This window comes from Pelophylax lessonae, assembly GCF_965119305.1.
Source record: "Pelophylax lessonae genome assembly, chromosome: 5".
NCBI lineage: Eukaryota > Metazoa > Chordata > Amphibia > Anura > Ranidae > Pelophylax > Pelophylax lessonae.
In genome coordinates, this window is record NC_138772.1 from 417819750 (window position 1) to 417963928 (window position 144179).

The 144179-nt window shown below is 46.0% G+C and overlaps 1 protein-coding gene across 1 annotated transcript; it reads left to right on the forward strand.

Moving 5' to 3' along the window:
- The first annotated feature begins 34833 nt into the window (after positions 1-34833).
- Positions 34834-104621, forward strand: UBE2V2 (ubiquitin conjugating enzyme E2 V2). Its single transcript, XM_082258105.1, has 4 exons — positions 34834-34968; positions 52515-52660; positions 86115-86240; positions 104028-104621. Exons 1-4 carry the CDS (start codon positions 34953-34955, stop codon positions 104172-104174), a joined length of 435 nt encoding a protein of 144 aa, XP_082114231.1. The 5' UTR covers positions 34834-34952; the 3' UTR covers positions 104175-104621.
- The last annotated feature ends 39558 nt before the right edge of the window (positions 104622-144179 follow it).

Here is a 144179-nt window from a genome sequence, read left to right on the forward strand (position 1 = left end):
AATACAGAAAATTTTGAAAAAAAAAAAAAGTTTTTCTTATTTTCTGTGAGTAGATTTTGAAAATAAATAAATTCTCCTTCACTGATGGGCACTGATGAGGTGGCACTTATGGGCACTGATGAGGAGGTACTAATATGCCGCACTGATGAGCACTGATAGGCGGCACTGATAGGCGGCACTGATGGGCACTGAGAGGTGGCATTGCTGGGCACTGAGAGGCGGCACTGACGGGCGGCACTGCTGGGCACTGAGAGGCGGCACTGATGGACACTGATGGGCGGCACTGATGAGCACTGATGGGCAGCACCATCAGTGCCCACACTCAGTGCCCATAGTGCTGCTAGTCAGTGCCCATCAGTGCCTAGATGAGCAGGCACTGACTGGTGGCACTGATGGGGGGCACTGTGGGCAGTTATGGCATTTTTTTCCCCTCTTGTGTAATCAGGGCACTGGTGATCAGTGCCCTGATTACATTCCTCTGTGTCCTCTTACCGCTGATCGGCTCTCCTCTTCCTCACACTGCAGTCTCTGTGTGAGGAAGGAGAGCTGGTGATGAGAGATGATCTCATATGTTTACATATGAGATCATCTCTCATTGCATGGCCTGATCACGTGGTAAATGGCCGCTGTGATTGGCCATTCACCACGATCTGTGATTGGCTGTGTCCAAGGGACACGGCCGACACACATATTTTCCCCAATGCTCGCTCGCGGGAGCGCGCGGGGAGCCTGTTACTGGGAGGCCCTGGTGTCATGTGACCCGTTAGTGTTACAAGGTCTCAGGAATGAATGGGGAGCAGGTGTGTAAATTTGGTGTTATTGCTCTCACTCTCTCATACTGTTCACTGAAAGTTCAACATGGCACCTCATGGCAAACAACTCTCTGATGATCTGAAAAAAAGAATTGTTGCTCTACATAAAGATGGCCTAGGACAGTGATGGCGAACCTTGGCACCCCAGATGTTTTGGAACTACAATTGCCATGATGCTCATGCACTCTGCAGTATAGTTGAGCATTATGGGAAATGTAGTTCCAAAACATCTGGGGTGCCAAGGTTCGCCATCACTGGCCTAGGCTATAAGAAGATTGACAAGACCTTGAAACTGAGCTGTAGCATGGTGGTCAAGACCAAACAGGGGATTAATAGGACAGGTTCCACTCACAACAGGCCTCGCCATGGTCCACCAAAGAAGTTGAGTGCATGTACTCCGCATCATATCCATAGGTTGTCTTTGGGAAATAAACGTATGAGTGCTGCCAGCATTGCTGCAGAGGTTGAAGGGGTGGGGTCAGCCTGTCGGTACTCAGACCAAATTGGTCTGCATGGCTGTTGTCCTAGAAGGAAGCCTCTTCTAAAGATGATGCACAAGAATGCCTGCAAACAGTCTGCTGAAGACAAGCAGACTAAGAATATGGATTACTGGAACCATGTTTTGTGATCAGATGAGACCAAGATAAACTTGTTTGGTTCAGATTGTATCAAGTGTATGTGGTGGCAACCAGGTGAGGAGTACAAAGACAAGGACAAGCATGGTGGTAGGAGTGTTATGGTCTGGGGCTGCATGAGTGCTGTCGTCACTAGGGAGCTACAGTTCTTTGCGGGAACCATGAATGCCAACGTGTACTGTGACATACTGAAGCAGAGCATGATCCCCTCCCTTCGGAGACTGGGCTGCAGGGCTGTATTCCAACATAATGACCCCAAACACACCTCCAAGACGACCACTGGCTTGCTAAAGAAGCTGAGGGTAAAGGTGATGGATTGGCCAAGCATATCTCCAGACCTAAACCCTATTGAGCATTTGTGGGGCATCCTCAAACGGAAGGCGGAGGAGCTCAAGGTCTCTAACATCCACCAGCTCCATGATGTCGTCATGGAGGAGTGGAAGAGGACTCCAGTGGCAACCTGTGAAGCTCTAGTGAACTCCATGCCCAAGAGGCTCAAGGCAATGCTGGAAAATAATGGTGGCCACACAAAATATTGACACTTAGGGCCCAAATTGGACATTTCAACTAAGGGGTGTACTCAGTTTTGTTGCCAGCGGTTTAGACATTAATGGCTGTGTGTTGAGTTATTTTGAAGGGACAGAAAATGTACACTGTTATACAAGCTGTACACTCACTACTTTACATTGTAGCAAAGTGTGATATCTTCAGTTTTGTCACATAAAAAGATATAATCAAATATTTACAAAAATGTGAGGGGTGTACTCACTTTTGTAAGATACTGTGTGTGTATATGTATATATACAGTGGGTACGGAAAGTATTCAGACCCCCTTAAATTTTTCACTCTTTGTTATATTGCAGCCATTTGCTAAAATCATTTAGGTTCATTCTTCTTCCTCATGAATGTACACATAGCACCCCATACTGACAGAAAAACACAGAATTGTTGACATTGTTGCAGATTTATTAAAAAAGAAAAACTGAAATATCACATGGTCCTAAGTATTCAGACCCTTTGCTGTGACACTCATATTTAACTCAGGTGCTTTCCATTTCTTCTGATCATCCTTGAGATGGTTCTAAACCTTCATTTGAGTCCAGCTGTGTTTGATTATACTGATTGGACTTGATTAGGAAAGCCACACACCTGTCTATATAAGACCTTCCAGATCACAATGCATGTCAGAGCAAATGAAAATCATGAGGTCAAAGGAACTGCCTGAAGAGCTCAGAGACAGAATTGTGGCAAGGCACAGATCTGGCCAAGGTTACAAAAAGATTTCTGCTGCACTTAAGGTTCCTAAGAGCAGAGTGGCCTCCATAATCCTCAAATGGAAGACGTTTGGGACGACCAGAACCCTTCCTAGAGCTGGCCGTCCGGCCAAACTGAGCTATCGGGGGAGAAGAGCCTTGGTGAGAGAGGTAAAGAAGAACCCAAAGATCACTGTGGCTGAGCTCCAGAGATGCAGTCAGGAGATGGGAGAAAGTTGTAGAAAGTCAACCATCACTGCAGCCCTCCACCAGTCGGGGCTTTATGGCAGAGTGGCCCGACGGAAGCCTCTCCTCAGTGTAAGACACATGAAAGCCCGCATGTTGCTAAAAAACACCTGAAGGACTCCAAGATGGTGAGAAATAAGATTCTCTGGTCTGATGAGACCAAAATAGAACTTTTTGGCCTTAATTCTAAGCGGTATGTGTGGAGAAAACCAGGCACTGCTCATCACCTGTCCAATACAGTCCCAACAGTGAAGCATGGTGGTGGCAGCATCATGCTGTGGGGGTGTTTTTCAGCTGCAGGGACAGTACGACTGGTTGCAATCAAGGGAAAGATGAATGCGGCCAAGTACAGGGATATCCTGGACAAAAACCTTCTCCAGAGTGCTCTGGACCTCAGACTGGGCCGAAGGTTTACCTTCCAACAAGACAATGACCCTAAGCACACAGCTAAAATAACGAAGGAGTGGCTTCACAACAACTCCGTGACTGTTCTTGAATGGCCCAGCCAGAGCCCTGACTTAAACCCAATTGAGCATCTCTGGAGAGACCTAAAAATGGCTGTCCACCAACGTTTACCATCCAACCTGACAGAACTGGAGAGGATCTGCAAGGAGGAATGGCAGAGGATCCCCAAATCCAGGTGTGAAAGACTTGTTGCAAAAAGACTCCTGGCTGTATTAGATCAAAAGGGGGCTTCTACTAAATACTGAGCAAAGGGTCTGAATACTTAGGACCATGTGATATTTCAGTTTTTCTTTTTTAATAAATCTGCAACAATGTCAACAATTCTGTGTTTTTCTGTCAGTATGGGGTGCTATGTGTACATTCATGAGGAAGAAGAATGAACCTAAATAATTTTAGCAAATGGCTGCAATATAACAAAGAGTGAAAAATTTAAGGGGGTCTGAATACTTTCCGTACCCACTGTATATATAATTTGTGCCTCTGTATGTCCCTGAGCCACTTTGTTTACTGTGCTTTTACTTCTCTCTGCTCTGTTCTGGCTGCTCAAACATTACGTGCCACTAGAAGTGCTGAGTGGTGGACTGGGACATTTGCCAATGCGAGGGGTGGGTTTTTCTCTTCCTGCCCACTTATCCCGTTGCTGCAGGGGTTCTTGCACAGGTATAGTGACATCAAGGCAGTGCGTCTTGCTGGCTGCCACCTTTGATCTTTCCATGCGCTCTCCAGGCCAAGTAGTTGCGCCACAACATTTACAAACTGCATTGCTACTCACTTTCAGGGCAGAGGTTACCTGTACAAAATTGTAAGAAACTTGTCTGAGGCATGGTCTGTTCCTATTGAGGGTATACAGTACACACACACACGAAAAAGGTATTTGATCCCTTGCTGATTTTGTCCATTTCCCCACTGAGAAAAAAAAAAAATAATCAGTCTATCATTTTAATGGTAGGTTTATTTCAACAGTGAGAGACAGAAGAACACCAGAAATTCTGGAAAAACTCATTTAACCACTTCCATACTGGGCCAGTTCTGGCATTCCGCTCCTACATGTAAAAATCATAATTTTTTGCTAGAAAATTACTCAGAACCCACAAACATTATATATATTTTTTTAGCAGAGACACTAGGGAATAAAATGGCGGTCATTGCAACTTTTTATGTCGCAAGGTATTTTGTGCATAAATTCTTCAAACGTGTTTTTTTATTGGAAAACATTTTTTTATTGGAATTAAAAAAAAAAAACACCAAAGTTAGCCCAATTTTTTTTCTATAATGTGAAAGATGATGTTAGGTCGAGTAAATAGATACCTAAAATGTTATGCATTAAAATTGCGCACACTCGTGGAATGACGCCAAACTTTGGTAATCTCCATAGGCAATGCTTTAAAATATTTTACAGGTTACCAGTTTAGAGTTACAGAGGGGGTCTTGGGCTAGAATGGTTGCTCTCGCGCTAACGTTCAGGGCTATACCTCACATGTATTGATTGAACGCCATTTACATATGTGGCCACGACGTATGCATGCGTTCACTTCTGCTTGCAGGGACTGGGCACTTTACATTTTTTTTTTTTTTCAGTTTCTCTTAAATTGTTTTCTTTTATCACTTTTATTCCTATTACAAGGAATGTAACCATCCCTTGTAATAGGAATAGTGAATGACAGGTCCTCTTTACCACTTGCCGACCACCGCACTACTATTTACTACGGCAGTCAGCCCCCTACAGGCAAAAAGACACAGGGCTACGTCGCTTGCCCACAAGCCTCTAGGGGGCGAGCGCACGCCGCCTGAGGCGCGCTCCCGCCCCCGCTCGGGTCACTAACATCCCCGCGCGAGTGACCGGCGGCTCCAATGTCCGCCGGTCACTCGCGATCTCCCGCTGGAGAGGGAGAAAGGCAGGCGGCTAATGTAAACAAAGCCACCTGTCATTCTCCCTATTGTAACTGCAGAGATCATACGATCCTGCTATGTAGGATCGTATGTCTCTGTGGTTACATCACAAGCCACGCCCCCCCACAGTTAGAATCATGCCCCTAGGGATACATTTAACCCACTGATCACCAATAAAGTTAACCCCTTCCCTGCCAGTGTAATTTTTACAGTAACAGTGCATATTTATAGCACTGATTACTGTAGTAATGTCACTGGTACCCCCAAAAGTGTCAAAAATGTCAGTCAAGGGTCTGATCTGTCCGCCGCAATGTCGCAGTCCCGCAAAAAAAATCGCAGATCGCCGCCATTAGCAAAAAAAAAAATCGCAGATCGCCGCCATTACTAGTAAAAAAAAAAAAATAAAAATGACATAAATCTTTCCCATAGTTAGTAAACGCAATAACTTATGCGCAAACCAATCAAAATACGCTAATTGTGATTTTTTTTACCAAACATATGTAGCAGAAAACAAATTGGCCTAAAATGTTAAAAAATTTTGATTTTTACATTTTTTTTTTATGGGAATTTCATTTTAAAAAATGTAAAAAATATTGTTATTTTTTCAAAATTGTCGCTCTTTTTCTGTTTATAGCTCTGTGGGAAAAAAAGGACGTCAATTTCATTTGGGTACAGCGCCGCACGACTGCGCAATTGTCTGTTAAAGTCACGCAGTGCCAAATCGCAAAATAGGCCCTGGTCTTTGAGCAGCCAAATCCTCTGGGGCTTAAGGGGTTAAGGAGAGATCTGGGGGCAATAGGACCTCAGATCTCTCCTACAGGCTGGACATTTTTAAAAAAAAAAAATGATCTCGGCTATCCAGCCGAGGTCACGGCAGTATTGACAACTGCCTGGCCAGGCGTTATGTCATAACGGTCGCGCCCGGGCCTCCGAGAGCCATAGGGACTGCCAGGGACCATCTGGTCCACAGCAGTCTCTATGGTGTACTTCTGTCGCTGACGGATTCGCCAGCTAAAAAAAATATATCTGAATGATACCTGCTATCCCCACTTAAAGCCCAGGACATCATATGACCTACTGCGGTATGGAAGTGGTTAAAAAAAAGTTAGAAATTGATTTACATTTTAATGATTGAAATAAGTATCTGACCCCTTATCAATCATCAAGGTCTCGGACTCCCAGGTGTCTTCTATACAGGTAACGAGCTGAGATTAGGAGCGCTCCCTATCTCAGCTTGTTACCTGTATAAAATACACCTGTCCACAGAAGCAATAAATCAGATTCCAACCTCTCCACCATATCCAAAACCAAAGCTCTGTACAAGGATTTCATGGACAAGATTGTAGACCTACACAAAGCTGAAATGGGCTACAAGACCATCGCCAAGCAGCTTGGTGAGAGGGTGACAACAGTTGGTGCAATTATTTGCAAAAGGAAGAAAGACAAAATAACTATCTCCCTCGGTCTGGGGCTCCATGCAAGATCTCACCTTGTGTCGTTTCAATGTTCATGAGAACTGTGAGGAATCTGCCCAGAACTACACGGGAGAATCTTGTCAATGATCTCAAAGCAGCTAAAACCATAGTCACCAAGAAAACAATCGGTAACATTAAGCCGTGAAAGACTGAAATCCTTCAGTGCCCGCTAGGTCCCCCTACTCAAAAAAGCACATGTACAGGCCTGTCTGAAGTTTGCTACTTAACATATGAATGATTCAGAGGAGTTATGGGTGAAAGTGTTTTGGTCAGATGAGACTAAAATAGAGCTCTTTGGCATCAACTCAACTCGCCGTGTTTGGAGGAGGAGCAATGCTGCCTATGACCCCAAGAACACTATCCCCACCATTAAACATGGAGGTGGAAACATTATGCTTTGGGGGTGTTTTTCTGCTAAAGGGACAGGACAAATTCACTGCATCAAAGGGACGATAGACAAGGCCATGTACCTCCTTCCCTCTGGCAGGGCATTGAAAATGGGTCATGGATTTGTATTCCATCATAATGACCCAAAACACACGGCCAAGGCAACAAAGGATTGACTTAAGAAGAAGCATATTAGGGTCCTGGAGTGGGCTAGCCAGTGTCCAGACCTTAATCCCATAGAAAATATGTGGAGGGAGCTAAAGGTTAGAGTTATTAAACATCAGCCTCGGAACCTTAAAAGCGGAACTCCACCCAATAGGGGAAGTTCTGCTTTAAGGACTTGTTCCCCCGCTTCTCTTAAACAATTGTCACGTTTTAAGAGTAAGGGGGGGGGGGGGGGGCGGGTTCCCGATTTTGACAGGAACCCGCTTCCCACTTCCGTAGGAAGTTCTCGTTCCTCCCTCCCCGCTGCAGTCTATTGGGACACTGACAGGTCCCAGAAGACTGCATGCACCACTTATGATGAGCAGACCGACTCTCGCATTCGCAGTGGGCACCCGGCTGTGAAGCCGTAAATTGTCACAGCCGGGTGACCATAGTGAAGATGCTGGGGACCGAAGACAGCAAGTGAGACTGCCTGAGGTGAGCTCACTGCTGGATCCTGGGACACATGAGGGGCTGTTTTTTTAAAAATCAGCAGCTACACTTTTTGTAGCTGCTGACTTTTCATTTTTACCACGGGTGGCTGGAACTCCTCTTTAATGACTTGGAGGGGATCTGCAAAGAGGAGTGGGACAAAATCTCCCCTGAGATGTGTGCAAAACTGGTGGCCAACTACAAGGAACGTCTGACCTCTGTGATTTCCAACAAGTGCTTTGCTACCAAGTACTAAGTCATGTTTTGCAAAGGGGTCAAATAATTATTTTACTCATTAACCCCTTTGCACCGGCGGAACGCAAATATGTGGCCTCGACTTAAAGAGGCACCATTGTTTAGAGCCGACTGTAATAACAACAAGTCCAGCTAAGGAGCCGCTCAGTTATTATTACAAGGAGTGGGAGGGGACAATTCCCCCCCTCCTGCAGCCTACGGTGGTTTGCCCACTGGGAGACCCCAGAAACTAGCCGGAAAGCTTGCAGGCTGCCTGAAGACCCGAACAAAGCTGGATTGGGCATACGCATCCGTAAGTCCCGCCCGCATATATAAGCACTGTTCAAACCACACATGTGAGGTATTGCCGCGATCGTTAGAGCAAGAGCGATAATTCTAGCACTAGACCTTCTCTCTAACTCTAAACAGGTAGCCGTTAAATTTTTTTAACGTGTCGCCTATGGAGATCTTTAGGTACCGTAGTTTGTAGCCATTCCAGAAGTGTGCGCAATTTTTAAGCATTACATGTTAGGTATCTATTTACTCAGCTTAACATCTTTCACATTATACAAAAAATTGGGCTAACTTTACTGTTTTTTTTAAATTCATGAATGTGTATTTCTCTTTCGTTCATTGACGGGCACAGCTCCTCATCTTCATGACTATATGTGTTATACTGCCCCCTACAGTAGGGACAGTAGAAGTAGGACACTAGGCAGACAAAAACTTGACTACACTTATGGGGCAGTCCCAGGGGGTATACTCCCACTCTCTGCTATAGATATTCAGTTTTTTTCTGCCTAGTCAGGCGTAAAGACCTAGTTCCTTGCTGGGATCTTTGGTCCAGACAATTTTTTCCTTTTAAATGGGATTTTTTTCCTCTTTTTATTATTTTGTTCCTGTAAGATCTACAATCAAGTGCCAGACTGGGCTGAGAACTGGATAATCTAGATCCTTAAGGTCCACAGTTCCACCAGCGAGCGCGGGCAGACCACAGCGAGCGCAAGGTCGGACCGCGAAATAGCCCCACTGCACGATGGCTGGCCTGCGATTTAAACGTCTCGCGAGATCGTATACGAACTGACTTTGGAACTGAGGTGCAGCATTTCCTCCGGGCCGACAGCACCCACATTACACTTCTTTTGTGTGGGTTCCCCTCTCCATTCATGGAGTCCATGGAGCATATTTCACCACCTGATCCCCTCTCAGAGGCTGTCCGGCCCTTCGGGTCCCAACAAATGACTGCACTGAAAGCGATCTAGGAGTCCTTGGTGTCCAAGGTAGATTTGGTCCTGGGCAAATGGGCCAGCAAGAAGTGTCCCCCGCCTTTATCTGTTTCCTCTGTCTCATTAGATCCAGAATCTGATACCAACTGCCGCAAATGCGAGTTACCTTCGGCGTCTGCATCCATGCACCCTGCGTGGTCAGATAGTGAGGATGATTTCTCTGCTCATCTAGCTGCACATGAAAAAGCGCTAGTGGATACACTGATGTATCAGAGTGGGAAACCTTAAAGATGGAAGATGCGTCTAACGCAGCATTGGAAGCGTGTGTCACCTTTGGCACCCACAGGTCCTCAAAAGCAGCAAAGGTGTTCCTCTTTTCCACCTTCTTTGACAATATTGTCACAAAACAGTGGGGGTGCCTGAAACGCACCTTTGCAATCCCTAAGCGGTTTGCAATGGGGTACCCCTATGAAGATTCCCTCCTTAAATGGGTGGTTCCTCCTGTAGTGGATCCCCCAGTTTCAAGGTTGAATAAAGCCACTATCATCCCGGGTGAAGAGTCCCTGCTCTTCACAGACCCAACTGATAGGAGGTCAGAGGCCTTGACCCACCATATGTTCACTGTGGCTGGTTTGGCACTTGGACCAGTATTTACTATTGCCCTGGTGTCACAAGCTATGACAGAGTGGGCAAAACTTCTACGCCAGGGCCTAGAGGGTGAACAGCTCCCCCTGCCTTTGTGGAGCTGGCGGATCAGTTGGTCCAAGGGCTACAGTTTGTCTATGACGCCTCTTTGGATACCGCACCCTTGATTTCTAAATTGTCTATCTCAGTGGTGGTCTTGTGGCGTATTATCTGGCTGAAATGCTGGTCTGCAAACCTGGCTTCTAAGAAGGCCTTATTCGATCTTCCATTTTTGGGGATCACCTGTTTGGAGCTTCCTTGGATGACATCATCAAAGGCCTCACAGGGGGAAAGAGTACTCTTCTTCCTCCGGCTTCCAAGGGTAAGGAGTCCCGTCACATACGGGGGGTCTTTCTTTTCGGCTCACAAGCGGCCTTTTTGTCCCTCAGGGTCTCAAGACAAGGGATCTAAGCGCTTCGACGCCTCTGCCAGGGGTTCTAAGAGGTCTTGGTCAGGCAAGCCATCCGGGTTCTGCCAGACCAGACAAGTCTTCCTTTGCATGAAGGGGCGCCCTCATCCGTATATGGGGTGAGGAGACATCTTTCACTGGTTACCGGATCTGTGGACCTCCCTGATCCAGGACAAGTGGGTTCACTAAGTCATTCAGGGAAGATCTGCTGTCCCAAGGGCCAATCTTCCATTTTGCTTTACAGTCGCTGGCTTTGACGGCTTGGCTGTTGAAAGACAGGTGCTGAAGGATAGAGGTTTGTCTGAGTCAGTGATTACTACGCTGCTAAAAGCTAGAAAATCTACTTCTAGGAAGATTTACCATCGTATTTTGAAGACCTACATTACGTGGTGTGAATCCCTCAGGGTTCACCCTCACTCCTTTTCGGTGACTCCGGTCTTGGCTTTCCTTCAACGATGGGTTGAGCAGCGCCTGGCCTTGAATACCAGGTCTTGGCCTTGGTGGTTTTCATTCAACGTTTGCTGGCGACACATTCCTTGGTGCGTACCTTTATCCAGGGAGTGAGACACTTTGTTTTTAAAAACCTGCTCTGATGTTTTGCACATGTTCACGAATTCTGGTGGCTAGGCTCCTTGATGTGAAAATATGAATGTCAGCGCTGCTCCAAAAACAATTGTGCAAATTATAAATATATAAATACAAACATGTCAATTAATTTAAAGTGCATTAACGTGACAATAAGGTGCAAGTGAAAAAAGTTCATAAGTCACTTTATAAACAGTTCATGAATCACTCACAAAGTAAAATTGCTTGCATAAGGTGCTGATGAGGATACCAGTGAAACATCCACTACTGTGTAGAGGTGCCCAAAACGTGCTCCCCTATGTGCCCCCACTCACCGGAGCAATATAGGATTATGCAGATATAGATGTGGGATCCCCCACACTGGTAACCAGATCGTCCACTCTTGTATGCTGATTAGGAATCCATTTCTTAAGAGCTCTCCTCCATGCATGAAACAAAAGGACTCTCCATAGTGTAGTACTTAAATATTTATTGTGAAAAGATAGACAATATCCGCTTACAATAAAAACAGTTCCTCTGTATATTGCGAGTAGTGCGGTGGTTCTGCCTAGAGCGGCGTGTGTTCCACCGAACGGATATGATGCTGACGCTTAGGGGGTAATTCACTGTACCTCTGGCATTGATTTTGTTAGATTTTAACTCCATGCGAATAGGCGAAGGCGCCAATGCAATTCACTATATGTCCGTCAGAAACGTTATGAGCAATGTGAAATTCACTAAGATCAAATAACGTCAGGGCGAGAGTTAAAAACAGTCCAGCTAAAAGCAGGACTATTTTGTTCAAAATCACAATATAAGGCAGGAAAAAAATAAAAAAATGCTTGGGAAAGATGTGTTATATGATATTGAGATAAACTGCTTTTAAACTGTGTGAAAAAGTTAAGTATAAAAAAAGATTTAAAGAAAAGTGTAAAACTATATATATATATATATATATATATATATATATATATATATATATATATACACACACATATATATATTTATAGATGCACACATATATATATTTATAGATGCACAACCAAATTATATATATATATATATATATATTTTTTTTTTATATATATATATGTTATTTTTTTCTTAAGAAAGAAGTCTACCCAAATCACAGATGCTTTAAAAAAAAAAAGTGCTTAGCAAATCTGCCGTGCAACAGTGTATTTGGGTGTTCCAATCCCTGAACTACCTACAACTGTCTCTGTTGTTCTATATGACAAAAAACAATAATATGGCTCCCCCCCCAAAAATATCAAATCGTATATGTGTGAAAATAATATATTTGTTGGTTGAGTGGGGAGACATATTAGTGTCGCTACTTTTCATGCTCCTAAAGGTTTTGTATAGTTTTTCCAAAGTGTGTTTTTCTGCACTCTATCCCCCTTTTTTTTTTTTTTTTTTTTTATGCCTGTGTGTAGCTGTATATTCTAGTGATTTGATGGTAGTTTAAATGAAAAGGTAGGTTAATGCAAACACTGTGTGTGTGTGTGTGTGTGTGTGTGTGTACGGGGGGGGGGGGGGGCGGGGGTAGGGTGTATGGCCAAATTGTAAGAAATATTTAAAAATAAGTGTATATGTATAGATTTAGCTAAAAATATATATAAATAGAGGAATAATACAAAATTTTCGTTCAGCCTCTGTGGATGAATGTAACAAAAATTAAAAAAAAAGAAAACACAAAAAATGATTACTAAATAAGATTGCTACTGCGCTGTATTCATGCATGACTGACTCACCTTTTTAATTGGCCTAGATCAGTGATAGTGAACCTTGGCAACACAGGTGATTTGTAGCAACATTTCCCATGATGCTTACCTACACTGCAGAGTACATGAGCATTATGGGAAATGTAGGGCAAAAACATCTGGGGGGGGGGGGGGGTTAAGGATTACCATCACTGGCCCAGGTAAAACATTTCCAATACATTTTAGTTGTCTGTGTGCACCATTTTTAAAATAAAGCAAAATCCCTTAAAATAAATTGCAAATGGCACATAGGCGTTCGCCTTGGACCAGAAATGACACCAAATTGGGTTGCACACATTCCAGGAAGTGGTCACAATCAACTGGATAATCATGGTGAGGGCCACTTTCAGCCGTGAATGAATGGCATTCATATGCAAAGTAAGTGTGTGTGTGGGGGGGGGGGGGGGTCTGTGCTTGTAATCAGAGCATTGATTACCAGTGCAGACCCTTGGGGGGATGTCACTAGAGCCACCAGGGTTTGCTGACCCATGGCCACCAGGGATGCCCACCCATGCCACCATTGATGCCAATCAGTGCTCATGGAGCCTGTTAGTGCCCTCCTCATCAGTGCTGCCCATCATTACCATCTATCAGTGCTGCCCACCAGTGCCAATCATTGCCCATCAGTGCCACCTATCAATGCCCATCAATGCTGCATATTAGTGCCGCCTATCAGTGTCCATCAGCGCTGCACATCAGTGCCTGCCAGTGCAGCCTCATTAATGCTCATCAGTGCAACAAAAAACATATTGATTTACAAAATTTTATTACATAAACAAAAACTAATTTTTCTCTTACGTCCTCCGACAGTCGCCGCCCCTCATAAAGTCTTCACCAACGGGTATTGACTTCCGCTCTGCAGGAGTAGCTAGGCATAAGACTTGTTAGAAACAAAAGCTTTTAGCATAAACACACCCATGGGGGCTGTCCCACTCGTCAATACCCCCCCTGCAGTAAGCCATCCCAACTCAGTTTGTCTCTGCCTAGCGTTAGGAGTAGATTGGCTTCCCTGTGCTGGGGCTACAGTCTCAGCCTTCTAATCTTTTCTTATGATTTTTATTTGCAAAATGTCAGTTTTTTCTTTGCTTTACTAGCTGTTTATTTTGTCAGCTTTCGTTTTTAGTCGGATCGTCAGACGAAGATGGATTTTGCGGAGCTGGGAATTGGACTGGCCGCCCTAGCTCTCCAGGGCAGAGGGTCAGATGGATCCCCAGCCCGCCATCGAGCGTTCGGCTATGGTTCGCCCTGGAGCTATGAACGACCCATCCCTGTTCGCAGCAGGGATGCAGCCTGTGAGGTGGCTACCTCACTGGACGCGTGCGCGGCTGCATGCTGCACTGTCCTGCGTTTTGGCTGACGGCATTCCCTGTCATCTGAGGACAGCGGCTTTCCGTTTAATAGAGGCACCCCACGCCATCCGGTACAGGTAAGTACTTTTCTGTGTGGGGCCTCTGTCTGGGGTGGCATTCCTGTGTTGCTGTGTGTCCCCTCATGTCTGTGCGTTTGGTGGGGCTCCCTGATGCGATCCCTGCGGGGGTCTTTTTTAGTGGACTGCTGGCGCTGTGTGGGTTTTGGGGGCCCCTCTCCTGTGTCACTTTCAGTGTTTGGGAGGCGCAGACTGTGTGTGTGTGGTGGCCACTGCGGCTAAAAACTGCGCGGTCCGCCATTTTGGATGTGGGCAGCATGTCTAGCTTCACTATGGGCTTTGCAACAGCTTGCTATGTAGGGTTTTGGCGCCATCCGGCGCCATCTTGTGTGTGGCAGAACGATCGCTCCAAGCACATGTCAGCGGCCATCTTGCCGAAGCCTTCCATTACTTACTATGGGCAGCCATTTTCCCTTGGCCTTGCAGCATATAGTTCAGCCTCTGGTGACCTCACTTCCTTTTCCTCTGGAGCAGCGATCGGTGTGGTAATACTCTCTGGGACTCTGCAGACTGTCTCTTCCATATCTCTCTGTTTTATCCTTCCTGGCTCAGTTTTGTCCCTTTTGGGGGGTCTGTGTACACAGTGTATTTAGCGGTGGGCTGCGCAATCCGCAGCGCTTTTAAAGGGCCAGTACCGTTTGTCATTATTTTTGCAATGGATTCTCAGGACAGCAAATTCCCCCAAGCCTTGGTGGGGGGCCCCAGTTCTGCTGAACCCCCCGTTATACCTAATTTGGCCGCTGTAGTGGCGACTTTAGTGTCAAAAATGGAGGTGCTGATGGCTGAACGAGCTGCTAGAAAAAGGCCTAGACTATCTTTCTCCTCTGATTCAGATGGTGATGTGGCTGCTGTGGCTGGCGTGCCCTTCTCAGGGTCTCGCTCGTCCCTGGACCCGCTGGGGTCTGAGGGGGAGGCGGAGGTGGAGGGGGGTAGATGATTCTCCTCCGGGGTCACCTGAAGAACGCGCAGCTATGGATGCGTTGATTTCTTCTGTAAAAGAAACACTAAATTTGCCCACTCCTCCGGGCATTGTGTCCTCTTTTGGTACACATAGGACCCGCAAGTCGGCGCAGGTTTTTCCCTGAGTTTCATCACACTGTGAATGAACAATGGCGCAGTTTGAAATGCCCTTTTACGGTGCCTACTAGGTTTAAACTGCTTTACCCTTTTGCGTCTTTTACGGATTTGTGCTGGTGTGTTGCTCCCCAGGTGGATCACACGGTGGCCGTGTTAAACAAGGCTACCTTGGTTCACGCTGAGGATACCCCGGTGTTCCGGGATCCTACGGACAGGAGGTTGGAGTCTCTTGCCCGCCATGCCTACATGGTGGCGGGTTCCATGTTCAAACCTATTTTCGCTTCTGTCATGGCGGCTCAGGCGGTGGCGGATTGGACTAAAGTGCTTAGACGCACTCTCGTGTCTGATTCTGCCCCACCTGCTACACTGGCCATGGTGGACCAAATTCATCAGGGGGTCATGTATTTGTGCGATGCGGACTTGAATGAGGCCCCTTTGGCTGCACGCCTGTCAAGTGTTGCGGTACTTAACTGTCGACTGATCTGGCTGAAGAGCTGGTCGGCGGACCAGACGTCACGGAAAACGGTGGCTGATTTTCCCTATGCAGGGTCTCACCTTTTTGGCGAGGCTTTAGATACCTTGGTGAAAGGAGTCACTGGGGGCAAAAGCACTTTGCTGCCCCAGAATCCAAAGAACAAGCCGTTTCGCGGCAGGCGGGGTCCCGCCTTTAGACCCAATCAAGGGTCCTTTCGTGCCTTTAAGCCACAAAACAAGGGCAAACCTTTCAAAGGCCAAGGTGGCCAGAAGAAGCCCTGGGCGGGCAAGCAAAAGTCCGGCCATGCCGGTGCGGAGGCCCAGTCCACCTCTGCCTGATGGGACGCCCTCACCCGTTTCAGGGGTGGGGGGACGTTTGCGCGGTTTCCTCCAACCTTGGCTGCTCCGAATTTCGGACAGGTGGGTTCAGGAAATCATTCGATCAGGATACAAGATCGAATTCCTTTGCCGACCGGCGGACAGATTCTTTCCCTAAAATCTTCATTTGACCCCAGGGCGCCTACAGGACCTGCATCAAGGTGTGCAGGACCTCCTTACCCAGGGGGTGGATGTCCCAGTGCCTCATCGGGACAGGTTTTGGGGGTTCTACTCAAATCTGTTCACTGTGCCCAGGAAGGAGGGCAAGGTGCGTCCTATCCTGGACTTGAAAGCCCTGAACCGATTTGTGCGCGTTCAAAGTTCCGTATGGAATCCCTCCGCTCGGTGGTGGCCTCCCTGAGTCCAGGGCAATTCCTGACCTCTATAGACCTGAAGGGATGCGTACCTGCACATCCCCATTTTCGAGGGTCATATGAGGTACCTCCGGTTTGCCATAGCGGAGGACCTTTATCAGTTCGTAGCGCTACCTTTCGGTCTCGCTTCGGCTCCAAGGGTCTTTACCAAAGTGCTGGCGCCTGTTCTGGGCCTGCTGAGGGCACAGGGCATTGCGGTCTTGGGATATCTGGACGATCTCCTGTTAAGATCGAGTGCCAGTCAGAGCCTGTTGCGTGATCTGTCCACTACGGTACAGACACTCCAGGAGTTCGGATGGACCATCAACGTTCAGAAGTCGACCTTGTCTCCTTCGGTTCATCTTCCCTATCTGGGAATGGTTCTGGACTCTGCTCAAGCGGAGGTGTTTCTACCAGAGGACAAGCTCCGGATCCTTCAGGACAAGATCAGGTCCCTCAGGGACAACAAATCCTCGTCACTCAGGACCTGCATGCGGTCCCTAGGGCTGATGGTATCAGCCTTCGAGGCGATACCCTTTTCACACACGGTCTCTTCAAGCGGAGACCCTGGCCAGGTGGGACCGACTACCTCAGTCCTTGGATCTGAGTGTCTCGTTGAGTCGCCGGACCAGAATGGATTTTCTGTGGTGGCTTCATTCCCCGGCTGTGTCGGCAGGAAAATCCTTCCGTCCGTTACTGTGGACGGTGATTACCACGGATGCCAGCCTGTCGAGCTGGGGTGGTGTCCTCGGCAACCTGTCTGCACTTGGTCGGAGGAGGAATCCTCTCTTCCAATCAACATCTTGGAATTGAGAGCGATCAAACTGTGTCTCTTCCGGTGGTCGGATCGACTTCGGGGCCGTCCTGTACGGTTACAGATGGACAATGCTACCGCGGTGGCCTACATAAACCACCAAGGGGGCACCAGGAGTGCCCGGGCCGCCCGGGAGGTGACCGACATTCTGTCTTGGGCTGAGACTCATGTCCCGGCGATCTCGGCAGTTCACATTCCGGGTGTGGAGAATTGGCAGGCCGATTATCTGAGCCGCCAGACCCTGGATCAGGGGGTATGGTCCCTACACCCGGAGGTCTTCCAAATGCTGTGCGCGAAGTGGGGATCCCCAGACGTGGATCTGTTCGCGTCTCGCCTACACCACAAGGTGGAAAGGTTCGTGGCAAGAACACGCGATCCTCGGTCGGTCGCCTTGGATGCGCTGGTGGCCCCTTGGCATCAGTATCGGCTGATGTATGCCTTTCCTCCAATTCAGTTGTTGTCCAGGTTCCTTCGCAGGTTGGCGTCGGAACCGACGTTGGTGATTCTGGTGGCGCCGGACTGGCCACGCCGGTCCTGGTACGCGGACATCGTTCACCTGGCCGTCGAGCCTCCATGGCGGCTTCCAATGCGGGAAGATCTTCTGTCTCAGGGACCGATCTTCCATCCTGCTTTACAGTCGCTGGCTTTAACGGCATGGCTGTTGAAAGCCAGGTCCTGAGAGACAGGGGTCATTCCTACTTTAATCAAAGCTAGAAAAGCCTCGTCTGGAAAGATTTATTACAGTACATGGAAAGCTTATTTTGCCTGGTGTGAGTCCAGGGGCTTTTCTCCTCGCTCATACTCGGTGACGAGAGTTCTGGCTTTCCTCCAGTCTGGTGTGGACCAGTGCCTGGCGCTGGCCACGATAAAGGGCCAGGTGTCTGCACTGGCTGTTCTTTTTTAGCGCCCTTTGGCGTCTCATTCCTTAATCCGCACCTTCATTCAAGGTGTGCGACATTTGGCCCCTCCTCGGAGGGAGCCATTACCTCCATGGGACTTGAACTTGGTCCTGTCCGTGTTACAGCGTTCTCCCTTTGAAAACATCCGGGAGATATCGTTGCCTCTGCTGTCTAAGAAGGTTGCCTTTTTAGTGGCGATCACTTCGGCTCGCAGGGTGTCGGAGTTGGCGGAGTTATCTTGCCGCTCTCCTTACCTGGTGGTTCATCGAGATAAGGTGGTCTTGCGACCTAACTTGTCATTTCTACCTAAGGTGGTGTCTGACTTTCACCTTAATGAGGACATTGTTTTGCCTTGGCTCTGTGCGAAGCCTAAGCATCCTAAGGAGGTTGCCTTGCATTCCTTGGATGTTGTCCGGGCGATCAAGGTTTACCTGTCTTCCACTGAATCTTTTCGAAAATCGGATTCCCTCTTTGTCCTTCCTGAGGGACCTCGGAAGGGCATGGCTGCGTCTGCGGCGACCATTGCCAAATGGATCTGACAGACGATTGTACAGGCCTATGCTTTGAAGGAACGGGTTCCACCCTTCCCTGTTAAGGCGCACTCTACCAGACCTATAAGTACGTCCTGGGCCTACCGGCATCAGGCTTCGGTGGCCCAGGTGTGCAAGGCTGCGACTTTTTCGTCGGTGCACACCTTTTCAAAATTCTATAAGATTGATGTTCTGGCATCAGCCGATGCCTCCTTTGGCCGCAAAGTTCTCGTGCGGCAGTGCCATAGGGGACCCTTGTTTTTTTGTGGGTCCCTGGCTGTTGGGGTGTTTATCCCCTGGGTTATTTGCTTTTCTGGGTTGTTGCTACTGTTGAGCCTTTTCTGTTGCCCAGAAGGTTCTCTTACTGTGCGTGTAAGGTTCCTTTCTCTGATGTGGGTACTGCCTTGCCTTTTCTACGGTTGCGTCTCCCACCCCTCATGTCTGCACTGCTTTGGGACATCCCATTGGTGAAGACTTTATGAGGGACGGCGACTGTCGGAGGACGTAAGAGAAAACGGAATTTTTGTAAAATCTTACCGTAAAATTCCTTTCTCTGAGTCCTCCGACAGTCACCGCCCCCGCCCCTCTTTTGGGGTTTTTTTCTTGTACACTTACTGCTAAGCTACCAAACTGAGTTGGGATGGCTTACTGCAGGGGGGTATTGACCAGTGGGACAGCCCCCATGGGTGTATTTATGCTAAAAGCTTTTGTTTCTAACAAGTCTTATGCCTAGCTACTCCTACGGAGCAGAAGTCAATACCCGATGGTGAAGACTTTATGAGGGGCGGCGACTGTCGGAGGACTCAGAGAAAGGAATTTTACGGTAAGATTTTACAAAAATTCGTTTTTTTTAGGGGTCAAACATTTAGGTCTTCTTTTAGCAAAAAAATAAAACCTTGCAGTGATCAAATACCACCAAAAGAAAGCACTATTTGTGTGAAAAAAAATGTCATAAATTTGGGTTAGGTACAGGGTTGCATGACTGCGCAATTGTCATTCAAAATGCAACAGCATAAAAAGCTGAAAATTGGCCTGGGCAGGAAGGGGGTGTATCTGCCCTGTAAGGAAGTGGTTAACTATTGAAACATGGGACTAAATATTCCAAGGATAACCATGCTCAGCTCAATGGTTTAGTGGTTAGTGCTCCTATCTATAAACACTGAGAGCATGAGTTCAAATCCCAAGTATGTCATCACCTCCTTAAATTTTAGACAGCTGTTAATAAATACTGAAACTTGACAAATGCATAATTGCACCCGGCACATATGCATGTCTGTTTCTTGAATATACGTGGCCATTGACATGCAATTTTAGGTGATGTAGCCAATGTATTACTATGTGGCAAAAAAATAATCACACAACTGTGAACACACAGGGTGTTAGCATGGCTGGGGCTTGAACTCATGACCTAGCAATCTTTGTCTATGAGCATAGACCACTACACCAAAGTGCTGAATACAAGCAGACATGCCTGAAAGTTTCAGATGAATAAAGAATGAAGATTGATTATTAGACAGCTGTGTAGTCTGCTATTAAATCTAAAGGTTAAAACACATAAGATACATAACTATACCTAAAAAATAATAAAAACCATAAAAGATGACAGTGCTGTGTAATAGTGATTCACTATAGACAAATTTCCTTTTTATGATAAACACAAACGGAATTCAGTTAACTCCAAACCCGAATTCACTATTTGGTTAACTCAAAACCCGAATTCACTAAAGCACCTAGTTGAAGTTTTAACTCCGGGAGCTTCACCTAATTAACCACTTTACCACCGGAGGATTTTGCTGTCTTCCGTCCAGGCCACTTTTTGCGATTTGGCGCTGTGCGACTTCAACTGACAATTGCGCGGTCGTGCGATGCCGTACCCAAACGAAATTTACGTCCTTTTTTTCCCACAAACAGAGCTTTCTTTTGGTGGTATTTGATCACCTGTGCGATTTTTACTTTTTGCGCTATAAACAAAAAAAGAGCGTTTATTTTGAAAAAATAACAATATTTTTAACATTTTTTTATATGAAATTCCCCCCAAAAAAGATGTAAAAACCAATTTTTTTAAAAATTTTTGGCCAATTTGTTTTCTGCTACCTATGTTTGGTAAAAAAAAATCGCAATAAGCGTGGCCATTGACATGCAATTTTAGGTGATGTAGCCAATGTATTACTATGTGGCAAAAAAATAATCACACAACTGTGAACACACAGGGTGTTAGCATGGTTGGGGCTTGAACTCATGACCTAGCAATCTTTGTCTATGAGCATAGACCACTACACCAAAGTGCTGAATACAAGCAGACATGCCTGAAAGTTTCAGATGAATAAAGAATGAAGATTGATTATTAGACAGCTGTGTAGTCTGCTATTAAATATAAAGGTTAAAACACATAAGATACATAACTATACCCAAAAAATAATAAAAACCATAAAAGATGACAGTGCTGTGTAATAGTGATTCACTATAGACAAATTTCCTTTTTATGATAAACACAAACGGAATTCAGTTAACTCCAAACCCGAATTCACTATTTGGTTAACTCAAAACCCGAATTCACTAAAGCACCTAGTTGAAGTTTTAACTCCGGGAGCTTCACCTAATTAACCACTTTACCACCGGAGGATTTTGCTGTCTTCCGTCCAGGCCACTTTTTGCGATTCGGCGCTGTGCGAGTTCAACTTACAATTGCGCGGTCGTGCGATGCCGTACCCAAACGAAATTTAAGTCCTTTTTTTCCCACAAACAGAGCTTTCTTTTGGTGGTATTTGATCACCTGTGCGATTTTTACTTTTTGCGCTATAAACAAAAAAAGAGCGTTTATTTTGAAAAAATAACAATATTTTTAACATTTTTTTATATGAAATTCCCCCCAAAAAAGATGTAAAAACCAATTTTTTTAAAAATTTTTGGCCAATTTGTTTTCTGCTACCTATGTTTGGTAAAAAAAATCACAATAAGCGTATTTTGATTGGTTTGCGCAAAAGTTATTGCGTTTACTAACAAAGGGAAAGATTTCTGTCATTTTTGGTGTTTTTTTTTTAACGCGTAATGGTGGCGATCTGCGATTTTTTTTGCGGGACTGCGACATTCCGGCGGACAGATCGGACCCTTGACTGACATTTTTGACACTTTAGGGGGTACCAGTGACATTACTGCAGTAATCAGTGCTATATATATGCACTGTTACTGTAAAAATGACACTGGCAGGGAAGGGGTTAATTTTATTGGAGAGGGAGGGGTTAATGTATGCCTGGTGCTTACTGACGTGTGGGGGGGGGGAGGTGACTGAGTGAGTCATGGACAGATCGGATGTCCAGCTATGCTGAACAGTCCGATCTGTCACTCCCTGTCACTATGGAGATCCGCCCGCTTGTGTTTACACAGGCGGGCGGATCTCCACACTAGATCCCCGGCGATCGGGGCAGAGCAGCGGCGATCGCCGCTGCTCCTCCCCTGGCCCGACTCCCGCTGTGAATGAAAACAGCGGGAGCGAGCCTCCGGCGGCGCGCAAGCGCCGCCAAAAGGGGGAGTGTCTGACGACGTAGTACTACGTCGTCAGACGATAACGAGCCACTCTGCCGCAGTAATATTACTGTGGGCGGAGGTAAAGTGGTTAAGATGCTAATGAGTTTAGCATGGAGTTAGTTTTGGAGAAGTGAGCAGCTCTAGTCCAAACCCATAGTGAATTAGGCCCCCCCGTTCCTAGCTTGACATGTTTCGCCCCTCTCACTGGGCGTGGCTCCTTGATGTGTGTCCTAAATATTGTAGTCCACAACTACACTCTATCATGTAGACCACTCCTTCGGACGCACAGCAAATTCAATTCTTGATCTTAATTTCGTCTCCTGTGGTCTTAACAGTGAAAAAAACACAACTATATAAGCGCTAAGAAATCCATCCACATCGCATGGTATATTAAAATGAACAATAAAAGTCCAATAGGGGAATCTCTTGTTTAAAAAAGTCTTATGGGGGCAATCATGAAGGATATGATAAAAACAGTCCTGCTGTACCTGGCAGCTTTTAGTCAGAGATAAAGGAGGGAACTCTGGAGCAACATGAAAAACAAAAACAGGAAAAGGGCTCTGGGTGCAGACTGCTTTAATAAAAGTAAATAGAAGTATGTCAACTTCTCACGTACCTGACTGATGAGCCCGATAGTGCAGAGGAAGGCCTCCCTTACGTATCTGACTCACGGCCCCTGGTAGAGCAGACAGGTGGCACGGGAGAGCAGAATGGTATGAGGGCCTGGCGGGTCAGCTTTTGGACGGGCAGCTCCACGGTCCCAGATGCTTTAACAAGGAGACAACCAGCAGGTAGGAGATCCCAACGGCGGGCAGGCAGAAGGACGGAACGCCCGAGTCCACACTCACTCTGGGGGCTCACAGGCAAACGGATCAGTTCACAGGCCGGGTCAACAACAGGCGGGCGGCGTGGAATCCAAAGGAGCATGCAGGTTCAAGGTCAGAGGAGAGCCGAGGTCAGGTGCAGGCAGAAAGCAAGGGAAGTGCAAAGTCAAGCCGGGTGGTACAGGAGATCAATCACAGAAGCAGGTAAACAGGAGCAGGGGTCACAGGAAGCTGCAGATCAGACAGCAAAGACATAATGCTTGTCAGGGTCCGGACTGGTAGCAGGAGCGGTGCAGGGAGTGGATCCGCTGTGTCAGTGAGGGATTGGCGTGGACCGTACCAGAGGATCGGTTCTAAGTAGTTACTGGTTTTCACCAGAGCCCGCCACAAGGCGGGATGGGCTTGCTGTGGCGGTAACTACCAGGTCGTGTCCTCTGGTAGCGGCTCAACCTCACCGACTGCTGATATAGGCGTAGTACAAGAGGGACAGGCAGAGGCGTAGTCAGACGTAGCAAAGGTCAGGGCAGGCAGCACAGGTTCAGAGGCGGTAGTCGTTAGCAAAGGGTTCGGCAACAGGCAAAGGATAACACAGGTAACGCTTTCACTAAGGCAACAAGGCAACAAAGATCCGGCAAGGGCAAGAAGGGGCAGGTCACTTAGATATAAAACAGGAAACAGAGAACAGGAAACAGAGAACAGGAAACAGGAAGGGAGGTTTGGACCAGGCACCAATTACTGGTGCACTGGCCCTTTATATTTCAAACAGCCGGCGCGCACGCGCCCTATGGTGCAGGGACGCGCACGCCGGGAACCACGTGAGCGGGGAGCGGAGGAGAGAGCCGGAGCGGGCACAGGTGAGTGGATCTGGGACGAACGCCGCGAGCGCTCTGGTCCAGGAGCAGGGATCGGAGCGCTCAGCGTTACAGTACCCCCCCCCTTTGGTCTCCCCCTCTTTTTGGTACCCAGAAACTTGAGGATGAGGTAACGGTCCAAGATATTCTCCTCTGGCTCCCAGGATCTCTCTTCAGGACCGCAGCCCTCCCAGTCCACCAAAAAATATCTTCTCTCCCTGACCAATTTAGAGGCCAATATCTCCTGAACAGAGAAGACATCCGAGGTACCGAATACAGGCGTGGGAGGAAGATTCTTGGGGGAAAAGCGATTAAAGACCGCAGGCTTGAGGAGGGAGACATGAAAACAGTTGGGAATTTTAAGGGAGATGGAGTTGGTAACACACAGGATTGATCCTCTTCTTGACCTTGTAGGGTCCCAAATAACGAGGACCAAGCTTGTAACTAGGAACCCTGAAGCGGACATACTTGGAGGAGAGCCAAACTCTGTCCCCAGGAACCAGGACAGGAGGAGACCGACGTTTCTTGTCCGCTTGGATTTTCATGCGGGATGAGGCCTGTAAGAGGGACAGGCGTGTCTCACGCCAGATGGCAGAAAAGTCTTGCACTAGGTCATCCACTGCAGGTACACCGGAGGAGGAGGATAACGGCAGAGGAGGCAGAGGATGACGACCGTAAACCAGTCTTTGTGGTTATAGGAGAACTCCGCCCACGGGAGGAGGTCGACCCAATCGTCTTGACGGGAGGAAACAAAGTGGCGAAGGTAGTCACCCAAGATTTGATTGACCCGCTCTACTTGTCCGTTGGTTTGGGGGTGGTATGAAGAAGAGAAATCCAGCTTGATTTTAAGCCGTCCACAAAGAGCCCTCCAGAACTTGGACACAAACTGGACTCCTCTATCTGAGACAATATGTGAAGGCAGGCCGTGTAACCGGAAGATGTGTCGGAGGAAATGCTTGGCCAACTGAGGTGCGGATGGTAAGGCTGGCAACGGGATGAAGTGCGCCATTTTCGAGAAGCGATCTACGACGACCCAAATTATAGTTTTCCCGTGAGATAGTGGTAGGTCCATCGCGATATTGGACCAAGGGGTCTCTGGTATGGGAAGTGGCTGGAGAAAGCCGGCGGGTCTTTGGCGAGGGGTTTTGTCTCTGGCACATACAGAGCAGGACTGTACAAATTCAGAGATGTCCTTCTCCAAGGATGGCCACCAATATCTCCTGGAGATAAGTTGTAGAGTCTTTCGGACGCCAGGATGTCCTGCGAGAAGAGAAGAATGTCCCCACTTAAGAACCTTTAGGCGAAGACAGGGAGAAACATAGGTCTTTCCGGGAGGGAGGTTACGCAAGTCTATAGGTGCCACGGTGACCAGACATTCCGGGGGCACAATGTGCTGTGGCTTGACTTCCTCTCCTGTGACATCAGACGAACGAGAGAGGGAATCGGCCCTGAGGTTCTTGCTCGCTGGACGAAAGTGGATCCGGAAGTTAAATCTGGCAAAAAATAGAGACCAGCGAGCTTGGCGAGGATTTAGTCTCTGAGCAGACTGGAGGTAAGATAAATTTTTATGATCCGTGTAGATGTTCACGGGATGTACCGATCCTTCCAGTAAATGCCGCCACTCCTCCAAGGCCAGCTTGATGGCGAGTAATTCTCTATCCCCAATAGAATAATTTCTTTCAGCGGGAGAGAAAGTCTTAGAGAAAAACCCGCAAGTAACCGACTTGCCTCTCGTAGTCTTTTGCATGAGCAAAGCACCAGCACCAACAGAGGAAGTGTCTACTTCCAGGTAGAACGGCTTAGTAGGATCCGGTCTGGACAGAACTGGGGCGGTGGCAAAGGCAGACTTAAGAGTGCTGAAGGCCTTCTCGGCCTGGGGCGGCCAAGATTTTGGGTTAGCCCCCTTCTTGGTTAGGGCTACAATTGGTGCCACAAGGGTGGAGTAATGCGGGATGAACTGTCTATAATAGTTCGCGAATCCGAGGAATCGCTGGATGGCCTTAAGGCCAGAGGGACGAGGCCAGTCCAGGATGGCAGACAGTTTGGCAGGATCCATTTGTAGTCCCTTGGTAGAAATGATGTAACCCAGGAAGGGAAGACTGGTACGGTCGAACAAGCGCTTTTCAAATTTAGCGTAGAGACGGTTCTTCCTGAGACGGGAGAGTACTAAGCGGACATGAGCACGGTGTTGATCCAAGTTAGTAGAGAAGATGAGGATGTCATCCAAATAGACCACGACACAGGTATAGAGCAGGTCTCGGAAAATGTGATTAACGAACTCCTGGAAGACCGCTGGAGCGTTACAGAGTCCGAAAGGCATGACTAAGTACTCAAAATGCCCGTCTCGGGTGTTAAAAGCCGTCTTCCACTCGTCACCCTATCGGATGCGAATAAGGTTATAGGCCCCTCTGAGATCCAACTTGGTGAAGTACTTGGCGCCTTGTAACCGGTCAAAGAGTCCCGTAATCAGGGGAAGAGGGTAACGGTTCTTTACAGTAATGCTGTTGAGACCCCGAAAGTCTATGCAAGGCCTAAGGGTACCGTCCTTCTTCGCAACAAAGAAGAATCCTGCTCCGGCAGGAGAAGAGGATTTCCTGATAAACCCTCTCTGCAGGTTCTCCTGGATATACTCTGACATGGCTAGAGTCTCTGGAGGGGAGAGAGGATAGTTTCTTCCCCTAGGCGGCGTAGTGCCAGGTTGCAAGTCAATGGGGCAGTCATATGGCCTATGTGGAGGCAACACCTCTGCTTTTTTCTTGCAAAAAACGTCTGGAAAATCCGCATATGGTTCAGGCAGATCGGGAGGAGGAGAAATAACAGGTGCATACTTGACTCGTACTGACTTGAGACATCTGCCGAAACAAGCCGAACCCCATCTTCGAACCTCTCTGGAGGTCCAATCCAGAACGGGACAATGGCGCTGGAGCCAGGGCAGACCCAAGAGGAGTTCTGAGGTGCAATGGGGTAACACAAAAAACTCCAATCGCTCAGAATGCAGGACTCCGATGTCAATCTGGAGGGGTTCTGTACGGAACTGCATCATACCGTCGAGTCTCTCTCCATTAACTGTGGAGATGAAGATGGGCTTCAGTAAACGAACCACAGGGATGTTGAACTTGTTCACCAGCGAGGCGTCGATGAATTTACCGGCTGAACCGGAATCCAGAAAGGCAGGGGCAGCAAAGGAGATTTTGGCGGACAGGGAAATCCGCACGGGGACAGTAATGCGTGGAGAGGAGGTATTCACACCTAGCAACGCCTCTCCCACGTTGACTAGGTGCGGGCATTTCACTGACGCGGTTGAACGGAGAGGACAGTCCTTTAAAAAGTGCTCAGTACTGGCACAGTACAAACAGAGGTTCTCGTCTCTACGGCGGTTCCTTTCTTGCGTGGTCAGGCGAGACCGATCCACCTGCATGGCTTCCTCGGCGGGAGGCCCAGAAGAGGGTTGCGGTGGATGCTGGAAGATAGGAGCCAGACGAGGAAAGCGTCTGGGATGAGCACTTCCCTTTTCCTGTAGCAGTTCCTCTCGTCGCTCAGCAAAACGCAGGTCAATCCTGGTGGCCAAATGGATGAGGTCACTCAAGTTGGTAGGGACTTCATGTGGCCAGGACGTTCTTTATGGCACTGGACAAGCCTTTCTTAAAGGTAGCACAGAGCGCCTCGTTATTCCAGGAGAGTTCCGAAGCCAGGGTGCAGAAACGGATAGCATAGTCTCCGACAGAGGAACTCCCCTGGGACAAGTTCAATAATGCAGTCTCTGCTGAGGCAGCCCGGGCTGGCTCCTCAAAAACACTCCGGAATTCCTGAAAGAAACTCTGGACACTGGCAGTGGCAGGATCGTTGTGGTCCCAAAGCAGTGTAGCCCAGGCCAGGGCCTTCCCCGAAAGCAGGCTAACGACAAATGCCACCTTGGCTCACTCCGAGGGGAACTGGTCAGCCGACATCTCCAGGTGAAGGGAGCATTGGGATAAGAATCCGCGGCACAACTTGGGATCACCGTCGTACTTGGCTGGCATGGACAGACGAACTCTAGAAGTGGCGGCGGCCACAGGCTGCGGTGGTGAAGCAGATGCAGGCGGTGGAGGCGGCTGCTGCTGTGCTGGAAGAAGCTGCTGCAGCATGGCGGTCAACTGTGCCAGCTGTTGACCTTGCTGAGCGATCTGCTGCGACTGCTGGGCCACAACTGTAGTAAGGTCCGCGATACTAGGCAGAGGCACATCAGCGGGATCCATGGCCGGATCTTACTGTCAGGGTCCGGACTGGTAGCAGGAGCGGTGCAGGGAGTGGATCCGCTGTGTCAGTGAGGGATTGACGTGGACCGTACCAGAGGATCGGTTCTAAGTAGTTACTGGTTTTCACCAGAGCCCGCCGCAAGGCGGGATGGGCTTGCTGCGGCAGTAACTACCAGGTCGTGTCCTCTGGTAGCGGCTCAACCCGACTGCTGATATAGGCGTAGTACAAGAGGGACAGGCAGAGGCGTAGTCAGACGTAGCAAAGGTCAGGGCAGGCAGCACAGGTTCAGAGGCGGTAGTCGTTAGCAAAGGGTTCGGCAACAGGCATAGGATAACACAGGTAACGCTTTCACTAAGGCAACAAAGATCCGGCAAGGGCAAGAAGGGGCAGGTCACTTATATATGAAACAGGAAACAGAGAACAGGAAACAGAGAACAGGAAACAGGAAGGGAGGTTTGGACCAGGCACCAATTACTGGTGCACTGGCCCTTTATATTTCAAACAGCCGGCGCGCGCGCGCCCTATGGTGCAGGGACTCGCACGCCGGGAACCACGTGAGCGGGGAGCGGAGGAGAGAGCCGGAGCGGGCACAGGTGAGTGGATCTGGGACGAACGCCGCGAGCGCTCCGGTCCAGGAGCAGGGATCGGAGCGCTCAGCGTTACAATGCTGCTTAGGAGTTTAAATAGAGCAGCCTGTTGCCAATCACTGCAATTAGTCTGCAGAATCTGCACTAAGTTAACCCTTAGGTAACAGACCCATGACATTGCCCCCTCCTAAAGGGCAGCCTCCGGATGCCCAATTGAGCCAACTTCTCGGCATGGGATCTCTTGAAGGATTGCATTAGTTCGTTAGCATGAATATTGCTTTCAGGCTCCCAAGAGTTATCTTCCGGTCCATACCCCTTCCATTTAATTAGGTACTGAACCTGATTGTACCTCCTTCTACAATCCAAGATTGTTTCTACCTCAAATTCCTCCTCTCCATTGACTATTACAGGCTCTGGTGAACCAGTATTTCATTCAGGAAAAGGATTCGGAACCACAGGTTTCAACAGAGTCACATGGAAGACGGGGTGAACTTTAAGTGAATCGGGTGATTCTAGCTCATAGGCTACATCATTGATCTTCCTCTTAACAGGGAAGGGACCCACAAACTTAGGGACCAACTTTTTTGAGGGGCAAGCCATTTTCAAGTTCACTGTAGACAACCATACCTGGTTGCCAGGTTCCAGAATTAGTTCTCCTAATTAGTTCTTCTTCCTGTCAAAGATCTTTTTATTATACTCCTGTGTCTTGGCCATAGTCTCTTGTTAAAGTTTGTTGTTTTCAGAGAACAAATTCATTGTTTCAGAGACTGCAGGGATTGAGCATTCAGGTATAATACTAGGCAGGAAGGACGGGTGAAAGCCGTAATTAGCAAAAAACTGAGTTTGTTTGATGGCAGAATGGAAAGAGTTATTATAAGCAAACTCGGCAATGGGGATTAAAGAGACCCAGTCATCTTGGTAGAAGGAAGAGAAGCAACGGAGGTACTGCTCCAGGGTCTGATTGGTTCTGTTTGTCCGTTCGTCTGAGGGTGGTATGCGGAGGAAAAAGCCAATTCAATCTCTAGAGAACCACACAGAGCTTTCCAGAACCTGGAGGTGAACTGGACACCCCAATCGGACACGATGTTGGCTGGAACACCATTGACCCTAACAATTTCTTTGACGAAAATTTTTGCAGTTTCCACAGCTGAGGGTGTACCTTTCATGGGCAAAAAAATGGGCCATTTTGGACAGTATGTCCACCACCACGAAGATGGTAGTAAAACCCTCTGCCGGGGAGGGTTCCACAATGAAGTCCATTGAGATCATTTTCCAGGGTCTCTCTGGAACGGGCAATGGCTTCAGTAAACCCCAGGCCTTTACCCTGCTGTTCTTGCTTTGGGAGCAAGTAGTACAAGACTCCACATAGCTCTTAGTCGCCTACCACCTGAGGCCACCAGAACATGCGTTGTACCGGTTCGGCCATCTTCAGGGCACCGAAGTGTCCGGCCAGCTTGTGGTCATGACAGAGCTCTAACACCGCAATTCTTAAGTCCTTAGGTACAACAATTTTACCTTCATGCCACAGTAGGCCATCCTGTGCCTGTAAGCTGGTTTCAGAAGACGAAGCAATCTCAGCAGAAGCCTGTTTGATTCTGGATAGGAGATTCTCCTGTAATATAAGAAAGTTTCCTGAGGGAAGGATGGTGTCTGGGAGTGTGGACCTTTCAGGGTCGTTGAACATATGTGAAAGTGCATCTGGTTTTGTATTCTTCGACCCTGGCCTGTACGTTATATGGAATAAGAATCTAGAGAAAAAAAGTGCCCACCTTGCCTGCCGAGGTTTTAATCTCTTAGCCGTTCTCAGATATTCTAGATTCTTGTGGTCAGTATAGACAAGAATGGGATGTGCTACACCTTCAAGTAAGTAACGCCATTCTTCCAATGCGGCCTTGATAGCCAAAAGCTCGCGGTCTCCCACATCATAATTTCTTTCCGCTATTGATAATTTGCGGGAAAAGAAAGCAACCGGGTAGAGTAGCGCTTTAGCTCCTTGACGTTGAGACAGCACAGCCCCCACTGCAACTTCCGAGGTGTCAACTTCAAGAACAAAAGGTAAGGCAGGGTCAGGATGCTTCAAGATGGGTGCTGACGTGAACAGCTTCTTGAGGGCTTCAAAAGCAGATTGCACTTTGGGAGACCAGAGGAATCGGGTTCCTTGCTTAGTTAGTTCGGTAATGGGGGCGATAATAGCAGAGAACACCCTAATAAACTTCCGGTAGAAGTTGGCAAACCCGATGAAGGGTTGAACCCCCTTTTTGTCCATAGGAGCTGGCCAATCTAAGATGGCGGTGACTTTCTGAGGGTCCATCTTGATGCCTTCAACAGAGATGATCAGACCTAAGAACTGGATACACTGAAGTTCAAAATCGCACTTCTCTGGTTTGGCGTAGAGGCCATGTTGCCGTAGTCGGGTTAGCACATTTCGGACAGGTCTACGGTGGTCATCAACTGAGGAGAAAATCAGGATGTCATCCAGGTACACAATGACGTACAAGTCCAGATAGTCACGAAAAAATGTCATTGACAAAGTGCTGAAAGGTGGCCGGTGCATTGCATAACCCAAAAGGCATGACTAGGTACTCGATGTGCCCGAATCGAGTACGAAATGCCTTTTTCCATTCGTCTCCTTCTCGAATACGGATTAGATTGTATGCTCCCCGCAGATCCAGTTTAGTGAAGATGATTGCGGCTCCCAGTCTTTGAAACAGTTCGGGCACAAGAGGCAGAGGATAATGGTTCTTTACAGTAATCTTGTTCAATTCTCTGTTATCTATGCAGGGTGGCAGTGAATGGTCCTTCTTTTCAACAAAGAAGATGCCTGCACCAGCTGAAGAGGTAGATGGGCGAAAAAACCCTTTTCTTAAGTTGTCATCAATATAGTCCTTTAGCGTGCCCAATTCAAGCTCAGTTAAAGGGTAAATCCTTCCGAAAGGGACCTCAGCCCCTGGTAACAGTTCAATAGGGCAGTTATAGGACCTATGAGGAGGGAGGGTCTCTGCACCCTTCTTACTGAATACGTCCAGAAAATCGTGGTATGCCACTGGGATTGATTTTCGTAATTCAAGGTCTGAGTCAAGGCAGTGTAAGGGTGAGGGGTTGACTGAAGGTTCTTGCAGGCAATGTTGCTGGCAATAGCTTGAAGGAAATTTGATTTCTCCAGTGGCCCAGTTGATTTTTGTTATGGGCCTGTAGCCAGGGCATACCTAAGATGATGGGGAACAGAGGTGATGAAATGGCATCCTGGCGTAAAAACTCTTGGTGATGGGAAGCAATGATAGTAAGCAAAGGGACTGTCTCCTGTGTGACTTGACGGGATTTAATGACAGAGCCATCAGAAAGATGTACAGCTAGTCCCCGGGCCTTTGGTTGAAATGGAATGAGGTGTTTGGCTGCAAACGTCAAGTCTATGAAGCAGCTGCAGGCTCCGGAATCAATTATGACGGATACCTGGATACTCCTTCCTGGGAGCTGTAACATGATGGGGAGAGTAAGATGAGAGGCTTGGTTAGGTGAAACAGGAACATGCATTGAAGAGATTGAAAGGCACTTACGCATCTTTGCAGGGCAGGACCTCACATAATGCCCGGGTTCCCCACAGAACATACAGAGGTTATTGATTCGTCTCCGCTGGCGTTCCTCCATGGTGAGAGAGGGACGAAGCAAGACAAACTGCATGGGTTCCGAGGTGTCCGGGGCCGGAGCGACTGGAGCAGAAGGAGTCTGGCTGGAGAAACTGGGAACTTTAGGTAGCATCCAAGTTGGCCGATATTGGCCTGAGGATCTTTCGGAGCGACTTTCCCTTAGGCGTCGGTCAATCTGAATTGACAAGTTAATAAGTGCGTCCATGGATTGGGGTATCCCAACTCGTGCCAGTTCATCTTTTAGAGGATCAGATAGTCCCATCCGAAATTGGTAACGAAGGGCCGCATCGTTCCAATTGGTATCAGAACTCCAACGCCTGAACTCGGCCACGTAGTCCTCTGCCACTCTGCGGCCTTGTTGAAGTACATGTATTGCGGGCTCAGCGGTAGCAGTCTGCTGGGGGTCCTCATAAAGTCGGGACATCATGTCAAAGAACGTGGTGAGATTGTTTAGCGATTCGGCCTTTTGTTCAAGAAGACGATGTGCCCAGGCTTGGGGTTCTCCGGTCAACAGGGAAATAACGAAGCCCACTTTGGTTGCTTCCAAAGAAAAGGTGCAGGGTTGCAGGGCAAAATAGAGTTCACAAGCATTATGAAAGGCTCTGTATTTGCTACGTTCACCCGCAAATCTTTCGGGTGTGGGTACCCTTGGTAGTAACATCACTACCGCAGGTGCGGATGAGGTAGCACCTGTAGGGTTGGCGGGAGATGACAAAATTTGAACTCGTTCTTCCAGCCAAGTATATCCCTCTTGTAGATCCTTAACAGCTTGTGTCAGACCCGCCAGATGTCGGCACAGTTCTTCCATGGGGGAGGTTCCTCGCTCGGGCTCAGACATGGCTGTCTGATACTGTCAATTTCTCATGTACCTGACTGATGAGCCCGATAGTGCAGAGGAAGGCCTCCCTTACGTATGTGACTCACGGCCCCTGGTAGAGCAGACAGGTGGCACGGGAGAGCAGAATGGTATGAGGGCCTGGCGGGTCAGCTGTTGGACGGGCAGCTCCACGGTCCCAGATGCTTTAAAAGGAGACAACCAGCAGGTAGGAGGATCCCAACAGCGGGCAGGCAGAAGGACGGAACGCCCAAGTCCACACTCACTCTGGGGGCTCACAGGCAAACGGATCAGTTCACAGGCCGGGTCAACAACAGGTGGGCGGTGTGGAATCCAAAGAAGCATGCAGGTTCAAGGTCAGAGGGGAGCCGAGATCAGGTGCAGGCAGAAAGCAAGGGAAGTCCAAAGTCAAGCCGAGTTGTGCAGGAGATCAATCACAGAAGCAGGTAAACAGGAGCAGGGGTCACAGGAAGCTGCAGATCAGACAGCAAAGACATAATGCTGCTTAGGAGGTTAAATAGAGCAGCCTGTTGCCAACCACTGCAATTAGTCTGCAGACTCTGCTCTAAGTTAACCCTTAGGTAGCAGACCCATGACAAAGTAAAAGATAAGCAGCACCTGAAGAAAGAGAGCGCATGTCCGTTGTCGGCCACCTTTTCTGCTGCTCCACGGCTCCACAAGTGTTAGACATACCGCCCTTTCAAAAGAGGGATGGCACCACCCCTGGTGGATCTTTTTACACGCTTGTTCATGACCTGATGTTTGTGAGTTGCTGCTTGTCTTTTACTTCTATTTACTTTTATTAAAGCAGTCTGCACCCAGAGCGCTTTTCCTGTTTTTGTTTAACAGTGAAACTCTTCCTTCTCTTTGGATTCACCCTGGAAGCTCTGTATGCATAAGATTTTCTGTAGGCCGAAAAACCTAGCCCTGCAAAATTGATTTTACCACTCTATTTCTCACTGTGGGGGCTCTTTTATATATGAATTTAGGATGTTCTGGAAGAACGGTTGATAATATGCGATCTTTTTTCAGTACATGCCAGTGCTTTCTCACAATATTTTCTATTTTCTTATGTTGGATGTTAAAATCCAGTAGAAACGCTGTATTTATGTTTCCTTCTCTTTCTTTCCTTTTTTCCTTATCTTTCACAAGATCTTCTCTCCTCATCCCTTTTACTTTTCTTATTTCCTCCTCTATATATTTTGTCATATCCCTTATGGGTTAATCTCTTTGCCAAATAACCAACTTCTCGCTCAAAGGTTTTTTTCTTCTGTACAGTTTATTTTTAATCAAATATACAGTATATATTATATGCGAACTATGAACATTTGCAGATTTTTAGTTATTTAAAATCTGCTCTAATCTTCCCCTATGTATTTAAAGTCCTGTTTATTTAAATAGGTGTAAAATGCGGGCATCTGTCCAACGTGCTTATACTGAATGCCGTTCTTTTCTTTATAGAGGATATTATGTGTTTTCAACACTGGCGGTGCGACAATTGTTTCAGGAGACCCAGTACAGTACAGGTGTATATAGAGTACACAGGAGCCGAGTTATAGAGGGACAGCACAGCATGGACTGACAGAGTCACACCGTGCTGTGAAGGGTGAATGGAGGAGCTGGCTGAGCTCACTGCACCATTCATTCATTCATTTATTCATTCATAAGCACTCCGCTCATTCCCCATCCCGCACAGCACACTGGGCGGCGGAGGGGGCTGACCGTCTTGTGGGGACGGAAGTGACGCTGACCGGCTGGGGGAGTTGAACGTGCTGACATCAGGAGTGCGTGGGCTCCTCCGGTCCTGGGCGGCGGAGAAGATGGCGGTGAGCACAGGTTGGTGAGGGGCGGGCAGAGGGAATGGTGCAGACACCGGCGGGGATGTGTTGGTATCACGGCATGGCCTGTATGCCTCCATGTATACCCACCTTCTGATAGACTTCCATGCCTCCTTCCTCCTCCATGGCCAGCCACTCCACAATTACACATTGGCCTGTGCAGGTGACCCGCAGCCCGGGGGGCAGAGAGCTGCAGTGTGATTGGCTGCTGGCAGTTAGGCCAGGCACATGTACAGGTGACCCTACTACAGATGGGAGTAGTGATCTGGGTGACATTGGATGCTGATTGCCGCACACACAGGATTACCTCCTATACGTTTACTGTCTGCAGCATGGGCAGACCCCTCCTCATGTATTCCATCCCTCACCTCATGTATTCCATCCCTCACCTGAGATCTGACCATTTCTTACCCTTCTGCAGCAATCCAACTGCCGTATTCAATAGATAGTAACCCATGGCTGCCATTACTTTAGGACATGTGACAAAGCAGTAGTAGACTCCTTAGATTTAGAATTTGAATCCACAGGTAAGCTTATAATAAGTCTTACTTGTAGGTACAGTGGATAGCACCTAAATGTTCGCTGTTTAGAGGATATTTACTTTGGCCTTCGCCAATGACATTACTGTGCATTCAGGTGACACTCTGCATTCAGGTGACACTAAGCCTGTGCACGTTTCCCGCTCCACATTCAATTCAAACTGCCCATGTGATCTGTAGCGGGTGTCAGTGCAATCCTAACCACACCCCAAACGCAGGGTGCAAATGCACTGCATTTGACCGGATCGCATGGTACAAAAGTACCATACGATCTAGTTGCACTGCGATTCCAAAATAGCTGTATGCACAACTTTGGTGCAATGCCGTGTGACTTGAACCCATTCAAAATGAATTAGCTCAAATCGCAAAACACTGAATCAGATGTGATTTTAAGAGGAATGCAGTTGCACTGTGGTTCTAAAATTGCTGCATGCACCACTTTGGTGCAATGTGATGTCATTTGAGCCCATTCAAAATGAATGGGCTCGTATCACACCGCACTGAATCGCATGTGATTTGAACAGAAATGCAATGCGATTCACATGTTATTCATAGTGTGAACTGAGGCTGAGTGTGCCATCAATGCAGAGGGCAGTGCTGCGATGATGACTCCTGTGTGCATTTGTAGGAGTGACGCCATCGCAGCTCGGCCATTCAATGGCCAGAGATTGAGAATCCAAAAGTAAAAACAGGCAAAGATGGGAGCATCTGCAGCGGTGACTGTGCAGTGCTTGAAGGCTCCATTTAAAGGTAAGTCTGCCTTAACAGGCTAATGTGCAGGGCATACTAGCACATTATGGCATTCACTTGCCTGAGACCACTTTTTTTTCCTTCCGCTTTAAATTGGAACTCAAAAAACCAAAGATCTGTTATAGAAGCGTTAAAGCGGTAGTAAACCCTGCGTGGCAGTTTTTACCAACAGGTAAGCTTATAACAAAGCTTATCTAGGTACAATAATATGTCATAAACGTACACCATTTAGGAGATCTTCACAATGTCTTTAGCCAGTGACTTCACCAGCGCAATGCAGCTGAGCTCTGAATTGAGGGCATGCTAAATTTGCTGTCAAACCAGAGCACTGTGCCGCCATCGTGACTCCTGTGGGCATGTGTGGGAGTGACATTATTGGGGCTTGGCCATTCATATGGCCTTGAAGACAACCCAGAAGGAAGGCTGGGTGTAGATGGAAGCCCTGGCAGCCTGCTGCTGAAGGGATCTCCTTTACAGGCAAGTATGGCATAATGCGTTAGTATATGTTACCTAATAGCATGTTATGCCATTAACTTGGAGGGAGGGCCAGGATATATTTTCTTTTTCATACTTCACTGCCAGTACCTAAGCAGTGCCCAGAAAATTGTACTATTTGTCCTAAAAATAAAAAACAGTATGTGAGTGTGCGTAGACATTGCCTGTGCATGCAACCTTCTAGCTATGTATCTTCAGTATGAAAGCTAAGACCCTGCTGTCTGAGTGGTAGTCTCAGGAGATTTGAAGTGCGATCTGGTGATATCACGGCTGTGCTGCTCACTATTCGCCTTGCTGGAGGCTCTGATATGGGGAAGCAAAGCCCTGTCTCTACCATGATGGCCACTTCCACAAAGACACAGTGCAGACAAAGTTATTGTAAGTCAGTGATGAAGAAAGATCAGTTGCAGGGAGACCACATACTATACTGGCGATAGATCCTTTACCCTCTGCCTGCCTATATTTGCAAACCGCTTCCAGCATGCAGTTTGTTTTTAAAGGGCTGTACTTTTTTAAAAACTCTTTACCCTGATCTAACCTAACCACCCTTCCCCCTTCACCCCTGCGTACTTACCTCAGTCTGACAACCTTAGCCTCCAGTGTTTTACATCCAGTGTCACAAGGCTTGCTGTCCTGCCTGTGCCTGCACATTAAATGGACTTCTATGGGGCTGTAATGCACAGGCACAGCCAGAATGTAAACCATCAACAGAGGCCACTGCTGTCAGATCAAGGTATTTGTTCTAGGGAGGGTGGTGATAGGCACTCCAAGTGCCGGTTCACATTCTTGCGGCTGCAGCGCACTGCTCCTTCATTACATGCGATCGGCTGTGCGGTGCGAATTCAGCCATACACTTTGTATGGCTAAATTCGCACTGCACCCGCACCAAAGTCGCACAGGACCCTTTTTTCAACCGCATCAGGATCGGATCGCACAGTGGTTCACACTTGTGCGATCCAATCCTGTGCGAACTGTCAGATGGCACTGCGATATGCGATCAAACTGGGGGTGTCGTTTCTTTGACACCCCCAGCGTATCGCATATGGCAGTGTGAACTGGCAGGGGTGCGTTTGCGATGCGGGAACAGGCTGAGAATTCGCAGCCTTCCCGCATCGCATAAGTGTGACCCAGCACTAAAGATGATTGTTTTTTTTAAAGTGATGCTGTAATTAAATTAAAAAAATAAATAAAAAATTAGTGCCCGTCAATTAGCCTGTGCAAAACTTGCTGAAGATTCTTCAGCATCCAACACTTGTCTGTGCCAGATGTCTGATTTTATCCCCTGGCCCACCCTCCATCTACAGATGCATAAATACCTTAACAGACACAGGCCTGGGTCACACTGGTGCGACATTCACTTCGACTTTGAGTACACAAGTCGCATGACAAGTCATGACCCAATAAGTTCAATTGAACCGTTCTAATAGAAGCAACTTTAGTCGCTCCGACTTAAGGAAAAGGGTTCCTTTAATACTTTTAGTGCGACTTCAGCACAACTTGCATTGACTTCTGTTAAAGAAGTCGTGCTGAAGTTGCGCTGGGCCACAGTCGCGGCAGTGAAAAACTGGGTCATAAACTTCATTGATTCTTTACATCTATCTCCACAAGTCCCACCCTCCAGGCCACGCTGGAACATCACAGCTCCATGAACTTTGAGGCTGGAGAAAAAGGGAGCTGGTTTCCTAGAAGTCCATGGGACTGTAATGTGCAAGTGTAGCGATGAAAGTGAGACTTGACACTACTGGATGTAAACAAGCATCCGAGGCTGCAGCCATCAGATTGAGTTCATTTTACATCTGTGGAAGGGGAGGATAGGTTGGTTTAAGTCTGGGTTAAAGGGCTAAAAGAATAGGCTTACTTTGCCATGAAATATACTTCTCCTATATAGAGTTAATATATTGCCGCTTAATTCTTAGATGTGGTGGCTGTATTTGGTTTTCTCTTGTTTTTTTTTTTTTTACCCCCCTTTATTTTCACCTGTTGATCCAACCGATGAAGCTGGCTATACACTGTGAGTTTTGACTGGTTTCTGATGAAACAACAAAAATTTGCACAGCAGGTCGCTTGGACTGCCCTGCTTCCTTCAATCATTTTTTTTGTCAAAGGAGCCAGTGGGAAAACGTTGTGACTGCTCAGTGGCTGCCTCCAAAGCAATGCAGTCGCTGTTTGGGTATTTTGACAGCCAGCAGGGCTGGCTGTCAAAATACGTTAGATGCAGTGGGAGATTTGTTTAGATAGAAATAATCGATTAATATACACAGGGAAGTGGATTTAGATTGGAAAACTAAGATATGGTCATAACTTAGGATCATAACTTTACAATTGCTTTTTTGTTTCCACCATCTACTCTCCTAATCTGATTGAAATTCAATTGTAGTCATGGCCTCAGCATCTAGATCAATATTTTTCTTCCCTGGTTGATCAACTCCCTTTGATCAAGTCAGATCGAAATTGAGTCTAAATCAATTGGAAGGGAAGTTATGGCTTTTTGATTGTTTGCAGATTTGAATCGCACATCAATCGAATAACAAAATCGAAGCATGTATATCTGTAATAAGTCTGTTATTTTTAAGCTTCCATTGCTGTACTAAGCTATCCAGCAAAAGTGGCAGTTAAGCCCCGTACACACGTACGGATCGTCGTCATACAAACGTCGGCGGACGAAAGATCTGCCGATTGTACGCGTGTTAGTATGGTGCCTCCGACAGCTGTCTGCGCACAATCCGCGGACAAGAGTCTTTCTTGCAAACATGAAAATTTTTGTCTGCGGACACCAGAACGGACGATTGTTCGCCTGTCAGTACAGAAATCAGCCGACAGACCGCAGATTTGCAAGACTGGGCATGCTCAGAAAATAAAAAACACAGGGAAAGTTAACCATTACATGACATCACTTCTGCAGTCAGCTGAAGTCTGCGGACAAAATTCTTGTGCTGTCCTTGTGCTGTCTTTGCACTTTTCAACAGACACCGACATCCCGGGGAGAAAAGACGAACGTTTGTATGACGACGATCCGTACGTGTGTACGGGGCTTTAGTGTTGACTCAAACCATTTACCACTGACAGAAGTACAGTACTTACAAGAGTCAGCTTTAAAATATTTGTTAATCCTTTATCCCAAAAGGAACTAAACTGTTGCTGTAACTGCTTATAAAGTGTTAGCTAGAGTTTGGATTCAGTTTCTGTAAAGTCCATCTAAATCTGCTGGCTCATATAAAACAAGCCTCTCCATATATTGACAGTGCTGCTGTCCAAAGGTGTCTCCTTTTTCTCCTTCATTCAGACAACAGGCCTCTTTAGGCAGGAAGGATTTTACTGTCTGGTTTTCAGGTGAAAAAAAATAAAACTAATGCAGCCACTACGTTTTAAGGCATTACTTTATCCATAACAAAATGATAAATGTTCTTTAGCAAGGAACATGCATTCCACAATTAACAATTGTACTACCAAGCTTAGTGTGTGCTGCTAATTGCCTCCAGCTTTGCTCCGGATTGTTCTTGCCAGCAGCTGCCATTTTGCTGAAGCCCAGAGCCCTGAACAGCAGTAAATCATGAAGCAGGAATTAAACCCATCGATTTAATAGTTTCAAAAACGTTACATTCCTGAAATTCAGGATTGCGAACTATCTTATTTGCTTGTGTCCTCAAGCAAACTGTCAAACCGTCAACTGTCTGGTGTCCTAACTGATCACATGTGCAGCATCAATCATGGTAGTTACAGATAAAACAGAAGCAGCTTCCTTGGCTGTAAAGGACAGGATGGTTTAATTCCACTTTAAAGTGGTTGTAAACCCTCTCATATACACAGAGATAAAAAAATCCTCCTACATACGTTTTTACTTGTTTATCCGCAGACTTCTCTTCCCTACAACCCTTCAAAGGGGCAGAAAAGTTTTAAATCCTTCTCCATTTGTCAGGATCAGAGGGTGAGGGGGAAAGCTGCAGTTAGTGTATGAGAGCTGATTGGAGGAAAGGCAAACAGGAGTATAGGAAGGATGGAGAGCCGTGTTATGAGCTCCCTCCGCTGTCACAAATTTTATCTCCTGTGTCGGAAAAACTTGTCAGAAATGAGACATGCTGATAACAGAGGAACAAAGCACAAGGGGGCAACTACACTTAGAGCTTTGGAGAGAGATAAGTAAACACTACAGATATGTGCTTTGTTCAGATTTCATGACAGGTTTACGACCACTTTAAGACTGTCAGCAGTGCCTAAAAAAAGAGAGCAACTGAGCATTTGCAGAGAGGGGTGAGAGTGTCTTACTGGATTTTAAACCGTATAGACGCTTATATCTGCAAAATGGGCCAGCCTAAAAATTATTTCGATGGAATTTAATTTTTTTACTAAAGTTCCAGTTTAAGAATTGGTAAGCTGATATATTTTACATTTTTGTTTTGGGCTTTAGTACTTTTTCAAATATGATGACATTGCTCACAAATATTGTGGTTTCTTCATCCGGTTCCAGTGCTATAACGGCAGATCTTTCTCTATATTGTCTTAGATGACGTTTCCTTTACATTTGACTGCACCAGGATGTGCAGGTGTGAACTAAACCTGTGCAGATTCTATGTCCTATAGCTGTCTTACACTTATCTCCATTTTCTGCTCTATGGGTAAAATAGCTGCTGTACTTTGTGCCCCTGTCTTGTGAACTTCTGTCTCTCAGCTTCTATTTTCAGTATAAAGACATAGTAGAGAGAGTTAATGTAAAGTTAGAAATAACGGTAGTCATTAAGTCCACACTTATGAAAAGATTATATTTACTAAAACCCAACATCTGTATAACCACTTAAGCCCCGGAGGATTTGGCTGCTAAAGGACCAGACCCCTTTTTTCAACTTGGCACTTCGTGACTTTAACTGATAATTGCTCGGTCATGCAATGCTGTACCTAAACGAAATTTACGTCCTTTTTTTCCCACAAACAGAGCTTTCTTTTGGTGGCATTTGATCACCTCTGCGCTTTTTATTTTTTGCGATATTAATAAAAAAGAGCGAAAATTTTGCAAAAAAATGACATTTTCAACTTTGTCTTTTAAAAAATATCCAATATACTCAATTTATGTCATTTTTTTTGGCCAAAATATATTTAGCTACATGTCTTTGACAAAAAAAAAATCAATGAGCGTATTTTTATTGGTTTGCGCAAAAGTTATAGCGTCTACAAACTATGGTGTAAATACTGAAATTTACGAAGCTTTAATTTCTGACTGCCTATCTCATTTCATGAAGTGCTAAAATGGCGGGGCAGTACAAAACCCCCCCAAACTACCACTTTTTGGAAAGTAGACATCCTAAGGAATGTTCTGAGAGGCATGTTGAGCTCATTGAATATTTTATTTTTTTGTCACAGGTGTTTGAAAAATGACTAAAAAAATTTTTTTTTTTTTTTTTTACACAAAGTTGTCATTGAAATGATATATTGCTCACACATGCCATGGGTATATGTGTAATTACACCCCAAAATATATTCTGCTGCTTCTCCTGAGTACAGGGATACCACATATGTGCGACTTTTTGGGAGCGTAGCTGTGTACGGGAGCCGGAAAACAAATCACCACCATCAGAATTTCAAAGGGCGTACATTTTTCATTGCATTTTCTCACTACCTATAACGGTTTAGGAGGCCCTGAAATGTCAAGATACCACAAAACCCCCCCAAATGACCCCATTTTGGAAAGTAGACACCCCAAGCTGTTTGCTGAGAGGCATGGTGAGTCCATGGAATATTTTATATTTTGCCACAAGTTCCGGGAAATATATATATATATATATATATATATATATATATATATATATATATATATATATATATATATATATATATATATATATATATATATATAATTTTTTTTTTTTTTTTTTTTTTTTTTTTTTTTTTTACACAAAGCTGTCAGTAAATGATATATTGCTCACAGATGCCATGTGTATATGTGAAATGACACCCCAAAATACATTCTGCTGCTTCTCCTGAGTACAGGGATACCCCATGTGTGAGACTTTTTTGCAGTCTAGCCGAGTACAGGACCCCGAAAACCAACCTCCACTTTCAGGCTTTCCAAAGGCGTAAATTGTTGATTTCACTCCTGACTACCTATCACAGTTTCGGAGGCCCTAAAATTCCAAGATAGCACAAAACCCCCCCAAATGACCCCATTTTGGAAAGTAGACACCCTGAGCTATTTGCAGAGAGGCATGTTGAGTGTTTTGCAGATCTCACTTTTTGTCACAAAGTTTTGGAAATTGAAAAAAGAGGAAAAAAAATGCATTTTCCTGTTTTTTTCTTCATTTTCCAAAAAAAATGAGAGCTGCAAAATACTCACCATGCCTCTCAGCAAATAGATTGGAGTGTCTACTTTGCAAAATTGGGTCATTTGGGGGGGTTTTGTGCTATCTTGGAATTTTAGGGCCTCCGAAACTGTGATAGGTAGTCAGGAGTGAAATCAACAATTTACGCCCTTGGAAAGCCTGAAAGTGGAGGTTGGTTTTCGGGGTCCTGTACTCGGCTAGACTGCAAAAAAGTCTCACACATGGGGTATCCCTGTACTCAGGAGAAGCAGCAGAATGTATTTTGGGGTGTCATTTCACATATACCCATGGCATGCGTGAGCATTATATCATTTACTGACAACTTTGTGTTAAAAAAAAAAAAAAAATTATTTTCCCGAAACTTGTGGCAAAATATAAACTATTCCATGGACTCACCATGCTTCTCAGCCAATAGCTTGGAGTGTCTACTTTGCAAAATGGGGTCATTTGGGGGGGTTTTGTGCTATCTTGAAATTTCAGGGCCTCTGAAACTGTGACAGGTAGTCAGGGGTAAAATCAGCAATTTACGCCATTAGAAAACCTGAAGATGTGGATTGGTTTTCGGGGGCGCGTACACAGCTACGCTGCCAAAAAGTCTCACACATGGGGTATCCCTGTACTCAGGAGAAGCAGCAGAATGTATTTTGGGGTGTCATTTCACATATACACATGGCATGTGTGAGCAATATATCATTTAGTGACAACTTTCTGTAAAAAAACAACAAAAAAAAAGAAATAATAATTTTCCCGACACTTGTAGCAAAATATAAAATATTCCATGGACTCACCATGCCTCTCAGCAAATAGCTTTGGGTGTCTACTTTTCAAAAAGGGGTCATTTGGGGGGTGTTTGAACTGTCCCGGCATTTTATGCTCAATCTTATCCACACATCACCCACTCTTCTAACCACTTGAAAACCAAGCCTTTTCTGTGCCTTTCTGTTTACATGAAAAAATATTTTTTTTTTACTAGAAAATTACTTTGAACCCCCAAACATTATATATTTCTTTAAAGCAGAGGCCCTATAGAATAAAATGGGGGATGTTGCAAATTTTTTTGTCACACGGTATTTGCGCACAGATTTTCCAAACGCAATTTTTGCGAAAAAAATACATTTTTTTTTAATTTATTGCACAAATACACTATATAATTCCAATTTTTTTTGGTAAAATTTAAAAGATGATCTTATGCCGAGTTCATAGACACCTGACATGACATGCTTTAAAAATTGCGCACGCCTGCAGCGGCAACAACGTACGTACATTTTTAAAAACTTTAAAAGTCTCTACAGGTTACCACTTTAGACTTACAGAGGAGGTCTACTGCAAAAATTACTGCACTCGATCTGGCGATCGCGGCGATACCTCACATGCATGCTGAAATTGCGGTTTACATATGACACTAGACCAACGCTTGCGTGTGCCATTGCGTGCAAGCACGGGGGGAAAGGGGGGGGGGCTCAATTTTTTTTTTTTTTTTTTGTTTTTTGTTATTTTGACACCTTTCCTTTAATTTTTTTTTTTTTTAAATCATTTTTATTGTTATCAGTGAATTTAGATATCCCCTATGATAGCAATCGGTAGTGACAGGTACTCTTTTTTTTTTTTAAAAAAATTGGGGTCTTTTATACTCTAGATCTCTCCTCTGACCTTAATGTATCTGACCACGCCAAAATTGGTGTGATAAAATACTTTCCCAATTTCCCAATGGCCCTGTTTATTTCTGGCGAAAAAGAAGTCATGAAATGCTCGTAGCCTCCGGCATCTTAGGCCATAGAGATGATTGGAGCCATTCTAATCTTCAATTAGCTCTATGGTTAGATAACTGAACCACCGGCTGCACTCTCGGGTTAACCGGTGGGACAGGAGAGCCCGAGAAAAACCACGGAAGGCTGCGGAAGGCGGCGGTGGGGGGGGGGGGAGACCCCTCCCACTGCATGTAAAAGCAGTCTAGCGGCCAATTACCTGCTAGGATTGCTTTTACATGTTAGCCGACCGCTGGCTGTAAAAAACGATACCAAGATGATGCCTAAATCTGCAGGCATCATCCTGGTAAAACCACTCAAAGTCCAGCAACGTACCAGTACATTGCTGGTCCTTGTTTGGCATATAGGTTTTTTTTTTTTCATGCAGCCTGTGGGCTGAACGGAAAAAAAGAGAACCTATCAGAAATCAGCACAGGAATAATGCGTAGTATTACTCATCATTAACCGCCCAAACAACCACCCACTGAATTTAATGATGGGTATACACGGCGCTATCCACGTATACCAAAATAAGATTTTAACTGCAGCGCTGAAATCAGAAAATCACCACAGCTGCTATCAGCAAAGGTATCCATATATGCTGAGCGCAAACGCTGTTTGTGTCAGAATATATAAAATCAATGCGTGGTAGCCGACAATTACCTGCAAGAGAAACAGGTCACAAAAGAATGAAAAAACAAACAAAGTACATTAAAAAAAAGTACATTAGGAAGAGTAGGACATATAAAATGACTGACACAACAAAAGTTTTTGGATTCTCATCATTAACCGCCCAAACAACCACCCACTGAATTTAATGATGGGTATACACGGCGCTATCCACGTATACCAAAATAAGATTTTAACTGCAGCGCTGAAATCAGAAAATCACCACAGCTGCTATCAGCAAAGGTATCCATATATGCTGAGCGCAAACGCTGTTTGTGTCAGAATATATAAAATCAATGCGTGGTAGCCGACAATTACCTGCAAGAGAAACAGGTCACAAAAGAATGAAAAAACAAACAAAGGACATTGAAAAAAGTATAGTAGGAAGGAGTAGAAGGACATATAAAATTACTGACACCACAACAGTTTTTGGATCCTTTTATTTTACTTTCTAACTGTTCCTTTATTTCTTGATTTGGGAGGGAGTGCGATCTTCTGCGATCTTCTCTTCCAGCTTGGGTCTCTCAAAATGTCGATGGACATCCAACATCCTTCGAGACCCTGTGTTTGTGTGCCCTACACTGTGTCGTGCTGTACCCTACACTAATACTCCACTAGTGTATGGTAGCGCTCAAAACATTCCCCGATGCAGAGACCAGGATGGTCAGGACATTTGGGACAATAATAACGGGTGTCACGCCTAAATCCGCGCCTGCTACAGACACGACATCGTCTTTGGGGTCGTATTTGGGTAGGGGTACTCGGGAGGGCATAAGGAAAATGCCTCTCATGCAGCCGGCTCACTGCATCTGGAAGGGGAAGTTGGGCAGGCATGCCTCCTGGGTACAGGTAGGCAAGGATGACCGCTTCCTGGAATTCCCGGAAGGGTCCAGTTCGTCCTGACGCCCTGTATAGGACAAAGGCGTTCAGCATAGCCAATTGGAAAAGGTAAACAGACACTTTTTTGTACCAGCGTCTGGCTTTACGGGCAACTAAATACGGCGCCAAAAGCTGGTCGTTAAGGTCCACCCCTCCCATGTTAAGGTTATATTCGTGGACACAGAGGGGTTTCTCCATAACGCCAGTTGCCGTAGGGATTTGGACTGTCGTGTCTGCGTGAAGGGAGGACAGAACATAAACATCCCGTGTATCCTTCCACTTCACCGCAAGTAATTTGTCCGTTTTCAAGCAGGCTCTCGCCCCCCGACTAAGACGGGAATTTACAAGCCGTTGGGGGAAGCCCCGGCGATTAGGTCGCACGGTGCCACATGCGCCAATTTGTAAATCAAGCAGGTGACTAAATAGTGGCACGCTTGTGTAAAAATTGTCCACGTACAAATGGTACCCCTTTCTGGATAAGGGTGACACCAAGTCCCAAACAATCTTACCGCTGCTCCCTATGTAGTCTGGGCAGTTCGGGGGCTCCATTGTGCTATCTTTTCCCTCATAGACACGGAAATTAACTGTATAGCCTGTGGCCCTGTCACAGAGCTTATACAACTTGACCCCGTATCTGGCACGCTTGCTGGGGAGGTACTGTTTGATAGCAAGACGGCCAGTAAATTTAATCAGGGACTCGTCAATGCAGACAACTTGTTCGGGGGTAAACAAGGCTGCAAACCGCTGATTGAAGTGGTCTATGAGGGGCCGAATTTTGTGGAGCCGATCGTATGCAGGGTCTCCCCGAGGACGACAGATTTCATTGTCGCTGAAATGCATAAATCGCAGAATTTGCTCGTATCTCCCCCTGGACATGGAGGCAGAGTACATGCGCATATGGTGAGCTGGGCTAGTGGACCAATATAGCCGCAATTCACTTTGTTTAGTTATGCCCATGTGGAGGGAAAGGCCCAGAAAGATCTTAAATTCGGAAACCGTTATAGGATTCCAGCCGAATCGTCTGGCAAGGTGCGAATTTGGGTTGGCGGCGATAAATTGTTGAGCATATAAATTTGATTGATCCACAATAGATCTGAAAAGATCTTCCGTGAAGAACAGCTCAAAAAAGTTCAGGGGCGTAAAACCAGCTGTCTCCACGTGGATTCCAGGTTGGGCGGTGAATGGGGGAAGTACTGGCGCTGTAGAATCAGTGGGTTGCCAATTGGGATATGCCAGCGCATCAGGGAGGGCACTATGGGCTCTACGGGCCTGTCTTCGAATACGCGGTGGCTGCGGGCCACTACTTGTGCTAGCCACCGCACCAGCTTCAACTGCACTTAGGGGACTCGCCACGTCACCAGGTCTTACTGCAGTGCTGGTTGTACTAGGTCCAGGTTGTACTAGGCCGCTGGCGCTTGCCAGGTCGCCAGAAGGATGAGCGGCACTAGTACCCACACTCTGCTCCATACGAGCACCCTGCGATTCCTGCATTTCAACAACACCAGAATGGGGTCGGGTACGCCTGGGTCTAACAGGGACCCATCTGTCGTCGGAGCTGTCTGTCAGGGAGCCGCTGCTGTCATCTGGTTCGTATACTGACCCTGATTCTGCCGGTGAGGCTTCCCCATCGCTCTCACCTGACATGGTCATTATACTGTAAATAGCTTCATCACTGTACGAACGTTTAGACATTTTGGTAACTAAATTTACCCGTACAGTGATGCGACTCACAGGTAATAAAAGCACCTGGTTGTCGAAGACTATTTCAAGCGCTACCAAAAAAACTGCTAATGCTAGCAGGGATCAGGCCTGACTCTGCTAACACAGCGGTTTTGTGTCTTGTGTTTTTTGTAAGTGACAGTAATCTATTGATTACTACACTTACCTGGGTGAAAGGGTTAAACGCAGGTGCTGGCCGGAATCAGTGCTGATCGTGCAAACACCGCGTTTTGGGAACCCTAAACTATGGGGGCGCTAGTATAGCTCTGATCAGATCAGATATTGATCTGTTCAAACACTATACTAGAAATGGAAGTGTAGGTGCGTGCGTGCGTGTGTGGTGATCAAGGGGTTACTTCTAAACTATGTGCCGGGGATCTGGGGGGGGGGTGGCGGGGACCCTAAACCTCCTTTGGGAAAGAAACTAGCTAGCTAGCGCAACCTCAAGTCACAATGACACCAATACAAAATACAGTAAAAACAGTATATTATGTGTGTATTAGTGCTAATGTGACAGAGGGTGTAGGGGTTAACGGGATGTGATCAGGGGGGGATCAGGGGTTTAAATCTTTATTGGAAGGGACTGGCGGGTATCCTAAGGATAAAAGGAACGGTGGCAAGCGCTAAACCTGGTCACAAGTCACACTTATACGGGTATATAGAAAATGCTATATACTGTATACAGTGTGCGTTGTGGCAGGGGGTGTAGGGGTGATCAGGGGGGGATCAGGGGATTAAATCTTTATTGGGCGGGTGGCGGGGACCCTAAACCTCCTTGGGACACAAACTTAGTCGCCTGCGCTAATTCTGATCACAATCACACTAATACAAAAATACAAAAACACAGTATATTACGTTTGTATTAGTGCTGATGTGACAGAGGGTGTAGGGGTTAACTAGCGGTGATCAGGGGGGGGGTCAGGGGAGATCAGGGGCTCAAATCTTTATTAGGGGGGGGTGGCGGGTAATTCAAGTGGAAAAAAGGGGGTCGCAAGCGCTAGACCTGACCACAAATCACACTTATACGGGTATATAGCAAAATGCTATATACTGTATACGGTGTGTGTTATGGCAGGGGGTGTAGGGGTGATCAGGGGGGGGTCAGGGGCTTAAATCTTTATTGGGCGGGTGGCGGGGACCCTAAACCTTCTTGGGACAGAAACTTAGTCGCCTGCGCTAATTCTGATCACAATCACACTAATACAAAAATACAATAACACCGTATATTGCGTTTGTATTAGTGCTGATGTGACAGAGGGTGTAGGGGTTAACGGCGGTGATCAGGGGGGGGTCAGGGGAGATCAGTGGGTTAAATCTTTATTAGGGGGGGGTGGGGGGTAATTTGAGTGGAAAAGGGGGGGTCGCAAGGGCTACACCTGTTCACAAATCACACTTATACAGGTATATAGGTATATGCTATATGCTGTATATAGTGTGTGTTGTGTCAGGTGCTGTAGGGGTTAATTGGGGGGGCGATCGGGGGTGAAATGTGCCTATCTAAGTGTGTATGTACGTGCTTGGTGCTGTACTTACAATTAGATGTGCTCTCCTCTCACGCTGGATCCAAAAAGACCGTTGGGAGGGGAGGGCACATCTCCTCTAAGCCTGTGTTTACATTTCACAGGCTTAGAGGGAGATCTGATTGGGCAGGACCGATCAACAGGTCCAGACCAAAAATGATTGGCCTGGACCTGATGACTGATCGGTTCTGAACCCAATCGAGTCATCGGCGGGACCGCGGGTGCGCGCGCGCGCGCGCCAGAGCGGCGAAGGCTAGTGACGTACCGCTACGTCACTCTGCCTGGCCGGGGCTGACCGCCGCAGTATATAGTCGTGCGGCGGTCGGCAACCGGTTAATGGCCGCAGTGTACACAGTTTAGTAAGGGGCTGACTAAGTAATTTGTTTTAAATTTATTTCATATTGTGCAGCTTGCTTCTTTAAACTTGTCAAAAGAAAAAAATAACCGAGATAGGATTGTGTCAACATAAATTGCATCTTTTATGATCTTTCACAGAAATAATGCACGGAATTCATTTTTACTGCATTTAAAGGGATTTGTAAGATAAATGTGAAACATTTTCTCCTTATTGGTGTCCTATGTGGAAGCTTTTAACAATCGCTAAACGAATACCAAAAAATGGTTGCGCTTACCCCAATACCAATCAAAAGGGTGTAAATCTAAAATGATTAAAGTGTCTAATCAGAAACCACTCAATTGTACAATGTGCTGTAATAAAGTGCATTTACAAAAGTCTATCCAAATCTTCAAAGTGCTTCTGTGCATGAATGTAAACCAGTGACTGCCCCTTTTAAATACATTTTCAATTTTCATGTAGTTAGTTCACCACCTCACCTCCAATGCCCCCACCAGGGTATGCACTCAACCTCAGATGTTTAGCCCCCCACCGTGTAGTTAGGGGGGGGGGGGACATAGGAAATATAGTATAACTTAGGCATTTTATTAAATCTCATTAAAAGAATAGAGATTATTACACTCTTAAAATGATGTGCCTGGCCGGCACTAATGATAATGTGCCAATACTCGTAATTCAGTGCCACTGCTGACAGCTGAATGTGAGGGTAAAAGGGCAAGGATGCTGGCTGATGCCAATACCCAAATATGGCAATGGCCACATTTGGACAGTGAGGGGGCTCTTCCGGCTAGGGATAAGTCATTGGTTGCTGCAAAGTTTTGATGTTGGCTACATAGCTGACAACATCCTAGCAACCATTAATGTAGGGGCATTCTAAATGGAATGTGATGGGAATTAAAAAAAAAAAAAAAAAAAAAAAAATCCCCCTAAGGTCCACCTGGCTTGTGATAGCAGATGGTGGTGGATTCAATGGCCTCTATTCTTCTGCTGGCAGTCAAGAGGGAACTAGATATGATGGGGAACTAGTCTCAGAATTCCCATCAGGCTTATACCGCTCCGCAATAAAACTTTTTACCCACTGCCCCTCTGTGACAGGGGAGGGAGGTTAGTAATGCTTAGAATGTAACTTTATCAGGCTTGGTGTTGGTGAACTGGAGTACAACTCATTTCCCTGTTCCCAACAGGTACAACAGAGTTATCAAGAGTGTCTACAACACACTTTAGGAATTAAGCTGTCTGTGCAATTGCTGGGTTCAGTGATTTCTGAAGGTGTTGAGGCTCTTGGGTCTGCATGACAGCCAGGGAACGTTTTAGACTCAATTCATGAATCAAAACACTGGTATGAGTTTACTTTTAAAAAAGGACATTTATTTTCATCTGACCCGATGAGATTTAAAACCTAGTCTCATGGTTAAATTGGAGAACAATCATATCCTTGTATTAGCTATTCCAAAACCGATAAATTTAAAGCTGATCTTCAGCTCTTGGTAATATTTAAAACTGAATTATACTCACCTTGGCTCCAGCGATGCTGCATCCCCTAATTCCCCGCTAGGCCATATACATCATTGGACAGCCGGCATCTGGGTCTTGATAGATGGCTGCTTTCATTGGACAGACGAGGATGTCAGCCCCGCATATGCTTGGGAGTTTGGTCAGATTCGGCATTGCCAAATTTGTACAGTGGGCTGCGCATGCTCGGCTCACTGTACAAGGGTGGACAGGCAGGTAGGTAACTTTAATGAAGAGACAAAGAATGTCTCTTTTGCATTAAAATTCCTGCCTGTTCACCCATTTTTAATTTTTGTTTTAAAGTTCTACTTGAAGTAGTTTGTTTGGTCCGAGCTGATTTAAAGGAACTATTACAGCACTAATGGCTACCGTGGCTGAGAACCGTGTATCAACTGTATGTAGCCTCCGCAACATACATACTATAGCACTGTGTTAAAGCAGAGGGATGGGGACTTCCATCCTACTCCCTGGACAAAGTCAAGTCAGGCCGAGTGAATACAAAGCTTCCTCTGATTGGCTGAGTTGGAGATTGTGACCTCATTTTTTTTTTTTTTTTTTTTTTGCAAGTGATCACACCCTCTGTTTTCATCTGCATTAGGAACTCGGAGCTAAGGGGGAGAGAAAAACATTGGTCTTCCCAGTGAGCGGCAGTGCAGGGGAGGAGCATTTTAGCCCATGTCTAATCATTGGAGGAGAGCAGTCTGAGTTCCCAGCACAGCCAGAAAACTGACCATGCTATGCTCCCATACCTTGTGTGGTCAGTTTTTAATAGGAAAGCAGAGGGACTGGCAGGATCACGAGGGATTTCATACACAGGAAGAAATGCAAAGAGAACAGGATACTTTTTCATACAAGTAGATGGTACAGCAGGCACATATCGGGCATATGAAATGTTGGTTAACCTATTCTTTAACTCACTTATGTGGTGCAGATTAACAAACGTGCTGAGATTGCAGTGGTTAAGCATTTCAAAATGTGTTTGTGAAGCTAGTTACACAAACCAATGTTTCTTTATCAGAGGCTACCAATATTCTCTAACTTTTTTGCTTCCAGTCACAGTTCCTCGTAATTTCCAATTACTGGATGAGCTTGAAGAAGGACAGAAGGGTGTTGGAGATGGTACAGTCAGCTGGGGCCTTGAAAACGATGAAGATATGACGCTTGCTAGATGGACAGGAATGATCATTGGACCCCCAAGAGTGAGCCTCCAACTGCTTTCCATAGCAGTCTTTTTTTTTTTTTTTTTTTCCTTTTCCTCTTATACAAGTCTTTATTGCTTTCCACAAATGTACTCCAGATAATACTCCAGACAAACATTCTTACGTTTTGAAAAAGGTGTAGAATCGGTTAGGTTTTTGCTGCTGTATTCCTTGCTTTCTGTTGTCATTGGGACAGGAAATCAAGGGAGATCAAGGGAGATCTTCCCAACTCTGCAAGTGGTGTCAGTGAAATACCATACAGATAAATGTCCAATAGCTTCTGGGTGCTGAAGTGGACTGGATGGATGGTGCTGTATATAAACTTCCACAGCACACATTTGTTGCAGAAAAAAATGTTATTCTGACATCTGCATCAAAGGTGTGGTGGTGGAAACTTCTACATATTTCTGCAACACAGATGGCAATAAAAACCTGACCTTTCCCACACAATCGCAAACTCCAAAAAAAAAAAAAAACTGTAACCAGAATTACATCTCTATAATAGTATTGCTACAGTCTTTGATGTATGTGTTTGTGTCATTAATGTGGACCTATGAGTTCACCAGTGTGTACCTTCTCACTTAAAGCCTAAGTTCATCTAAAATTAAAAATTAAAAAATCAGCATAAGGGACATAACTTAGTATGATGTGTCTCTTGTGCTGATTCTTCTTCTGTTAGCAGAAATCTTCTACCGTTGTTAATTTCCTCATAATGACTGCATTGCAAGGTTGAAGCTCTGCAGCTACAGCACAGCGGTAGATGTATGACTATATTATGATAGGAGTGGAAGGCTAACCACGATAAACCTATAAATAGACTTGAATGCCTGAGGTCCCATTGAAAGTGGTGTGGTGCAGTAACATTGGTGTAATGTGGTGCGGTGCAGTAACATTGGTGTAAAGTTGTGCCATTCATTCTTAATAGCACCCCTCATGTGGCGTACACTACATAACAAAACTGCTGCAGAGCCTCTTATCAAACGAGCAGGCTGTATTAGCGTAGTGCATTTTAACCCTATGCATTTTGTGTGAATGGGCTCTAAAAGTTTACTTTAAAGTGTATCTAAACAAAAAATGTAATTAGGCTTTTTTTTTTTTTTTCTCCCGGTGAGCACACTTTCTGTCCTAACCTGGCCATACACTGGTAGATTTTGCCAACTGAGGCTTGATGAATGTTGTTCGAAAGTTCTTCAAAATTTTGTTTGCTTTTAACATTCAATTTTTGGTGTGAATGGAATTTCTTGAACGAAAACCGCATACGTTGGGGTTGATATACTAAAACTGGAGAGTGCAAAATCTGGTGCTGCTCTGTATGGTAGCCGATCAGCTTCTAACTTCAGCTTGTTTTAATTTAAGCTTTGACAAAAAAAAAAAAACCTGGAAGCGGATTGGTTTCTATGCAGAGCTGCACCAGATTTTGCACACTCCCAATTTTTTTAAAATTAATCCCACTGTTTGAAATTAGTTTACCGGAGAAAAAATTTCCATCCGCTTTCTTCCAATTTTCTCATCACTATGATTGAAAATGAACATTGATTTGACCCCCATCATTAGAAAATTAAATGAATGAAAATTAAAATTTCTCTTTTGTTCGTGGACGGGCACATTCTTAACCATTGGATTATACTGCCCCCTACAGAAGTAGGACACAAGGCAGAAAAAGAACTTGACTACGTCTACGGGCAGTCCTAGGTGGTATACTCCCCCCCCCCCCCCCCCCCCCTCTCTGCTGTAGGTACTCCGTTTTTTTTCTGCCTAGTCAGGAGTAAGGACCTGGTTCCTTGCTGGAATCTCTGGTCCTGGCAGTTTTTTTTTTTAAATGTTTTTTTCTCTATCATTCATTGACAGACGCAGCTCCATATCTTTTTTTTTTTTTTTTTTTTTTTTTTTTAGGCCATTGGGTTATGCTCCTCCCATCAGGAATAGGACACTAGGCAGGAAAAAACTTTATCATGCTTATGGGGGCTGTCCCTGCAGGCATCCCTTTTCATTTGAGTACAGCGTTACCGCGCAATTGTCCGTTAAAGTCAAGCAGTGCCGAATCGCAAAATAGGGCCTGGTCATCGAGCAGCCAATTCCTACGGGGCTTAAGTGGTTAATAGGGAAAATTTGTTATTTGGTGATTTTTTTTTTTTTTTTTTTCTTTTTTTTTTCCTGGAGAACTACAAGCAACAGCCGGCTCTGGTTTCAGACTGGATAGTCTAAATCCTTAAGGTCTTCCAGCCTGGCCAGCGAGCGTGAGCAGGTTTTAGTCCAGTCCATCAACCTGGAACGCCCTGAGTCGCAGCGTACCTCCTGGCTGGCAGCACCTCCACCCCAGGTGTAGGCTTGTGACGGTATCAGATTTTCATGCTGCGATTAATTAAGGTTTTGCCACGGTATACGGTATTATCACGGTATTCTATTACTAAATTTAAATTATTAAATTTCTACCTCACTTCAATTTCGTTGCTGAATTTAGGGGCTTTGGTTCACTTATGCACATTATTATATAGTCAGTCAGTACAGACTCTGTGAACCAGGCCTAAAATAGGTCATCAAGCAGTGTCTGGCTTAACTGGTGATAACTGGTCCTGGCGCTCGGCTCCGATCCGATGGCCTGGTCATTAAGAGGGCAAATCCTTGTGGTCAAGAAGTGGTTAAACCTGAAGGAGGTGTTGTTTATATATTACTTTACTATTGCTTTAGGCCTGGTTCACATGTATGCGGGTTGGTGGTTCACATGTATGCGGGTTGGCGGTTCACATGTATGCGGGTTGGCGGCCCACATTTGCACAGGCATAGCAGTCCATTGATTTGAACGGGCTGCTATGCCCTCATTTTCCGCAGAAAAAAGGTGCATGCAGCATTTTTTTAAAATTCAGTGGCCTTGAAATCCATCCTGCTTTTGCACCATGCGACTAACCTGCAGTTCCTGCTCTGGCAAGCTTTCTGCATTTTTTGTATACGTGGGCACGGCATTTAAAAACAGTTTGCGTGTGCAGCAACGGCAGGTAAGTTGCATGGTGCAAAAGAAGGATGGATTTCATGGCCACTGCATTTTGTTTAAATTCTGCATGCACCTTTTTTCAGCTGAAAACGCAGGCATAGCAGCTCAAGCCCATTCACATCAATGGGCTGCTATGCCTGTGCAAATGTGGGCCCCCAACCCGCATACATGTGAACCAGGCCTAAAGCAATAGTAAAGTCATTAATTGGTTAAACCTGCAGGAGGACCGGTGTTTTATCTATTAATGACTTTACTATTGCTTTTTGTGCCCACGTATACAAAAAATGCAGAAAGCTTGCCAGAGCAGGAACTGCAGGTTAGTCACATGGTGCAAAAGCAGGATGGATTTCAAGGCCACTGAATTTTAAAAAAATGCTGCATGCACCTTTTTTCTGCGGAAAATGAGGGCATAGCAGCCCGTTCAAATCAATGGGCTGCTATGCCTGTGCAAATGTGAACCGCCAACCCGCATACATGTGAACCGCCAACCCGCATACATGTGAACCAGGCCTAAAGCAATAGTAAAGTCATTAATGGATAAAAACACCGGTCCTCCTGCAGGTTTAACCACTTCTGGATCGCAAGGATTTGCCCCTTTAATGACCAGACCATCGGATCAGAGCGCCAGGACCAGTCATCACCAGGTAGGCCAGACACTGCTTGATGGCTATATAATAATGTAATGTGGGCTGCTATGCGTGTGTGTGTGTGTATATATATATATATATATATATATATATATATATATATATATATATATATATATATATATATATATATATATATATATTAGAGCTGCACGATTCTGGCCAAAATGAGAATCACGATTTTTTAGCTTGGAATAAAGATCACGATTCTCTCACGATTCTGTGTAACAAAAAAAAAAATTGGGATAACTTTACTGTTGCGTTTTTTTTTTTTTTTCATTAAAGTCTATTAATTACATAGAAACATAGAACATAGAAACATAGAATGTGTCGGCAGATAAGAACCATTTGGCCCATCTAGTCTGCCCAATATATCTGAATCCTATGAATAGTCCCTGGCCCTATCTTGTATGAAGGATAGCCTTATGCCTATCCCATGCATGCTTAAACTCCTTCACTGTATTTGCAGCTACCACTTCTGCAGGAAGGTTATTCCATGCATCCACTACTCTCTCAGTAAAGTAATACTTCCTCATATTACTTTTAAACCTTTGCCCCTCTAATTTAAAACTGTGTCCTCTTGTGGTAGTTTTTCTTCTTTTAAATATGCTCTCCTCCTTTACCGAGTTGATTCCCTTTATGTATTTAAATGTTTCTATCATATCCCCTCTGTCTCTTCTTTCTTCCAAGCTATACATGTTAAGGTCCTTTATCCTTTCCTGGTAAGTTTTTTCCTGCAATCCATGTACTAGTTTAGTAGCTCTTCTCTGAACTCTCTCTAGAGTATCTATATCCTTCTGGAGATATGGCCTCCAGTACTGCGCACAATACTCCAAGTGAGGTCTCACCAGTGTTCTGTACAGCGGCATAAGCACTTTCTCTTTCTACTGCTTATACCTCTCCCTATACATCCAAGCATTCTGCTGGCATTTCGTGCTGCTCTATTACATTGTCTTCCCACCTTTAAGTCTTCTGAAATAATTACTCCTAAATCCCTTTCCTCAGATACTGAGGTCAGGACTGTGTCAAATATTCTATATTCTGCCCTTGGGTTTTTACGCCCCAGGTGCATTATCTTGCACTTATCCACATTAAATTTCAGTTGCCAGAGTTCTGACCATTCTTCTAGTTTTCCTAAATCCTTTTCCATTTGGCGTTTCCCTCCAGGAACATCAACCCTGTTACATATCTTTGTGTCATCAGCAAAAAGACAAACCTTACCATCGAGGCCTTTTGCAATATCACTTATGAAGATATTAAACAAAATTGGTCCCAGTACAGATCCCTGAGGTACCCCACTGGTAACATGACCTTGTTCTGAATGTTCTCCATTGACTACAACCCTCTGTTGTCTGTCACTCAGCCACTGCCTAATCCACTCAACAATATGGGAGTCCATGCTCAATGACTGCAGTTTATTGATAAGTCTTCTATGTGGGACAGTGTCAAAAGCCTTACTAAAATCTAGATATGCAATGTCTACTGCACCTCCACCGTCTATTATTTTAGTCACCCAGTCAAAAAAATCTATAAGATTTGTTTGACATGATCTCCCTGAAGTAAACCCATGTTGTTTTTCATCTTGCAATCCATGGGATTTAAGATGTTCCACAATCCTATCCTTTAATAGGGTTTCCATTAATTTGCCTACTATTGATGTCAGACTCACTGGTCTATAGTTGCTCGATTCCTCCCTACTACCTTTCTTGTGAATGGGCACGACATTTGCCAATTTCCAATCTTCCGGGACGACTCCTGTTACTAATGATTGGTTAAATAGATCTGTTAATGGTTTTGCCAGCTCACCACTAAGCTCTTTTAATAATCTTGGGTGTATCCCATCAGGACCCTGTGACTTATTTGTCTTCACTTTAGACAGCAATCTTAGAATGTCTTCCTCTGTAAAGACACATGCATCAAATGATTCATTAGTCATCCTTTCAAGTGGAGGTCCTTCTCCTTCTTTTTCTTCTGTAAAAACTGAACAGAAGTATTCATTAAGGCAGTCAGCTAGCCCTTTATTTTCTTCTACATACCTTCCGTCCTTTGTTTTTAATTTAGTTATTCCTTGTTTTAATTTCCTTTTTTCATTTATATATCTGAAGAATGTCTTATCCCCCTTTTTCATAGACTGAGCTAGTTTTTCTTCTGCCTGCGCTTTAGAAGTTCTTATAACTTGCTTGGCCTCTTTCTGCCTAATCTTGTAGATTTCCTTATCTTCATTGCTCTGGGTTTTTTTATAATTACAAAATGCTAGCTTTTTATTTTTAATGATTTGGGCCACTTCTGCTGAGTACCACAGTGGTCTCTTCCTTTTTTTGCTTTTACTGACAAGTCTAATGCAATTTTCTGTTGCCTTCAATAATGCACCTTTTAAGTAGTCCCATTTCTCCTGGACTCCATGTAATCCGTTCCAGTCTGATAAGGACTCATTTATGACTAATTTCATTTTTGAAAAGTCTGTTTTTCTAAAATCTAAAACTTTTGTTTTTGTGTGGTGTGACTCTTTCACAGTTCTTATATTAAACCACACTGACTGGTGATCACTAGATCCCAAGGTTTCGCCTACAATGACATCATATACCGAATCCCCATTTGTGAATACCAGATCCAAAATGGCCTCCCTCCGGGTTGGCTCCTCAACCACTTGTTGCAGAGACAACCCCAGTAGGGAATTTAGAATATCTGTACTCCTGGTAGAACTTGCTATTTTGGTTTTCCAGTTTATATCTGGAAGATTGAAATCTCCCATAATGATAACTTCTCCTTTCATTGTCATTTTAGCTATTTCTTCAACTAGTAGATCATCTAGTTCTTTAACTTGACCAGGTGGTCTATATATCACACCTACACGAGTTATTGCGTTTGAAAGACTGCTGCGCAAATACAGTGTGACATAAAATATTACAACAATCGCCATTTTTTTCTGTAGGGTCTCTGCTAAAAAAATATATAAAATGTTTGGGGGTTCTAAGTACTTTTCTAGCAAAAAAAAAACTGATTTTAACTTGCAAGCAACAAGTGTCAGAAAAAGGTCCAGTCTTTAAGAGGTTAAACTTCCTTTCTCCCTGGCAGAGGGGAGGAAAAAATACAATGTAATCATTTTTGTTTATAGTTACTGGGAGACTTGGAGCCCATTCACACTAGCGCGACTTGTGAGGCAACTTGTGTTGCCCCAGGTAGCCCATTCACACTAGCGCGACTTGTGAGGCAACTTTTGTTGCCCCAGGTAGCTTGACATAACAAAAGCAATGTTAATCAATCAGTGCCGTCTTAATTGGCACTACTGAAGTTGCTCCGACTTCAGAAAAGGGTCCTGAACTACTTTGAAGCGACCTGTGATCCGACTGTCCCATATACTTCAATGGGAGTTGCCTCCTTATCTTAATTGACACGACTTATCAGACTTTCCAGGAAGAAGAAAGAGATTAGCCAGGCATTCCCCACAGACAAAGTCGCCTGTCTCTTCCAAGTCTCTTCCAAGTCTCTTCCAAGTCTCTTCCAAGTCTCTTCCAAGTCTCTTCCAAGTCTCTTCCAAGTCTCTTCCAAGTCTCTTCCAAGTCTCTTCCAAGTCTCTTCCAAGTCTCTTCCAAGTCTCTTCCAAGTCTCTTCCAAGTCTCTTCCAAGTCTCTTCCAAGTCTCTTCCAAGTCTCTTCCAAGTCTCTTCCAGTCACGGGGTGACTTTCTGGTAGTGGTAGTGTGAACCAGCACTCAATGCTGATAGGCGTTAGCTGTGTGAGTGAATGAGTCATCCAGCTCACTGAAATGTATCAATTCACAAGTCAGACCCAGGAGCAGAGAAACTCGGTATTTTAAAAATGCCACAATAACAATACCGTGCTTATGCAATACCGCGATATATCGAATTACCGAAAACCGGCATATGTCTACCCAGGTGGGAGGTGGACTGTTGGAGTGGCGCCAACCTGGTACATTGGTATGGTGAGTAATATTGTCCCTCCAATCCTCTGGCGGTCTCAGGGAAGACGTGGGCCCTCTCCGTGGAATAGTCGGACCCTCAGGGCTCCCTCTGTTCTCCTGGCCTCTGGAATATTAGGCCTACCCCCTCCAAGTCTTTTCCCTTAGCCATAGCAGGGGGGAAATATTTTGGCCATGGCCACGTTTTTGTGGGGGTGGCTTGGTCCTGGTGCGGTTTCTTCCTAGGGACCCTCCAATGCCTCTTGTCTGGGATCCCCTCTGGGGTCCGAGAGACCGCATGGGGTGCTGTGGGGGCCGCCATTTTTCTGTAGGTTAATGCTTTTTATTCTCCCATTGAAATGCATGGGCAGCCGTTTTTTGTTCCCCATAGGAATGCACGGTGCGGCCATTTTCTTGTAGTCCGATTGCTGGACAAGCGACGGCATGACACACAAAAATCTAGCAATGACCCAGGCTGTGCTTCTATTTCCTGTGTCAGAACGGTTTTTCTGTTTCACAGAACGTGCTGGCAGTCTCCTGAGGGGGTTGGTAACGTTTTCTGTGGTCCAATGTAGGTTTTCCTCACCCACTCTATCAGATTGTATTGGCTTGGGACTAGGAATACCCCTAAGTTTGTGGTGGGATCGCGATTTAGTGACTTTTTTTTTTTTTTTTAAATCTCATTGTAAAATCGAGTCCCAGGGTACTATTTCACTACAGACCCCCTAGGTGCGGCTGTGGAACCTCATTCGGCTCTGCGTGGGAACGTGCATTGGTGTAAGCACTGATAGTTTCAGTGCGGGAAACTTTAAAATTGGCAGATGAATCTACATAGTCGGGTTCGCAGGTGTCTTTTGGCCCCCGAAAATCGGGCAAGGTGTTTCCTTGCCCGGAGCTTTTTGACGATATTGTCAATGAACAATGGCGGTGCATCAAGCACACGCTAGTGGTGCCCAAGCGCTTTAAACGCCGTTATCCTTTAGCAGATGCAGTTTCCACTAGGTGGACCGTGCCGCCAAAGGTGAATCACCCGGCTTCCAGGCTGAATAAATCTACTGTGGTTCCGGTGGAAGAATCCCTGGCCTTTGCGGACCCTGTGGATAGACAAGTGGAGTCGGTCCCGCCATCTACACGTGCTGGCGGGTTCCATATTGCAACCAGTATTTGTGAATGTTATGGTGTCACAAGACGGGTACTGAATGGGTGAAGTTTCAAAAAGGAAACTTGGAAGCTGAGCAGCTCCCCCCAGCAGTGCTAGAACTAATGGGCCAGATGGCTCAAGCCCTGGTGTTCATGTGTGATGCGGCTCCCCTGCCAGAGGCTGCCAGAGTGTCGGCAGTGGGGATTGCGATTAGACGCATGGTGTGGTTGAAAAGCTGTTCTGCAGACCAGGCTTCCAAAAAGGCTTTGACGGATCTTTCTTTTATGGGGGAGAGGTTGTTTGGATCCTCTCTGGATGAGTTGATCAAAGGCCTTACAGGTGGGAAGAGTACTCTTCTTCCTCGGTCCTCTAAGGGCAACTGCTCAGAAGTGACTTTTCGTACCTCTGGGTCGCAAGAAAAAGGAAAGCCGTTCAGGTCTTCTGGGATTTCCAAGAAGCCATGGTAAGGCAACTTAAAGACCGGCCAGTCCGGATCTGCAGACAAATCCTCGTCTGTGTGAAGGGGCACCCTCACCCGCTTCTGGGGTGGGGGGGATGTCTTTGCTTCTTTCCGGAACCTTGAACTTCCTTTATTCAGGACAAATGGGTTCACGAACTGACCCGATCAGGGAACAAGATCGAATTCCGGTCTCGTCCATCGGACAGATTTTTCCTGTCCAATCGGCACCTATCTCCAGACCGGTTTAGGAATTTACAGGAGGCTGTCGCAAGGGGTGATTGTGCCAGTTCCCTCTCAATGTTTTCAAGGTTTTTTTTCAAACCGGTTTGCCTTCTTTTTCTGGGCACAGTAAAGTGCGTCTAACTCTGGACCTCAAGGCTCTGAACCGTTTCGTGCAGGTACGGAGGTTTCCCATGGAATCCATTTTAACGGTAGTGGCGTCACTACACCAGGGAGACTTTTTGGTCTCCATAGATATCAAGGACGCATATCTACACATCCCTATCTACGCTGGACACCAGCGGTTTCTTCGCTTTGCTGTTGCAAAAGAGCATTATCAATTTGTGGCGTTACTCTTTGGTCCCGCCTCTGCTCCCAGGGTGTTTACCAAAGTACTGGCCCTGGTGTTGGCATTGTTGCGCCAACCGGGGATTGTGGTACCGGGGTATCTGGACGATCATCTCCTATTGAGAACAGACTCTCATTCAGCCCTGGTGAGTGACCTGACAATCACTGTCAGCTCCCTGCAGGACTTCGGGTGGAACATCAATTTCAAGAAATCCACCCTAATAACTTCATTGAGACTGGATTATCTGGGCCTGGCTCTGGATTCAGCTTTGGGGAGGGTCTTTCTTCCCCCCGACAAGCTGCAGAAGTTGCAGGGGGCGATCCGGTTGTTGGCAGACCATACTGGACGTTTGCAAAGAGAGAGTCTTGTCAAATGGAACAAGGATCCCAAGTCCTTGGACACTTTAATCCGGTTGAGCCACAACAGAAGATCTGCTCTGTAATGGTGGCTTAATTCTCCAGAACTATGCCAGGGCAAGTCCTTCCTCCCGTTGTTTTGTACGGTGGTGACCACGGACGCCAGTCTGTCAGGCTAGGGCAGGATACCGGGGAAGCTCTGTGCCCAGGGAACCTGTACAGTAGAAGAGTCCAAACTGCTGATACATGTTTTGTAGCAATAAATCTTTGTCTGAGCCACTGGACGACTCGTCTGCAAGATTGTCCAGTTTGGATTGAATCGGACAATGCCACGGCTGTGGCTTGCATCAATCACCAGGGGGATACCAAGAGTGTCTTGGCGGCCAGGGAGGTGGGTGAGATTTTGGCCTGGGTGGAACAGTTTTTTCCAGCCCTCCCTCCTGTGAGTCATCAGGTGTTGGATCAAGGGGAGTGGTCCCTACACCCAGAAGTGTTTAATCTCCTGTGTGTTTGGTGGGGGACACCCGAGGTCAATTCGTTTGCTTCTTGTCTCAACAAGAAGGTGCAGAGGTTTGTAGCCAGGTCTCGATCCTCTAGCCAACACCACAGACACACTGGTGGCTCCTTGGGGTTGGTATCGGCTGATTTTATGCCTTTCCTCCGCTGAAACTCCTGCCGAGGCTTCTACGCAGGGTGGAGGTGGAAGGGATCCTGGTCATTCTGGTGGCTCCAGACTGGCCTCACTGGTCTTGGTACGCAGACCTAGTAAGGTTGGTCGCCGATGCTCCTTGGAGACTTCCTTTCAGGGAAGATCTGCTGTCTCAAGGTCCGATCTTCCATCCTGCTTTACAGTCGCTGGCTTTAACCGCATGGCTGTTTGAAAGCCAGGTGTTGAGGGATAGAGGTCTTTCTGACTCTGTGATTCCTACGCTATTGAAGGCTAGGAAGTCGACCTCCAGGAAGATATATCATCGTACGTGGAAATCGTACATTTCATGGTGTGAATTGCTGAAGATGCACCCTCGCTTGTTTTCAGTTGCTAGGGTCTTGGCCTTTCTGCAGAAAGGGGTTGAACAGCGGTTGGCTTTGGGCACTTATAAAGGCCAAGTGTCGGCTTTGGCTATATATTTTCAACGCCCGTTAGCTACGCATGCCTTGATTCGTACCTTCATTCAGGGAGGTGCACCATATGGCTCCTCCAAGGTGGTCCCCGCTACCTCTGTGGAATCTAAATCTGGTATTCTCTGTTCTTCAAAAGCCTCCTTTTGAGAACATTTTGGAGATTCCTTTGCTTTCATTCTCTCAGAAGGTTGCCTTTTTGGTGGCTATCACTTCTGCCTGCAGAGTATCTGAATTGGCCGTGGTGTCTTGCGGCTCGCCTTATTTGGTGGTCCACAGAGATAAAGTGTTACTCCGACCAAATCAGTCTTTTCTTCCTAAGGTGGTTTCTAAATTTTCATTTGAATGAAGACATTGTGCTGCCTTCACTCTGTCTCAAGACCAAGCCTCCCAAGGAAATTGCCTTGCATTCTTTGGATGTGGTTCGGGCGATCAGGGTTTACCTGGGGGCCACTGAGTCTTGTAGAAAATCAGATGCTCTTTTTGTCCTTACTGAGGGACCTCGTAAAGGATTGGCTGCGTCTGCTGCAACCATTCCCAGATGGATCAGGCAGACGATTGTTAGGCTTATTCGCTGAAGGGTCAAGTTCCTCCTTTCCCAGTAAAGGCACATTCTGCTAGAGCGCTGAGTGCCTCTTGGGCTTTTCGCCATCAAGCGTCAGTGATACAAGTTTGCAAGGCGGCAACTTGATCGTCTATGCATACGTTCACAAAATTCTACAAAGTTGATGTGTTGGCATCTTTAGATGCCTCCTTTAGCCGCAAGGTTTTGCACGCTGCAAAACCTTTTTTGTTCTTTTTTTTTTTTTTTTTTTTGTAGGTTTTTTTCTAGGTGAGCTCCCAGTTTTGGTTGAGCTCCAGATTACCTGGTTGGTTACGTTTAGCCTTTGGAGAGTTACATTCTTCTTTGCGTGGTCTTCCCACCCCTCATGCAAATACTGATTTGGGACATCCCAATGGTCTAAAGAAGATATGGAGCTGCGTCTGTTGAACGATAGAGAAAACTGGATTTATGTACTTACCGTAAAATATTTTTCTCTGAAGTTCGACAGGCGCAGCACCCGCCCCTCTGCTTCTGAGTGAATGGGGTTTTTTTTTTTTTGTATTCTAAACACTGCTTGCAACCAAGCTAGAGGCTGTAGCAGTGTGTGTGGGATTATGCCTGCAGGGACAGCCCCCATAGGCGTGGTAAAGCTTTTTCCTGCCTAGTGTCCTATTCCTGATGGGAGGAGCATAACCCAATGGTCTAAAGAAGGTGCTGGCTCCTGTGTCTACTTTCCCTTGACGCCGCAGGTTAAGTAAAGTTTTTATGCTGGTGCTGCCGGTGCGTGTCTGGTGGGGTCCTCCCTCTCTTTGCTGCAGGATTGTGGGGTACTCTGTTGCTGGCGACGTGGGGGTGTCCCTTAGTAGTGTTTGACACTTTTTGTGGGGATGCCCCTATTTGCTAATGTTGTCCTTGGCTCACGTTTTCCCATCTGACCCCCCCCCCCCCTCTCAGAGGCTGCAAGGCCCTCGGGTCCCATTGATGCATTGAACGCGGTCCTGGAGTCCTTTGTGTCCTAGAGGTGGCTTTTGGGAGCGGCTAGCAAAAAGCTCCCCCTGCCTTATCTGTCTGCTCACATCCTGAATCTGATTCTGCTGCGGCGGACGTGGCCCACCATGCTCGGTCTGTGGTTACGCGCCCTGACTTTTAAAAATGGAGGATGAAGCTGGGGCAGAGGCGCCGGTCCTCTTTCACACTCACAAGCCGTCTAGAGCGGTGAAGGGGTTTCTTTTTCCCCTCCTATTTTGACTTGTCACAAGAGTGGGCATGTCCAAAACCATCCCTTTTGTGGTTCCTAAATGCTTTGCGATGAGGTACCCCTTTTGAAGAGTCCTCCTTTAAAAAGTGGACTGTTTTACCCCCCCCCCCCGGTTTCCAGGTTGAATAAGGTGACCATGATCCCGGTTGAGGAATCTCTGGCCTTTAAGGATTCGGCTGGCAGGAAAGTAGAGGCTGTTGTGTTCACTGTTGTGGGTTCGGTGCTTAGTCCGGTCTTCACCAATTGTCCTGGTGTCGCAAACTCTGACCGAGTGGGCTAAACTTTTGTGCCCTGACTTGGAAGGTGAGCAGCCCCCTGTCATTGCTGAACTGGCAGACCAGTTGGTCCAGGGACTACAGTTTATTTGTGATGCCTCTTTTGGATGCGGTTTCCCTGATTTCTAGGCTGTCTGTTTCGGCAGTGGTACTTAGGGCGCGTATTGTGGCTCAAGTGTGGTCTACGGACCAGACCTCTAAAAAGGCTTTAACTGATCTACCCTTTCAGGGAGATCGCCTGTTTGGGGCTACCCTGGACGACAATGAGTCTCACAGGAGGGAAGAGTACTTTTCTTCCGCAGGCTGGCAAGGGTAAGGAACTTTTTTTTTTTTTTTCTTTTTTTTGAAAATCTTTTTATGGAATTTTAAAAAGAAGACAACAAACAACGGTGCAAAGGTTCACACCTGAACCAAACTACTCAACATTACAGGCAGTAAGGCACGGTACCCGCGCAGGGGTCCAGGTGAGAAGCATTAGCCGCATAGTCAACATGAAGGGCAAGTGCAGAAACCTCATAGGACACATCAGTCAACATGAAGAACAAGTGCTTAGCCACTTGGTCCACACTCTGTCATACTTTTTCGGACAGCCTCTGTGTGCATACGTGTCTTTATATAGAGGGAGGACCGAATTCACCAAGAGCTTCCACTGCAGTACTGTGGGTGGGGATCGTCGCCGCCAGTGGAGTACAATGGTTTTCCTGGCATAAAAGAGCAAAAGACCCAGCAACGTCCGATCCGCCACCTGGGGCACCAGGTTATCAAGCAATCCTAGTATACATATCCTCGGAGAAGGATCAAGTTTAATTAGAGACCTTTTCAATCAATTGGAGCACCCTGGACCAAAAGGCAGATAGATGAGGGCAGGTCCAGAAAATGTGAAGGAAGTCACCCGGGACCTGGCCACACCGCCAGCACTCCGGGGTGCGGGGTGAGGTAGGCTCTATTGGCTATTTTAAATTAAATGAGTCTATCTCTAAGAGAGACCAGCGTCTTGAAAGGGAGTTCCCACATATTAATCAATTCCTCCTGGTCCAAGTCCGAAACGTCCCGGGCCCAACGAGCATGGAGGCCAGAGAGCTCCGGAGAGTCGACCCGGAGGAGGTGCGCGTAGAGAATCGACACCGCCCGCTCCGTGCAGTCATGTCGCAAAACCCGCTCCAGATCCGGCTGCACCGCTTGTGAGCCACTGGGCGGGAACTGGGACTTGAAGGCATCAGAGAACTGTAGGGATCTAAATACTAGGGATGACGGGACATTAAAGGTGTCAATAAAGTGAGTTAGAGGAGGAAAAGAAAGATCAGAGGATATATCGGAGATCTTCTTGACGTTATATTTAGTCCCGGATCAGGGAGAGAATAAAGATTGCGCAGGGTGGGGTTATGCCACAACGACGCGTTGGGGGAGACAGCCATGCCCGGGTATCCCTCAAGCTGCAATCCAAGTTTCCAAGCTCGCAGTACCGTGGCCATGGAGGTAGTAAGCCCATGCGGGGCCTTGGATCCCCTAAAGAGCAAGTGGGTGAGTGCCTCCATGGAGCCGAGCACCGCTGCCTCCACCGCAACCGCTGAGTTATAAAGATCCGGGTTTAACCACCAAACAGCAGAAACCAATTGGGACGCAAGGAAATACAGAGGAGAGGGGGCGCATTAGGGTGGAAAACTTATATAAGGGTAAGGAACCTTGTCATAGATGTGGCCCAACCTTCTCGGCTCACAAGAAGTTATTTCGTTCCTCAGGTTCCACTGACAAGATTTCAAGACCTTTCAAGTCCTCCTCTTCAGGAGGTTCCAAGCAGCCTTGGGTCTGGCAAGCCTAGAGCTAGATTTTTCAGACCTGCCGACAAGGCCCTTTCAGCATGAAGGTGCGCCCTCACCAGGTTCTGGTGTTGCCATGTCAGCAGGGGATCGCAGTACTGGGCTATCTGGACGACCTACTGTTGCGAGCGGAATCATTTGCTGCTCTGGTCGATGTTGTGGAGACCACTATACAGACCCAGAGGGAGATTAGCTGGCTTCTGAATGACCAAAAGTCTGCTCTGATTCCATACAAAAAATTGTATCATCTGAGTTGACTCTGGACTCTGCTCTCTAGACCTCCACTTGAAAGGATGACTAATGAATCGTTTGATGCATGTGTCTTTACAGAGGAAGACGTTCTAAGATTGCTGTCTAAAGTGAAGACAAATAAGTCACAGGGTCCTGATGAGATACACCCAAAATTATTAATTTTTACGCACCTGGGGCGTAAAAACCCAAGGGCAGAATATAGAATATTTGACACAGTCCTGACCTCAGTATCTGAGGAAAGGGATTTAGGAGTAATTATTTCAGAAGACTTAAAGGTGGGAGGACAATGTAATAGAGCAGCACGAAATGCCAGCAGAATGCTTGGATGTATAGGGAGAGGTATAAGCAGTAGAAAGAGAGAAGTGCTTATGCCGCTGTACAGAACACTGGTGAGACCTCACTTGGAGTATTGTGCGCAGTACTGGAGGCCATATCTCCAGAAGGATATAGATACTCTAGAGAGAGTTCAGAGAAGAGCTACTAAACTAGTACATGGATTGCAGGAAAAAACTTACCAGGAAAGGTTAAAGGACCTTAACATGTATAGCTTGGAAGAAAGAAGAGACAGAGGGGATATGATAGAAACTTTTAAATGCATAAAGGGAATCAACTCGGTTAAGTAGGAGAGCATATTTAAAAGAAGAAAAACTACCACAAGAGGACACCATTTTAAACTAGAGGGGCAAAGGTTTAAAAGTAATATGAGGAAGTATTACTTTACTGAGAGAGTAGTGGATGCATGGAATAACCTTCCTGCAGAAGTGGTAGCTGCAAATACAGTGAAGGAGTTTAAGCATGCATGGGATAGGCATAAGGCTATCCTTCATATAAGATAGGGCCAGGGACTATTCATAGGATTCAGATATATTGGGCAGACTAGATGGGCCAAATGGTTCTTATCTGCCGACACATTCTATGTTTCTAGCCATAGTGTTTCTCCCTCTGGACAAACTCCAGAAGTTGCATGCTGCGATTCACCTCCTGCTGCCTATCAGATGGTCATCCCTCCGGACTTGCATGCGGGTGCTGGGCCTGATGGTATCTACGGTCAAGGCGTTTCCGTTTGCACAGTTCCATACCAGGTCCCTGCAAAGGGAGATCTTGGCCAAATGGGACAAGTATCTGAAGTCTCTGGACAATCAGATCAGACTGATCCAGGAAACCAAAGGGTCTCTGGTCTGGTGGATTCGCTCTCCGGCTCAACAGGGCAAATCCTTTTTCTCCTTGTATTGGACAGTGGTCACCATGGATGCCAGTCTGTCTGGGTAGGGAGATGTCTTTGGTCGGGCTCCGCTCAGGGTGTTTGGACGCTGGAAGAGTCCAGACTACCAATTTGGAACTCCCGAGTGATCAGGCTGTGCCTGGATCACTGGAAGATCGTCTTCAGGGGTTTCCAGTGCAGATTCAGTCAGACAACGCCATGGCTATGGCTTAGTCTATCACCAGGGTGGAACAAGAAGTGTGTTGGCAGCTCTGGAGGTAGCCGACATTCTACAGTGTGCAGAACGCTTTGTTCTGGCCCTCTCTGCCGTACACATTCCAGGGGTGGAAAACTGGCAGGAGTATTATCCCACTGGGCAGGCGTTGGATCAAGGGGAGTGGTCCCTTCATCCCGACGTGTTTCATCAGATATGTCTCTGGTGGGGCACCCAAGAGGTGGATCAGTTGGCACCTCGGCTCAACAGAAAATTTCAGAGGTTTGTGGCACGGTCACTGGAACCTCTGGCGGATGCCGCGGACGCACTGGTGGCCCCGTGGGACCAGTATCGTCTGATCTACATCTCTTCATCCTCTCGAGCTTCATCTGAGGCTCACCAATGAGGCGCAGGATCAAGGCAGCCGGGATTCCAGTCATTCCAGTTGCCCCACCGGTCTTGGTATGCCTAACTGGTGCGGCTGCTCGCTGACGTCCCTTGGAGACTGCCTCTCAGGGAGGCTCTCTTGTCCCAAGGGACAATCTGCCACCCTGCTTTAGAGTAACTGGCTTTTATGGCTGGGCTGTTGAAAGCCAGGTGCTGAAGGATAGAGGTTTGCCTGGGTCAGTGATTCTGACACTGCTGAAAGCTAGGAAGTTTAACTCTAGGAAGATCTACCATTGAACGTGGAAAGCGTACATTTTGTGGTGGGAGTGGCTTGGTGCTTGACCTTTTCTTCAATGGGGTTGTTGAGCAGAATTTTTCCTTATGTACCATCGAGGGCCAAGTGTCGGCCTTGGCGGTCTTCTTTCAACAACCCTTGGCCACGCACTCCCTGGTGCGTACCTTTTTTTTTTTTTTTTTTGAGCTCCTGTTACCTGGTTGGCTAAAGTTTAGCCTTGGGAATTTTTTCTGCTGTTCCCAACCCTCATGTTTGGCACTGCTTCGGGACGTCCCAATGGTCAAGAATCCTAAAGAGCTGTGTTCGTCAATGAACACAGAGAATTTGATTTTACGGTAAGTCAAAAATCGCCCAACCCCCCCCCCCCCCTTCTTCTTCTTTTTTTTTTTTTTTTTTTTTTTTTTTTTTTATTTGTTCAACAATTCTACTAATTCTAATATTGTATGGCATGGCCAACTTTAGGGTGTTTCTGCTCTATGGAGGAGCAACAGACCCACCCTTGGACAGCAGCATTGTCAACATGGGCAGAGGGGTAGTGTTGGATGTACAGCCATTGCCAAACAGTTTGAGAATGACACAAATATTAATTTTCAAAAGTCTGCTGCCTCAGTTTTTATGATGGCAATGCACATATACTCCCAGAATGTTATAAAGAAAAATGATCAGATGAATTGCAGTTATTTGCAAAGTCTCTTTGCCATGAAAATGAACTTAATTCCATAAAACATTTCCTCTGCATTTGTAAATAAGGCTTCAGGGCGTCCAAGAAAGTTCAGCAAGTGCCAGGACCGACTCCTACAGTTGATTCAGCTGCAGGATCTGGGCACTACCATTGCAGAGCTTGCTCGGGAATGGCAGCAGGCAGGTGTGTGCATCTGCATGCACAGTGAGGCAAAGACTTTTGGAGGATTGGCTGATGTCAAGAAGGACTTCTTTCCAGGAAAAACATCAGGGACAGACTAATATTTTGCAAAAGATCTAGGGACTGGACTGCTGAGGACTGGGATAAAGTCATTATCTCTGATAAATCCCCTTTACAACTTTTTTCTTTTTTGGGGCATCTGGAAAAAAACTTGGCACAGGGAAGAAAAGGTGAGCGCTACCATGAGTCCTGTGTCATGGCAATAGTAAAGTATCTTGAGACAAATCTTGTGTCGGGTTGTTTCTCAGCCAAGGGAGTGGGCTCGCTCACAATTTTGCCTAAGAACACAGCTATGAAGAAAGACTTCTCCCAACCATCCAAGAACAGTTTGATGATGAACCATGCCTTTTCCAGCATGATGGGGCACTTTGCTATAAGGAAAAAGTGATAACGAAGTGGCTTGGGGAACAAAACATCGAAATTTTGGGTCCATGGTCAGGAAACTCCCCAGACCTTAATCCCATTGGGAACTTGTGGTCAATCCTCAAAAGCGGGGTGAAAAAAAAAAACCCACAAAAAAACCCAATTCTGACAAACTTTAAGCATTGATTATGCAAGAATTAGCTGCCAACAATCAGGATGTGGCCCAGAAGTAGATTGACAGCATGCCAGGGCGAATTGCAGAGGTCTTTAAAAAGAAGGGCCAACACTGCAAATGTTGACAAACTTAATGTAATTGTCAAAGGCCTATGAGAAGTTTGTATTTTTACTTCAGTATACCATGGTAACATCTGACAAAAAGATCTAAGAACACTGAGGCAGCAGACTTTGTGAAAATTTTATATTTGTGTCATTCTCAACTTTTGGCTACGTCTTGTACTAGCAAATTTAGATAGACTTGACTAATTTAACCCCCTGTCCACCAATGTTTGTTTATAAATGTGGTATGCAAGGAGTTAAAGGGATTGTTAAGGCAAAAGTTTTATTTTTATCTTAAGGCATTCTATGCATTAAGATAAAGAAAAAACACCTGGTGTTGCAGGAGTTTCTCAGGTGCTCGGGACTCCTCTTGTTGGCTGAAACAGCAGCGCGGCATAATTGGCTTCCACTGCTGTCAGTCAGCCAATCAGGAGATAGTGGGTGTGGGGCCGGATTGCGGCTCCGTATCTTGATAGACACAGGGAGCTGTTAGGGCTCTTTCACACGGGCGATCCGATCAGATCCGCCTGTCAGTTTTGTAGGCGGATCTGATCGGATCCTCCATGCAGCTCTATGGGGCAGCGGATGTCAGCGGAGACGCCTCCGCTGCCATCCGTATCCGATCCTGTCCGTGAAATCTGGACGGATGGAAACAGGCGGTCCGCTCTCATCCAATCCCCCATAGAGAGCAGCCGGAGCGGTGACACCTCCCTCTCCGCACTGCAAGCGGAGACGGAGCTTTCATCCACCGGCTCAGCGGGGATCGGTGGATCGATCCCCGCTGAGCAGCACGGATCCACCTACGGAGGCGGACCGCGTGAAAGAGCCCTTACTCGGCTCTGGTGCCCCTCTTGCTGCACCCAACAAGAGGGAGTGGCCAGAAGCACAGAAGAGGGACCCGAGAAGAGGACGACCTGGGCCACTCTGTGCAAAACCAACTACACAGAGCCGGTAAGTATTACATGTTTGTTTATTTTTTTAATAGACTTTACAATCACTTAAAGCGGAGTTCCGCCTCCCCCTCCAAAAATTAAGTCAGCAGCTACACATACTGTAGCTGCTGACTTTTAATATTAGGACATTTACCTGTCCTGGAGTTCCGTGATGTCAGCACCCCAGCCGATGTTTCCATCCGCTGTCGGGTGCTGCCGCCGGAATTGCTGGTAATGAAACCCGGCAGTGAAGCCTTGGGGCTTCACGGGTGGGTCCCTACTGGGCATGCGCGGCGCACTGTGCATTCCTATTGGCTCGGCGGCAGAGGAGGAGGGCCGAACTTCCGAGGGACGGCGCCGCAGTGCTGTATCCCAGAAGTGGGGAAGGGTACCTGTCAAAAACAGGTACCCGTCCCCTCCCCTCCCCCCCTGAAAGGTGCCAAATGTGGCACTGGGGGTCGGAAACAAAACAGCGGAAGTTTCACTTTTGGGTGGAACTCCGCTTTAAAAAAGGCTTGCACTTGCTATTGATTTTTAGATCTGGCAAAGGGATTTCAGGTAAGTGATCCCTCCAGTGGTTAGCTTAATGCTTCTGATGAAAATGCTGAGGTTTACTATAGAAGACAGACCCTCTCACTGTGCCTGCAAGAAGTGGAAAGGTGCTGAAATGACCTGGCACAGAACAAAACCCGTTTTGTTCAACTTGACACAACAAAAATGCCCGGTGTAAATAGAACCCAAATATTACATTTTGTATTCATGAACACTGAATTGCATAAACCACTGGTTTTAAATCTCTTGGAGCACTTGAAGACATGACAGGTGAACCCATTCAGCCTGGCTGCCAGTGTATTGTCCCAGCCCAGGTGCAGCATACAGCCTGTCATTGACATGAATAGCTGTGCACTGCTGTACTCATGCATATGGTGGTGCGACCCTAAAAAGGAGTACAGCATATTGGCATATGCAAAAAAGAAAATGTTCTATTTTTTGCATATGACTATGCTGTACTCAAGTTTAAAAGCACTGTCGTATACATGAGCACAACAGCACACAGTCATTAATGTAATTAACAGGCTGTGTACTCTGTTCCTGGGTCAACAAAATACACAGACAATTACTCAAAACTTTGTCCTGTGCACAGCAGACCTGTGTTCAATAGACCTGTAAGGGCCCTGTAAAGCGCCAGTGTTTGGTAATCCATGCTGATGCAAGCATAGACTGAATTAACACATGGACATTGTGAGCAGTGTTGATTACTTATAGATTAAAAAAAAAAAAAAAAAGTTTTACAACTATTTCGACGTTTCTTAATTATTCAAAAAGCAAAGTGAAATATTATGACCAATAATAATGTGCTAAAATATGTATTTGTGTAGAATATTATATAAGGGAAAAGTTTAGCTGTTACATTAATTGAAAGCTAACTTGCAAGTGCATTCAAGTTTTATTAATGTTAAACCAGGGGTGGGCAGACTTCAGTCCCACAGCTGTTGTGGACTACAGGTCCTATCATGCCTCTAGGAGTCATGCTTGTGGCTTTCAGGGTCTTGCCGTGCCTAATGGAGCTTATAGTTCCATAACAGGTGGTGAGATGAAGTTTGTCTACCATTTTCAACACATTGGCAAGTGGGAACAGTACAGTGTCATGATAAATGGTTGTATAGGCCTGAATAGGGGAGAAAAACACTTGCTGTAAATGAATTGACATAGAATTTAGAAACACTTGGCAATTCCAAGGGATAGGATTATGATGAGGCAGTAAATTGTTTGAAATTGCCCTTCATAAACTACCTGCAATGTGTCACCTATGCGGTAATGGTCCAGTCCTTCACTTTGTAGCAAATTGAGAGAGTTTGGTTCCAAAAGACTGAGATCCTTGGGGTAGCCCACTAGATGGCGATCTTTATTTTTGTCACCTCCAGCACATATCAAAAGACAATGGGAACATCTTCTGCTGCAAACCAAATGGGAGTGTTCGGCCCATACATACTCTGTACCAGTAAATTGAATATCTTAATTGTACAGAGCAGCCCCGATACTCCTTCTCGAGTACCCCACCGGTGCTCCTAATCCCTCCCTCTTGCTGAGTGCCCCCATAGCATGCAGCTAGCTCAGCCCTGCCTCCACTCTCTCAATGGCTGTAATTGCGAGTCGTGGGAGCCAATGGCTACTGCTGCGTCAGCCCATTAATGAGGAAGAGACCCATAAGAGCTGATGCTCTTGTGCACATTGTTGGATAGAGCCGGGGCTCAGGTAAGTATTAAAGTGAGTGTAAAGTCTTCTGTATTTTTTTTTTCTATTAAAATAACAAATATAATATAATTATCACCTCTGTGCGATGGTTTTGCGCAGGGCAGCCTAGATCCTCCTCTTCTTGGGTCCCTGACTGGAGCTCCTGGCCCCTCCCTCCTGTTCAGTGCCCCCACAGCAAGTAGCTTGCTATTGGGCCATCCGAGCTGAGCTGCTGCTTCGTGTATCTATTCAGACACGGAGCTGCCGTTCGACCTTGCCCCTCTCTCTCCTGATTGGCTCCCACTGCTGCCAAACTCAGCCAATCAGGAGAGAGTCCTGGATGAAGCACTCATGGACATCGCTGAATAGAGCGGGTGCTCAGGTAAGTGTGAGGGGGGCTGGTGCAGATAGAAGGCTTTTTATCCTAATGCATAGAATACATTAAATTAGTTTAAAAGGCAAGTTTATCTTAATGCATTAAGATAAATAGCCTTCTGCGTGCAGCAGCCCCCTTCAGGTCCCCCCAGCCCCCTGATACATACCTGAGGTCCCACTCTGTCCAGTGATGTCCACAAATGTGTCAGCCATTCGAGATTCTTCCTCCTGATTGGCCTGAGACACAGTAGCTGTACCATTGGTGGCTGCTGCTGTCAATCAAGGTCAGTTAGCCAATCGGGAGAGAGAGGGCCGGGTCGGGGCTCCGTGTCTGAATGGACACAGGGAGCTGTAACTTTGCTCTGGTGCCCCCAATAGTAAGCTGTTTGTTGGGAGGGCACTGAACAGGAGGGAGGGGCCAGAATCACTGAAGAGGGACCCAAGAAGAGGACTCGGGCTGCTCTGTGCAAAACCACTACACAGAGCAGATAAGTATAACACGTTTATTTTTATAGGAAAAAAACGACTTTACAATCACTTTAAGATTAAAAAAAAAAAAAAAAAACCTTCTGACTTTACAACCCCTTTAAAGGGGAGGATGCATGAAGGTAAAAAACCTTGAGCCTTTACAACCACTTTATAGGTTAACTCCACTTTCAGGGGGAAAAAATAATATAGCTAATATTCTGACACAAGTCATATTGTAATTGAATGTTATTAAAATGACCTTTCCTTTTCAATCTGCAGCTCTGTCATTTTTCTGAAAAAGCAATGCAATATGGCTACCTGGTGGTGTTCCGTACACAGAATGTGTATAGAACACTCCCCAGAAACATCCATTTCCTGCTTGCGTGATTGGCTCACTGATTTTCCCAGAAGTCTACATTAAGATACAAGTCAGATTTCAGGCAACGTAATGTAATTTTTGGTGAGATATTCCCAATAGGAAATCATGGCTAAAGGGATACATGCCCAGCAGCTTTCCTCATTAGAGCCTTGCAGGTGCACAGTTGACTGATAATTATGAAATTCCTCCCATTAGACTCAGTTCCCCACATGGATACAGACAAACACAGGGATTTCTTCAGAGTAACAAAAGGTAGGAATCTGCAACAAAGTTTGTTAAAATCTTTGTAATGTACTTAGATCCCCCAGAGGGGAATGAGTTAAGCTTTACATATCTCACTGTACCAATTGAAGGTGTTCCTTTTAAAGATTCTGCGGGTGAAAAATTTGAGATGTTTTTAAGGGCTCTTTACTTGACAGGCCCAGCTCTTCTCCTAAGCATTGCAAAAAAAAATTATTTCCACTGTCTAGGCATGGTCAGGGCGCTTTCAGAGTCTATCTGAAAGCCATGTCTTCTATCTGAAAAACAGATTTTCTTTTTGACTTGCCAACAGGGTCTCGAAAGACACCCTGCTTCCAAACCCACAGGGGTTCACTATATGTGGTGAAGGTTTCCTGGGCATTCCAACATTTCTAGATTGTAAGCTCTAACGAGCAGGGCCCTCTAGTTCCTCCTGTTTTGAATTGTATTGTAACTGTATTGTCTTCCCTCACATTGTAAAGCGCTGCGCAAACTGTTGGCGCTATATAAATCCTGTATAATAATAATAATAATCATGCAACTGTTGCTTAGATTTGTAAGGCTGGCACCTGGTCTTCAGTTCATGCCTACTCCCATGTTGTACCAGGTGGCTGTCCAGGCATCTGTGGATGCAGCTTTTGGCCACAGGGTTCTTTTAGTGTCACTCTGAGTTGGGTTTTTGACCTTTGTATGCTATGTTGGGTATGTTGGCATGATTCTGTACTGTACAATTAGGATTGAAAGGAATTTTGACTTTCCTTTAAATGCTTCTTGACGTACAGTACAGGACACAGGCCGCCTTTTTCCTCTGCTTGCTTTAAAAAAAAAACGGGTCTCAGAGTGTAGTATGGTCGGATGCATGTCCAGAAGCTTTTCTAGTGTCCAGTCACCTGAAGATGGCAGCCTATAACCAAGGGTCTATGAATAGCCAGCTTGTGTCCTGTCCTGTACTTGAACATAAGTCCAAAATTCCTTTTCCCTTTTGTTCACTTGCGGCCACAGCTTCATATCTTCTTTGACAGATGGGTTATGCTGCTCTTCCTAGGAGTAGGACACTAGGTGGAAAAGGGTTAACAAAGCTGAACTACGCCTATAGGGCAGTCCCAGGTGGTATACTCCAACTTCCTGCTCTAGGATCTGTTTTTTTTCTGCCTAGTCAAGAGCAAGGACCTAGCTCCTTGCTGGGATATCTGGTCCTGTCATTTTTTCCTTTTTATTTTAAACTGAACTTTTTTCCTTTTGTTTTTTTTTTTTTGTTTTTTTTTTTTTTTTTCTTCTTCTTCTTTCTTCTTTCAAGTTTGATCTGTTAACTACAATCAACTGCCGGACTGGGTGACGCACTGGATATTCTAGATCCTTACGGTCGTCCCAGTCTGGCCAGCGTGTGCGTGCAGACCTCGGCTCCGCACTAGGTCGGCCGCGACATAGCCCCACTGAATGGGGGCTGGCTTGCGAGTTGGACACCTCTGCGAGGGCCCACATGACCTGGTTGCGGCCGAAGTCGCAGCTTTCCTCTGGCCTGCACCTTCTTTTCCGAGATAGGGAGGTGACGTGCCTGGAGTGACCTCCGCCCGCTTCCGAAGGTGTGGGGAGTAGTGCCCCCCCCTCTCCCTCAGGAAATTTGGGGTCGGCGTGGGGCCCTCCCAGGGTTGGTAGGTCTCCCAGGGGCCCTTCCCACCCATTAAAGGGGGTCAGCACCCTCATGAAATGGCGGAGCTGGCTGGCCAGTTAATACAGGGGTTGCAGTATGTTTGTGATGCAGCCCCGTTTAGTCTGCAGGGCGTCGGTGATCTGGTTGAAATGCTGGTCTGTGGACCAGGCCTCCAAAAAGTGCAGACGGATCTCCCCTTTGTGGGGGACCGAATGTTCAGAGCCTCCATGGAAGAGATCATAAAGGCTCTCACGGGGGGGGGGGGGTGGCAAAAGAACCCTGATTCCGCAGGTTACTAAAACTCTCTGCAAACGTGAGACGGTCTTTTCGGCTCACAAGCAGCCCTTTTGTCCTCCAGGATCGCAGGGCAAGGGTCCAAAATCCTCACGCCCTTCACAGGGGGTTCCAAGAGATCCTGGGTTGGCAAGTCCAAGACGGGATCCTCTGGTCTTGCGGATAAGCCCTTCTCCGCCTGAAGGGACGCTCTCACCCGTACTAGGGGTGGGGGACTCTTTTGTTTCCGTACCCATGGACCTCATTCATTCAAGACAAATAGATACTCGAGTTGATTCGGTCCAGGTTACAAGATCGAGTTTTGATCCTTGCCCCCGGAAAGGTTCTTGTCTTCCAATCTGCGTCTGTCCTCAGATCTGCTTCAGGGACTTCTGGGAGCGGTGCAGGATTTGTTGTCCCAAGGTGTCATAGTACCAGTTCCAGAGTCGGAACGTTTTCCCAGGGTTTTATTCAAACGTCTTTACGGTACCCAAGAAGGAGGGGGAAGGTTCGTCCAATCCTGGATCTCAAGGCCCTGAACCACTTTGTGCGGGTTAAAAAATGCAGACTGGAATCCATTTGCACAGTTTTGGCTTTCCTTCAAGGGGACTTTCGGGCCTCCCATCGATATCAAGGACGCTTGCCTTCATATCCCAATCTACGTTGGACTTCAGCGTTTGTCGTTTTTCCATAGGCGAGGAGCATTATCAATTTGTGGCGTTACCCTTTGGTCTCGCCTCTGCTCCTCGGTTGTTAAGTGTTGGCCCCGGTTTTAGCCCTACTCGGACAGCGGGGGATTTCGGTACTGGGGTACCTGGACGATCTTCTGAGGGTGGAATTGTCTGTCCTGAAGGAGGATCTGGACGACATGGTGCGAACTCGAAATTTCCAAAAGTCAGCTTTGACCCAGTCAACCAAACTGGATTTCCTGCAGCTGACTCTGGATTCAGCCTCAGCCGGGGTGTTTCTCCCAGAAACAAAACTCTTGAAGTGGCAGCATGCGATTCTACTCCTGTTGTCCAATCCCTGGTCGTCTTAGAATTTGCATGCAGGTGCTCGGCCTGATGATTTCCACCTTCGAAGCTGTTCCATTCGCTCAGTTCCATACCAGACTTCTGCAAAAGGAGATTCTCTCCAAATGGGACAAGAATCCACAGTCTCTGGACAATCTGATCTGCTTTGGTGGCGCTGCGACAAGGAAAGTCTTTTCTCCCCCCTGTTCTGGACAGTGGTTACCACGGACACCTGTCCGGGTGGGGAGGTGTCCTGGGCATGGCATCAGTCAAGGGTACTGGTCTGCCGATCAACATCCTGCAAATTCGGGCGATCAGGCTTTGCCTGTCTCAGTGGACGGATTGTCTACAGGGGGGTCCGGTAAGGATTCAATTGGACAATGCCACGGCTGTGGCATATATCAATCACTAAGGGGGCAGCAAAAGTGCCCTAGCGGCCAAAGAAGTGTCTGGCATTCTAAGGTGGGCAGAACGCATTGTTCCAGCCTTCTCTGCTGTGCATATTTCAGGGGTGGAAAATTGGCAGGCGGACTATCTGTCGACAGGCGCTGTGTCCGTGCGAATGGTCCTTTCACCCGGAAGTGTTTCAACAACTGTCTCCCTGGTGGGGGACCCCCGATGTGGACCTGTTGGCCTCTCGTCTCAACCGGAAGGTTCCTGAGATTTGTTGCAAGGGATCCTCTAGCAGATGCCGCAGATGCTCTGGTGGCCCCCTATGGGGCCTGTATCGTCTGATTTATGCCTTTCCTCCACTGCAACTTCTGCCAAGACTTCTGCGCAGAATAGAGGCAAAAAGGATTCTGATGGCCCCAGACTGGCCTCGTTGGGCCTGGTACACAGGCCTAGTAAGACTGGTAGCTGATGCCCCTTAGCGGCTTCCTCTGAGAAGATCTGTCTCCAGGACCGATCTTCCATCCTGCTTTACGGTCACTGGCTTGAATGGCCTGTCTATTGAAAGCTAGGTATTGGATAGAGCATTGTCGCATTGTGATTCCTACTGTTTAAAAGCTAGGAAATCTACTTCTCGGAAGATTTACCATCGAGTTCGGCGATTTTTTTGTATATTACTTGGTTTGTCTCCTTGTTTCTACAAGGTGTAGATCAGCGTTTGGCCTTTGGCTCCATTAAGGGCCAGATTTCAACCTTGGCAATTTTCTTCCGAAGACCATTAGCCATGAATTCCTTGGTTCACACCTTTGTGCAGGGAGTTCGCCATCTGGCCCCTCCAGGTATGGTCCCTGGTGCCTTTTGTGGGATCTTAATTTGGTACTGTCGGTTCATCTGATTACTTTGTCACAGAAAATGGTGTCCTTGGTGGCTATTACTTCTGCCCGCAGGGTTTCATAGCTGGCTGCATTGTCCTGTCGCTCTCCTTACCTGGTGGTTCACAGGGACAAAGTGGTGCTTCGTCCCTGTCAGTCATTTCTTCCTAAGGTCACTTTGGGGTTCCTCTTAAGTGAGGACATTGCGGAGGCTCTTGCCCGCCATAGGTTTCACTATGGATGGCCGATTCGGCTTAGGCCGGTATTTACTATTGCCCTGGTGTCGCAAACTCTGACAAGTGTGCTAAACTCTTATGCCGGGACCTGGAGGGGAAGCTGCTTCCCCCTGCCTTTTGCGGAGCTGGCGGATCAGTTGATCCAGGGGCTACTGTTAATCTGTAAAGCCTCTTTAGATGCAGCTCCTTTTGATTTTAGGCTGTCTGTATCCGCAGTAGTCCTTCAGCATCTTCGCTGATTTCTGGATCCTTGGACCTCTCTGGTACAGGTCAAGTGTGTCCACAAAGTAATTTTTGTTCTTGCTACAAGATCGAGCTTCGGTCTTTTCCTCCGGGAAGGTTCTTCCCTTCCAACCTGCACTTGTCCCCAGATCGCTTACGGGGTCACTTTGGGGCAGTGCAAGGTTTGGTACTTCATGGGGTGATTGTCCCTTTTCCGGCTTCCGGATGTTTTCAGGAGTTTTACTCAAACCGGTTTACAGTTCCCTGGAAGGAAGGCAAGGTATTTCCAATTCTGGTTTGTACAGGTACAAAAGTTTAGAATGGAGTCCATTCACACGTTAGTGGCGTCTCTACACTGGGGGGGGGGATTTTCTCACTTTCATCGCACATCAAGGACGCCTACCTTCACATTCCATATCTATTATGTGCCGGTCACCAGCGTTTCCTCTGCTTTGCTGTGGGCGAGGAGCATTATCAGTTTGTGGGGTTTGCCTTTTGGTCTCTCCTCCGCTCCTCAGGTCTTCACAAAGTGTTGGCCCCGGTGCTAGCATTGTTGCGTCAGCGGGGAATTGCGGTACTGGGATACTCCAACTGCTCTGATGAACACCTTGGAGATTACTCTTCGATCTCTGAGGGAGTTCGGTTTGATTCCGAACCTTCAGAAGTCTGCTCTGGTTCCATCCACAAAACTGGACTATCTTGGTGGATTTGAGTGTCGCTTCCTCTGGAAAAAAAAAACTCCAGAAAAACTCCATAAATTGCAGAAGGCAATTCAGCTTCTGTTGTCCAGCTGACGCTCATTCCTCCGGGCTTGCATACGGGTGCTAGGCCTGATGGTGTCTACCTATTTTTGAGGCGGTTCCATTTGCACAATTCCACAAGAGATCTCTGCAAAAAGATTCTGGTGAAATGGGACAAGAATCCAGTCTCTTGAGTAGGCTTGTGACGGTATCAGATTTTCATGCTGCGATTAATTGATTAAGGTTTTGCCACGGTATACGGTATTATCACGGTATTCTATTATTAAATTTAAATTATTAAATTTCCACCTCACTTCAATTTCATTGCTGAATTTAGGGGCTTTGGTTCACTTATGCACATTATTATATAGTCAGTCAGTACAGACTCTGTGAACCAGGCCTAAAATAGGTCATCAAGCAGTGTCTGGCCTAACTGGTGATAACTGGTCCTGGCGCTCGGCTCCGATCCGATGGCCTGGTCATTAAGAGGGCAAATCCTTGTGGTCAAGAAGTGGTTAAACCTGAAGGAGGTGTTGTTTATAAATTACTTTACTATTGCTTTAGGCCTGGTTCACATGTATGCGGGTTGGTGGTTCACATGTATGCGGGTTGGCGGGTCACATGTATGCGGGTTGGCGGCCCACATTTGCACAGGCATAGCAGCCCATTGATTTGAACGGGCTGCTATGCCCTCATTTTCCGCAGAAAAAAGGTGCATGCAGCATTTTTTTAAAATTCAGTGGCCTTGAAATCCATCCTGCTTTTGCACCATGCGACTAACCTGCAGTTCCTGCTCTGGCAAGCTTTCTGCATTTTTTGTATACGTGGGCACGGCATTTAAAAACAGTTTGCGTGTGCAGCAGCGGCAGGTAAGTCGCATGGTGCAAAAGAAGGATGGATTTCATGGCCACTGCATTTTTTTAAATTCTGCATGCACCTTTTTTCAGCTGAAAACGCAGGCATTGCAGCTCAAGCCCATTCACATCAATGGGCTGCTATGCCTGTGCAAATGTGGGCCCCCAACCCGCATACATGTGAACCAGGCCTAAAGCAATAGTAAAGTCATTAATTGGTTAAACCTGCAGGAGGACCGGTGTTTTTATCTATTAATGACTTTACTATTGCTTTAGGCCTGGTTCACATGTATGCGGGTTGGGGGCCCACATTTGCACAGGCATAGCAGCCCATTGATGTGAATAGGCTTGAGCTGCTATGCCTGCGTTTTCAGCTGAAAAAAAGTGCATGCAGAATTTAAAAAAATGCAGTGGCCATGAAATCCATCCTTCTTTTGCACCATGCAACTTACCTGCCGCTGCTGCACACGCAAACTGTTTTTAAATGCCGTGCCCACGTATACAAAAAATGCAGAAAGCTTGCCAGAGCAGGAACTGCAGGTTAGTCGCATGGTGCAAAAGCAGGATGGATTTCAAGGCCACTGAATTAAAAAAAAAAATGCTGCATGCACCTTTTTTCTGCGGAAAATGAGGGCATAGCAGCCCGTTCAAATCAATGGGCTGCTATGCCTGTGCAAATGTGGGCCGCCAACCCGCATACATGTGAACCGCCAACCCGCATACATGTGAACCGCCAACCCGCATACATGTGAACCGCCAACCCGCATACATGTGAACCGCCAACCCGCATACATGTGAACCGCCAACCCGCATACATGTGAACCACCAACCCGCATACATGTGAACCAGGCCTAAAGCAATAGTAAAGTCATTAATCGATAAAAACACCGGTCCTCCTGCAGGTTTAACCACTTCTGGATCGCAAGGATTTGCCCCTTTAAAGACCAGGCCATCGGATCAGAGCGCCAGGACCAGTCATCACCAGGTAGGCCAGACACTGCTTGATGGCTATATAATAATGTAATGTGGGCTGCTGTGTGTGTGTATGTATATATGTGTGTGTGTGTGTGTGTGTATATGTATATGTGTGTGTGTGTATATATATATATATATATATATATATATATATATATTTAGAGCTGCACAATTCTGGCCAAAATGAGAATCACGATTTTTTTAGCTTGGAATAAAGATCACGATTCTCTGTGTAACAAAAAAAAAAAAATTGGGATAACTTTACTGTTACGTTTTTTTTTTTTTTATTCATTTAAGTCTATTAATTGCGTTTGAAAGACTGCTGCGCAAATACAGTGTGACATAAAATATTACAACAATCGCCATTTTTTTCTGTAGGGTCTCTGCTAAAAAAAATATATAAAATGTTTGGGGGTTCTAAGTACATTTCTAGCAAAAAAAAAACTGATTTTAACTTGCAAGCAACAAGTGTCAGAAAAAGGTCCAGTCTTTAAGAGGTTAAACTTCCTTTCTCCCTGGCAGAGGGAAGGAAAAGATACAATGTAATCATTTTTGTTTATAGTTACTGGGAGACAATGCTGAAAGGCGTTAGCTGTGTGAGTGAGCCCCGGTTCACACTAGGGCGACGTGTCAGGCGACCGTTCTAATAGGAGCGACACAAGTCGCTCCGACCTAGAAAAAGGGTCCGGGGCTTCTTTGGGGCGACCAGGAGGCGACCGCCATAGACTTCAATGTTATGAAGTCTGTGGCGGCCGCTCCGAGGTCGCGGCGCGCTGCACCGCGATCTCGGAGGTCGCCCCTGAAAGTAGCGTCGCGCCAGTGTGAACCGGCGCTAAATGAGTCATCCAGCTCACTGAAATGTATCAATTCACAAGTCAGACCCAGGAGCAGAGAAACTCGGTATTTTAAAAATGCCACAATAACAATACCGTGGCTATGCAATACCGCGATATATCGAATTACCGAAAACCGGCATATGTCTACTCTTGAGGTGGCTTTGTTCTCCAGCACTTCGACAAGGAAATCCTTCTCCCCTTGTACTGGGCGGTTGTAACCACGGATGCCAGCCTGTCCAAGTGGGGAGGCGTCCTCAGCACAGCTTGTGCTCAGGGGGTCTGTACTCGGGAAAGAGTCCAGACTGCCGATCAATGTACTGGAACTCCGAGTGATCAGACTTTCTGGATCATTGAACAATTCGTCTTCAGGGGTGTCGAATTCGATCGGACAATGCCACGGCTGGGACCTATGTCAATCACCATAAGGGCACAAGAAGTGCCCTGGTGGATAGGGAAGTAGCCAGCATTCTAAGGTGGGCAGAACAATCGTTCCAGCCCCCTCTGCTGTACACATTCCATGGAAGGTACAGAGGTTTGTGGCATGGTCTCGGGATCCTTTGGCCAACGCCGCAGACGCTTTAGTGGCTCCTTGGTGTCAGTATCGTCTGATTTATGCCCCCCCCCCCTCTCTCAAACTTGCTGCCAAGACTCCTGTGCAGGATCGAGGCAGCAAGGGATATTGGTCTTTCTGATGGCTCCAGACTGGCCTCGCGGGTCTTGGTACCTGGCAGCTACGGAGTCTTTTAGGAAGTCAGACTCACTATTTGTACTCGCGGTTATACCTCCAAAGGGTTGGCCGCTTCTGCTGCGACTATTACCAGATGGATCAGACAGACAGTGATTCAGGCCTATGCAATTAGGGGTCAAGTTCCTCCTTTCCTTGTTAAGTCACACTTAGTGTCTCCGGGGCCTTCCTTCATCAGGCATCAGTGATGCAGGTTTGCAAGGCTGCCATCTGATCGCCTGTGCATGCTTTTAAAATTAATGTGTTGGCATCTGTGCGGATGCTTCTTTTGGCCGCAAGGTTTTGCAGGCTGCTGTTTAGAGGACCTGGTCCTCTTTGAGGATGAGTTGTTGTTGTGTGTTTTTTTTTTTTTTTTTTTTTCAGGTGAGCTCCAGTTGTTTATGGTTGAGCGCTATGTTACCTGGTTGGCTATGGTTAACCTTAGGAATTTTTTTTCCCCTGCGGTTTTCCCATCCCTCGTGTTTAACACTGCTTTGGGACATCAATAAACAAGAGAAAATGGGATTTTTGACTTACCGAAAAAATTCATTTCTCTGATGTTCATTGACACACAGCACCCACCCCTCTTTGGAGTTGGCTTTCTTCTGACGCTGCTTGTAACAAAACTACCTATAGCTGAGAGTGGGTGTATACCCCCTGGGACTGACCATAGGCGTAGTCAAGCTTTTTCTTGTCTAGTGTGTTACTCCTGTAGAGGGCAGTATAACCTAATGGTTAAGAAGAATCGGGAGCTGTGTCCGTCAGTGAACATCAGATAAATGGATTTTATTTTTTTTATTGCTGTTGTGCCCACTCATTCCTTCTGATGACAGTTTATCCCTTGCTAGAAAAGGGAAAGGAAATCTTCCAAGAAAGGACACAGACCTGACCATTCCCACCCTTTTTAAAAAGGTAAAAAAATGGAATTGGAATTCTGCATTAAATTGGAGTAATGCTACCATAGCCACCTGTTTTGACTGTTTCTGAACTTCGTTAAAATGCATGTTTTTTATTGGAAATTTTTTTTTTTTTTTCAGACAAATTATGAAAATAGAATATACAGCTTGAAAATAGAATGTGGACCTAAATACCCAGAAGCCTCTCCTACAGTTAAATTTGTAACAAAAATAAACATGAATGGAATAAATAATTCCAATGGCATGGTAAGTATTATGATATTTTGTTTCCTTGTTGACCTTAAGACTTCATCTTTATAAAAACACAAATACATTTTGCCCAGCACATAAATACTGTTTTTATTTGCCAGCCACTACTGTGTCCTGTAGGGGCTGATGATGATGAATGGAATAATAGTTTGCGTTTTGGAAAGCAGGCATTTAATACACCAAAAAAATGTCATGTATGAATATTCTACTGTTGGCAAATACTAAAAGTGGAACCTAACCCACCAATTTAACTGTTCCCAAAACAGTTAAATTCAAGGCATTCCTTGAATGATCATACAAACATGGTGTAAAAACCTATAAAAAAATAAAATAATAATCCTAAAAAAACGAGCATTCAAAACAGTAATAATAATCACTTTCCACGTGTGTGTGCAAATTTTATCACGTGTTCAAAAGTGTATGTGACCAATGATCTTCTCTTTCGAACACACAAATGTCCATAAATCTGTGATTAATCAAGAAATAAAATTGTGTCCAAAATGTCCATAAATCTTTGATAACTCCACAAAAATCAGCAGCAAAGTCAAAAACCGTAATCTTTATTCCATTAGTGTCTTCCACGAGTGATGAAACAGTCTTAGTATTTGTGTTCCAGTGAATACCACCACCACTCATATGGCCATTCTCTTATCTGGAAAAAAAAAAAGTCCTTTAAGCAAGGTCTAGGGGATTGGAGGACTTTGACTATGAAGAGCGTCTACAATCGCTCGATTTATTCTCCCTGGAGAAGAGACGTCTGAGGGGGGGACGTGATAGCAATTTATAAATATCTTAATGGGGATCCCAGCTTAGAAAAAAAGCTGTTCATTCGAAGGGATTGCATGAGGACTCGAGGGCATACAATGCGATTAGAGGAGAAGCGTTTTAACCTCAGGCAATGTGGGGGGTTCTTTACTGTTAGGGCTACAAGATTGTGGAATTCTCTACCACAAGAGGTGGTTTCTGCGGGTAGTATGGTGGCTTTCAAAAGACTCTTAGACTTGCATCTCAAGGATCAGAACATTCAGGGGTATGTGAGATGATTACAGCCACACACACCTACACAGGTTGAACTAGATGGACTATTGTCTTTATTCAACCTCACCTACTATGTAACTATATCTAACATGCATATATCCCTCTTGACGTTGGGATGAGGGCTATCAATCTGCTCATGGTGGTAAAGATATCAAGGCATCCAGTATTAATCCACATGTGCCGACTTTCGGAAACAACATAGTGCACACTAAATACATTATTAACAGAGTAAAAATGCACTTGCATTTGTAAAAGTTACCCTTGCTTTAAAGGATAAATTCACTTAAAAAAAAAAAAAAAATAGAAAATGTACATTTAATTTTCAGGTTAAAAAAATGTGCATTTATTTTTTTGTGAGAGCATGTAAAGCAATGCACCAGCGATCAGCAGATCGCTGATGTCATGCAGGTCTCCTGCACACTGTCAGTGTTTTCTGCTTGCCCGTACATCCTGTACAGGTAAGCCGATAATCGCTGACAGGAAGACTCAATGGACTAACACAGCGCTATGGTAGTTCATTGAGTGACAATCGACAGCCGCTAAGAATGTCGGGGCTTGTAGTTCAGACACTCAGAGCTGTTCAAACTGAATAACCCAAGCACTCAGTCCAATGGGTATATTAAGCGTGCCGCTCTCCTCAGATGGGGAACTCCAAAGACTAAAAATATGAAAAAGAAAGGAGGCGCAAACACCTAGTGCACTACCCTTGGACACCTTTAAAATGTTTATTAAAATTACAAAAACATACCGACATGAAGAGCAAAAATCACATAGTATGAGTCCACCACATGTGGAAATGAACATGTCCCTATATTTGGACCGCTGACGTGTTTTCGGGAGGCACGCTCTCTTCCTCAGAGCTGGTCCATCTTTCACCAGGCCCAAATTTATAATAAATGTGCTTGCACAAGTCCCTCTCCCTCCATGTACTCTGGGCGGGGTCAAGTGGTATCCATGCCAGCCAACAACATGCATGAACTGCGTTTGGTAACCTTCATTATCTATTCATGCAGTGACATGCTGTCTAATTAAAAATTATCACTGGGACCTTCTATTCCATGATCTCACTTGCCAAGTGATGCATCCAGATCACTGGTGGTTTCATATATTGACAGCCCTTCTCCATTCCCATGGTTGTTACATGCCCTCAATCCCTTGGGTTTCTTTCCTGAGAGGGGCCAGCGTTGGTTCGAATGTCCACTAGGCTCAGTCGAGTGAGGTGTTAAAACGGTTGGAGCAAGGAGATCACCCCGCCCCCGGATGTGACGTATGGCAGGTCCGGAACGCAGAGAGAGTGGCATGCGTTCCAGGTCCCTGAAGCCGGCTTCTATGGTGGGGACTGACGGATGTGGGGGGTTTCCTGGAGGATAGGGGGTAAAGCCAAGGAGGGGACTAAGCAGGCTGCACTCCAATATGGTGTTGGAGTGAAGATGAAAAGTGTGGGGATGGCCCCCAGAGACGAGGCACACATGAAACCACCAGCGATCTGGATGCATCACTTGGTAAGTGAGATCATGGAAAAGAAGGTCCCAGTGATAATTTTTAATTAGACAGCATGTCACTGCATAAACAGATAATGAAGGTTACTAAACGCAGTCCATGTATGTTGTCGGCTGGCATGGATACCACTTGGCCCCTCCCAGTGTACACGGAGGAGGAGGAGAGACTTGTTCAAGCACATTCAGTATAAATTTGGGCCTGGTCTGGCCCTCGCAGATTGTCGATGGTTGGGAATTATTACATTGGTGTTCACCTTTAAGTGTCCTGTAGACCTTTAACACACCCAATTCATATATAATTTGTTCTTGTCCGCTTTTCCATGTCTTATATGTCCAGTTTCAGAAGGAAGGTCTGCTGATTGTGCAGTCGTCACTGGAGACGGCTGTGCAGTCTGATTGCTTGGAGAGGTCCACCTCCAGACTGTATTCTCACCTTCTTTCTGTTTCCCTCCTGCCGTTGGGAGAGACTTGGAACTAGTTGGCAGTTAGATATACCTGATCTGGACAATGATGACTGGGATGATGTGTGGGATTCCCCCTTTTTGATCTTTGGCCTCTTTAAGGGACCAGTTAATTCAACTTAAAGTGGTGCATCATGCAATTCTTGCACCATATAGACTCCACAAAATGAAATGAACCTCATTCTGGGTGTTGGAGGTGTGGTGGGATCCCGGAGGATTTCTCACACATCTTTTGGACTTGTCTGTTGGTGGTGGGATTTTGGGAGGAGGTTTTAGCCTTTTTGAACCCCTTTTTTTCCCACCCATCGCAGTTTTCGATGTCTATATGCCTGTTGGGGTTGGTAGATTCTATCTTGCCCACAAGGGCAAGGACATTTTTGTTTTTTTTAGAACAGAGGGATTACCACACCTGTCAGGTATTTGTGGTCTGAGCCCCCATAAGGAGGAATCGCCAACTTTTTGTCCATCAGAGGTGGAAGAAAGGGAAGGTTTCTGCTAAATGATAAAACAGTAACACACGGGACACATCTCGCTGAAAGTAATCCTTTATTTTTTTACTTTTAAAATAAACTTCATCTTTACAAAAGTAAAACGGCACTTCTGTGGACTGGGCCATTCCCCCTGTTAACAAGACTCCTAACTATCCCTGTAAAAGACATCCTGGATAAAAGGCTGGAAGCCCTTTACAAAGGCTTATTCTCTATTGCAAAGCCCCCCCCCCCCGCAACCTGCAGTTACCGCCTGACATTCCAGATGTCTTGGTCCAAATTTTGGTATGCAGAGGCAGCAGCTGGGGGGTGTACACATGGCTGGAGGTGTTCCCAGGGTGAATGGGGCTGAACTGCAACCACTCCACCTGTGTGCATTGCATCATTGTGGTGATACTGCATTTACAGTGTAAAACGGGTTGTGAGGAGGAAACATATTGCCTCTTTACTGGCTGTCAAATGCCTCTGAAAAGAGATCTGAGCATTGATTGCTTTTTAGAGGAGCAGCAGTCTTTCCTGCTATTACGAACAAGCCCTAAAAAAGCAGTTCTGATTGTACAGGAATAGGGGGGTCAGGATTAAGACACGCACGCAAGCAGTGTTGGTCATCTTACTTTAAAAAAGTAATTAGTTACAGTTACAAATTACTTCTCCCTAAAAGTAATTGAGTTACTGACTCAGTTACCACATTGAAAAAGTAATTAGTTACTCAGCAAAGTAACTGACTTTATTTTTTACTATTTTATAATGCAATTATGTTCTATAAGATCTTTAATAGTGGTGGCGGTGTGGCACACTGTGTGGGTCTGAGTCCTCCTGACTGTGTTAGTAACTATTTTTTTTTTTTGTGCCTGCTGCCTGGAGTGGCTGGCTGGTGGTGTGGCACACTGGTGGTGGTGGCGGTGTGGCACACTGGTGGTGGTGGGGGTCTGAGTCCTGACTCCTGACTGTGACTGAGCCTGTGAGGCTTTTGTTTTTTGGTACCTGCTGTGGTGGTGTGGCCTGCCCAGGCACTGTCACACTGTGGTCTGGGTCCGTCTGGCTCCGTCCTCCTCCAGGCCTGTCTGTCTGCGCCTTTCTCTTCTGGGCTGGCTGTGTGCGGTGGTGGACTGGTGGTGGACTTCCTGCTGCCCTGGTGGAGTCCTGGTCCTTGACTATATTTTTTTATACTTATTTTCTCTATCTATATGGCCTGCCAGGCTGGCAAAATGGCAGAGGGTAGCCGCATGCTCTGGCATGCCCTCCTCCTGGGCCTGGCGCGCTGTGCTCTCTGCCTTTTGCCTCTCCTCTCTGTCTGAGTCTCCTCCTCTCTTTCCAGTACCGCAGACAGGGCAGCCATCAGAAAGTTTGGGGCCCCTTACACAGCTTTAGGTCTGGGCCTCTCAGGCCTGACCATGAACATTCCCTAGGGCCTGCTCACTGGCCGTCCTACCGAATCCGCTCACTGACAATGCCACCGAGTTCCATACCATTTCCCCCTCATTCTTCACATGTCCCCCTCCTCCTTGAGTCCCATCTCCCCATCTCATCCTCTCACAATCTCATCTCCCCTATCCCATGTTCTCCTCCTCCTCCATCACATGTCCTCTTCCTTCAGTCCCATCTACCCATCCCATGTTCTTCTTACAATCTCATCTCCCCCATCCCATGTCCTCCTCTTACAATCTCGTCCCCCGATCCCATGTCATCCTCCTCTTCCATCCCATGTCCTCCTCCATCCCATGTCCCCTCATCCATCCCATGTCCTACTGCTCCTCCATCCCATGTTCCCACCTCCTCCATCCCATGTTCCCTCCTCCATCCCATGTCAATAGGCAGTGAACAGTGTCATTTATTTTGTTATTTTTTGGGCCCCGACAGCAGAAAGAAGTGATAAATCGGCAGAGAGTAATAGTAGCAAAACCTGCTATCCAGAGTGACAGAATTGCATGGAAAATTGGTAAAATGCAGCAATCTATAAGAGCCGCAGTCCCTCCACTAGGCATAAGGCAATCACAGTAATGTTTTCCAGACCTGATATTAGGGATTCTTGCTGGAATATTTGTGCAGCACTCTGTAGTGATAAAATGACTGGATCGGGCTCACAAACATTATAGGCATAGAAGCAAGCATAGTGAAGGGAGATTGAATTAAACATGAAGATCTTAGACACAAAGCAATGACTGGACAGATTCTATAATTAGCAGACACGTATGAAAAGTGACTTTGGGGGGCTGGGGGGGGGGGGATACATTAATTGTGAGATATCAAAGTACTATAATCCAGCCCCTACCTGTAACATAAAGTTTCACTTACTACATGTGCCTAAACACAGCCACTCACCAACATCTGCAGGGGGGCGGAGGAGACAGTACATTGATGCAGAAAAGGGGTAGATGGAAGCCCTGTCATTGCATGCTAATGACTGGAGAGGCATTTCGGGAGCAGAGGAAAGTGCTTCCTGCCAATCCCCTCTGAGTCCTATCCAGGACTTTGCTCCCCATCTCCTCCATGGGCTGCTGGGATGAGCTCCATGGCATGTGACAAACTGATCCCTGTCTTACTCCATCTTCTGCTCCCTGGCGCCCGATCTCCTCAATGTCTGCAGCTCTGACCGCAGACAGCGGTCATAGAGTAGAGGGGGAATTACATCTACTGCCATCTAGTGTCGGTAGATGTAATTGCGGTAACGCAGCCGAAAGTAGCGGCAACGGCATTACAGGGAGGGGACGGGTAATCGATACCCTCAAAAGTAATTGCGTTAAGTTTACTACCATCACTGGATGCAAGTACACATATAGACACACATGTTCATGCAAACCCATGTATAAAGCCCTTTAAAAAGTTCTAGTACAGTACCTTCTTCACACAGCCGGGTACTGCATTTTAGGGGGAGGCAGAGAACACAGCACACTCCCCCTCCCTTTTACTTTCACTTTGAGTCTGCCGCTCCCTCCCTGTGCTGATGCACAGTTCGGCTGGGGATCTGGAGCTCGGGCTCATCGGACAGCCTTTCTCTAATGATCCCATGGCACCCCTAAGGAACTCTGGTGGCACCCCAGAGTGCGGTGGAACCCCAGTTGAGAAGCTTCTCCAGACTGCCAACCTTATGCTCAAATGCTGTAGTCCGTGAGCCAACCAACCTTCTGTTTTTGCTTGAGGGTCATTTTAGACTTCACAGTGAACTCTGTGGGATCAGTTCAACCCGATCTATGCCTTTCCTCCTCTGAAACCCCCTTCACAAGATCAAGATGAAGGGCAGTCCAGTAATTTTTTTTATTTTTTTTTTTATTGCACCATTGACTCCTGGCAGACCCACCATGGACCCTCCAAGATCTTCCAGATCTTCTGTCCCAGGGGCCAGTTTACCATCTTGGTTCTCGATTACTGGCATTCATGGCCTGACTGTTGAAGCCTAGATCTTTAGGGATAGTGATTTTCTGAGACGGTTATCCCTATGATTGTAAGGGCTTGAAAATTGACTTCTTACCAAGTCTACTGCTCCTCCTGGATAGCATATTTCTCATTGTGAGGCAGGAAAATACAATCCCAGAAAATACTATGGGACAAATCTTTTCTTTCACTTTCGTTCATTGACGGACACAGCTCCATATCTTCTTTGACCCTTGGGTTATGCTGCTCTCCACAGAAGTAGGACTAGGCAGAAAAAGTTTGACTATGCCTCTAGGGCAGTCCTAGGGGGTATACTTCCCGCTATAGGAATCCAGTTTTTTCTGCCTAGTCAGGAGCAAGGACCTGGTTTCTTTCTGGGATCTCTGGTCCTGGCATTTTTTCCTTTTTTAAATGGATTTTCTTTCTTTTATTTTCTGTTCCTGTAAGAACAGGACATCCTAGATCGTTACGGTCTTCCCAGTCTGGCCAGCGAGCGTGACCCAACTTAAGCTTTGCGCTAGGTTTGCCGCGACATAGCTACCTCTGGACGGGGGCTGGCCATCGAATGAAACCCCTCGTGAGGACGCATAGCCCTGGTCACGACCTGAGTCGCAGCGTACCTCTGGCCGCAGCACCCCCATTCCAAGATGTGTCCCTCCCCCCCCCCCCCCCCCTCACTACCGGGTTTCCCCTGCACGTCACCCTCACCTACCCCCCTTAGTCGCCCCTCCCCAGGGTGGCCTGGCTACTTTCAGGTACGGGGTCATGCGGTGTTGGGCTGGAGGGGGAGGGAGCGCGCCGCTGGTGGCTCACAAAATTTTATGTGGCAATGTCAGGGTGGGGATCCCTGGGATCCCGACGTATATTGGGGTGCACTACAAGTATCTGGAGGGTCGTTGGGGGTCCTGGGTGCCTCGCCACCATTTTATACTGCGGATGGCTGTTCTGAAGCTTTGGCAGCAATGTTTGTGTAGTCCGGAGGCCATATTTTTCCGAGTTTCCCATTGAAATCAATGCTGCGGCCATTTTCTTGTTGCCTTGTGGAGTGGTGTTGCGGTGGTAGGCCTCTAGTGGCAGTGATGGCGCTTCCTCCTTCGCTCTGATCACCGAATGGCAAGCAGCTAGGCGCTCTGTATCCTTCAGTGAGGATGAATCCTCTTCCCCCTACAGCCGCGCATGAAAAGGTGCTTTGAAAATACTAATTGTATCAGTGCGGGAAACTTTCAAATTTGGAGGACACAGCCAAAATCTGCGTCGGTGCAATTTGGTACCCGCAAACCATCCAGGGTGACTAAGGTGTTCCCCTTTTCTGCCTATTTTGACGGGATTGTTGCAGGTCAGTGGGGATCCCCAAAGCGCTTGGTTGGGATATCTAAGCATTTCGCTAGGTGGTATCCTTTTGAAGAGCCCCTTTTGAGGAAACTGACAGTTCCACCGGTTGTGGATTCTCAGGTTTCCAGATTGAATAAACCCACGCTTCTTCTGGTGGATGATTCCCGGTTTTTAAAGACTCAGTGGACAAAAGAGATGAGGCAGGTAAATTTTGAGGCCGGTGTTTGCCATCACCTTGGTCTCTCAGACTTTAACGGAATGGGCAAAACTTCTGCGCCAGGATTTGGAAAGGGGTCAACATCCTCCTGAGCTGGCGGATCAGTTGATACAGGGTTTGCAGTATATCTGTGATACCTCTCTGGATGCGGCCCCTTTGGCCTGCAGTGTGTCAGTGATAACTGTGATCCTTTGCTGCTTGATTTGGCTGAAATACTGGTCTGCGGACCAGGCTTCCAAAAAGGTGTTTACTGATCTCCTTTTTGTAGGAGACTTTTCAGGGCTTCTTTGGAATATATCATTAAAGGTCTTACGGGAGGTAAGAGTATTCTGTTTCCAAGAGCAAAGAGCCTCGTCGTAAACGTGGTCCTTTCTTCTCGGCTCACAAACGGCCCTTTCGTCCCGCAGGACAAGGGACGAAAAATGCACCCGTAACTTTACGGGAGGTTCCAAGAGGCCCTGGGCTGGTAAGTCAAATACAGGTTCCACTGGTCCCACAGACAAGCCTCCCTCTGCCTGAAGGGGCCTCTTCGCCCGGGCTGGGGGGGAAGTCTTCGCTTCTTTTCAGATCCATGGATCGCTTTCATTCAAGACAAATGGGTCTATGAGTTGATTTGGTCCGGTTACAAGATGGAGTTTCGGTCCTTGCATCTGGCAAAGTTCTTCCCTTCTAACTTGCGCCTGTCCCCGGATCAGCTGCAGGGCGTTTACAAGGTGGTGCAGGATCTGCTATCACAGGGAGTAATTGTGCTAGTTCCAGAGTTGGAACGTTTTCAGGGATTTTATTCAAATCTGTTTACTGTTCCCAGGAAGGAAGGAAGGCAAGGTCCGTCCAATCTTGGACCTCAAGGTCCTGAATCGCTTTGTGCAGGTTCAGAAATTTCGGATGGAGTCCATTCGCACGGTGGTGGCATCCCTTCATCAAGGGGATTTTCTGGCCTTCAATCAATTTCAAGGACGCTTACCTTCATATCCCAATATACGTCGGGCACCAGCGTTTTCTTCGTTTTGCTGTGGGAGAGGAGCTTCAGGAATTTGTGGTGTTACTCTTTGGTCTCGCCTCAGCTCCTCTGGTGTTTACAAAAGTGTTAGCCTTGCTCAGCCAGAGGAGGATCACGGTACTGGGGTACCTGGACAATCTCCGTCTGTCTTAAGACGATCTGGGCATCACTGTGCAAACTCTGCAAGAGTTCGGCTATAAACTGATTTTTCAAAAATCCGCTCTGACTCCGTCCACCAACCTGGACTACCTGGGCCTGACTTTGGATTCAGCCTCAGCCAGAGTGTTTTTTACCGGAGGCGAAACTGCTAAAGTTGCAGCATGCAATTCGGCTCCTGTTGTCCAACCGTCGGTAGTCTTTCAGGACTTGCTTGATGGTCCACCTTCGAGGTGGTTCCGTTTGCTCAGTTCCATACCAGGCCTCTGCAAATGTGACAAGAATCCTCAATCTCTGGACAATCTGATCCTTTTTGAGCCGGGGTGCGAGGGGATCCTTGATTTGGTGGCTCCCTTCTCTGGCGCTTCGAACAGGTGGAAGTCCTTTCTCCCCCGGTACTGTGCAATGGTTAACAGGGATGCCAGCCTGTCCGGGTCGGGAGGGGTCTTCGGCACATATTCTGCTCAAAATTGTTTGGACTCGGGAGGAGTCCTGTCTGCCGATCAATATCCTGGAGATTCAGGAGATCAGGTTTTGCCTGTCCCTGTGGACGGATCGTCTGCAGGGGTGCAAAATAATGATTAAATCGGACAATGCCATGGCTGTTGCATATGTCAATCAAGGGGCACCAAAAGTGCCCTTGCGCCCAAAGAAATAGCCGGCATTCTAAGGTAGGCAGAACGATATGTTCCAGCCCTCTCCGCCTGCCAATTTTTCACCGCTGGAATGTGCACAGCAGACTACCTGTCAACGGGCATTGGAGCCAGGTGAATGGTCTCTTCACCTGGAAGCGTTTAAACAACTGTCTCCTGTGGGGGGCTCTTGATGTGGACCACTTTGGCTTCTCATCTCACCTGGAGTTTCAGAAGTTTGTGGCAAGATCTCGGGATCCTTTGGCCGACGACCCTGGTGGCCCCTTGGGGTCAGTATTGTCTGATTTACTCTTCCTCCACTACAACTTCTGCCGAGGCTTCTGCGCAGAAGGGATTCCAGTCATTCTGGTGGCTCCAGACTGGCCTCTCCGGTCTTGGTACGCAGGCTTTGTTCCTTGGAGACTCCCTGTCACGTACCTGACTGGAGGCTGAGGTGACGACAGGGCTCCCCTTGCAGCTCAGTGCAGAGTACCCCTGAAGGTGGTGACAGAGGGTGCTATGCCCAAAGATGCATGGGTTGCCTGCAGGTGAAGCTGCCTGATGAAATCAGATGCGAGGACACCCACGGGTAAAGAAGTTGGTCACAGCCAATGGTTCTTCGGAGGTGCTGGCTGGGCTTGACAGAGGAATAAGCAGGAGCAAGGTTAGAAGCCAGGCTGGGGGTCAAACACAGCAAGTCAGGAGCAGAGGCAAGCAGTGTAGTCAAGATCAAGCCAGGGTCAAACATAGGATATCAACCTGGAATGGACAGGAGCGGGTCCAAGAAGCAAGCAGAGTTCTGAGCCAGGAGAGAAGCCAGAGCAGGTAAGGGGTAAGCCGGGTCGGTAACTGGTAATCAAACAGAAGCACAAGACACAGGAACACAGGATACAAAGCTGAATATAATCCAGCAATTTGATAGCCACTGGTGTCCTTATATAGACCAGTGAACTCTGGCAATTAGCACGCTTTGCATACGCCAATGCGCCTTTGCGTGCCTTTCGCTAATGCGCATGCGCAAATTAACGTGACCATATTGGGCATTGGCATATTTGCCAGTACTTCTTGGACTTCTTCCCTGAAGCTCCCTCTCAGAGAAGATCTTTTGTCTCAAGGGCCGATCTTCCATCCTGCTTTAAACGACCTGGCTGTTGAAAGCCAGGTACTGAAGAATAGAGGGTTGTCGGATTCGGTGATTCCTACACTAAAACCTAGAAAATCTACTTCTTGGAAGATTTATCGTCTAGTTTGGAGGGCGTACATTTCTTGGTGTGAGTTTGGGGGGGGGGGGGGGGTCCTACCGTTCCTTTTCATTTTCCCCTCTGATGGAGTTTCATCAACAAGTTGTAGATAAACGTTTGGCTTCTGCCTTGGCAATTTTTTTTCCAATGACCGTTGGCTGCAAATTCTTTGGTTCACACTTTCGTCCACATGGTTCCTTCGCGGGACCTCAATTTATGTACGGTCGGTTCTTCAAAGACCGCCTTTTGAAAATATTTGAACTTCCTCTGCTTACTTTTGTCACAGAAGGTAGCTTTTGTTGGTGGCTATTATTTCTGCAGGCAGGGTGTCTGAACTGGCTGCATTGTCCTGTCGGTCACCTTACCTGGTGCTTCACAGGGACAAAGTGGTGCTATGTCCCTGTCCCTTCCTAAGGTCATCTCGGGTTTCCACTTGAAGACGTGTTTCCTTCCTTGTGCCCTAAGCCAAAATATCCTAAAGAAATTCCTTTACATTCCCTGGATGTGGTTCGGGCAGTCGGGGTGTACCTGGCGGCAACTGAGTCGCTTCGGAAATCTGATTCCTTGTTTGTCCTTGTGAATGAATCTCGTAAGGGTCAGGCCACATCTGCTGCGACCATTTCCAGATGGATCAGGCAGACGGTGGTGCAGGCCTTTTTTCCTGGTTTGTGAGTAGGGATGATCGAACGGTTCGGGTCGACCATCGGTTCGGCCCGAACATTGGGTGTTCGAGGTTCGGCCGAATTTAGAACTTTTTGCCCAAAAAGTTCGGAATTCGGCAACCAGAACCGACCAAAATGCAATGGGACAGGAAATGGGCTTTAAAAGCCCATGATTGGACCAGAACCATTAGCAAAAGCCAATTGAGGGGACAGGAGAATGGTAGGAATGTGATTGGAATGACTAGGGGGGTCCATAGACCAATCATTAGTGAATACGCCCCCCAGTATATAAGATAGCCCCCGCCAAATTCCTAGCATTCTTATACGGGACATGGAAGAGAGTGGAATACTGTTCTGTTACTTCTGTTACAAAGTGTCATTTAGCAATTTTTAGTGTGAAGAAAGGGATATCTAGTGTAGTTAGAGTGCTCTTTTACACTTTAGTTAGCTTTAATTTATTCAGTTTCTGTAGGGAAAGTGTTAAGTGTAAGGGGACCGTAGTGTAGTGTAGGGTTAACTGACAGTGAATTTTTTTAATTTTTTTTTTTTAATTTTTTCAATAATTGGCTCTCTATCAAAAATGACAATTTTTAAGAACTTTTTTTGTGTGATTTTGTGTCTGGGGGGGGTCTAAAAGTTGTACCTGTGAAGTTTCAGCTCTGTAGCATGTCCAGAACCAGAAAAAAAAAGATCATATAGGTGTAAAAGGAGGGTACCACCATCCCTGCTCTACTGAAAAATTATCTTTTTTTCTGGTTCTGAACATGCTACAGAGCTGAAACTTCACAGGTACATTTTTTAGACCCCCCAGATACTAAATCCAAAGAATTTTTTTTTTTTTTTTTTTAATTTTTTCAATAATTGTCTCTCTATCAAAAATGACACTTTTTAAGAACTTTTTTTGTGTGATTAATAGTCCCTGGGGTATGACCCAGAACCCTAGGCAATTTTTAGGGGCATTCATTGGGTTTTAGGGCTTCAAAATGGTGTTTTTTGATTACCGAAGTTCGGGTCCCATTGATTTCAATGGGGTTCTGAAATCCGGGCCGAACTTTCGGGAAGTTCGGATGTTCTGGCAGAACCGAACTTTTGAAAAGTTCGATCATCCCTATTTGTGAGCTCCAGTTGTTCCTGGTTGAGCTCCTAGTTTACCTGGTTGGCTATGTTTATCCTCTTTTGGGAATTATATCCACTGCTGTTTTCCCACCCCTCATATTGACACTACTTTGGAACGTCCCAAGGGTCAAAGAAGACATGGAATTGTGTCCGTTAATGAATGAAAGAAAGAAAACTGGATTTTTGTCTTACCGTAAAATCATTTTCTCTGATCATTGATGGACACAACACCCACCCCTTTGTTGAGTTGGGTTATGTATTCTTCTGACACTGCTTGTTACAAACTGAAGTCCTATAGCAGGAAGTGGGAAGTATACCCCCTAGGACTGCCCTAGGGGCATAGTCAAATTTGTTTCCGCCTAGTCCTACTCCTATGGAGAGCAGCATAACCCAAGGGTCAAAGAAGATAGAGCTGTGTCCGTCAATGAACATCAGAGAAAAGGATTTTATAGTAAGACAAAAATCCAATTTTTCTCCAGATCTGGTGCGGAACATTTTAGCCTTGAGTAACAGTCAAGGACCAAATCTCAACCCTAGTAAAGGCCTTCCTACAGATGTCACAAACATTATTTCTCTTGTTGGCCCCCCCATGCCATGGGATCTTAACCTGGTTCTGTTCTTTGAACCTCTGTCCACTAACGAGGCTGCCTTCCTTGTTACTGTAACCTCTGCAAAGCGAGTTTCCGAGCAAAAATCATTTGTCCTACACAGACACAAGGTTTTCTTGAGGCCCAAGGCCTTTTTTCTTCCCAAGTTGGTTTATTTCTTTTCACCTTAAGCAGGACCTTGTTCTCTCCTTTGTCATGCTACATGATTCCCTTAATTGTCTGTATATGGGAAGGACTGTTCATCTCTCTCAGCTACAGCCCCCTTTAGGCAGTCTGAAAGTGTGTAGTTCTTGAGGGTTCACATAGCGGACAGCCTGGTACTTATTCCACTGTCACCAGGTTGATTTGACAACTCCATCTAAGCTTATAGATTTAGGAACAAGTTTCTACTGTTTCCTGGTAAAGCACACTTCTCCAGATCAGTTGGTGCTTTTTTGTTTTTTTAGGATCAGGCACCTGTATTTTAGATTGTAAGACTGCCATGTGGTCTTCTGTTCACATGTTTAAGTTTTACCAAGTAGTGAGCATTCATGTGTCAGCCGATGACAGTTTTGATTGTAAGGTTCTTTTATTTTAATCACTCCAATACAGTGCCCTTTCACCCCCTTCCTGCCCAGGCCAATTTTCAGCTTTCAGCGCTGTCACACTTTGAAAATTGTGCGGTCAAGCTACACTGTACCCATATGAAATTTTTATAATTTTTTTTCACACAATAGAGCTTTCTTTTGGTGGGATTTAATCACCGCTGGGTTTTTTATTTCTTACTAAAACAAAATAAGAAAAAAGAAAAAAAGACAGACAGAATTTTGAAAAGTTTTTTTTCTTTTCTGTCAGTAAATTTTGAAAAGTAATGTTTCTCCACTGATGTGCACATAACCACAGAGGATATCACACACATGCAAAATAAATGACCATCAAATATAACAAGGCAATCAAAATAAGTAAAAATGGGGATTTAGTCCCACCATATGGCCATATTGTGCTCAAGCCCACCACTACCTCAAAGTACCCCATTGTCAGTGGGTCCTACACTATCTGATGAGGAGGTACTAATATACCGCACTGATGGGCAGCACAGGTGAGCAGGCACTGATGGTCGGCACTATTTTTTTAACTTTTCTGTAATCGGGGCACTGATACCTTTCCTGGACTTCCCTTTGAAGAGAGCCGATAAATGGCACTTCCTCATTTACATGTGACCAGCTGTGATTGGACACAGCCGATCACATGGGTAAAGAACCAGGTCATTGGCTCTTTACCAAGATTGGGGTCGCGCTGTGTCCTAGCAACACTGCGCTGCCACAATCGCAGCACTGCGCGCCCCCGCGGGCGCGTGAGAGAGGCTGTTCTGGGGCGCCGTCACATGACGTCGTCACAGAACAAGAGCCGCACCGCTCCGCCGTCATTTGACGGTGGGCGGGCAGTAAGTGGTTAAAAATTAATTCCAGGTTTTAATTCCCCATGTGGTACTATGCAAGCTGGTGCCCGCAAACATTGCATTTTGCATTCTGTTTGGGGTGCCGTTACTGTATTGGCACCCACAGTAGATCACAAAGATAGTGTGTGTTGAACAGAGTGCTGGGAAACATGCACTGAACTCTTTTTTTTTTCCACCCACTGTGTTCTCATGTGAACTGGCCCTTAGATCTGTGTTTAACCGGTTGCCGACCGCCGCACGACTATATACTGCGGCGGTCAGCCCCGGCCAGGCAGAGTGACGTAGGGGTACGTCACTCGCCTGTCACTGACTTGCGAGCCAATTGTGGGCGGGCGGGTGCCCGCCCCGGCTCGTTCACTGACAAGTCAGTGCGTGTGACCGGCGGACCCGATCGTTCACTCACGATCGCTCCGGTGAAGGGAGAAAGGCGGACGGCTTATGTAAACAAGCCGTCCTTCATTTTTACACAGGGAAGAATGACAATCAGACGGTTCTACTATGTAGGACCGTTGATCTTTGTTTTTACCAGGGGCGTAACTACAGGGGTTGCAATCGCTACCGGGCCCCATGCTCCAGGGGGCCCGGTAGCAAACCAGTGGGTGAACTTCTAGGATCTCAAAGGTCACACTTGCGACCGGGCCCTGGCATTTCACCACTGTGGGGAGGCCCCAAGATTGCAGGAAGGCCCACTGCAGAACTTGTGAAAGGATCCTGATGCGGGACCATAATAAAAGGCCATGCAATGAGAGTAAAGAGCCCCAGGATTAGTGGGAAGAGCCCCGGGCTTGAAGGGAAGGGCCCCGGCCAGGGGTCTGGGGGGCCCTTCATGGTTTCTTGCATCGGGGCCCTGAAGGTTCTAGTTACGCCTCTGGTTTTTACACCAATAGCCATGTCCCTTTACAGTTAGAAACACGCCCCTAGGACACACTTAACCCCTCCCTCTCCAATACAGTTAACCCCTTCCCTGCCAGTGTCATTTTTGCAGTAACAGTGCATATGTATAGCACTGATTACGGCAGTAATGTCACTGGTAACCCCAAAAGTGTCAAAAATGTCAGTCAAGGGTCCGATCTGTCCGCCGCAATGTCGCAGTACCGCAAAAAAAATCGCAGATCGCCACCATTACGCGTTAAAAAAAAAAAACACCAAAAATGACAATCTTTACCCTTTGTTAGTAAACACGATAACTTTTGCGCAAACCAATCAAAATACGCTTTTTGCGATTTCCCCCCCAAACATATGTAGCATAAAACAAATTGGCCTAAAATGTTAAAAAATTTTGATTTTTTACATTTGTTTTTTTTTGGGGAATTTCATATAAAAAAAATGTGAAAAATATTGTTATTTTTGCACAATTGACGCTCTTTTTTTGTTTATAGCGCATGATCAAAAAATCGCACAGGTGATCAAATACCACCAAAAGAAAGCTCTGTTTGTGGGAAAAAATGGACGTCAAATTCGTTTAGGTACAGCGTCGCACGACCGCGCAATTGTCCGTTAAAGTCACGCAGTAAAAAATCGCAAAAAAACCCCTGGTCTTTTAGCAGCCAAATCCTCCGGGGCTTAAGTGGTTAACATCTTCAACTTGGAGCTGAAGGTTGCATTTAAAAGCGTAATCCAAGCTTGCTAAAAACGATGCAAATGCTTTGCATGAACTTGCTGTACAAACTGCTATCCTACAAGGCCTAACAAGGCACGCAGCTACACGTTTGCAAACATGCCTAATTTGCCCACATTAGTAGGGCCTGTTGAAGCTTTTAAAGTACTATTCAGCTCCAGTTTGTATATGTTGAAACACAGATCCTAGTGAGGATTGATGCTTGCCACTGTAAATAAGCTGCTTAGCAGGCTTCAACATTTCTTGAAATTAGCAGAACACAAAGTCTGCTAGCAACTTGTTTAAAATGACAATCCGCACTCCCAATAAGACCTGTGTATAACATTTTCCAACAGGAGCTGAAGGATGCTTTAAAGCCTTAGAGAAAGCAGCTCAAAGCTTGCTGAAAGCTTTGCAAATGCTTGCTGGATGTTTCATAAAAGCTTGCTGTTCACACTGCTCTTATACTAGCTTGAAGCCCATGTGAACAGGCCTAAAGGAGCTAATGTGTTTCAGGGCTAATTCACACATTGTGCTGTGACAGACCTTTTATGGCATTGTTAAAAGGCCTGCCAATGCAAGGACACACAGAAAACAATTGTTTCCTGTGCGTCTCATTTGCTCGGCATGCTGCATTTTACTGCAGTGCACTGTACAGAATTGCATAAGTTTGTACAAAAAAAAAGGGTACAGTGTGATGCGCTGAGTCGCGCACCCCACTGCCCCCCACTGCAGTCAGTGACAGACAGCTATCGGAGCGCTTTATCACTCTGGCAGCTGTTTGTTCTTGTGTGAACCCAGTCTCAAGGGTGTAGTTATTTTAAGACTAATTCTAATTTAATTGTGAACATTGTGCTACACTCTCTCATATAACACTTTCTCTTTGATTAAATAACAATATACAATTTTTTATTTTATTTTTTTTAGGTGGATTCACGAAGCATACCAGTTTTAGCCAAGTGGCAAAGTTCATATAGCATTAAAATTGTTCTCCAAGAACTTAGACGCATGATGATGTCCAAAGAAAATATGAAGCTTCCACAGCCTCCGGAAGGACAAACTTACAACAATTAATTGATCTGGGAATGTTTCAATACTTCTTCCTAGCCCCCCTCCACGAATTTTAGAAGGCCCGCAATGTCTTATATTGCATGCCTCTGCCTCTCCAGCTCTGAGAGGGGAATCCCTTTCAGCCCCGACAAACCTAAACTGGGCACAATTTGCACATGAATTCTCATTGTTGGTTTGGACTCCCAGTTTTGACTCCCATTGGTCATGGACATAGTATGCAACAAATATGTTGCAGTCCAACCTCCATACACCTGCACAGGAACACATAGGAGTATAGAGGTTGCAATGAAGTGATTTTGCTTCTTTTCTTGTTGTAATCTTGCTTGATTGTTGGGATTCACACCACCTGGGCATTTTATTTTCTTAAAAAGTAGCAGTTCATGTTTTCAAATTTGTTCTTTATTTTGTTTTTACATGTGTTACATTGTCATAAATAAATCTAGGCCTATAGCAATTGACTCCTAAATGATATTTGAATGTACTTTAGAAAAAAATGGCTTCCAGTACTTAAAGCCCTGGTGTTTCAGAAAGTATCATTCAGAAAGATGTGTTCCAAGTTACAGAGCGGGGGTGAACAACAGAGCACAGAGTGTAATCATATGCTGTAAACTGTAGCATCCAATCATATATCAGCTTGTAGAAAGAAAGGATAACAAAACTTTGAATCAAGTTGGAGGTAACCGACCCCTCCTTTCCCTCCCTATCCCATGTATAGCTTACACTAGCGACCTCTTATCAGCTGGCAACCTCCATTGCCACTGCTGCCTCCCGTGGTTTTGTTGTCCTGCTCATTGAGATGTCATACTGCACACGTTTGACTTTTCTTTATTGGACCTAATGAAGTCTTCAGGGTGATGGCCTCCCAGTTAGGGTCCATGGTATCTTGGAGCTGGCCATACATGGCATGCTGCCTACCATCTTTTTCCTTCTCAGCACTGGTTCTCCTATACAGCATTTGTTTTGGCAAACCATGGTGATTGTAAAATATGACTAGTACAGTTGTTTTTTACACCTAGAAATATGTTTTATAAGGGATAATGGTCGTATGTGAACCTTATGAATGTGTTTCATGTATCCCTTATACTGCATCATCCATCTTAGCCAAAATCTGGGCAGATATCTGTTCTTTCAATAAATAAAGGCATTCCCTAAACACCACTATTATTGGCATAGAGGGGTTAATTTACTAAAACCGGAGAGTGCAAAATCAGGTGCAACTCTGAATAGAAACCAATTAGCTTCCAGGTTTTTTTTGTCAAATCTTAAACAAGTTGAAGTTAGCGGATTGGCTACCATGCACAGCTGTTCCAGATGTTGCACTCTCCATTGTTAGTAAATCAATCCCATAGTGTCTAAAAATGACCTATAGAGTGGCCACACTCGCACACAGTCACACTCACACACAGCACCTAAACAATTAACATAATTTGATTTTGTTGCTGTGAGATAATTCACAGCTTTGCTCTGCACTGTTATATTCAGACATACCTACGTGCATCTTAGACAGCTGAGATCTCCCTAATAAAGCTATGTGACTGTTGTATGTCAAATATAAAACGGCTTTAACTGTATTTTACACCCTAGCCTGCATGTCCTTTTAAGCAAACACATGAATGATAAACTGGTACTATTTACTTTGAAGAAATAATATAAAAATTCATGGAAATGTTTGTTTTTAACATTTTCAATTCACAATTTTTGTGTATGTGGCCAAGCCTTTACTTACATTCTGGCTCGCTGGTTTGATATTTTCACAGCACAGGAATATAATTTTAACTAAATGTCACAAGCTATTAACATGTAATAACCCATAATGGCTAATCGGTGTAATGCATTTAATGCTTGCAAGTACCTGTTGATATTATATTGTGGTCAGTATAGCCAACTTTCAAACTATAATTTGCAAGAACCTTTAGTGCCCAAGCAATCATTCCTAAATTGGCCATACATGTTTTGTGCACATACTCCTAATACCAACAAAACCTTGTTAGCTGGGAAAATTCTGACCGGTTCGTTTTCACTGAGTCCAGTTGGTTACTGGGCGTTGACCTAGATTGTAACATGCAACTGATATGATTTCAAATACAGCCAAAAACCAAATGGATCCTGTGCTGTTTTACCTGTAGGCAGCTTAGCTTACACAATGGCATGGTAATTGCTGATTTAGGGTTTTTGTGGATCTAAGTAATGATTCTGGTTATAACTCTTAACTGCTTTTCAGCCATTTCAACTAAAGTCATAATTTTATAGAGAAACGCAAACATCGGCATTTATCAAAGGGAACTTCTTCTTCTGGTATCCCTCTTTCTAAGGCAGTGGAAAAAAAAACCTTATTTGCCTCGAACTGTGCCAAGATCTATTAAATTAACAGCATGAGGTTAAGCTCTGTCTGTCTGAAGGCAATGGGGTATCTTTACTAAAACTGGAGAGTGCAAAATCTGGTGCAGCTGTGCATGGTAGCCAACCAGCTTCTCCCTTCAGCTTGTTCAATTAGTTTTGACAATAAAACCTGGAAATGGATTGGTTTCAATGCAGAGATGCACCAGGTTTTACACGCACCAGTTTTTTTAAATCAACCCCATAGTGCCTTCCTTTTAAAGATTTAAAAAAATGATGTATATTCACCCTGCTTGGACAAGGAAATCACATCACTGACGTAGATGATGCTTTGAATTCAGAAGTGTTTTATTTGTTTAAGTGTCATAGAAGCAGGTTAGAAGACCTAGTTGTGTCCGGGTTTGGTCTTGCTCACAGTATTTTTGACAAAGGGCAGAGAGTGGTTCTGTAAAGCAGCTCCTGTCTGTTAATGTGTACCTGTCACAACAGTAGAGAGAATTGTTTTGTGGCTTGGATCAGCATTTCAGCGAATGCAACCTATCAGTTTCCTAGGAGCCATTAGCATTGTTTTGGCAAGAGGCACTTTGTGTTTCACTGCAATAATGTAAAAATGCTCAGGCCCTTAGTGAACTGTAGGTAAAATTACAAATAAAATGACATTTGACAGGTTTACTTCATGTAACGTACAGAAAAATTTGTTTACAGCCTTTGTTCCAATCAACTGCATTAAAGTTCTAGTACTGCAGACATCTATGAAAAGGATATAGATAATGTGAATTTTAGGTTGCAGAGGGGTGGTTCTCTAAAGCAGCTCTTGTTTTGTTAGTTTGTACCTGTCACAACAGTAGAGAGTTTTGTGGCTTGAACCACTGTTCCTGAGAATGCAGCCTGTCCATTTCCTGGGAACCTGTATCATTGTTTCAGCAAAAGGCACTTTGTGTCTGACTGCAATAATGTTCAGGTCCTCAGTAAATAGAGGCTTAAAATAGGTTTACTTCCATGTAACAGAAAAATTTGTTTACAGCCTTTGTTCCAATTAACTGCATTCAAGTTATAGTACCGCAGACGTATATGAAGAGGATATAGATAATGTGAATCTGAGGTCGCAGCTAGTCTTAACAGTGTAAATAAAATGTTAAAAGCATGTGGTGGGTTTTATTTTGTTAAGTTGAAAGAAAAATGAAATATTTGAAAGGAAACTTGTATTGAAAGATTTTTAGGCTGCCTCTACTCTCTCCTTTTGAAAATGCTAGTTGCATGGGTTTTTAATACAAAGACTACATGCCTTTTCACTGATGCAGAACATACACTTAGATCAGGATCCCTTGATTTACTAACTGCATGCTTCCCCCAGGTCAGTGACTCAGTACCAAGGCTAGAGAAAACCAAGGAACTTGGGTATCCAGTATGAGATGAGCAAAGACAGCTTTTCTTTTACTGGTTTCCTTTAGCGAATAGTAGATTTATACCTCAATAAGTTGTTTTTATTTATTTTATATCATTTCTCCTTTGAGCAGGTGATTTCTAACAGCCACTGTTTCATATAACAATCTCCTCATTGTGACAGTCTTGCAGCTGGGCTTTTCTCATTTCACTCTGGCTCTGTTTGCAGAGTGGCATTGTAAACAGTAGAATGCAAAGCATTCCGGCATCTGACACTAATCCTGTGCAGGTAATGTGCTGTGCTGCAATTGAACACCCAGTGGTATCTGCAGTGTCCTGATAGTACTGACATAATCTAAGAGAGCAGCATGAAACATGGAAGTGTACACAAAAATCAGTTACTACTGGACACCTCCAACATTAAAGATGAGACATTTTGCTTTTCACTGACACTGAAGCATTCTTCCCACTAGCAACCTGGTGCATTTTTTTTTTTTCCCCTTCCACTGACTGACTGACACTAGGACTTTTTTTTTTTTAACTTACCCTGACCACCAATTCTGGGTAAGAGTTTGCTCTTATTAACCACTTGCCGACCGCCGCACGACTATCTACGTCGGCGGTCAGCCCCTCACAGGCAAACTAACGTAGGGCTACGTTGCTTGCTTGTGAGGGTCTAGGGAGCGCAAAAATTTTGATTTTTACTTTTTTTTTGGGGGGAATTTCATATAAAAAAATGTGAAAAATATTGTTATTTTTGCAAAATTGACGCTCTTTTTTTGTTTATAGCGCGTGATCAAAAAATCGCACAGGTGATCAAATACCACCAAAAGAAAGCTCTGTTTGTGGGAAAAAAAGGACGCCAAATTAGTTTAGGTACAGCGTCGCACGACCGCGCAATTGTCCGTTAAAGTCACGCAGTGCCGAATCGCAAAATACCCCCTGGTCGGAATGGGGGTAAAATCTTCCGGGGCTTAAGTGGTTAAGATTAGAGCTTTCATTCTCCCACTTAGTCAATGTTGGGAAATGAATGATTTCAGTAATCCTTGACACTGAAATGTTTTGCTTATAATGACCACCAATAGTGGGGCATGTTTACTCCTCACTGACCACCAATATTGGTGCATTTTTTATTTTTTTTTGTTTACTGCTGTTGAGACGTGGCATTCTTCTAACACCTGGCACTAAGGTGTTTTATGCCCTCAAACCTCAGATGCCAGAGCATGGCTACGCAAAAAAATATTTTGTGAAATAACATGAATTGTAGCTTTGTGAACTGAACTTGCATTCTGTACATAGAAATGAGCTGCTAATAGAAAATCCACCATGCTGCTAATCTGGTGAAGTAGGATCTATATGTGCTCTATTGATGTGCCTGAAGAAAATTTGTACCACCTGACCTATTTAAAAAAAACCCATACTTTTTTGGGGGGGGTTGAAAAATCAACTCTTTTATACAAAATATATATATATATATATATAAAAAAAAGACTTAATCGGGGTACGTTCCACTCTACTGCGCCGCAGTGCATCAATACAATACCAATCAAACAAATACCTTCACCCTGCGCTATGATGCCTAATGTGCTGCCCCAAGGAAAGTTCTCCGAGCCATCATGTCATGCAGGACGCTACTTGCACCCCAAAAAGCATTGACCATGTTACCGAGCTAGCAGTTCAATATCTCACGTGCAGTGCCTGATTTAGACCCCCGCTGTCCTGCAAATCCTAAATGAAACTAAAACGGTGCATAAATTGTTTCAACTATTCAATAAGCAATGGGTGTGAGGGGGGAGGGTAAAAGTTCACAGGCCTGAAACTTTATTGAAAGCACAAAGACACACAAGGGAGAGTGGGCTGATGGAATAAAACAGGGTTCGCTTTTACTGCCTCAGCATGTTTCTGAGAGAGCCTCTCCAGGTATTGACTTAAAAACTTCAACTTGGGGTACAACATCTTGGTGGTTACAAAGCTGAAAGTTATAACCAAAAAAAAACATTTTATTAGAATCCAAGAAATGCAGAAACAGCACAGTCTTTGCCTGTAAGCCATACGTATTAAATGAGAAAGTAAGTGACCAGAGTAATAAAAGGAAAATCCCCTATTTTAAGAACTCAGATGTTTGGGTTCCTAAGAATTTGAAAAACTTGGTGTATTTCACCCAATTTGAAAGCTAATATCCCTAAAATTCATCCCAGTACATATCTTGAGGGCCTTTCAGGGCACCTGTGATATTGTTTGCCTGCCAGTTGGCAAGAAAACTGAAATTCTAGGGGATCTAATCAATAAGGTTGTGGACTATTACGTAAACTCTTGCAGGTTTTTTCTTTCTCTTTTAATAGCATTTTCACCACATATTTATAGCATTCAGCTGCTGTTTGATACATTGCTTTGGGTAAAATTGACCATTGGAGTATATGTCGCATCCAAATTTCTCCATGATGACCTCTTCCATAGGGGACAGTATTTCCTGAGAATGTTTTGGACATTCTGATGTCAAAAGGCATTTTCAGGATTGAGTATTTATTTTTTTTTTTTTTTATAATTAATTTATTGCTCATCTTCACAAAGATACTTAACTCCAAGATGATGGTACCCGACACAGGGACACAAAATATAGTGGAAACTGAATTTGGATAATCCATTCTACCCTGAATAGGTGCTTGCAATCATCTGATTCTGAGTGCGAAAATATTCTGTAGAGGGGTCCTGGATGTTAGCAGTATTTTGTTTTTGATAAACCGAGTCAAAATTTGTTGTATCTCTCATAAAAATGTTATGGGGGAATATGGAGGCTGCATTCGCTGACCTCCCAATAGTTCTAGGCTTGGCTGGCCTTGGCTTTAGGGAAACGAGAAATTCAGATCCTCCATTTTTTAGGTCAGTGACTCAGAAGCTAAAGGGTGAAAACGGCTAGGTAAATAGCCTTGGTCTTTCATTGCTTTTAGGTCCTATAGAGCAGTGGTCCTCAACTCCGGTCCTCGGGGCCCACTAACAGGCCAGGTTTGCAAGATAACTAAATTACATCACAGGTGATCTAATTTGCTGCTCAACGATTGCAGTATTATAGTCTGCATTTCCCCAAGGTAATACTAAAAATCTGGTCTGTTAGCGGGCCTCGAGGACCGGAGTTGAGGACCACTTCTATAGAAGACCACACCCTCCAGATTGTGCTCAAGTCCACCTACCTGCTGGCTGCCCACATAGTAAGAGTGACCTTATTGACATTCTCAAGGACCTGAGGTTGGGGCTTCTTCTGCGCCAGAACTTTTATTAAAAGATGAGGTCTCACTTGAAAATAGAGTGGTCATTTTCAAATCTTGACAGCACCCTATACAGCAATGACCAGAAATAGGCATAAGAGCAATGCATTAAAACAAAAACAGTACAAAGTGCACAATATCAAGTGTTGCTAGCTTCAAGTGAATCTGTCATCTATGTAAATCCTTAGTATCTGAGATTAAAGCTGCAGGCACAGCAACTGCAGTCCTTCATCTGTTATTGCTTTGTTTGTTAGTGAGTCCTGGAAATTCTTGACTTTGAGTATAAGCCCCATCCACTCATAACTCCTGCCATATAAAAGTGCCCCAAATACACAGCTAGTCACTTTCACTGGATAGATTGAGTGAGGCTTGGTACTTTGGGAGGAGGTAGACTTACACTGGAAGCAAAGCCCTTACTAGCAAATGGAGTGTTGACCTGACAATACACTAAAACAAAATATACCACTGACTAGTCTTACTGTTATGTGAATGTCTGAATAAAAGTCTTTATCTGAGTTGCAAGCTTTGCCTATTTTAGTCTTTTGGGTCCTGGATGTGTTGAATGAAGGCTCCTCTACTGTCCATTTTCCTCCTGTAGAGGCTGGTAGATAATGGACATGGATAATGAGACGACAATGGACATGGATGTGTGAGCTTTGTTACCATACTTTATACTTCGATTGCTGCTGGTCCCAGCACAACCCATGGTTCAATCCTCAAAGTATGAGTTTGATACCAAATATGTCATTTGGAGAGATTCTAGAAGCAGTGGATGAGGTACTAAGCCATTCTTCTGTTCTGTGTGCTAATGCTGGTGGTGTTCCCAGAACATTTTTGACCCATCCTTAGCTGATACATTTGTTTTGGTAGCAAAATGTCTGCCAGAGGTTTTGGAAGTGTATGTAATCTATAGGAATGCCTGGATCACAAACCCAGATTTGTAATTCACTTCAGCTAAACTAAATTACAATCTTTTTACAGGTAGGCCAGTTGACATAAATGTATTTCAGTAGTTTCTGTACTTTATAATCTGGAGTTCAGCTTTAAATTTTTAGCATTATGCAAACACTATGGTTACTGGAGAATTGCATGCGTTCAGCCACTATCCATCTGTTGCACGGTTCAGAACTGAGAACAAGTACGGGAATTTCTTGGTTACTTGAGGAATAACAAGGTTAATCCCTTCAACAGACCTTACATGTACAAGGCCCCATGTCTCGTCCAACCATTAAACAATTCTCTTTCGTTCATTGACGAAAACAGCTCCTGATATTTATAACCAATAGGTTATACTGCCCCCTACAGGAGTAGGACACTAGGCAGAAAATAAATCTGGCTACACCCATGGGCAGTCCCAGGGGGGTCACTGCCTAGTCAGGAGTAAAGACCTATTTCCTTGCAAGGATCTTTGGTCTTGGCAAAAATTTTTTAGATAGAAATTTTTTTCTTCCTGGATTTTTTCCTGTGGGATCTACAATCAACTGCCAGACTGGGCGACAGGCTGGATCACCTAGATCCAGGGGTCACCCCAGTCTGGCCAGCCAGCGCACACAGACCTTAGCTCTGCGCTAGGTGAAGCTGCGACAGAGGTGCAGGTGCCCTTTGGCACTCACATCCAAAGCGACAAAGGTGTTTCCTTTCCCTGCCTATTTTGACAAAATGGTCGCTAAAGAGTGGGGACGACCAAATCGTCTCTGTGGGGTCCCGAAGCGCTTTACTAGGTGTTACCCCTATGAGGAGTCCCTTTCTTATGAAGTGGACTGTGCCACTGGTGGTGGACCCTCCAGTTTCTAGAAAAAACAAGGCAGCCATGATTCCAGTTGAAGAGTCCCCGGCCTTTAAGGTTCCGGCTGACCGGAAAGCAGAGGCTGTGGCCCGAACCATGTACACTCTGGCTGGTTTGGCAATGAGGCCGGTATTCACCATTGCCCTAGTGTCGCAAACTCTGACTGAGAGGGCTAAGCTCCTACACCGTGACCTGCAGGGGGAACGACTCCCCCCTGCCTTTGCCGAGCTGGCAGACTAGTAGGTCCAGAGGCTGCAGTTTGTATCGGTTATGTGATGCCTCTTTGGATGCGACTCCCCTGATGGCTTGCCTCTGTTTTGGCAGTAGTCCTTCGGCGTGTCTTTTGGCTCAAGTGCTGGTCTGCGGATCCGACATCAAAGAAGGCCTTGACTGATCTTCCTTTTCAAGGAGATTGCCTGTTTGGAGCTACCCTGGATGACCTCATTAAAGGTCTCATGGGGGGAACAGTACTTTTTTTCTGCAGGCTACTAAGGGCAAGGAATCTCGTCGTAGACGTGGGCCTTCCTTCTCCGCTCATAAGAAGTTTTTTCGTCCGTCAGGGTTGACTGACAAGGGCTCGAAGCCTTTCAGGGCCTCTTTTGGAGGTTCCAAACGAACCTTGTCTGGCAAGCCAAGATTGGGCTTTCTTAGCCCCATAGACAATGCTCCTTCTGTATGAAGGTTCCCCTCCATCCATATCGGGGGTGGGGGGGCATCTTCCCTAGTTTCCCGACCTTTGGACTTCCCGGGTGCAAGACAAGTGGGTCCGGCTCCAAGATCGAGTTTCGCTCATGTACCCCGGGAAGGTTTGTTCCTTCCAAATTGCACCTGGCCCCAGACTGCTTACAGGACTGAGACGGTTCTCTTTGTACAGTTCCATATGAGGTCCCTGCAAATAAAAATTCTGACAAAATGGGACAAGATTTAGCAGCCTCTGGACAATCAGATGCCGCTGAGTCGGGGCACAGAGAAGTCCCTTATATGGTGGCTTTGGTCTCCGGTGCTTCGGCTGGGAAAATCCTTCCTCCCCTTGTATTGGACAGTGGTCACCATGGATACCAGCCTGTCTGGTTGGGGAGGCGTCCTCGGCAAGCATTCTGCTCAGGGGATCTGGACACTGGAAGAGTCCAGACTTCCGATCAATGTCTTGGAACTCTTAGCAATCAGACTGTGTCTGGATCATTGGACGTATTGTCTTCAGGGTTGTCTAGTGGACATTCGATTGGACAATGCCACGGCCATGGCTTATATAAATCACCAAGGGGGCACAAGAAGTGTCCTGGCAGCTCCGGAGGTAGCCGGCATTCTAAAGTTGGCAGAACGGTTCGTTCCAGCCCTCTCTGCCGTACACCTTCCTGGGGTGGCAGGCGGATTACCTCAGTCGGCAGGCGTTGGACCACGGGGAGTGGTCCCTTCATCCAGAGGTGTTTCATCAGCTGTGTCTCTGGTGGGGCACCCCGAGGTGGATCTGTTGTTGCCTCGGCTCAACAGAAAGGTGCAGAGGTATGTTGCTCGGTCAAGGGATCCGCTGGTGGATGTCACAGATGCGCTGGTGGCCCTATGGGGTCAGTATTCTCTGATTTACACCTTCCCTCCTCTCAAGCTTCTGCCCAGACTTCGACGCAGGATCAAGGCAGAAGGGATTCTAGTCATCTTTGTGGCTCGGGACTGGCCTCACCGGGCTTGGTACTCAGATCTGGTGCGGCTGGTTGCTGACGTTCCTTGGCAGCTTCTTTGTTAGGGAGGATCTGCTGTCCCCAGGATCGATCCTGCATCCTGCTCTACACTCGCTTCCTTGGCTGTTGAATGCCAGCTGCTGAAAGATAAGGGTTTATCTGCGTCAGTGATTCCTAGATTGTTGAAAGCTAGGAAATCTACTTTTGCCATAACTCCAACAAAGACTGGGTTGGGCTAGAATCCAAAACACTTTCTTTACACATAGGCAATTCGCCTTGGATTCCTTGGTTCTCATGTCCATCAACCATGAGAAATCATACCCTAACAGGCATGACGCTAAGAATACTCTACAAATTGACTAGAATGCACAGCATCTCTAGCAGTCCTGGCTCACTTACACCACTGACTGGTAACCCATATTTTACCCCGGGTACTGGTAACCTCTGTTTGAACAATAAAGACAACACACACAAATTAGCCATACACTTCTTTGACAAAGGCGAAATGATCAAACGAGAGGGACTCAAATCTAAAGGAGCGGATGTCCCCCGACTTTCTGGACTTATCTACAAATACACCATTACCTGTCCAATCTTGTGAGAAGAACGGCATCCTCTAGGCCCCTCACCAGATTTGAACAGATATGCTTAACAGGAAAAGCTTACAAAAGCGCATCCTCTTTCTCCTGTGCTCTCTTACAGAACTTTTTGCACGGTGAACCAGATAAATGCAAAAGTAAATGGGAGACAGCATCAAACACTAACATATCAGATAGGCAATGGACCAATGCCTGTCTCCTGGCACATAATAAGTGTTCTGTGAGCACGAGATACCAGGAAAACGCCTAAAAGCTTCTTACCCAATGGTATATTACGCCTGACAAGCTCCAGAAATGGTTCCCATCCTCATCTAATACATGTTGGAGATGTGGCCAATCTCCAGGTACACTCATTCATATTTGGTAGCAATTCTCCAAGATATCTGCCTTGTGGGACCAGATTCGAGATTTGATTTGCAAAATCACCAATCCCATTAACCCCAGAATGTTGTCTTCTATACATTACAAAGCTTTTGCTACATACAAAAAGTCGATTCTGCAACACCTCCTCAACGCAGCCAAATCTCTGATCCCCTTACATTGTAAATCATCCAGCCCTCCAATGGTCAAAGACTGGCTTTACACTGTTAACAACACTTACAACATGGAAGAATCTATAGCAATAGCAACAGACAGAACTGAGAAGTTCCACAAGCTGTGGACATCCTAGTACCTTTTCAGACATTCCAGGGACTATGAACATCTGACTACTAGCTGATCTCATCCGCTGTACTATGTCCTCAGGTTGCCCAGAAGTCTACATTATTTCACCGATATTTCTTTGCCATTCTATGACCTCAACTTCACTAATGCTCAGTAATTCATTAGGATATACATATGTATCCCAAAACCTTTATATCATACCTTTAGGCCCCTTTCACACAACGTCAGTTGTCATCCATTTTTTGTCAGTTGTTATCCGTCTTTCATCCGTTGTCATCCATTTTTACATAGAGATGCATTGATGTCTGTTTTTCATCCGTCAACGGATGGATGAAAAACGGACAGCGTGTGTGAAAGGGGCCTTACAGTCACTATCTCTCTTAACCCCAATCTATACTATCTCTACTTACTTTTTTCTGAAATACTATATCTCACCTTTACACCTCTTCTTTTGACTGCTGTGTATTGTTTATTTACAATTTATGAGATACACATAAGGTTATGCACAACACTCTCAAATATGTACAACTTAATTGGCATACAAATTAAATCTACAATACAAATCAAATGTTGTTTAGAACTACATTGTGAGACTCCACCTGTACAATTGTATTGCATTCAACTGTATATTACTTGTGCATTTGTTACTTTACACAATTGTTTTCACTGCTTCTGTTATGTTATTTTTTTATTCTTAATAAACTTGATTGTGGAAAAAAAAAAAAAAAAAGGAAATCAACCTCTAAGAAGATCTACCATCGTAAGTGGAAGACGTACATTGCGTGATTTGAGTCTCTTGGGGTTCTTCCTTGCTCCTTCTCGGTGACTCGGATCTTGACCTTCCTTCAACGGGGGGGTTGAACAGAAATTGGCCTTGAGTACCATCAAGGGCCAGGTGTCAGCTTTGGCGGTCTTCTTCCAATGACCTTTGACCACACACTCCCTGGTGCGTACCTTCAGGGTGTCCGACATTTTGGTTCCTCCAGTGCGGGCTCCGTTGCCGCCTTGGGATCTTAATTTGGTGTTTCAACTCTACAGAAGCCTCCCTTTGAAAATATTCGGGAGATTCCCCTGCTTACGCTGTCCCAGAACGTGGCCTTTTTAGTGGCTATCACCTCTGCGCGCAGGGTGTCGGAACTGGCGGCGTTATCTTGTTCACCTTACCTGGTGATTCACAGGGATAAGGTGGTTCTTTGCACCTGTCCGTTGTTCCTTCCTCAGGTTGTCTCTTATTTTCATTTGAATGATGACATTTTGTTGCCTTCCCTGTGTCCTAGGCCTAAACATCCGAAGGAAATTGCCTTGCATGCCTTTGATGTGGTCTGTGCAATTAGGCTGTACCTGGGAGCTATGGAATATTTTAGGAAGCCAGGTGCTGAAGGATATATGGTTGTCTATATCGGTGATTCCCAAGCTGCTGCAAGCTAGTAAATCTATTTCTAGGAAGATTTACTATAATGTTTGAAGAGTGTACCCTGTGGGTGTGAATCTCTTGGGGTTCTTCCCCCCTCCTTTTCGGTGACTCTGAGTTTGGCTTTCCTCCAGCGAGGTGTTAAGCAGTGTCTGACCTTGGGTACCATCAAGGGCCAGGTTCGGTCTTGGGGGTTTTCTTGTAACGTCCTTTGGCTACGCATTCTTTGGTTTGCACTTTTGTTCAAGGGGTTTGCCACTTGGCTCCCCCAGTGCGGTCTCCATTGCCCTCATGGGATCCCAACTTGGTGTTGTTGGTTCTTCAGTAACCGCTGTTTGAAAATATTTGCGAGTTTCCTCTGCTTACATTGTGCCAGAATGTAGTCTTTTTGGTGGCTATTTCTTCTGCACCTAAGGTTTCGGAGCTGGCTGCTTTATCTTGTCGTTCACATTATTGGTGTTTAACAGAGATAAAGTGGTGCTTTGTCATTGTCAGTCGTTCCTTCCTAAGGTTGTTTCTGGTTTCCATCTGAATGAAGACATGGTGTTGCCTTCCCTGTATCCTAGGCCTCCTAAGGAGATTGCCTTGCATTCTCTGGATGTGGCTCAGGGTGTACCCGGCGGCAACTGAATCATTTAGAAAATCAGACTCGCTATTTGTCCTTTCGCATTGACCTCGCAAGGGTTTGGCCGCGTCTGCCACAACTATTTCTAGATGGATCAGACTGACGGTGGTGCAGGCCTATTCAATCAAGGGTCAGGCTCTCCTTTCCTTGTTAAGGTGCATTCTACGTGGGCGCTTAGTGCCTTCCGCCATTAGGCGTCAGTTAGCAAGGCGGCCACTGGCTGTCTGTGCACACTTTTACGCCATTAGGCGTCAGTTAACATGGCGGCCACTGGCTGTCTGTGCACACTTTTACAACATTTTTAGTGGATGTGCTGGCATCTGCGGATGCTGCTTTGGCCGCAAAGTTTTGCTGGCTGCAGTTCAAGAGGGCTAGTCCCCTTTCAGGGTGTATGTTTCAAGTGAGCTCCAGTTGTTACTAGTTAGGCTCCATGTTACCTAATTGGCTAGGCTTACCCCTTTGTGAATTTTTTTTAGCTGTGTTTTTTTTTCCCCACCCCCTCATGTTTGACACTCCTTTGGGACGTCCCAATGGTCAAGAAGAATTTGGAGCTGTGTCCATCAATGAATGAATGAAGGAGAACATTTTATTTTTGTCTTACCGTAAAATCCTTTTCTCTGATGTTCATTGACAGACACAGCACCCATCCCTCTTATTGAGTTGAGTTATATATCTTCTGACACTGCTTGCAACAAAACAGAGTGCCTTTAGCAGGAAATGGGAGTATATTCCCTGGGACTGCCCCATAGGCATGGTCAAGCTTTTTCCTGCCTAGTGTCCTACTCCTGTAGGGGGCAGCATAACCCAAAACAGGCCAACACAACTAAAAGTCAAGGATCCTAATTCAAATGACAGGCAGTAGCACCCTGCGATCAAAGCTGGCACCAGCCTTGGCCTTGAACATCAACCATTTAAGCTTGCAAATATATGAGCAGAGGACCAAGTGGCAACCTAGCAGTTATTTGAAATAGATGCCTGGTGCTAAAAGGTCCAAGGGGCACATATTGGAGCTTGTAGAGAGTGCCTTAAAGAGGTTCTAAACTCCCCATTTTCACTTCAGCTCATTATAATCTGCCTAAAGAAAGCAATCAATAGGTGCCTTTAAAAAATGTCTTACTTCTATAATCTTCCTGTAATCCTTCCTGTAATATGTGATGACGTCTTTGGCGCATGCCCAGTGTGTTTTTTCAATCCACGGCACGCTTGGCTCTCCCTGTATGTCTCAAAACGGCATAGCTAAGTCTCGCGATTAGCTGTGTGCCTTTCTGCTTTCTGCTTCCTTATCTGACAGGGGAGGGGGAGTGAACAAGTGAGAGAACACAAGGGGAGGGGGAGTGAGTGAGGGAGGGAGTGAGTGAAAAAACGGCAGCCTCACAATACAGTATTACGCAGAGAGTTTGCAAAGGAATGCAGTAAGGGCGGAAATGATGGCCACAGGGGGAGCATAAACCAGGAGATGACATGGCGCAGCCGAGACCAGGAAGAAGGAAAAGGTTTAACTTTGAAATAAAGGTATTTTTAGATGGTTATGATGTAAATATTTTATGTGTAATGTATTTATATTGCATGTCCTTTTAATACATTGTAAAAGTTAGATTTTTATAGCTGAGTTTACTTCCTCTTTAACAGGAAAGAGTGGAACCCTATTTCTCATTGCATTGACTTAACCACTTGCCGACCGCCCCAAGCAGATTTACTGTGGCAGGGCGGCTCGGCTGTGCATAATCACGTAGATCTACGTGATCATGTGCACATGGTCTAGTCTAATAACAGCGGGAGCCAGACCGTGGGAGGAGTGAGCTCGATTGACGCTGGCCTCCCACAATCTTCGGGGAAACTTACAGGAGAGCCTCCTGTCTATATAAACAAAGCAGGCCGCTTTCCTGTCAGACAGGCACAGTGAGATTGTGTCTCAGTTAAGCTTAAACACCAATCTCTGTGTGCCTTTCACAGAGCCCGCCCCCCCACAGTTAGTAAGCACAATTGGGCTCACACTTAACCCCTTGATCACCTCCAGTATTAACCCCTTCCCTGCCAGTGTAATTTTATACCGTAACAGTGCATATTATTTAGCACTGATCACTGTATTGGTGTCACTGGTCCCCAAAAAGTGTCACTTAGTGTCAGATTTGTCCACCGCAATGTTGCAGTCCTGCTAAAAATCACTGATTGTCGCCAATACTAATAAAAATTAAAAATAAAGTCCAAAAATCTATCCCAAAGTTTCTAAACGCTACAACTTTTGTGCAAACCAATTTATATATACGCTTTTGGGGATTTTTTTTTTTTTACCAAAAATATGTAGCAGAATACAAATTGTCCTAAACTGATAAAAAAAATTAGATTTTTAAAAAAAAAATGTTATTGGGAATGTTTTTTATGCAGAAAGTAAAAAACAATTGTGTTTTTTTCAAAATTGTTGCTCTTTTTTTGTCTATAGAGCAAAATCTAAAAACCGCAGAGGTGATCAAATACAACCAAAAGGAAGCTCTATTTGTGGGAAAAAAATACATTATTTGTATTTGGGTACAGCGTCGCACAACCGTGAAAATTGTTAGTTAAACTAACGCAGTGCCAAATCGCAAAAAATGGCCTGATCTTTAAGGGGATAAAACCTTCCGGAGCTGAAGTGGTTAAACAATGACTTGCCAAATTCACCTAACACGTGGAATGAGAAGCAGAAACCACTTGCGAGAGCCTTCATAAGAACAATCCAATTGCCCAAAAAAAACCCCCATCCAAACAGTGGAGAGAAAAGTCCTTGGGGCATTTCAGAGCAGGACAGAAAAAGCAAAGGACAATGTGCTGGGTGAGGTGGAAAGAAGAGACCGCAAAATAACCTCTCTGGACAACTTCAAGAAAAGTTTTTTACATAAAAAGGCTGCTAGCTCTAATACCCTCCTTGCAGAGGTGACAAGGTAAACAACCTTGGTCAACAACCAAGGCAATATACCTGGTATGTTTACTGGGCAGCCCCTAAACGGCTCATAAAATCCAGGTTAAGATCCCATGGAGTCACTAGAGAATAATTATGGGAAACTATATGACCCAAAAGCCATCACCAACTAGTGAGAGACCAGTGGTCGCTGGAAAGGATAGCCAAGGCCGAGATTACACCAGGAATAGTATGCCTTTGGTTGACAAATGCATAAGATGGTCCAGAGGCTGAATTTGGTTATCTTAGGCAGCCTGAATGCTCAGTTGCAGAGGCCTGGAGTGAAACCAGGCACCACAGCCTCAAATAAGGGTACTATATCAGCAGTATCCACATTCAAAAGTAAACTGCAGGATGCCTTCTTGATTGAAGAGACCACACTAGAGAGTGGAGGGGCGAAATCTGATTGGGGGAAAAAAAAATGGAACCTGGTTCATGTCCAGGACCAACCCAAGTAATCTGGGCAGTGGGTTGAATCCAACAGACTACTGAAAGTTGAGTATTCATCTGAAGTCCTGCAGTATCTGTATTGTCTGTTGCATGTTAGCAGTGAGTGCCTGGATACAGTGGTGTATTTTGGTTTTGTGCTGCCCTAGGCAAGACTAAAATTGGGCAACTCCCAATTTAAATTTGGTCCTCCCCTTCATGTATAAGATGATAGATCCGCCCCTTCATCTGTAAACTCTCCAACTCTTTACAGCTCTCACCTCTTCACAAATTTGCCAATTCGCAAATCTCCCTCCCCCTACTGTTCACAGCTCTCACCTCTTCTCACCCTCTCCTCCTTCTGCACAAATTCGCCCCTCTTCACAGCTATCACCTCTTTACAACCCCACACTTTTCACAGCTCTCACCTCTTTACACCCCCCTACTCTTCACAGCTCTCACATCTTCACAACCCCCACGCTCTTTACAACCCCCCTCCTCCATTCTTCACAGCTCTCACCTATTCGCAACACCCCCACCCACACCCCACTCTTCAATGCTCTCACCTCTTCACAACGCCCCACACCCCCCACTCTTCACAGCTCTTACCTCTTCACAACCCCCCCCACTCTTCACAACCCCCCTTCTTCATTGCTCTCACCTCTTAACACCCCCTCCCCCACTCTTAAGCTCCACCTCTTCAAACCTCCCCCCACTTTTTACAACGCCCCCACTTTTCACAGCTCTCACCTCTACACAACCACCCCCAACTCTTCACAGCTCTCCACTATTTACAACCCCCCACCCCCACTCTTCATAGCTCTCCCCAGCTCTCAGATCGCTGACAGCCCACACACAGCAGTCCTCATGCCTGGGAGCAGTGCCGTCCCCCAGAAAAATGCTGCCGAAGGCAAATGCCTTATTTGACCCGCTGCAGATATGCCCCTGCCTGGACAACGAGGACACCCTGAGAACAAAATGGTGCTAGACAGGGAGGGGCCAGCACTTTCGTGGAACCTGTGGGCCCAAAGAAAGTATCTACTGGTAGAGTGACAAACTGAAATTGACTATCTTCCACTAGACACAAAAACACTGGTGTAGGGGACGATGGGGAATTTAAAGCAGAACTAAAGTCCTCCTTTAAAAAACTGCAAGTAGGCAGGTTCTTAATTGCAGAAGATGCAGTGCCTAAAAGAAGCCAGGTAGAAGTTACCAGTGAGGCATGTCAGGCTGTTAAAGAGAGGTAAGTATTAGGGAGTTTAGCAATGCTTTAAATAGGCACCCTGGTTATCAATGGAAGCCAGGAGATCTCTTTCCCAATGGGAGGCAAAATTCAACCTGGCCGATACCATGTGGAACTTCTGGACCTGAAAGAAGATGTTTAGAGGCTTCAGATCCGTAATAGGGCAGATGTTACCCTTGGCCTTTCAGAACGGGTTGAGTAAAGAACCCTAAAACCTCTATTCCACTTCCACCGAGACAGATAAAAAAAAAAAAACCAAGTCAAACAGTTGCTCCCACTCAGCCTGCAGATCCCCCCTGTCCTTGCAGGAAAAAGGATAGACTGGAAGGCAGGAAGTGGGGTGGAGAAGAACAAAACCCCAGCTTGTACCCACTGCAGAGGAAATTCTGAATACAAAGGATATCCTTAACCCAGGCGGCTGTGAAGGCTGACAGACGTCCCCCCCACCTGCAGAAGCAGGGTGCTCCTCACTGTGAGGGGAGCTTGAGCCAGACTTTCATCACCTTGGGAGTCCTAGGTTTATGGTGAACTGTGCTTGGACTTCGAGACTAAGAACCAGGAGAGACAAAAGGACCTCTTCCGAGACTCAAATGTTAAAGACTAGCCTGCCGGGAGCTTCACTTCTTTTGCCAAGCAAAGTGAATTCCTACTACCTCTGACCTCCTTCAAAACAGAGTCCAAGTGTCCTCAGGAGAGTCATTCCCCTGCAAAGGTCTGTTCCAGATGCTGCTCTTGTACTGGCTCCACAGAGCAATGCTCAAACCAAAAAATCCTGTGCATCTGGTTTGACAGATGCAAAAGAAGCCTAAAAAATAAGAAGCATAACACTCACAAGGGGTGCCTGCAATTCACTGCAGAGCAGCAAAAGCTAATGGCTGTGCGATTAAGGCAGCATAGGCTGCCAAATTATTGCATGTAGCAGGATACTACCAACAAAAATATACTCATGGATCCACCAGAGGGCAGAAGGGGACTAGATCATCCATGCTAGGATCTCCATAAGACGCTGTGTAACAGTATACTAGTGAGACCAAACCAACAAATGGTACTCAGGAATCCTATGCAGAGCGGGAGGTGTCCATGGCCATCTGTGACAAGTTATCATAGGTCACTGTACAAACACAACACATCATAATTGAGACATTGCCAAGCAGGTTATAAACCTACTACAATGTAAAAGGAGTTAACGGCCATTTGTGACAGTTACCTTAAACTCCTGTACTGACAGTATGTGAGTCTTTAGAAGGGATTATGGGGCAAACTTTACTGTTGCTTTTATTCACCTGTATGTCTATAAACATTCAATTGCTTCTAATTAAGTTTTAACTAGAAATGCAAACATTTGCCTGGTTGTAGACTCAATACAATTTTTGTCAATACAAAAAGTAACACAAGTGAGAAACATCGCCATATGATTATTTAAGTGCTCTATGACCATAGTTTTTAGTGATTTTGTTGTTGATTATGGAAGGATCAGTAACCACCATTTGTGGGTCAAATGGCCTAGTATTCTGCTTCTTGTCATACCATTTCACTCCGCATATTTTACCCTTCATACCCTCTGCTAGACATGTGCAATTCATTTCGTTCCGAATTCGTTTTCAGAAGAAATTCCACACATTCGTTAATTCAGGAGCATCTGAATGAAGGAAAGACTCTTTTGACAAATGCGTACGAAAACTAAATCTCAGAAAGAACGAAAATCCAAAAGAATGACAAACGATTTGACCTACGAGTTTAACTAATTGATTACATTCGGTTAATTTAGTTTTCATATTTTTGTTCTTTCCGACTATTTATTTTCGCTGAATGCATTTGTACTCCTATTTCTTTTTGATATATTTGGATTTATTCGATTTTCAGATGGGAGGTGTTTGTGTTTAATCTCTGGCCAATGAGCCCGACCCTTATACCCTTGTGTGTTTTTCTGTGTCATACTGCATTCCATCCAGAGTCCAAGACAGGGTGTGGTGGGCTGGTGGCACTGGTTTGTTTGATTTGTTGATTATGAATACAACCACCAATGTCCGAATGAAGAAAGGGTCCGAGCCCCGAAGTAACGAATGCCGTATCTAAACGACTGGAACATAAAGAATGTGAATGCATCTGAAGTTACAAATTATCCAAAGTAACGAATGACACATCTAAACGAATGGAATGGAAGGAATAGAAATGCATTTGAAGTTATGAATGATCCCAAGTAAAGAATACCGATCATAATGAATGATCCGATAAATGAAAAAAAAAAAAACGTATGAAACGAAACCGAAACAAAACAAGTTTTCGGTAGTGCACATGTCTGCCATCTGCACTCCTTTTCTGCACTCCTTTTCTGCACATGCTGCCCATGTTCATGCCCACTGTACCCCTCTCCTGCATTTACTGCCTGTCATAGGCGTGCGCACAGGGTGTGCCAGGTGTGCCCAGGCACACCCTAATTGCCCTGTGCAGCACAGATTCCCCCTACTGACCTGGCTCCCCTCCCCTTTACCCCCGCTGCTCTGTTGGCTTCCCTCCTCTCCTGCAAGTTGTTGCTGCGGGGATGCTTTAGGATGAGTGGGGAAAGGGGCAGGTAAATATATAATTTACCGGCCTCTTCTGTTTCTGAATGAAAATTGTGAGTGATTGGTAGTGTATGTTTGAGCTTTGGTGTGCACACCCTAATGCATTAGGCTGCGCACACCTATGCTGCCTGTTGCCATACCTTCCACACTGTCATACCTTCCACACTTCTCTCCTGCACATACTGCCTGCTGTTATACCCTCTGAGCTCCCTTCCTGCTTATACTACCCGCTGTCATACCTTTTACACTTCTCTCCTGCACATACTGCCTGTTGTCATACCTTGCACACTTCTCACCTGCACATACTGCCTACTGTCATACCTTTCACATTCCTTTCCTGTACATACCACCTTCTCCACTCCCCTCCTGCACATACTGCCTGCTGTCATATCCCAGGACATACTGCCTGTTGCCATCCCTTCCACACTTCCCTCTTGCATATAGTGCCTGTTATATACAAATATGTGTAGCGCTATCCAAATATTTTGTGTTATTTGATCATGAAAAAGATAAACATAAAAAAGTGAAAGCATGAAACCAAATAATGAACTCAATCAAATAATTAGTTATACTGTGACACCATCATCAGTGATTAATCAAATAAAAATATCAAGTCCATATAAGTCCAAATAGAAACAATCAAACTTGATGAAAAAATTGGAAGAGAAGAAAGTGTTTAATAGAGGAACCACAAATCCCAGCAAACGAATGCCACTCCGTTTCTGATTGAAAAGAAAAAAAATGGGATTTTTGACGATGTCAAACCTATGATGAAACGCATTGGGTGGAGTCAGACGTGACGCAACCGCGCCCCCAGGGCCGGCCTTCTGTGAGTGTATGCGGGGATGCCGCAACACATTGATCTTCAGCGTGTATGGATACTTGTCTGTTTATGGCGTCTTTCATGTGAGTGTGAAGTCTTGGTTTTAATAAACATGTTTGTTTTTACGGTATCACGCTATGTCCCTATCATTTCCTTGTACACATGTCCTCTGAATACTGGATTTCGAACTACTACACCCTGCATTGATCCGCACCTGGCGAACCTCCTTGTATTACCAATTAAGCCTACTGAGGTCTATCCATTAAGTTGGTTGACCAATACCATCTGGTAAGCTGCTTTTTTTGGATATTTGGTGATCCTTCCACGGGTACCCCCTCCCCTTTTTTCTTTTCAATCATATACGGAGTGGCATTAGTTTGCTGGGATTTGTGGTTCCTCTATTCAACACTTTCTTCTCTTCCAATTTTTTAACCAAGATTGATAGTTTCTATATGGACTTATATGGACTTGATATTTTTATTTGATTAATCACTGATGATGGTGTCACAGTATAACTAATTATTTGATTGAGTTCATTATTTGGTTTCATACTTTCACTTTGTTATGTTTATCTTTTTCATGATCAAATAACACAAAATATTTGGATAGCGCTACACATATTTGTATATTACTGTTTTTTTTTTTTTATGTTTCTATAGGTCTATGTGTGCTGCTTTCCCCTTTTTGTTTTACCTTTTACACAATATTATCACAAGAATTTATTATCATGTTTAGCGCAGAAATTCCCCAGTGATATATCCTGCCTGTTGTCAAACCTCCTGCACTTCTATTCTGCACATACTGATTACTGTCATAGCCTCCGCATTCCTCTCCTGCACAAACTCCCAGCTGTCATATCCTTTGCACTCCTCCCCTGCCCATACTGCCTGCTGTCATACCTTTTGCAGTCCTGTTTTACACATATTTCTCTCTGCCATACCTTCCACAATCCTCTGCTGGACATACTTTCCACTGTTGTACCCCCTGCACTTCTCTCCTTCACATAAAGCCCCCCTTCATACCCCCTGCACTCTTCTCCTGCACATACTGCCCACTGTAAGGCAGCCCATACATTATCCATTTTTTTGTTCAACCCTGGGGGTTTAGGGAAAGAAAACGCCTTGATTCTCCCATGCACACATTCAATATGGATGGCGGAATCCCTCCCACTGTGATATTGTATTCTGACAGCGGGGAGACTTCCCCACCATACCAAGATCGGTGTTGTCAGCTAAAGCCGGTGGCACTGATGGTTCTGGGAATAAAACCCCAGGCTGGTTATAAACAAGCCAATCAATAGGTCAACTTGTGTACTACCAGCCTGCCCATACAAGGATCGAAATTTGGCTGGTCTTTGATAGACCTTAATCCATGTAGGCCGGCTTACTACCCTCTGCACTCCTCTCCTGCCCATACTGCCTGCTGTCATACTTTTGTGCAACCCTCTTTTGCATTTATTTCCCTCTGTCATACCCTCTGCTCTCCTCTCCTAAATATACTGTTAATCATTATACCCTCTGTATTTTTCTGTATTTATACCCACTGTTATACCCCCTGTAGCTCTCTCTCACTCACACTTCTATAGTGATCAGATGGATGATATCATTGTTTATTTGCTTACTCGTGCTTAGTTCATTAGGTCAGAATGAAATCAGCACATACATGTTTGCACTGTCAACATTTGTCATGCTGGTAGGCTAAACCTTCTGTGTAGGCCACATTTACTGTAAACAAAAGGAGATCTGCCAGTTCTGTGATGCTAAAGTAAAATATGATCTGTGTACCCCTGTACCAGGAATGAATACTGTTTTAATAGATCACAATAACAACCTAACGCAGGGTTAGGCAACCTTAAAAAGGTGTAGATCTACCTGAACAACATGGGAGAAGTCAAATATCGCCGGGCAGAGTGTCGCCTCCTCACACCTGATTTAAATAATTGCTGTACTACAATGCCACAATCACGGGTATGGCACAGCAATCATGGGTTAAAATCAGGTGCTAAGGAGGCAACATATTGCCTCCTCACCTGTCAAACAAACTCTGATTGCTTTTTAGAGCAGCAGACGTGCCTGCTGGAATTGTGAATGAGCCCTTATTTGCATTTGGCAACAGCATCCTTAGGATTTGTTCACACATAAAGTTGGGGCTGGTAAAACCTTGCAGTCGTGGTCTTACTGCATTCAATCCTTACTCTCTTTAGTTGATGAGGCAGTAGCCTAGGGTGTACACATGCTGCAGCAGGAATTAGGCCTCCTTTTGCTTTTGGTGAGTGCTACAGCTTGCCAATTGCAACCCATTCAAGTAAATAGGGCCACTCTGCAAATGCCCCGCAACTGCATGCTACTGCGGGGTTCAAATTGTTAAAGAGGTGGTGAAAAGGAAACACAACCCTTCCTGCACTAACACTTTGTTTGCTGTACTGCACAAGGTTGCAGGGCACTTGCAGAGTGGCCCTATTCACTTGAATGGATCATGCTTGGCAGATGCTACACCCATCAACCATGACAGGGCATATGGCTACTGCTGCTGTTGTGCGGTTGGGTTGGGGATAATAAAGAAAACCACGTCTTAACTATGGGATTTTACCACTCCCCCAAACTGCAAATAAATATGGACCCTTACTATTCTGAGCCCCCTATAAGGCTGCTTTCACACTGATGCACCGCTGTGGTGCACGAACCAAAACCCCTGCATTAAGGAGTTTTGGTGCACTTTCAGAAAGCACCAAACCTGCAGGATATATATACAGTATATCTATATATATATGTATATATATATATATATATATATATATATATATATATAAAGATCTATCTATCTATCTATCTATCTATCTATCTATCTATCTATCTATCTATCTATCTATCTATCTATCTATCTATCTATCTATCTATCTATCTATCTATCTATCTATCTATCTATCTATCTATCTATCTATCTATCTATCTATCTATCTATCTATCTATCTATCTATCTATCTATCTATCTATCTATCTATCTATCTATCTATCTATCTATCTATCCCCATGGTATGGGTAACCGCAAGCATATCAGTGTAAAAACAGCCCTATACTATTATGCCCAGTGTATTGCTTCACACTGACCTGAAGATCTCTTCTTTTTTGCTGCTGGAACCACTCTGGAGTGAGACCGCTAGCCAGGATAAGAGGTGGAGTGCAGTTGGTATCACTCCGCATGGGACAGGATCCAGCACTACAGAGGAGGCATTGGCTAATGCAGCTCTTGCTCCCTACTAAAGCTCAAGCAATACAAGTCGTCTCTCTGCATTGCACTCTGTTTGATGCTCTGGAATGGCGGGCCAGCAAGCCCAGACCGCGATCTACCAGTCACCTGTTCACGATCTACTGGTTGCTGACCCCCGACCTAATCCAATGCCCTAAAACACCCAGAATATATCATAATTATGTTATATTTATGTTGAATATTTGGATAGTTTATGAACGCTGATAAGTAAACAGTGGTATTAGCACAAGCAGCTAATTTAACAACTTCCCGCAAACTGACCTACCTGTACATCGGCTTGAAGAAGTGGTTGTACCGGGGTGATTTCTGCAGCTAGAGCCATCAACTGGTACTGTTTTCTAGAGCCGGTGGTCGACCTTCTGGAGATAACAACCAATATTGCTGAGCAGCTGCTCGGCCGTTATCCCAGCAAGCGGGAGGGGATGCCCCCCCACCGTCTTCCGCCGCTCTGCCTGGGTCTCCTGTCCCACCAGGAGACCCAAGCGACCAGCTGGTACGTCCGCCGGCTGGTTAGAGCCTCCAATCATGTAACCCAGAAGTGACGTCACAATGTAATTTCTTGTTTACCGGCAATGCCGCCGTTTTAAAAAAACTGTCAGTATTCGAAAATGCCGTTTTCTGCATTTTGAATACTTTGAAGTGCAGTGGAGGGGTCTGGGGTCTTTTAGACCCCAAATCCCTCCCTAAAGAGTACCTGTCACTGCCTATTACTGTCACAAGGGATGTTTACATTCCTTGTGACAGCAATAAAAGTAATCAGATTTTTTTTTTAAAGTGTTAAAAATAAAAAATAAAATAAATAGGAAAACATTTTTTTTTTAAAGCGACCACGTCTCCTTGAGTTTGCGCACCAAAGAAAATGCATAGTAAATGGTGTTCAGATCTCACATGTGAGGTATCTTAGCGATCGTCAGAGCGAGAGCAATAATTCTAGCAAAAGACCTCCCCTGAATCTCTAAAGTGGTAACAGGTAAAAAATGTTAAATTGTCGCCTATGGAAATTTTTAGGTACCATAGTTTGTCCCCATTCCACGAGTGTGCGCAATTTTAGCCACTTGCCGACCGCCGCAAGTACATATACTGCGGCGGTCAGCCCCTCCTGGGCAAAGTGACATACCGGTACGTCACTCGCCCACGAGCCAATAGGGTGCGAGCACGTGCCGCCGGAGGCGCCCTCCCGCCCCCGCTCGTTCCCTGACATCCCTGTGCGAGTGACCGGCGGCTCTGATGTCCGCCGGTCACTCGCGATCTCCCGCTAGAGAGGGAGAAAGGCAGGCGGCTAATGTAAACAAAGCTGCCTGTCAATCTCCCTGGTGTAACAGCAGAGACTATACGATCCTGCTATGTATGATGGTATGTCTCTGTGGTTACATCAAAAGCCACGCCCCTTGACAGTTAGAAGCACGCCCCTAGGGACACACTTACCCCTGGATCTCTAATAAAAGTAACCCCTTCCCTGCCAGTGTAATTTTTACAGTAACAGTGCATATTTATAGCACTGATTACTGTAGTAATGTCACTGGTACCCCCAAAAGTGTCAAAAATGTCAGTCAGGGGTCCGATCTGTCCGCCACAATGTCCTGCCTGCAAAAAAAATCGCAGATTGCAGCTAATACTAGTTAAAAAAAAAAAACAATAAAAATGACATAAATCTTTCCCGTAGTTAGTAAACGCAATAACTTTTGCGCAAACCAATCAAAATACGCTTATTGTGATTTTTTTTACCAAAAATATGTAGCAGAAAACAAATTGGCCTAAAATGTTAAAAAATTTAGATTTTTACATTTTTTTTGAGAATTTTTTCAAAATTGTCGCTCTTTTTTTGTTTATAGCGCAAAAAATAAAAATTTCACAGGTGATCAAATACTACCAAAAGAAAGCTCTGTTTGTGGGAAAAAAAGGACGTCAAATTAATTTTGGTACAGGTGGTAGGACTGCATTGGGTGGGTGACCATTCCAACCCAGTCCCACTGCAGCCTCTAATATGCCTGGGCTACTACCAGGTCAGTTCACCCCACCATGTTGCAATGTGTGTGCTGAAGTAGGGCAAGTAGGATTTTTTCCAGCTCGCGCAGCGCAGTGGCCAATAAAATGTAAATAAATGTCACTATTGACATTTCAATAAAGTTTGTTTTAAAAAAGTGTTTCAACTTCTACTTTTCACCCCCATTCACACAAACGCGACTTGTCAGGCGACTTGGTCGCCTGACAAGTTGCGGTGGGTTGCTTGCCATTGATTAGCACAGGACCCGTTCTAATAGGAGCGACACAAGTCGCTCCGACTTAGAAAAAGGGTCCTGTACTACTTTGGGGCGACCTGGAGGCGACTTGCATTGACTTCAATGATATGACTTCATAGGTCGCCCCACCAAGTCGTGTCGCCCCTGTCTGAACGGGGTCTTCAGGTCTGGTAATTTGTAACATCGGTTGTGCTATACAAGTGTGTTACAATTTATGAATTACAATTTGGGGTGCCCTTAAAAAATAACGGTACAACAAATGTGATGAATGTTTTGTCACGTTTTTGGGAACGCACAGAGAAGCATATGTTTCTTGGGGCGTTCCCGTACGGTGCGGATGTGAATGGGGAGCCTTAATTATCTTGTTTTCTATTTTGAAAATAAGGAAAAGTAATGGTAGAAGAAAAAAAAAAACAATTCTGGGTTAGGGCCCTTTCACACTGATCAGTTTTTTTTCTGCTTTTCCCTTACCAAAAGTGGAAGAAAAATACATGACCAATTGACCATTAAACCCTACGTAACTCCTAATACCAGTCAGTTGCATGCTAAAGCACCTTCCTATTGAAATTAATAGAAAACACATTAAAAATGTGGCAAAAATGTATCAATAGCACCCCCACAATTGTGTTTTGGTGCTGTATTTGAGTTACATGACCTTTCTTCACAGGTTCAAATTGCACCAGAAATACAGCAAAAAAGCATATGCTTTTTCCTAGGGTTTGGTATCGGTGCCGCTATTGAGCATTTGCACGATTACGAGTATGCTTCGATTCCTAAAATCAATACCTTTTCAGGTGCGATTTGAGCCCAGGCAAAATAAATGGGCTCAAATCTCACTGCAAAGAATCGCATGCGATTTGAACAGGAAAGTGGTGCCATTCCTGTCCAAATCGAATGCAGTTTCTCCCACTGCTCCTATGTGAACCTAGACTTTTTATAGTGACCTCAGCCTGTGTTCACACAGGAGCGGTGCAGGAAACCGCACCGCATTTCTGTGATTTTTTGCAGTGCGATTTGAGCTAATTCATTTTGTTGCCCTGCTCCCTGCTCTATGACATCCGAGTCTCTCGTGCACATCGCTGGATTGAGAGGGGGCTCAGGTGGGCTCAGGTGAGTATTGGGGGCGGGGGAGGGCTGTGGGGAGAGCAGCACACAAAACGGAATTTTTGTAAAATCTTACCTGTAAAATTCCTTTCTCTGAGTCCTCCGACAGTCGCCGCCACCTCTAAGTCATCACTATTGGGTATTGACTTCCGCTCCGCAGGAGTAGCTAGGCATAAGACTTAAGCCCCGTACACACGTACTGATTGTCGGCCGTAAATATTCGGCCGACGACCGATCGGCCGATTGTAGGCTTGTTAGTATGATGCTTCCGACAGCCGACGTTCGCATTTTCGGCCGAACAGAATCTGTTGTGCAGGCATTAAAATTTTTGTTGGATAACACCAGAACGGGTGATTGTTCCTCAGTCAGTACAGAATTCGGCCGACAATCAGCAGATTTGCAAGACTGGGCATGCTCAGAGAAGAAAAAACACACAGAAAGTTAACCATCACATGACATCACTTCTGCAGTCGGCTGTTCTTGGCCGACAAAATTCGTGTGCAGTCTTTTGCACTTTTCAGCGGACAGGACATCCCTGGACAAAAGACGGCCGATCGGTCGGCCGACGATCGGTACGTGTGTACGAGGCATTTGTCAAAAGAACAAAGACATTTCCATATACACACCCATGGGGGCTGTCCCACTGGTGAATACCCCCCTGCAGTGAACACTCCCAACTCAGTTTGGTAGCATAGCAGTAAGTGTACAAGAAAAAACCCCAAAAGAGGGGCAGGGGCGGCGACTGTTGGAGGACTCAGAGAAAGGAATTTTACAGGTAAGATTTTACAAAAATTCAGTTTTCTCTTACGTCCTTCGACAGTCGCCGCCACCTCTAAGTCATCACTATTGGGATGTCCCAAAGCAGTGTAGACATGAGGGGTGGGAGACGCAGCCGTAGAAAAGGCAACGCAGTACCCACATCAGAGAAAGAAACCTTACACGCACAGTAAGAGAACCTTCTGGGCAACAGAAAAGGCTCAACAGGAGCAACAGCCCAGGAAAGCAAATACCCCATGGGATAAACAACCCCAACAGTCAGGGACCCACAACAAAACAAGGGTCCCTTATGACACTGCCGCACTGAGAACTTTGCGGCCAAAGGAGGCATCAGCTGACGCCAGAACATCTAATTTATAGAATTTGGAAAAGGTGTGCACCGACGACCAAGTCGCAGCCTTGCACACCTGGGCCACCGAGGCACGATGCCAGTAGGACCAGGACGCACTCAAAGATCTGGTAGAGTGCGCCTTAACAGGGAAGGGTGGAACCGTTCCTTCAAAGCATAGGCCTGTTCAATGGTCTGTCTCTGATCCATTTGGCAATGGTCGCTGCAGACGTAGCCATGCCCTTCCGAGATCCCTCAGGAAGGACAAAGAGGAAGTCCGTCTTCCGAAAAGATTCAGTGGACGACAGGGAAACCCTGATCGCCCTGACAACATCCAAGGAATGCAAAGCAACCTCCTTGGGATGCTTAGGCTTCGTACAAAGCGAAGGCAGGACAATGTCCTCATTAAGGTGAAACTCAGAGACCACCTTAGGAAGAAAAGACGGATGTGGTCGCAAGACCACCATATCCTTGTGAAGTACCAAGTAAGGAGAGCGGCAAGACAACGCCGCCAGTTCCGATACTCTGCGAGCCTAAGTGATCGCCACCAAAAAGGCAACCTTCTTAGACAGCAGAGACAACGATATATCCCGGATGTTTTCAAAGGGAGAACGCTGTAACACGGACAGAACCAAGTTCAAGTCCCATGGAGGTAGAGGCTCCCTCCTGGGAGGAGCCAAATTTCGCACACCTTGAATGAAGGTGCGAATTAAGGAATGAGACGTCACAGGGCGTTGGAAAAGAATAGCCAGTGCAGACACCTGGCCCTTTATCGTGGCCAGCGCCAGGCGCTGGTCCACCCCAGACTGGAGGAAAGCCAACACTCTTGACACCGAGTACGAGCGAGGGGAGAATCCCCTGGACTCACACCAGGCGAAATAAGCTTTCCATGTACGGTAATAGATTTTACCAGAGGAGGTTTTCCTAGCCTTGATCAGAGTAGGAATGACCTCAGGGGAGAGACCCCTGTCTCTCAGGACCTGGGTCTCAACAGCCAGGCCATTAAAGCCAGCGACTGTAAAGCAGGATGGAAGATCGGTCCCTGAGACAGTAGATCTTCCCGCATTGGCAGCCGCCAAGGAGGCGCCACTGCCAGGTGAACAATGTCGGCGTACCAGGACCGGCGTGGTCAGTCCGGCGCCACCAGAATCACCAGGTGCGGTTCCGAGGCTAATCTGCGAAGGAACCTGGACAACAACTCAATCGGAGGAAAGGCATACATCAAACGATACTGATGCCAAGGGGCCACCAACGCATTTGAGGCTTCTGCCAGAGGATCGCGCATTCTTGCCACGAACCTTTCCACCTTGTGGTTTAGCTGAGACGCGAACAGATCCATGTCCGGGGATCCCCACTTAGCACACAGCATTTGGAAGACCTCCGGGTGTAAGGACCATTCCCCCTGGTCCAGGGTCTGGCGGCTCAGATAGTCGGCCTGCCAATTCTCCACACCCGGAATGTGAACCGTTGAAATCGCCGGGACATGATTCTCGGCCCGAGACAGAATGTCTGTCACCTCCCGGGCCGCCCGGGCACTCCTGGTGCCCCCTTGGTGGTTGATGTAAGCCACCGCGGTAGCATTGTCTGTCTGTACCCGAACTGGACGGCCCCAAAGTCGATCCGACCGCTGGAAGAGACAGAGTTTGATCGCTCTCAATTCCAATACATTGATTGGAAGGGAGGATTCCTCCCCCCGACCAAGTGCCCTGGGCAGACAGGGTGCCCAGGACTCCACCCCAGCCTGACAGGCTGGCATCCGTGGTAATCACCGTCCACAGCAGCGGACGGAAGGACTTCCCTTCCGACACAGCCGTGGACCGGAGCCACCACAGAAGATCCATTCTGGTCCGGCGACTCAATGAGACACTCAGATCCAAGGACTGAGGTAGTCTGTCCCACCTGGCCAGGATCTCCGCTTGAAGAGACCGTGTGTGGAACTGAGCAAAAGGTATCGCCTCCAAGGCCGATACCATCAACCCTAGGGACCGCATGCAGGTCCTGAGTGACGAGGACGGCCTGTCTCTGAGGGACCTGATCTCGCCCTGTAAAGTCCGGAGCTCGTCCTCCGGCAAGAACACCTTTGCTTGAGCAGAGTCCAGAACCATTCCCAGATAGGGAAGATGAACCGAAGGAGACAAGGTCGACTTCTGTACGTTGATGGTCTATCCGAACTCCTGAAGCGTCTGTACCGTGATGGGCAGATCGCGCAATAGGTCCTGGCTGTCACTCGATCTTAAAAGGAGATCGTCAAGATATCCCAAGACCGCAATGCCCTATGCCCTTAGCAGGCCCAGAACAGGCGCCAACACTTTGGTAAAGACCCTTGGAGCCGAAGCGAGACCGAAAGGTAACGCCACAAACTGATAGTGGTCCTCCGCTTTTGCGAACCGAAGGTACCTCTGGTGACCCTCGAAAATGGGGATGTGCAGGTATGCATCCTTCAGGTCTATAGAGGCCAGGAATTCCCCTGGACTCAGGGAGGCCACACCAAGATTCCATACGGAACTTTTGAATGCGCACGAAGCGGTTCAGTGCTTTCAGGTCCAGAATAGGACGCACCTTGCCCTCCTTTCTGGGTAAGAAAGATTGGAATAGAACCCCCGAAACCTGTCCCGATGAAGCACCGGGACAATCACCCCCTGGTCAAGGAGGTCCTGCACCGCTTGATGCAGGTCCTGCAGGCGCCCTGGGGACAAATGAAGATTTGAGGAAAAAAATCTGTTCGCCGGCCGGGAAAGGAATTCGATCTTGTACCCTGATCGAATGATTTCCTGAACCCACCTATCCGGAAATTCGGAGCAGCCAAGGTTGGAGGAAACCGCGCAAACGTCCCCCCACCCCTGAAACGGGTGAGGGCGCCACTTCAGGCAGAGGCGGATTGGCCCGCCGCACCGGCACTGCCGGACTTCTGTTTGCCCGTCCAGGGCTTTTTCTGGCTACCTTGGCCCTTGAAGGGCTTGACCTTGGTTTGATTCCGAAAGGCACAAAAGGACCCTAGATTGGGTCGAGAGGCGGAACCCTGCTTGCCACGAAAGGACTTGTTCTTCGGGTTCTGGGGCAGCATGGTGCTCTTGCCCCCCGTGACGCCTCTTACCAAGGTATCCAACGCCTCGCCAAAAAGGCGAGAACCAGAATAGGGAAAATCAGCAACTGTTTTCCGCGATGTCTGGTCAGCCGACCAGCTCTTCAGCCAGATCAGTCGACGGTTAAGCACCGCAACACTAGATAGGCGTGCTACCAAAGGGGCCTCATTTAAGGCCGCATCGCACAAATACATGACTCCTTGGTGAATTTGATCCACCATCTCCAGCCTGGCAGGTGGGACAGAATCAGACACGAGGTTGCGCTGAAGCACCTTAGTCCAATCAGCCACCGCCTGAGCCACCAGAACGGACGCAAAAACTGGTTTGAGCAAAGAACCCGCCACCGTATAGGAATGGCGGGCCAGAGACTCCAACCTCCTGTCCGTGGGATCCCAAAAACCGGGGTCTCCTCAGTAGGAATCAAGGTAGCCTTGTTCAATACGGCCACAGTGTGATCCACCTGTGGAGGCACACACCATCGCGATTCCGTAGCCGCTGCAAAGAGATAAAGTAACTTAAACCGACTAGGTACCATGAATGGACGTTTTAAAGTGCGCCACAGTTCATTAACAGTGTAATGAAACTTAGCGGGGCAGGGAAAAACCTGCGCTGACTTGCGGGTCCTGAGGACACAATGCCCGGAGGATTGGGCTCATCCTCCAAATGTAGTGTTTCCTTTACAGAGAAAAACAACTCATCCATAGTTGCGCGTTCCGCAGGCGTCCCCGGGGGAGAATCATCAACCCCCTCCACCTCCGCCTCCCCCTCAGACCCCAGCGGGTCCAAGGATGAGCGAGACCCTGAAAAGGGCACGCCCGCCGCAGCAGCCATATCACCATCTGAATCAGAGGAGAGAGATAATCTGGGCCTCTTCCTAGCAGCACGTTCAGCCATCAGCACCTCCATTTTGGACACTAAAGACACCACTACAGCGGCCAAATCAGGCATAACAGGGGCCACAGCAGGACTGGGTCCCCCCACCAGATCTGTAGGGAATTTACTGTCCTGAGATTCCATTGCTCAAGGTAAAAATAACAGTGCAAGAAAAGGGTACTGGCCCTTTAAAACCGCTGCAAAGTGCGCAGCCCACCGCTATATGTACAGTGACAAAAGACCCCCCAAAAGGAGAAGAAAACTGAGCCAGAAATTACAAAACAGAAGGTTATGGAAGAGACAGTCTGCAGACCCCCACAGAGTGTTACCACATAGATCGCTGCTTCAGAGGAAAAGGAAGTGAGGTCATGAGAGGCTGAACTATAAGCTGCAAATGACCCAGGGAAAATGGCTGCCCATAGAACTGAATGGGAGACTTCGGGAAAATGGCCGCCGAAATGTGCATGGATCGATTGTTCTGCCACACGCAAGATGGCGCCGGATGGCGCCAAAACAGCATGTAGATCAGCCCACAGTTAAGCTAACATGCTTGCCCAAAGTAAAGATGGCGGACCGCACGGTTTTTCCCCGCTGCGGCCGCCACACACACGTCTGCACCCCCAAACACACACCGAAGTGACACAGGGGAAGGGGCCCCCAAACATACATACCGCACCGCAGCGCATGTATAAAGAAGACCCCCACAGGGATCGCAACAGGGAGCCCCACACCGCCACAGACATGGGGGACACACAGCAACACAGGACTGCCACCCCAGACAGAGGCCCCACACAGAAGTACTTACCTGTACCAGAGGGCGTGGGGTGCCTCACAGAACGGAAAGCCGCTGTCCTCCTCTGACAGGGAATGCCGTTTTGCCAAGGACATTACACTGCAATATCGCAGATGTGTCCAGTGAAGTAGCCACCTCACGGCTGCATCCCTGCTGCGAGCAGGGATGGGTCATTCATAATGCCAGGACGAACACATGGCCGAACGCTCGATGGCGGGCTGGGGGTCCCTCTGACCCTCTGCCCTGGAGAACCAGGGCGGTCAGTCCGATTCCCAGCTCCGCATGAATCCATCTTCATCCGAAGAGTCGACTAAAAACTAAAGCTGACAAAAGAAACAGCTAGTATAACAAAGAAAAAACTGACATTTTGAAAGAAAATCAAATAAAAAAGATCAGAAGGCTGAGACCGGAGCCCCAGCACAGGGAAAGCCTAACTACTCCTGACGCTAGGCAGAAACAAACTGAGTTGGGAGTGTTCACTGCAGGGGGGTATTGACCAGTGGGACAGCCCCTATGGGTGTTTAAATGCAAATGTCTTTGTTCTTTTGACTAAGTCTTATGCCTAGCTACTCCTGCGGAGCGGAAGTCAATACCCAATAGTGATGCCTTAGAGGTGGCAGCGACTGTCGGAGGACGTAAGAGAAAAAGTGTTTTTACTTTCATGCAGAGTTATGCAGTTCCGTTTTTTTTTTGGCAACTTTATTTGAAAGGCACAAGATGACACTTCATTCGTGTCAGTGCTGTGTGGTGACTGTAAGAAAATGCTGCACTTCTGAATCTTATCGCAGCTCACCGTACCTCTGGTCTGTGTTGCATTGGGAGTGAGGCACATAGAAATCTATTGTTTTTGTGTGTCCCAGCAGTAAATGATGCTCTTCCAGTGTGGAAAAAATGGCAGTCACTGCACTATGTGTGATAAAGCACTTAGGCTGCATTCACACCTCTGCGTTTTGAATCGCAGGCAGATTTGCTGTGATTCTGCCTGTGATTGCAAAGCGCCGAGGCTTAAATAACAAATAGCAGAACACACATTTGAGATGGCACCTAAAATTGTGGTGCGGTTCTGCCGGAATTGTCACGTAATAAATCGTCCTGCAATCACGGCAACCCACATCGTGTGAAGCATGTCACCCAAAAATAACTCCTGAAATTTTTCAGGGCGACAATCTTTGCAGAACAGCACCTCGATTTTAGGTGCCATTTAAATGAATAGCATCTCAAATGTGCATTCTGCGATTTATCATTCACACCTCGGCGCTTTAAAATCGGGGGCAGAATCTCTGCAAATCTGCCTTTGAATCAAAACGCTAAGGTGTGAATGCAGTCTTAAGCCTTTTTATTTAATTTTTTTTGTCATGTTACATTTCATTAGGTTCTTTTAGCCGCAGCATGGTGCGGGGAAGTGGACTGCATCACTCTGTGCTGTGCTGCAAAAATGTAATGCATACCATATTTTTTTTACATCAGAAATCAGGGCAATGCGTCGATGTGAACTGGCCAAGTAGGTGGCATGGCACTTTGCCTTATCTTGCAGTGGGACTGTGCAGGAAAAACCACCCAATGCAGTCCTACTGCGCCTGGTATTAATGGCCCCTTATTAACGCTGCTCAAACAAATGAAAGGAACACTTTGAAAACACATCAGATCTCAATGGGGAAAAATATCATGCTGGATATCTATACTGATATGGACTGGGTAATGTGTTAGGAACGAAAAGATGCCACATTGTTTGATTGAAATAAAAATGATCAACCTACAGAGGGCTGAATTTAAAGACACCCTGAAAATTTAAAGTGAAAAAATTATGCCACAGGCTAGTCCATTTTGCTAAAATTTCACTGCAGAAACTCAAAATGGTACTTTAGTAGTTTGTATGGCCCCCACATGCTTGTATGCATGCCTGACAATGTCGGGGCATGCTCCTAATGAGAGGACGGATAGTGTCCTGAGCAGGGGGCGCAGGGGCGCCGCCCCCCCCCCCCCAAAAAAGAAAAAAAAAAAAAAAAGATTAAAAAAAAAAATCTATTTTTTTGCCCACTAGGGGCGCCCGCCTCATTGGTGGCTATGGGGAGGTGGGGTTTTCCACCCGGCAGAGGCGCAGGTTGGCGGCCTTCTGGGGCATAACTGTGGCACAGAGCACTGCGCTACAACACCCCCCTTTTGTGATGTCTTGGATCATGATTGGTCCAGACTCCAGCTTGGACCAATCATGATTCAGGACATCCATGCTGACCTCGTTGGGGGCGGTGCCGGTGCGTGCATCAGTCACTCACCATCACCGCCCGGTCACCTTCCCGCCGCCGAAGAGGAGTCTCCAGAGAAGAAGCCGGCGCCGCTCACCTTCCCGCCGCCCGCCGCAGAAGAGGAGAGGCCGAGAGGGAGAAGCGCCGCTCACCTTCCCGCCGCCCACAGCCGAACGAAGAAAAGGAGAGGGAGAAGCCGCTCACCTTCCCACCGGTTCCCGCAGAACGAAGAGGACGGAGTCGGAGAAGAAGCCACCGTGACTCACAGGGCTCCTGCCTCCAGGTAAGTGCACTGCTCTCAGTCGGGCACGCACGCTAAACTCTGCATTGGGGACATGATTGTACACTGTTCAATGCATTGAAGGGGGCACGCATACCAAACTCTGCATTGGGGACATGATTGTACACTGTTCAATGCATTGAAGGGGGCACGCACGCTAAACTCTGCATTGGGGACATGATTGTACACTGTTCAATGCATTGAAGGGGGCCCGCACGCTAAACTCTGCATTGGGGACATGATTGTACACTGTTCAATGCATTGAAGGGGGCACGCACGCTAAACTCTGCATTGGGGACATGATTGTACACTGTTCAATGCATTGAAGGGGGCACGCACGCTAAACTCTGCATTGGGGATATGATTGTACACTGTTCAATGCATTGAAGGGGGCACGCACGCTAAACTCTGCATTGGGGACATGTACACTGTTCAATGCATTGAAGGGGGCACGCACGCTAAACTCTGCATTGGGGACATGATTGTACACTGTTCAAAGCATTGATGGGGGCACGCACGCTAAACTCTGCATTGGGGACATGATTGTACTCTGTTCAATGCATTGAAGGGGGCACGCACGCTAAACTCTGCATTGGGGACATGATTGTACACTGTTCAATGCATTGAAGGGGGCACGCACGCTAAACTCTGCATTGGGGACATGATTGTACACTGTTCAATGCATTGAAGGGGGCATGCACGCTAAACTCTGCATTGGGGACATGATGATTGTACACTGTCAATGCATTGAAGGGGGCACGCACGCTAAACTCTGCATTGGGGACATGTACACTGTTCAATGCACGCTGGTCACTGCATTGGGGACATGTACGCTGGTCACTGCATTGGGGGCATGTACGCTGGTCACTGCATTGGGGGCATGGTATGCTGGTCACTGCATTGGGGACATGTACACTGGTCACTACATTGGGAGCATGGTATGCTGGTCACTGCATTGGGGGCATGTAAACTGGTCACTGCATTGGGGGCATGTACGCTGGTCACTGCATTGGGGCATGTACGCTGGTCACTGCTTTGGGGGCATGTACGCTGGTCACTGCATTTGGGGCATGTACGCTGGTCACTACATTAAAAGTGGCATGTATGCTGCTCACTACATTGAAAGGGGTCATGTATGCTGGTCACTAAATTGAAAAGGGGCATGTATACTGGTCACTACATTGAAAGGGGCATGTATACTGGTCACTACATTGAAAGGGGCATTTATACTGGTCACTACATTGAAAGGGGGCATTTATACTGGTCACTACATTGAAAGGGGGCATGTATGCTGGTCACTACATTGAAAGGGGGCATGTACGCTGGTCACTGCATTGAAAGGGGGCATGTACGCTGGTCACTGCATTGAAAGGGGGCATGTACGCTTGTCACTGCATTGAAAGGGGGCCTGTACTGTGGGGTTTGTGCTAGGGGGCCTGTACTGTGGGATTAGTGCTAGGGGGCCTGCACTGTTGGATTAGTGCTAGGGGGCCTGCACTGTTGGATTAGTGCTAGGGGGCCTGTACTGTGGGGTTTGTGCTAGGGGGTCTGTACTGTGGGGTTTGTGCGACTCTCAGTCAGTGTATCCCATAATAGGGTGTCTCTCACAGTATATCGTATAATAGGGCCCCTGCTCCCTATTATAGGATATGCTAGTACTGAGAGACCCCTTAATATGTGATATATTGGGAGAATTTGTTCACGCAAGCAAAATACAGGGGACAAAATGGGTGGAGTCTATAAGGGGTGGGGCTTCTGAGAAACGGAAGGGGTCAAAATAGAAGGGCAGGGTCTTGCGCCCCCCCATCTTAAAACTTCACCAGCCGCCACTGGTCCTGGGGTATTTCCTTCCAGATCTTCACCAGGGCATCACTGAGCTCCTGAACAGACTGAAGTGCAACCTGGCACCCATTGATTTTCCAAAACATATTGTTCCAGAGGTGTCCTATTGGATTTAGGTCAGGCGAGTGTGGGGACCATTCAATGGTATCAATTCCTTCATCCTCCAGGAACTAGCTGCCTACTCTTGCACATGAGGCCAGACATTGTCGCGCACAAGGAGGAACCCAGGACCCACTGCACCAGCACCTGATCCTGATACCTTATGACAGTCAGGGTGCCATTGTCTAGCCTGTAGAGGTCTGTTTGTCCCTCCATGAATATGCCTCCCCAAACCATCACTGACCCACCACCAAACTAGTCACGCTGAACGATGTTACAGGCAGCATAATGTTCTCCACACCTTCTCCAGACCCTTTCACGTCTGTTACATATGCTCAAGGTGAACCTGCTTTCATCTGTGAAAAGCACAGGGCGCCAGTGGTGGACCTGCCAATTCTGGTGTTCAATGGCAAATGCCAATCAATTGCCACGGTGCTGGGCAGTGAGCACAGGGCCCACTAAAGGACGCTGGGCCCTCAGACCACCCTCTTGAAGTCTGTTTCTTATTGTTTGGTTAGAGACATTCACACCAGTGGCCTACTGGAGGTCATTTTGTAGGGTTCTGGCAGTGCTCATCCTGTTCCTCCTTGCACAAAGGAACAGATACTGGTCCTACTGATGGGTTAAGGACTTTCTACGGCCCTGTCCAGCTCTCCTAGAGGTAACTGCCTGTCTCCTGGAATCTCCTCTATGCTCTTGAAACTGTGCTGGGAGACACGGCAAACCTTCTGGCAATGGCACGCATTGATGTTCCATCCTGGAGGAGTTGGACTTCCTGTGCAACCTCTATAGGGTCCATGTATCGCCTCATGCTACCAGTAGTGACACTGACCCTAGCCAAATGCAAAACTAGTCAAAAACAGTCAGCAAAGATGAAAAGGGGGGAAAAAATTAAACCATTCATGTTTTGGAGATTGTTTCATTTTTGCCCATCTAGTGCACCTGTTGTTAATTTCATTAACACCAAAGTAGTTGAAACTGATTAACAACCCCCTCTGCTACTTAACTGACCAGATTAATATCCCGGGAGTTTAATTGACTTGGTGCTATACTCTGATTAAAAAGTGTTCCTTAAATTTTTTTTGAGCAATGTATAATGGGGCCCTGCATAATTTGTTATCACTGCTTTTAACATTTGAAAAAACCTTTAATATACAATAAAAAATATTGTTTTTGTTTTTTACCAGGAATCTTTTGTTATATTTGCTGAAATTGTTCAATTTCAAACTTTGAGTTCATTGCATAGTCACAGTTCAGTCATTGCCTATACTCTGATTTGTACAGTTTTATAAATAACACCCTACAGAATATCTGATTATAAGTGTCGGTTCACACTAGGGTGACA

Bases quoted from the DNA above. Each gene is read 5' to 3' on its own strand.
- UBE2V2 (XM_082258105.1), top strand. The intron at 52,661-86,114 runs GTGAGCCTCCAA...TTTTTTTTTCAG, and splicing joins TGATCATTGGACCCCCAAGA to ACAAATTATGAAAATAGAAT. The intron at 86,241-104,027 runs GTAAGTATTATG...TATTTTTTTTAG, and splicing joins TAAATAATTCCAATGGCATG to GTGGATTCACGAAGCATACC.